Below are 142,632 nucleotides of genomic sequence, written 5' to 3'. Positions count from 1 at the left end.
GTCCCTAGAACTGGAACCACAGATAACTATGAGCCACCATGTGGTGCTGGGAAGTGAACCCAGGTCTTCTGGAAGAGTAACCAGTGCTCTTAACCACTGAGACATTTCTCTAATCTCTCCAGTATTTTTTTTTAAATAAATATCTGTTTTATATACATACACACGTGTGTGTGTGTGTGTGTGTGTGTGTGTATGATGTGTGTGTGTGATGTGATGTGTGTGTATGTGTGTGTGTGTGTGATGTACAACATGAAGTTTTTTTTTTCTTTTTTTCGGAGCTGGGGACCGAACCCAGGGCCTTGCACTTGCTAGGCAAGCGCTCTACCATTGAGCTAAATCCCCAACCCTCAACATGAAGTTTTAAAGTAAGTACACTTTGTAGAATGGCCAGGTCAAGCTAATTTATGTATCATCTCACATCTGTCATTTTTGTGTTAAAAAAGCTTAAAATATACTCTGCAATTTTCCTTTTTTTCATTTGTGTGCATGTGTGTGTAAATTCATGTTTGCATGTATGTGAGCACACATATATGTGTGCACATGTGAAGCCCTGAGGTTAATGTTAACAGTTTTCCCCCATTGTTCTTGCACCGTATTCACTGAGGCAGAGTCTCTCAATCCAGCTTGTTTTGGGGATCTGTTGTCTCCATCTGCTGAGACTGGAATCCCAGGTGGGCTACCGTGTTCACCCTGGGTTAGCATGGGTTCTGGGGATCTGAACTCCAGTTCGTGCATGCACAGCATGCCTCTTAACTTCTGCTACTCAGAGGTTCTTATGAATACCACACACTGTTAGTAATCAGTCATGTGGGCCATAACATGGATGAACCCAAGGAGCATTCTGTTAGATAAGCCAGGTACAGACAGGCTAGATGATCTTGCTCTCGTGGAATCATTCCCATACTCGTGAAAGTTCTCACATTGACTTGCCCTGGAACCCAGGACAAATCATTTCCTCTTTCCGTGTCTCCTCCCTCTCTCCTGGTAACGTAGCCAACACCCATGGCCCTTCCATATCAACGTCCAGAATAGCTACTCCTTTTCTCCGGCTTGGGATTAAAATGAGTGCCCTAACGCTGGTCACACATGCTTCTCCAGAGCCTAGAAAGCTTCTTCCTCTGCATTCAGGGAGCCACCTCTGCCTTTCCATCCCTCCACTTCCTCCTGACAGCTGGTAGAGACTGAAGGGGTAGACGAGCTCACCAGTGTTGGAAATTCTGGGTTCAAACCCTGACGACCCACTGCCCTCTCACTCTGAGACTTTCTTCCTTCATGCACTTGGCATTTTGATTCATTTGTCTGTGAGATGTTAACTGAGCCCCAGGCTCTGTACATTTCACCAGTGCAATACAGAGGTGAGGCTCACTGTGTGCGTCTAGCAGAGACCAGAAGAAATACTGAAAGGCAAGGTGCCTGCTGCAATGTGGTGCCTGTGGTGCCGGATAAACAGAATGATTCTGACCAGGCAGAATGACATCAGTGCCCAAGCCAGCCTAAAGGAGTTTAGCCAAGGAGTTCAGTGGGTGCTCTGAGGTAAAAAAAAAAAAAAGAGCCTTTTATGTAGGCGGTAAGGAGAGGCCACTCTGGGTGGACAGACAAGCATGTACTTACTTGAGCACACAGTGCATTTCGAGGCCACGGGCGTCTGGGCTGGAAGGAGGAAGGGACAGATCAGGAACATCCCTTCCCCTGACTCCTTGGCTCCTTTTATCACTGAATGTGGTGGTCATTTTAGTCCAGTATTTGAAAGCTGTTATCTTTATTACTATATCTTTCGGTTCTCTTAAAATAATGTGTACATTATAGAGAATTTTAAAATGTTTTGAGTGTGGCAGCATACTCCTGAAATCTTATCATTCGGGAGTTAGAGACAGGGAAGTGGGAGTTTAAGGCCAGTTATAGCTCCACGAGACTCTGTCTATGGTTTTTGTATGTGTGGGGTGCTAGAGAGATGGTTTGATGATTAAGAACCCTGACAGAGGACCCAGGCTCAATTCCACCACCCACACAGTAGCTCCAGACTGTCTGAAACTCATCCCTGGGAGATCAGCGCCCTCTTCTGTCCTCTGTGGGTACTGCATGCACAGGGTGCATAGCTTCACATGCAGATAAAAAAATCCTACACAAAATACAGTGCAAAAAAATTTTTTTAAAAAGAAAACGAATTTAAAAATTAAAGTAAAAAAAGAAGAAAGTTCAAAAAATAAAAAGTAAAAAGAAGAGATCACTGGCAGTCTAACTGGCTAAAGACAGCTTTAACATCTTGGTGCATTTCCATGCAATGTTTTCTCACACTGACTTTTTATGTAGCTGTGAATGTTACAATTATAATTTTAACCTTTGTGTACGATGCTCCTTTCTACATCTTTCTAAAGGTTGCCAAAAAATGGATGTGCATGTCATTATAAAATGACGGTGACCACTAGCTGAGACATGTATACATTTTTTCTAATGCATATATTTTCTTTACTTTTACAGGTTTCTTGTGGCTCAGAGCACAATTTGGCGGTAATTAGTAAGTACCTTTTACACCGATAACAGTTGATTGTGAAGCCCAGTTGATATAATTGGAGAAGACCCTTTGGGGAGCCAGGCTTGGTGGTGTGCATGGGTACCCAGCCTCCCAGCATCCCACAAGTTCCAGGCTGTCTGGGATATATATAGAGAGAGGGTCAGGGAGAGGGGGAGAGTTGGGGAAGATTTGGGAGACATTGTTTTGGTGACAGATCACTTAGAAGAAGCCCGTTTTCTGACCACTGAAGCCTGTTTCACTGAGTAACTTCTGAAATTGCCTGAGCTTGCTCCTGCCTCAGAAAATCATATTTAATGACCTAATTCACAGGCTCTGGCATCATGAGTAGGGAGACATAACACTGAGGAGTGAGCTGGATACTTCTGACTCTCTGGACAAACCCATTCTAGAACGTTCTTTCCTCTTTGTCTGTCTCTGTGTTTGAAAAGTACAGGGCTTGGTTCTCAGTCCTTGCTGCCTGGTGTATACCTGAACCAGGGAGCTCCCAGTCAGGCACAAACCTGGTTCATTAAAGCGTCCTCTTCTCTGGCCTTGGATAACACAAGTTCATGACTGCACCCGTGAGCTTTTCACTCAGGAAAGCTGTCTGTTACTCTCCCTGGTCGAATTAGGCTGAACATGACTCCAAGTGTACACGTGTGTAAAGGATGTATACAAGTGAGACATATATTGGCAACAGCTCATACCAGTTATTTAAAAATACAGTTCTTTGGTAGACACTAACTTTTACTATTAAAGGACAAAGCGGACTTGTGTACTAATGAGATGTACGTGTGTGTTTCTTTTGACACACAGAGTTAAATCTCGATTGAGTATTTGATATTGTAGATGGGACATGCTCAAAGCTGTCGGGGCTCAGAGCACTTCACATAAGCACCCAGTACAAGACAGCGGGATGTTTAAGACCATTTCAAAAATTGTTGGACATTCTATCCTAAGCATAAGCCAAAATTCGTTAAATGATGTTTAAAAATGTTTTTAGTTGTTGTTGCTGTGGTGTGTGTGTATGTGTGTGTGTGTGTGTGTGTGTATGTGTGTGTGTGTTGTGTGTGTGGTGTGTGTATGGTGTGTGTGTGTCTGAGTGTGTGTATGTGTGTGCATGTGTGTGTATGGTGTGTGTGTATGTGTGTGTGTATGTGTGTGTGTGTTGTGTGTGTTGTGTGTGTGTCTGAGTGTGTGTATGTGTGTGCATGTGTGTGTATGGTGTGTGTGTATATGTGTGTGTTGTGTGTGCATGTGTGTGTGGTGTGTGTATGGTGTGTGTGTGTCTGAGTGTGTGTATGTGTGTGCATGTGTGTGTGTATGTGTGTGTGGTGTGTGTGTATGTGTGTGTGTGTGTGCCTGTGTGTGTGTGTCTGAGTGTGTGTATGTGTGTATGTGTGTGTGTATGGTGTGTGTGTGTTGTGTGTGTTGTGTGTGTGTGTCTGAGTGTGTGTATGTGTGTGCATGTGTGTGTGTGTGTGTTGTGTGTGCATGTGTGTGTGTGTAGGCACACATGACACTTGTTTCGGGGATCAAAACTTGGGCCTTCGGGTTTGGTGGCAAGTGCTTTTACTCACTGAGCCCTCTGTGCCGCTCTGTTTAAGGACTTTAAAACCAAACACTCTAGCTGAGCACACTCCAGAGATAACACGGCTTTGATCCTACTGAGGCACAATAGGGCAATGTGGACAACATCTTTGTCCTTATAATTCATCCATCACGCTTCTGTATGAGCAGAAACTAATTTGTGTCTCGGGGAGTCTGAGCCTCAGTGTTCCGGGCAGTGTTTGTTGTGTGTTCAGAATCAAAGCTGCAGTGAAGTCACATGACACAACATGGGCATCACGTGATATAACATGGGCGAGCGTTGCCAACAACTCCCCGGCTCCGTTACATGTTTGCTTTTGAAATGATTTGTTATTGTTGTGTGTTCAGAAGCCTTTTACTCCTGCCAAATCTTTCACAACCCCCACATTTAGTCACTGTACCCCAGACGAGGCTGTCACCACAGTTTCAGAAGCTGGGCGTCACAGACTGCAGTGTTTGTGGCGAGGGGCCAGAGTTCAGAGCAGGCTTCTGTAGTAGCGCGGACTCAGACGAGGTGCTTAACCCCTCATCATTAAAATAGAGGTGGCAACAGTACCCAGCGCACAGTGCTGGTGTGATGCGGTGTGGACCGCTCCCGCAGAAGACCCCAGTTTGGTTCCCAGCAGTCGTGTCCAGCAACCTCCAACCACTCGAACACCTCCAGGCGTTGCAATGCCCTCTTTTGACCTCCATGGACACTGTGCTCACTTGTACAAACACATCTGCAGATAATTAAAACTGAAAGTAAAATAGTTTTTAAAATTTTTTTTTTTAAAGAAATGTTGGTTGCTGTCATTTGACGTGATTTGTTCTCTGGGTGGCCTTTCTTTGGCTTTAGTTCTCCCACCTGTGAATTGGAAGGCTGTGTTCTAGTACTTGTTACCGCTCACCCCTGCCTGCCTCTTGACAGTGGTCTGTTCCATTCCCTGTGTCTTAGCCTGGACTCCTGGCTTCTGGAGGGGAAGCACTATGTGTCCCCTCATCTTTCTTGCCTATGCACAGCACCATGGGTAGCACCTGACTCGGAGAGCCATAGCACTCCTGTCTAAGCCTGACTGACAGCTGCCTAGGGTTGGAGTGGTCTGGGGCACTGTTTGCTGGCCCCAGTGTCATGTGCACAGGGGCGAGAACCAAGGACCCCAGGGAAGGGAAGCTGCAGGCAGCAGTGGGGACGGGAAGAGCTGGAGCCAGAGAGGGAGCTAGAATCTGTATCAGCAAACCTGCCCACCTTGCAGCAGGAGTGAGCATTTTGCACAGAAACTGCTGTGGTCTGGCTGTAATTAAGATGAGCTAATGAGAGACTCTCAGGCTATCCTTTAGAGAGACTCTGTTGCTGCTGCCATCGCTGGATGGAAGAAGGCAGTTACCCCTGGGACCAGCATGGATACAAAGGTTGAAGGGAATCTCTATACATGAAGTGCATAGCTCAGTCACAAGAGAGAGCCCAGGCTAGCAGAGCGGGAAGCTGACCAGCAGAGGCAGCCTGGGACCTGGGAAGAGCAGAGCCAGGAGGTAGACTGCTGCAATTCAAACCGGCCCCATCTCTGTGTGAACACCATTTCCCTCCTCATCCATACAATGGGGTCATAATCCTAAACGCAGCACACGTGTTATATTTCTTTGTTTCCTATTTACCTCGGCATGGAAAGTGTTAGAGAATTGTTCTAGTGAGGTGTTTCTTTGTTGAGAGAGTGACATGAAGGTATTTCAGGAAAGAGGTGAGCCAATGTTATCCGGATGAGGCTATGAGAGTCAGTGGAGGGAACCGGACAAGACATGGTGCTAGGGACAGAGCTTAGAGGTAGATCCCCTGCCTCATGTGCATGAGGTGCAGGACTTGATCCCCAGATTCATATACAATAGAATATAAATATGAGTAAATAAATAATTAAGCTGGGTGTGGTGGTACATACCTGTAATCCCAGCACGTGAGAACCTGAGACAGTGAGATCACTATAAGAGGCCAACTTGGTTTACATAGCAATGACCAAAACTGACCAGGGCTATAGAGACCCTGTAACACCCCACTAAAAATAAAGGAAACAACAACAAAAAAGCAAGTATAATTTTAAATTATTCATTCATTTATTATGTGCACGCACGTGGACCTTTGTAACTTTATATACACCATGCGCATGAAGGAGCCAAAAGGTCAGAGGGCATCAGAACTCCCGAGGCCCCCAGTGTGGGCGCCAGTTGTGTGTGAGCTCAGGTCCTCTCTAGCCCCACAAATGCAATTTTTATTTTGTCCTTACTGCCCAGGGCCTGTGTGTTGAACAGAGAGCCCAGAATGAGGACAGGTAGATCCACAGTATTCTCAGATGTCCACCTGCCCGGGAGCAGAGAATCAGAGGTGCTCTGGAGTAGCAGTCCTCAAAGGGAGCCCTGCAGAGTGTGTGCTTTGCAGGCGAAGTAACAAGATGCTGCTGCCTGTTCACCCTGGCAGGAGGCCGGCGAGACACGCTGAAGAGGAGCCCTAGCAGCCTGAGTGCCTGCCGCCCACTCCCCAGCTCCACTGTCATTGCAGGATCAGACAGATTCCTGCCTTCAGTCCACCCGGAGCCCAGCACCAGTGCCTGACACTATATTTCCTACATGATAGACTTGCAATACCTCCAGAGTAGGCTGGAATGGAATAAAAAGAAGCCACTCTTTGCTCATGGACAGGAGCCTTAATGGTTAGCGAGTGTGTACCAGACTACACAGCCTGGGGAGAGAAGTGAGGCAGGGAAGGGTGAGGGGATGGCGTAGGGATTTACTCTGTCTTGGGGGAGTGAACACAACTCTACACAAGGTACACATGTTCTAACCACTATGCACAAATGAGACTCAGAGGTGAGATGGGTTAAACGGGTTGCTCATAGAAGGGCGGGGTTATAACTGACTATAAGGGAGACCCAGGCTCCCTGAAAGCCATAGTGACCTAAGAAAAATGTGTCTTCATCCTGGATGTCTGTGTCCTGGACAAAAGTCGCATGTAGCCCCGAGGCCGTGGTAAGATGAATCCTGCCCCTGTTTGGGATCTGGACATCTCAGCAGCCCTGGGGATGGTGCCGGTTCAGGTTTGTTCTGAGTCAGAATTCTGCTACCCACTTCCCAGAAAGGGACCCAGTCCCTGCCCATGCAGCCCTGGGTGAGCCTCTTGGGCCTCACTTTCACCTTCCTCCAGAAAGAAGAATTCTGTGGTGACTTTATCGGCATCTAGGTTTCTGTCCTCCTTTGGCAGTTCCAATGAGTTCTTCCCTTAGTTTCCCAATTAAGTCATTCTTGGCATGGCTAGTGCTTGCCACCAGGCCCCTGTGGTGAGGCAGGATGGCAGGTGGTGTGAGTTCCTGCCTGGGAGGGACAGCCTGATCTAGCCCTGTGGGTGCTTAGATGACAGCTAGGGAGAGAGACGAGTCCATTGGCTGTAACTGGGCTGCCCACTCAACCTCCTGCTTCCTGCAGCTACCCTGCCCTGCTGAGCTGGTTTCCTAGTCTGTAACCTTGCCAACATGGCGCCCACCCCAGAAGTGGGTCTTCCTGAGTGGTGTAGGCATGCCAAGGTCCTGCTCTGGGTCTGCACACTCGCCTGGTTTATTAGTCATCTTTTTCCATTTCTTTTCATCCAGGATTTCCCTCTGTAGACATTGTTGGCAGAGATGAGTGAGGTCACATGATTGAGCCGCTCAGGAGACCCCTGCCCCATTTGTTCTAGGAACTTTTCTTCTTTCTACTTGACAAAGGCAACCTGAGGAAAGCAGAGTTGACTTGGCTCACCATTCCATCGTGGCAGGAAGGGGCAGCAGTCGGAAAAGACGGCAGCTGCTCCCTTCGTGCATAGCAAGCAAAGACCACCCAACCCTTGGGCTCGGTTCTTCTTCCTTTCATTATGTCTGAGACCTCAGCCCGGGAAATGGCACCACCCACTTCTAGGGTGAGTGTTCCCACCTCAATTAACCTAATCTAGACCGTCCCTCATTGAAACTCCCAGACATTTGTTTCCATGGTGACTCTAAATTCCATCAAGTTGACAGTCAAGAGTAACCATCTTATCTTGTGTTTGTTGGCAAGCCAGCCTTGTCTATTCAGTGGCCTCCAGGGCAGTGGCAGACATTGTTGAGAGGAGTGGACAACTCCTGGGGATTGATATTTGAAGCCGTCTTCGGCCTTTACACGTATGTGCGTCCAGAGGAGCACATGCATATGTAGGCATACATAAAAAGAAGTGGAGGCAGGCGGGCGGGCGGGCAGGCAGGCAAGAGGAGCTGGCTACATTGTCTTTCTCCACACTCCACTCAGACATTACTGGTGATGGCATTCTGGAGCGCAAGGCCTGCCAGACAGCCTTTGTTAAATACTTGTATATTGGCCAGAAGCATGGCCCCCACTTTCCTTAGCAAAGCCGTTTCTTGACCCAACTTGAAATGACGGTCTATGCATCACTTTACTGGTGCTTTCCAGCTGGCGACCCTGGAACCTTTGTTAGATGCATGGTGGAGCATTTGACCTTGGCCTGACACCCATCAAACAGGGCCCTGTCAGAATTTAATAGAGAAAAAAGTGTAATGGAGAAAAATTACATTTTTATTTTTATTTTATGGCTCTAGCAATGATACCTTTGAACCCCAGGGCTTTGGAGAGTGCTCGGAGGCCTGTTCAAGCTTGCGTGCCCCTCTGTGGAGTGTGATAGGCAGGCTGTAAATGTCTTCTCCGATGATACATTTTATCTTTGTTGCTAAGTGATGAGTCCGTACCGCCATGGACATTGCTATTTCACCGTGGGAAAGGACACAGCCCAGAAGCTCAGTTATACAAAAGTTTATTTTTAATTTTGCAATGTATTACCAACTTCACCTCTAAAGGATGATACTATTTTTCTATTCCAACCAGCAATATGCAACAGTGCCCGTCTCCCCCCCCCCCCCCCGCCCCCTTTTTTTGTAGTGTCTCTAATAGAGGGTTGTAAAGGTTTGGAGTTTTGTGAGTCTGATGTGACAGTTGAACAAATATTCAAGGCAACTTTTAAATTAATCTGTGTTTTGTTTTGAGACAGAGTCTCTCTACATAGCCACATAGCCCTGGCTGTTCTGGAACTCACTGCATAGACCAGGCTGGCCTTGAACTCGCAGAGATGTATCTCCCTACCTCTGCCTTCTGAGTGCTGGGATTTAAAGATGTCCATCACTATGCCTGGCTTTTTTCTTTTAACTTTATGTGTATGTGTTTTGCCTAAACATATGTTTGTGTACCATGGGCTTGCTTGGTGTCTGTGGAACCCAAAAGTGTGTGTTGGAGTCTCTGAATCTGGAGTTGTAGAAGGGTTGATAAGTGCCCTCCCTGTAGGTGCCAGGGATCCAACTCAGGTCCTTGGTAAGAGCATACAGCACCCTTAACCACTGAGCCCTTTTGATTGCTTTTGTACTTGAAGCATAACATTTACATACTGGCAAGGTGGCTCAGTGGATATAGCCACTTATCTCCAAGTCTGACAACCTGAGTTTCAGAACCATGGCTGACATGAGCTCCAGAGAACTGACAGCTGAAAATTGTCCTTTGACCTCCACAGGTGGTTCGTTCTCTCTCTCTCTCTCTCTCTCTCTCTCTCTCTCTCTCTCTCTCTCTCTCTCTCTTTCTCTCTCTCTCTCTCTCCATAAATGAATGTAATGGGCAATCTTGGTCGTGAGCCTGGTGGGGTTGGGGAGTAAACAAGGGAATGCCAAGGCACCTGGCATTGCACCTATTCGAGAAGGCTTCAGCGTGACTGTCTGTGAGGTGTTTCCAGAGACAGTTAGACCCTGGGGTGGGGAAGGGATGGGGCGTTGACCTCATGAATGGTTTAGTTCATTAACAGATTTAAATTTTGAGTAGACTCTGATAGATGTGTGATTGGTGAGGCCTGGTTGGAGGAAGTGGTGTCTTGAGTGGGTTCTTAGGTGCTAGGTCCTGCCCTAACCACTTTGCTGTTACTACTCCAACCTGCTTCCTTCAGCCATGATGTGAGCAACTTTACTGTGTCCTCCTTGACGAAATGATGGAAGCCTCGGAAATCACGACGTAAAGAAATTCTTCTCTTGAACTGTGTGTTGGGTCACAGCACTGATAAGCCTGTAGAACATATGTAACATGTTTCAATCCTAAGGCTTTGGTTTAATGATTTTTTTTCACACAAGTGTGTACCTCAGAAACTACCACCCAGGCCATTACACAAGACATGTCCAGCACCTCAAAGGGTGACCTCATGCCCCACACCAGTCAGTATTCCTGTTGTCTTCTGTCTCTAACGGTGATATGTGTCTGTCTGAACGCCATATCATGCTGCTGCTGTTTGACTTTTGACCCGCTCATTGTGTCTCTAAGAATTATTCATGCACTGTACAGCAACAGCTCTCTTTTGCTGCTTGGTTAATATTTCTCTTTGTGATCGCATCACATGCTTATCCATTTAACTCTTGGTGGACATCTGGATTTCTATCCGAGGAATTGTGAGGAAAGCTGTTGTGAATGTCTCATAGAGTCCCTTGTATGTGTTTAGATATAGATCTTGTGGTGTTCAGATGAGAATGCCCCTCCCCCCCCCGACTCATTTGTTTAATGCTTGTCCCCTCGCTGATGGAACTGTCTGGGAAGGATTAGGAGGTGTGGCCTTGTTGGAGGAGGTGTGCCACTGAGTGAATTTTGAGGTTTCAAAATCACAAGCCATTCCAGTTAGCTTTTCTGTCTGCCCCACAGTGGTTGTCTCAACATGTAAGCTGTCAGTGACTGCGCCAGTGTATGCCTGCCTGCTGCCTGCTGTGCTCCCTGCCTGCTGCGTGCTGTGCTCCCTGCCTCAATGGTCATGGACACCCTCTGGAGCTGCCAAGTCCAGAATTACTTTATTTTATGTTACCGTGGAGTGGTGTCTCTTCATTGCCATATAAAAGTAACTAAGACAATACTGTTTAAGCATTTTCTAAAGCTTCTTCATAAAGTTCAAGACCTCCATTCCAAAGATGTTAAGTCCCTGTCTGTTGTTTTACAGTGGGTTTGTCTGCTTTTCCCTACTGATCTGTGGCATACAGTGTCCACCCTTTATTGAGGAATTCCATTGCAGACATCTTTTTCCCAGCTCTTTTGCAACATTCCCATCTTTTGGTGAGTAAATGTTCTCTATCTTAGGGAAGTTGGGATTAGCAGTCTCTTCAGTGCTTTGAGGTATTAGTACTGGTTTAAGACACTTGACCTACTCTAAGGTCATGGGATTTTTTTATCTGTGTTTTCTATGTGAAAGTTTGTTTTGCCTATTACATTTAGAACTAAAAACCCACCTCAAATTCCTTTTAAAAGCATTGCTTCAGAACCATCTATTACAAAGTTTAATCTTTCCTCACTGAACTGCAGAGACCACCCCCCCCCAGCTAAAGGTCAAGAGGTCACAAACACGTATGTGTGCTTTGAGATGGTTCTTTCTTTTTATTATTAGTTTGTTTTATAAGCCTTCCTACTTTATTATCCTCAAAGGTTATTGTGCTATCCCAGCACTCAGGGGGCTGAGGCAAAGAGGATCACTAATTGGAGGGTAACCTGGGCTACATAGCAAGACCCCGTCTCAATATTCACTCTCTCTCTCTCTCTCTCTCTCTCTCTCTCTCTCTCTCTCTCTCTCTCTCTCTCTCACACACACACACACACACACACACACACAGAGTGGCCTTTTTGCTTTCCATCATCTCAGTTAGCATCCTTTCCTATGGAGGCCATTGATATTCCCTCCTACAAAAGGTTTGTTTCATCCCTGTATTGGTTTTCCACTGCCATTGTAATAAGTTACTTAAAGATTAGTGGCTTAAAACAACATACACACATTGTCTTAAGGCTGAAGTCAGCAGTCTTGATAGATCTCTGGGCTAAAGGCGGGAGAGTGGTTTCTTCCTTTTCTTGATAGCTCTAGAGTGAATCTGTCACCATTCCCACCTTCCATGGACTGCCCATGTCCTCTTCAGAATCGACTTGCACCCCTTTTTTTGCAAAGCCAGATGGAAACATTTCCTCTGGTTCATCTGACGCTGACTCTTTCTTCCCTTCCCGTCTTCATTTAGCCTCTTGATTATATTGGACCCACCTGGAGAGTCTAGCACCATCTTTTATGGTAATGTCGGCTAACTGGTTCCCTTCATTTGCTCATTCAGTTACCCTTTGTCATCTAACCCTCGATTCACAGGCCGCAGGACCTCAGCAACCTTGAGTGGCATTATTCCAATCATGGCGTCCTACCCCTGTGTTGCAGGGTCTAAATGGCCATGATCCTCACTCTCTACAGTTAACCCTAGTGTGGAAACACTCAGATATGGGGTCTCTGAGAGGTAACTAGGTTACGACAACTGTCTCATAAGGAAGATTGATGTCCTTACAGAAGATGCCCGTGGGAGTTTGTTTGTCCATTTCCCCACATGAGGACATGTAGTGAGTGCCGTTCATGAGAAATAGCTTCTGCCAAACACAAGGCCAGAATTGGCCTTGTAACTACCAGCATCCAGATTTTCAGTGGTAAAGGTCTTTTTAAAAGTGACCACAGTTGGGGCATTTTGTTAGAGCAACCCAGGCAGGCTGATAGCCATCTCCCACTGTGGACAGTTGGTCGTTAGGAGTGTTCTCCATAAGAGAGTCCTCTTTCTTGGCCAGTATTATTGCACACATAATTTCCTGAGTTTTTCTCTTTCATTTTTGCTTTTGGTGTCTTTTGCTTATTTTGCCTTTATGATTTTTGCTATTTAGCCTTTTCTGTTAGCAAGGATTAAATGTATCAGTCCTTTCAATGTGGCTTCTGGATAAGCCGGTGCAGCCCTCCATAGGTGTATATGAAGGTACAGGTTTGCGCATGCATGGGAGTCAAGACACAACCTCAGTGTCGTTACTCAAGTACTGTTTTGTTTTGTTTTGTTTTGTTTAAAGACAGGGTCTCTTGTGAGTCTCTAATCTGCCAAATAGGTTAGGCTGACTGGCCATCGCGCCCAGGTATCTGCCTGTCTCCACTTTCCAAGAGCTATGACTATAAACTTTACACACCCCTGTGCCTCGATTTCTCCTTGTGGGCTCTAAAGATTGAACTCACGTCCTTCACAGACTGAACTCTCTCTCTCTGGCCCTGTGCTTCTTATCTTCTTCTTCTTTTAATATGTGAGCTGTTGATTCACTTGGAATCTATCCTAGTTTAGAATGTCAGGTGTGGATTCAACTTCATTATTCTCCAGATGGCTCCTCAATTATCTCACTACTGTTGATCGAAGTCTTTGGCTGACTTCCTGGCTCCTGTTGCTAACAGAGGAGCCCTAAGGCTCAAAGAGAGGGAGGGACTTCCCCAGCTTGCCAGCCAGCGGTAGAGGATAACAAGTTCCTCTCTGGACGGGGCTGACGGCTGCTTCTCAAGGGGCTCCTGAGGCTGTGTGCTGTGGGTGCGCGTGGGCAGAGGGGACACTAACAGGGCTTCCGTTGCCCCTGGTGCTCACTGCTTTGCCTCATCCTGTCTCACACTGCTCTGGAATTGACAGATTTATTTCACTGTCTCACCTGGTGACTCGGGTGCCAAATTTCCTCTCCTCCAAGCAGAAACATAATTGAAGTTTCCACATCTGGAAGCGGTGTTGGATTGTTTTGTTTGTTTTTCTGCCATTTTTCCTTTAGAAGGGATGTTTATATCTCTTCACAGGAATCATTCTAAATGACGTGGCAAGGTGAGGCCGCCAGGCTGTAGAAAAGGCTCCTGTACTTGCTAAATTACTGTCAGGCTGGCCCTTTTTAGCACAAAGGTGACTATGACTTTTGTGTGTGTGTGTGTGTGTGTGTGTGTGTGTGTGTGTTTCTCTGGTTCTTCTAGAGTTGTTTAGGGTAGCAGACATGGCAGTTGTGACTCTCTGAACTCTCTCAATGACACAGAAGTCATTGAGAGCTTTCAGAGACCAAATCTAATAACCAAGGTGAATTCAAGGCAAAACGTGAAGAATTGGAGTAGATCAGAATCCTTCTGCTATGCAAGGGCTGAACTCTGCTCCTGGCAGTGGCTGACGCTGTAACCTCAGGCATTCAGTTATTTGGACAAGATGATTTCTGAAGTCATCTGCAGCTCTCAGCATCTGTCCTTGTGTCTGTGACCCGTGCCAAAATGATAAAACTAAGCAGTGCACACGTATCCCTCAGTTGCTTTTGAATATTGACTGACTAGTATAACTGTCCCCTTCTTTGGTTTACTCATCGCTGATGATGTGACACATGGCATTCTGTGGAGAGATAGAATAGTAGGGTGTCTTGGAGAGCTCAGAGCTTCGGATGAGATGTGACAGGCGCTTTGCTTGTAGAACCTGAAGGGATAGACACTGGGTGAAGGAGTACGAAATAGACAAGAGTGAGAAGAAGAAGAAGAATGGTCGGTTTTGGAAACACCTGAGAGAGAGGTAGGCCCCGAGTGACTGAAGGAAGAGGCAACGTTCTGCACAAGGGTGGACATGAGCAAGTCCAGGAAGGCTTTAAAGTGGGAGTCAGGGCTGAAGGATAAGTGGTGATCACCAAGACAGTTTAGCATTACATGGGGCCAAGTCCTCAACCTCATTGACTTTACTGCACAGACAGAGTGGAGCCAGGATGCAAAATACTTCAGAAGCCGATGAATATAAGAAATAATAAAAGGACAGTGTCCTTTTTACAGAGCAGAAGCACAGCGAGAGTGACTGAGTGACTGCGAAATGCTGGCACCACTCTGAGTCTTCTGCATGTATCATTGCGGCTAGCTATCACGTGAGGGCTGGGGGTGTAACTTGGTCCTAGAGTCTTTGCCTAGCAGGCGTGAAACCCTGGGTTTAATCCCCTCTCCATCCTGGGAGTCGTCACTCCATAAAACAGAAAGTAGATAAGTGTATCCCAATCAAGACCTCAGAGTGGTGCGTGTGTGCGTGCATGCATGTGTGTGTGTGCGTGCGTGTGTAGATTCCCACTAATGCCTGCTGACTCTATGGGTGTTCTCTTCTCATCGTGGTTCGACCTCTTGTGAAGATCAGACTTGGTGGTCACTCAACCTTCCAAGCAGGGTGACTTGAGCTTTTAGGCAGAAGAAAGCCAACAGCAGAACTGTCCTTACCAATAGCTCTTGTCTAGAGGGCTGAGGCCAAGCTCTGTCTCTCTGTGTGTCCCCTGAGCTCAGAACTTTAAGGACCTGTGCATAGCTACTGGGTAGCTTTGACTGCGGCTACACAGTCAAGCCAGTGAGTCTGACCTTGGGCAAAGTCTAGGGGTGCACATGTCTCCCTGGGGACACCTGGACTCACATTGTACCTGCTGTTCCTGTTGCCTTTTGCTTCTGTGGAACCCCCTGTGTCTTCTGGGAGTGTCCACTGCTCTCTCTGTGGCCATTGAGCCAGATGCACTGTCTGAGCAGAGCAGAGCTTCCACAGCATTTCATTTGGCTGCTCCCAGATTCATTCACTCATTAAGAGGCTGAGCCCAGGCTGAGACCTGAGCACTAGACAAGTCGTTACTTGGGCCAGATGACCTTCCTCCTCCTTCTCCTTTTCTCTGTGGCCTCAGTAACTTGGCCTTTTGTGTAACGTATGGAAATAGGTTTCAGGAAGATAATGGCAGAATGGATTATCGACCCTCAAATATTGGCCAAGCCATAGCGATAGTAACATAGCAACAGCTGACGTGACTGGTCCATGTTTGCCTTAACCCACTTTGCACGTGTTATTGATCATTTATAGTAATAGTAATGTGGGTGCTGCCATACAGACTCCACAGACAGGCACAAGGAAGAGAAGGCAAAGGAAGGAGGGCATTGTCCTACGTAGTCTAGTGTGAGCAGTTCAGAGTCCGAGATAGTTGCTTTGTAATTCTTATTCATTCATCTGTTGATAAGAGCTGCACATGGGGCTGCCGCTGCCGCTGCTTAAACGCTCTATTTCGGCCCCTCTCTGTGAAGGCACAGGAAGACAACATTTGCTTACTCTGATCCCAGAAGAGTGGGAAGATTTATGTCTCGTGAAATGGCTAATCAGGACCTACACAGGGGTTGACATTGGAGCTGAGATCAACAGAATAGCTCGATGCGGGGGTAAACTCAGAACAGCCCTAGCATGTGGTCAGCATGTGCTAGGGAGGCCCAAGCATGTGGACCCAGTCCTAACCACCAAGAGGCTGGCAGAGGAGGGGTAGGCTTATGGGTTCTGCTGCCTTTGATTTGTCAGTGGGACAGGTAGTCTGGTCTGAACACCATCAGCCAAACGGTCCCACAGAGGAGTTTACGGGGAAGGTAAGAGTGGCGTGGTTCTTAGTGTCTCGGGTTCCAGCATCACAACCATAAACCCATGCCTGCAGGGTTACCTTTGTTCACTGCAGAGAGAGCTCACCAAGAGCAGGTGGCCATGTTTTCTTTGGTAATATTGAGTGTATAGAGCTAAAGTAGGGTTGGAAAGGCCATCAGAGGCCATCTCTGTCCACCACCACCTATACCAAAATGCCCTGGTCTTAGAGGGGTCAGTGCTGTGACCCAGTGGTGAGCCCCCCAAAGCAGAAGCCCAGACACTAAGAAAGCAGATCTCCTACCACTCTGCCTAGAACTGTGCTTTCTTGGGAGGGAATTTTTGTAACAGCTGCTCACTCCCTGGGAAGATGGCCTTTAATCTTTGCAGCATTATTGACAACCTTCTGTTGATCTTACCCGGCCTCCTCTGCCTCCGCCTCACTTTAGATAGGTGTCTTTAAAACAGTTTGTATTTTCTGTGTGTGGGTGTTTGTATGCATGCGTGTATGTATGCCATATGTGTGCCTTGTGTTCACAGAGGTTAAAGGAGGGCATCAAGTCCCCTGGAACTGGAGTTACACGTGGTTGTGAGCTGCCACGTGGGCACTGCTGGGAATTGGACCCGGGTTATCTGGAAGGGCAGCCATCTCTCCAGCCCCACATTGGGTTTCGTTTTTCACATTGTAAAGTGTTTAAGAGTGGCTGGAAATGAATGATGCCGAATTTGCATAAAAATAAGATAGAACATTATTTTTATCAACATTATTTTATAGTCATCAAATGGACTTAATGTGGAAATATAGTTCTGTAGGTTTTAATGAATTTACAGTATCTACAAGTTGCTTTGCCTAGGCTACATGAGACCTTGTCTCAAAGAACGCTTACTTTGGGTGAGTTACGCCCCACTCCCCTTGAGCTGTCTCCCTGTAGAAGAGGAGGCTGAGACTAGTGAAGCAAATCATGATGGCTGACTAGCACAGAAAGGGCCGAGCTCAGTCCCTGACCCACAGCAGTCCCAGTACAGGAGATCTCTGTTGTTGCTTGACAAAGCTTGGCCTGATCTGGCTGTTGAGTTTTACCATCTAAGAATTGTTCTTTAGGGAAGAGGGTGCGTTAGCCAAGGTTCCGTCAGACTCCGTGTATACAAAGAGTTCAGGGTGAGGCTTGGTCTACACAGCTGTGGGGACTGCTGCATTCATCCTTATGGCTTACTGTCTGGAAGGGCATGCCCAAAGAAACAGTGGGGCGGGAACTGAGCTGCATGGACTTGCATGGACAAGCCGAACTGCTTGGGAAACACCCTTTATAAGGCCCACTGACTACATCAGTTTCTGTGCACGGGGCCACCTGATTCTTTTAACTACCTCTGCACAATACCATCCCAGCAACAAGAGGAACCATGGTTATTTGGATAAATAGGTACAGGCTGGAGGGTAAAACTCATCATCGCATGGCCCAGTCTGTGTTTAGGAAAATCATTCTAATGGTAGCATCGAAGCCAAGCTGGTGGTGACAGGGTCAGAAACACAGAACAGAGGATGAAGACTGGGTGGCTTCCTCACTGCCGAGGCAGTGTAATGAGATACCACACAGGTAATGTCAGAGCTGCAAGTCTGACGGGCACTTTGTTTTCAACCACTGTAGTGACTGGGACCGTGGCTTGCCCGGAAAGCCTTTGCTGGGAGTCAGTCTTTTTGGTCACTTTTCCTATCACTGTGAGAGGATATCTTGACAAAGGTAACAAATAAGGGGAGGCGGTATTCTGGCTTATTATTCAAGAGTATAGCCTGTCATGGTGGGGAAGTCACAGCAGCAGGGGCTGGTCACATGACATCCACAGTCAAGCAGCAGAAAAGGATGACTCATGCTGCTGCTTAGCTTTCTCTCTCCACCCATACAGTCCAGGGTCCTAGACAGGGAATGGCACCACCCACTGTGTACAGGTCTCTCGACCTCGATTAGCACAATCAGAATAATCCCCCAAAGGCCCATCTCTCAGGTGAGTCTAGATTCTGTCAAGCTAACAACACTGACCATCACACAGCCCTTCCTGGTGGACTTTTTTTCTAGATGCCAAGGTGCCCTTTGCAAGAAGAGGGGCCCCACTGGGAGTCTTTATATACAACGCCTCTTCCTGAGAAGAAACCAAAATGGAGTGATTGGTTCCTTCGGGCATGGTTGACAGTGGCTCACTGTTTCAACACAGTCAGACAAAGTACTCTGCACTCCGCTCCAAGCTCAGGCTCCTCTCACCCAGTCTGCAGACAACAGGGGCTTAGTGCCCAAGGAGAACCCTGCTGAGTGCCGGCCAGTGTGCTGGCACCTTTACTGTCAACAACAAGGAGTGACAGCTAGCATTCCTGTTCCCCTTCATACCAAGTGCCATGCAAGTAGGGTCTTTTTTTTCTTTTTCTTTTTCTTTTTGTTTTCTTTTCTTTTCTTTTCTTTTTTTTTTTTTTTTTTTTTGTCATTTGGATTTTCTAACTGCATCATCAGAGCAACCATGAACTGTTATCTAAGTTTATCTACTTGTAAGTGGGAGATCATGGCAGAGAAATTAAGCAACTTGCCTCCCAGCTACATAATTATTAGTTGTACAATTAGTGGCTATCAAAGGATCGGATCCATGTTCTGATTCCCAAGCCCAAGGTTCAAGGCCCCATGGTGTCTTCTTCTATTATATCTGTAATCGGAGTTTTAGAGAAAAGGCAGAGGCTCCAGCAGCTCCAGAGACTGGGCTGGGCCACCTGTCGCCATGTGCCCATTAAACAGCAAGTAATGACGGAACATGGGGAAAGGAGACTCAGTCAGTGTGAGAAAGAGGAACAAGAGCCCCAGTGACCCACAAGCCCTCCATAGTTTCTGCCTCACGCTTGGGTTCCTGCCCTGCCTTTCCTCAATGGTAGATTACAACCTGGGAGTATAAGCAAAATATATCCTTTCCCTCCCATAGATTTCCCTTGTCTAGAGTATAACACATCACAGCAATAGAAAGTAAGCTAGGAGTGTGTGCATTATGTATGTGCATGTATGTATTTTTGCATGTATGTGGAGGCCTGAAGTTGTCGGTGAGAGTCTTCCTTGATCACTCTCAACTTAATTCTTTGACACAGAGTCTAAACCCAGGGCTCACCCACAAGAGTCATTTAGTCAGCTTCCTCTGAGCCTCTGTCTCTACCTTCCAAGCTTGGAATCATAGGAGAGCTGCTAGGCCCATCTGGTTCTCACAAGGGCTCTGGGAATCCAGTCCTCATGCTTGTACAGTAAGCACTTTGTCCACTGAGCCAGCTCTCTGGTCCTCAGACCGCACAGTTGTCATCTTGTGGCTCTTGGCTCTGGGAATGAGCATCTGGGATAGGTGGGTGTGATGGGAGGTGCAGCAGCCTGGTCCCAGGGTACAGAAGCAGAGAACTCCATTTTCATTTGGAATTATAACTCCACTTTACATTCAGTCCTTCCTCCTTTCTGTGTAAGCGTGGGTTGTGGGATTGTCCCCACTTCTCTGAAGACACAAAGCTTTCTGGTCATGTCCTCTTTCCATCAGTGTCCAGCAGTCACCTTGGATACCATCAGCTTCGAGGACTGTGATCTGTGCAAACGGAGGCGTGGCACTCTTTTTCTGCAGCGTCTGCTGACAAAGCACCTTTAGCTCTCAACTTTCAAGAGTGAGGACTTCTTCCATCAGTAACCCTGCCTCTGCACACAGTATGGTAGACCTCACAGATCTGAGGGTCACCTCAGTAAGTGCCACTTCGCCCATCAGTCTCTCCTCTCTCTTCTCAAGAGGCATGATGCTCACACAGGACCCCTGAGGCCACACCGTGCCCGTGGGTGCATGAACTCTGCAGAGGGTCCGAACACTAGTATCCTGGATGCAGCTGCTTAGACTGTTTCACCCCCTTCACACCTGAGACCTTTCTGTGTGCCCCCGGTATCTGATGATATGAAATAGGCACCAGACATTTACTGATGAATACAAAGAAATTTAAAATAAGTTCAAATAGCTCTTTAGTACATAGGCAATTTTATATTTATGAATTATGGAAGCTGAATGGAGTACTAATGGGGTAGACCTGCTCCCATATTTCTATGAGAGGAATTAAGTCTTGGCCGAGCCTTGATATTGCAGGGCATGGCATCCTCATCATTTTTCAGAGTTGGCCCATGTTTTTATTTTGTGACTGTGAAAGCTAAAAATGCCATTTCACATAAATACATAAAACAGGGCAGCAGAAGTATGTTCAGGGCCATTTCGGACATTATTAAAAATCCTATCCTAATCCTAAGTAAGCCCAAATCCATTTAACTTAAAAAAAAAAACCCTCAAATGACAGTTTTTTAAATCCAACATTCTAACTCAGTAAAATCCAGAGATAGACTAATTTTTTGCTTACACACTTAGAAATGACAGTAGGAAAAATATTAGAAAGAAACCATTTCCTTTTTGTAAAAGCAGAGAACATTGTGTTCACAGTGGTGGCACCACCGTTGATAATATAATCTGAGTCTTAGCTGAGGTGTTTGGGAGCATCCATTGGTACTGGGTGTTGGGACAGCATGCACAGTGCGGACTACGCCTGTCGTGTGCTCAGAACCAAGGAGACCATGAAGTCCTGTGGTGCTACACAGGCGCACACTGTCAGAAACACCTCAGAGCCGTTATGAGTTTGATTCTGAATTCATTTTTGGTCATTGTGTGCTCATAAACTTTCTATTGTTGTCAACTTTTTGTAAACCCCACATTTAGTTACCTGACTCCTAGTGTAAGGAGCTGTCTTAGAGAAGAGGGACCCATACTGCCAAACAGCCAGGTAACATCGCATAGCAACGTCACCGTATTTCTTCCTTGGAACAACTCTCAACCAAGACCAGACTTTTGAATCTTAATGTGCCTGCTAGTTTTATGCCAACTTGTCATAAACTAAAGTCATCTGAGAAGAAGGAGGCATTTAGGAAAATGCTCCTGTCAGATCTAACTGTAGCCAGGCCTATAAGGTATTTTCTTAATTAGTGATTGATGAGGGAAGGCCCAGCCCATTGTGGGTGGTTCTATGGTCCTAGGGTCTTTAAGAAAGGCTGAGGAAGCCAGGGGAAGCAAGCCAGTAAGCAACACTTCTCCATGTCCATGCCCCTGCCTCCAGATCCCTCCCCTGTTTGAGTTCCTGTCAGGACTTCCTTTGATGACGATGTAAGCCAATGAACTCTTTCCTCCCAACTTGCTTTTAGTCAGGGTGTTTCATCACAGTGAAACTTTAACCAGGGCACCTAACTTGAAAGCCTAACAGTTGTGTGGCCCAAATTACCGTGCTCCTCTGACTGTGGTTCCCCATCTATGGATGGGGCTGTTGGTGCCCCACCACAGAGGACTGTGAGGATGAGAGTACAGTAAAGCCCTCAACTCAGGCTGCACAGAGTAAGGCTGAGATAGTGATCGTGGTACTGACTTTACAGCAGAAGAAATGCCGGGTCGGGGAGGTTAGCTGCTGTCACTCTGACTTTATATAAAAGGAAAGAAACCAAGGTTGGGCATCTTGTCTACCGTTTTACCACCAGTGAGCAGAACTGTTGAGCCGCAGTTCAGGTCTCCTGATATCTCACCAGACACTCCTGAAAACTGAAACAAATGATCTCAGCTCATCTGAACTAACCCCTTAAAGATAGAATCCAAACCCAACACCCTTTCTGCTAAATCTTACTTTTCCCAAAACAGCCTTCCAGTGAAAGGTGGGTCTGTGAATACAAGCCCAGCACGGCACCTGAGTGATTGAGCAGACAACATTCCGAGGAGCCTTGGCTCCCCAGGGTGCTCCGGGATTGCAGTATTTTAGTTAATGGGTTTTCTCAGAGTGTGAATCTCTTCTTTCCGCTCTTCTCTGAAAGCCACTGGGAAAGGCATTGCAGCCACTCACTCCCTGCTGCGAGAAGAAGCTGAGTGGTCCAGGCATGCAATTAAATTCTCCCAAGATGGCAGAGGACCTTGGTGAGAGGTTCAGATGCCAGGTGTGAAGAGCAGGACTCTCCTAACCTCCGTACATCTGTCTGGGTCTTTCATGGTGTTACACAGCTTCACCATGGCAACAGTGTGTGAACACTGAGCCCGAGGGAAACAGCAGGAACACACATCTGCACATCACAAGCGAGGAGACTCGGGTGCAGAGAGCAGGAGTGTCTACTGGGGTTGCGTGTCAGAGCTGGGACTGCAGTGGCGTTTGCTGAGATGGTGTCATGAGGCGGACAGGCCTGGCTTTGAATCCTGGTTTTGCCTGCGTAGCCTTTGAGCAAGTTATGCTTGGGTCCCAAGGTTTCTTCACTGTAAAAATCAGATGATTTCAGGGACTAGGATACAGCTCTGTGGTACAGTGTATGCTAGTACACACAGGCTCTGGGACCAATCCCCAGGGGCAGCAGGGCAAAGAAGGCAGGGAGCTCATTGAAGAAAACATGTTGGGGATTCTGACAGTGAAACTAGTGTCGCGCCTTAACACGTGGAAGCTCTTGTTATTGCCTCTTTCTCCCACTTTTCCCAGCTCCCTGCCTCTGAGGTTATTTATAGTAAGCACAAGGGATTGGCCTAGCCTGAGCCCACCAAACCCTAGAAGTCTCCTTGAAGTTGGTCTGCCCCGCAAACTGCGGAGGATGGCATTCTTACTTTCCTCTTCCTCATAACAGCACTCAGAGCGTTCATTCTGTGGGTAAAACTTTCTCTCCAGAGGTGCTGTGAAGCCACAGGCTAATGTCTATGTATGAAATTGTTGACCGTGAGCACCCATGGTCTGGAAATGCTTTTGAGATTCTGTAGGGCAGTCTTTTAAAGACAGGCACAGGATTTGAACATGAGACCACGATGTATTTTAAATAAGATTGGACACATTTGGGTGGGGTGACTATAGACCTTCTTGTGTTCATGTAAGCAGGCATGTTTCGCCTCATCTACCCAAGACTAACCCATTGCTAACCTAAAACACTAGAGTTCGAATCGATCAGAGGCATTCACTGCTATTTATCTTACTGCAGAAGAAAGAGGACTCAAGCCGGAAGCTGGGAGGCCGAGAGGCTGCTCTCATCTCACCCAAGTTCAGCGATGCCACCTGAGAGACATTCTCTGCTTTTCTGCCTCATTTGTAGAGACAGTGGGTCTCCTTTAGAAAACCTCCTGTCAGCTTTGCCAAAAGCTGCGAAGCCATGTACTTACTTTAATGTATTAACTCATATCCTCAAATTCCCTCCTAAGGAAGGCTCTTGAATTTTGAAAACTCTGGGCTAGGGTCCAGCATGTCAGAGGTCCAGAGTTCCATCTCTAATACTGTCATGCATTTATTTTGTGTTTTGAGTGGTGGTGGTGGTGGTCGTGTATTGTGTGGTTGTTGTTATTGTTGTTTGAGACAAATTCTCACGATGTAGATCAGGCTGGCCTAGAACTCATTCTGTAGGCAAGGCTGACCTTGAACTTTGGCTGTCCTCTTACCTCTGTCTCCCAGGTCCTGTGATTATAGGCATGTACCATCACACTTGGCTTTGTCTCAGTGTTTTTACGCCTTAGTAAAAGTAAGAACTACACAAATGCCCAGCACCCATGCTGGATGGACAAGGACTATCAACTTGTCCCATTGGCAGCATCAGATCTGTAGATGTGGATCAAAAGGCCTCCCCCCATCCTCCAGCACCTGCCCACCTCTTGTCTCTGCCCAGTTCTGTAGAGCTCCCTTTCTTCAGAAACACCGTCACTTGCTCCCGTTTCTGTCCCCCTTGGCTCTGCTCTAATGTGTAAGCTTTGGTTTGTATTTACGTCTTACCTTCATGTCTCTGTGTCTACAGCCTGGGTGCTTGTGAGTGTGTAAGAACCAAGGTCCCAGATCCTGGCAAAAGGGCCGGCATCATTGAAGAACTCAATGTTGATTGCATTTTCACTTTCTACTTTTTTGATTTCCCGTGTTTACTGCCATTTCACAATGGCCGCTCAGTACACTTAGAATAAATGTAGCAATAACTTACTGAACCGTTTATGCGCCTCACTGAACCGTTTATGCGCCCTTAAAAGGTAACTACCCCCCAAGTTCTCAACTCCAACAGTGCAGCAGAGCCACGTGTTAGCTCACCAAGATGCAGGCTCCACGGCTAAGACCTGTCAGTTATTACCTGGCCACCCTTAGGGACCTCTCAGGCCCTTTCAGCTCACTGTGGGTTGTGCGCTTTGCTAGAGATTGAACACAGAGCTGCACACATATAAGGGAAGTCCTCTACGCTGGGCCCTACCTCAGGCCCATTTGTCTGTCAGGATGGATAGGTTCCTTGCTGGCTCACCTGTCAGAAGCCCCAGCAGGCTGGTCTTGTTGAGCAGCACGCCAGATGGTGAACAGCTCTGCTAGCTTCGTCACTGAGCACATCTTCTCTGCAGAGTCTGCTTTATACGGCAATTTTTCTCTGCATAGCAACACTTGAAGATTACTTTTATTATCTCTATTTGAGATATATATGTATGTATATATGTATATATGGAGGGCAAAGAAAAGTTGTGGCTTTCCCAAGGCACGCCGCCCACCTTAGCTGTGTGCAAGCACACCCTGCCCTCCGTCCAGGTGTGATAGATCGGCACACTTGGTGGGCAGCAGTGCACCATCAAGGAGAGGCTCCGGCTCCCCAAATGTGCTGTGGTGCCCACCCACCTGCTTCTAGGGTGCAGTGAAGCAGTGGAATCCAGTTTGCGGCGGTGACCTAAGAAGGGCTATTTTTAGTAAGAAAGTAGGTCAGGGGCTGCAGCGGTGCTGCCTGCGAGATGAGCAACCTCCCCTCTCGGCAGGACGCTTTCTCGATTCTCAACAGCCAGAATGGAGGTGAGGAAGGCAAGGCCGACTGCTTCACGTGATCGCCTCTGTCATCGGCAGGGTGGGACTCCTGGGACACTGCACACATACACCCAAGACACAGAAGGTTCGTCGGGGAGAGCCTGGGTACCCCTGAGATTCCCTCTCAGGAAGCGTTTTGAGCATGGAATAGCATGCCGCACACCTGCTGCATGCCAGCCGCTGTTCCGTTTCGGCGTGATTATCTCGGTCCCTGTGGTGGCTTTGCAGGTTTGCAGAGAACCTGAGAGATTGCTGGAGCCTCCGCAGTGCTTGCACAGAGAGCCAGAGCCGAGTCCAGTGTCAGACTCCAGTACTGCAGCTACGTGGTCGGTCCATCACACCATGCTGGGAGTGATTTTAATAAACAGCCACCCTGCTTCTGACAGGTTCTGTTCAATGCACGGTACAGAGCTAGCTGTCTCCACATGACCTTACCAAAGCCAGCACTCACAGGGTACCCAGGACCCTTCCTGATCATAGTGGCCCATGGGAACCAAAACCAAACCAAAGCATATGATTTCTAGACCTGATGATGTGCTTGAAGTCGGCCTTCTGTGACAGATGTGGGATACTTGACAATAAATGGGCTGGCACAGGCTTCCAGACAGAGTGTAGTAACTTACTATCACGATTCAGTGTGCACAGAACAGAGGACTCCAGGAGAAGCCCACTCCTTGACCAGGGGCCTCAGGCACCCTCAGCCCTGAGAATTTGTTCCCGGCTGTATTCTTGCACTTCTGATAGAGATCACATCTCCTACAGGGGACGTTGCAGCCTGAGGCCTCTCCTAACATCTCCCCTTCTCCAGGCAAGGAGGGAAGACATTCCTGCATTCCAGGCTGGGTGACCTTGGAGGAACCATATTTGTTCATTCATTCATTCATCCATCCATTTATTCATTCAACAAACACATTTGAAACTATGCTAGGTATACAATTAACAGGATCATTTCCACTCCCTACACAGACCTTAGGTCCTGAGAAGGACCTTGGGTCATAGTCTACTTATCATCAAACGAGGAGGAAGGGAGATGAGCAATTTCTTTTAGTTGTAAGGCTTTACATCCCATAGTTCTGAGTCATGAACTCCTATCACTGAGTCACACGGCCACTCTTACTCGCTTGTATCTAATGCAAAAGAGAACGAAGTGAAACCCACCAGGTTCAGACTCAGGATGGGAGGCAGGAACACAGGCTAACCTAGTTGCTTCGTATACGAAGGAGAAAAGCAGGCTACAGGAAGGGTGTACCTTGTCTGCAGTTTAGTGATGCCAGGACGAGGAGACAGCCATCCGAGGCCAAGGTCCGGTCCCATGGTAGCTGCTTCCAGATCTCCTAGCTGATGAACTGCTCCTAGGAAGGCTTCCCGGATGCTGCAAGAGTGAGCTCTCCAAACTCTCCCTGCCTGTGCTTCTGGCCATGCTCCTGGACCCCCTTGCAGCCCAGGAGATGAGGGTGAGGTAGCCTCTGATCACTGAACCCCAGAAATGATAGAAGATTGAAATGGTTTGTACCGAGACTGCCACAAAGGTGGACATGAAGTGGAAGTAGGGGATGGAGAATTTGGTGACCAAGTTCCTTAAACACAAGTAGATGAAAGGCTGGGTGGAGGTAGCTGCTGTGAGCTCCCAGGGCCTCCCCTGCTGTCCTCAGACCCTCCCACGCTCTGAGGCCTCTGAAGCTGGAAGGACAGACATGTTTCTGCATCCAGCTGCAGGAGGCCCATCCTTATGCAGCAACTCGGACAGCCCTGCTTTGCATGAGGAAATGCTGTGTTAATGCAAAGCTTTGGCAAATACTAGCTTTTCTCTCTCTCCATCACTGTCCAGGAACCAGCACCTTGACACACAGCACCTTGGTGAATCAGTAGCGATTTCTGGCATCCAGTGATTCTGTAGGAAGAAGGCGTTCAGAACCGGAGAGGGCATCATCCTTGATGTTAAAAACTCTTGTCCATTCTGTATATCCATGTGCAGTTTTAATCCAAATTGGCTCAAACCAGTTGCACAGATCTTATTATTGTGAAAATTAATTTCCAGTAAGTATACAACATTTTCATTGAGAACATCCATACATGTAAGATATCATGTGCGAACTTACTCATGTACTGTATGGTACCGAGCCGTAAGGACGCCTTACATCTCAGACAGATGCCTGAGTCTATAGCATTAACTCCCTTTCCCCTGCTGGCCACAGCTGACCCTGTACTGAGAGAGCTGGGTCACCCAGCTAGTCTCCTGGCCTGGAAGTCAGTTCCAGCCAATCACTTGGGATAATTATAACTAGGAACTGGGAAATTCCAGTTCTGATAATCCCATTGGTGATGCTGGGTGATGCGGCCAGGTTGTTGTCCTTCCAAGGACTGCTCTGGCTCTGCTGTCTTAGGGCCTTTCCCTCATCGCTTTTACTCAGTTTCCTGTTTTCCCCTCATCCTCCTCCCACTAGGGAACCCCTCTGACTAGTCCAGAAGCTGTTCCGGAGCAGGGGCCCATCTTACCACCTCTGTATCATCTCTGTCCAGCACAGTGCTGGCACCTGGGTCATACTCAGCCAGCAGGAGGGTGATAGAGGAAGGAGATCGATGCATTCTCATGGCTTCCTTGCCTCTTAAACACATCCAAATAATCGTTATGACTTGTCCTGAAGGCTCAGTTATTATAAGACTCCTCTGAAACACAAATAGAACGGGCACAGATTGGAAGACCTGACAAAACAGGGTCTAAGTCTTGGCTCCCCCCTTTATTGAATAGTGATTGAGTTTCTCCTTTTAAGTCTTTATATGTGCGTGTGCGTGTGTGTGTGTGTGTGTGTGTGTGTGTGTGTGTGTATGCAGGCATGTTCGTGTACATTGTGTACAAAGTCAGAGAACAGCCTCTGATGTCCATCCTCATCTTCCACTTTGTTTGAAACAGGGCCTCTCATTGGCCAGTTGGTACACCAGGTTAGCTGGCCCATGGGTGTCTGGGAATTCACCTGTCTATGCTGTAGAAACGCTGGGTTACAGACATGAGCTACTGTGTGGGCTGTGGAGATTCCACACATCCTCATCACGTGCAGCAAGCTGCCTCCCCAGCCTAGGGTTGAATCTCGTTTAACTTCCGTTTCCTCGATGAGGAGTAGTGTACCCACTGCTCCTGTTCATTGTCGGGATTGTGGTTGTAAGAATGACTAGCATAAAATAAGAACATAAGTATTTTAGTTCCTTCTCTTTTTTCCCTTGCCCAATGTTAAGTGACATAAAAAGTAGGGAGAGACTAGGAAGGGCGGGTTCTCTCCAGTCTACAACGTAGCAGATGGCAGTGTGTACAGGGTCAGCTCCTGGCTCCCTGAGGCTCTGACTGAGGCACGGGCACCTTGATGGATCCCATGTCAACACTGAGCTCAGTAGGATTAACAGAAGCAGTGAGAATCCAAGAGACTGTTGCAGGCTCCGTTCCAGTGCAGCCCTATTCAATGTTTGCATTTACCTCAAGATACCCCAGGCCATTACGAACCACTGTGCAACATCTCCGATTCCAGACCTTCATGGATCTGCCCCCAGCACATTGCTTTCATACAGGTTTCTTTTTCAAACTATAACAAGCTGTTTCAGCTCAAGACTGGAAGCCAGACTGTTCTGAGCAAACAGAACTGGTGAGTGATGAGGACTCTCGAGGTGCCCCCAACACCACAGTAATGGCAGCAGCTACCCTAAGCCATACCTGAGAGTGTGTGACTTCCCTAAGACAGCGTCGTGAGTGGCCGTCGTCAGCCCTTGCTGTAGAGCAGTGGTGACTTCACAGTTACTCCAAGGTTCGAATCCTGGCCCCAGCATGTTGGTACATCCCCTGTCTGTATTTCTTTAGCAAGAGACTAACTAGTGAGATGCTGTGAGGATTCAGTAAATTCTGCCAGCATGCTACTTGGCCTAGAGCCTAAAGCATGCTGAGTCACTCCTCAGCAAATGTTACTGTGGTAATGATAGCAACCGTGGCTGTGCCACTCAGCCGTCCATCACTGTAACAGACATTCTGATCGCAGCATAAACTAAAGAGGAAAGGTTGGTTTTGGGCCGGCGGCTCACGAGCTTTCAGTCTGAGCTCCGTTGGCCTCAGGCTTTGGGGGTGTGCGATGACCTAGCAGAGCATGACGTGGTGGAGCCCGTGCTAGAGAAGAGCTGCTCCCCTCATGGCAGGCAAGAGGTAGAGAGATAAGGGGCTGGATGCCAGAAGTTCCTTCAAGGGCATGCGCCCCAGGGCCTAACTTCCTCCCACTAAGCTCCACCTCTTAAAGGTCCTACTGTTTTCCGGTACCACCAAGCTGAGAGAGGACCCTTCTACAGACCACTAGGAAGGGAGGTGTGAGGGACTCTGAGCTGAGGGATAACCAGGCGGGGAGCTAAAGAACATCTTTCTATGCTTTGAAATCCTGTCAGCTCAGCGCTGTTAGGATGGGAGGCCAATGGATGTGGAGTGTGGAGAATATCCCAGGTCCCTGCAGGCCTTGCTGAGGAATTCCCTCTTTACCCTAAGTTCATGGGGACCGTTGGGAGATTTGGAACAGAGGTGGACATGTATGGGGCACATGTGGAGAGGACCACATTCAATGTAGTGTTGGCAGGAGATTCCCAGCACCGATTCTGAACACGGATGCAAGGCCAGTGCAGGAAGGAAAGACAAGTTTTGCCGTATTCTGGGTGAGAATTGGTGGTGAGTCAGGCTAGAGGGTCGGCAGCCAGGTAGGAAAGGATGCGTGATCTGAAGATGAGTAACTGGGCACCTTACTTATAGTCTGCGTACAGCCGCGAGGAGAGAGCACCCCTGCGTGCATCCGGTGGGGGGGGGGTGTTCCCTTGTTCCTCCCGTTCTAGGTGAGGATGGGTTATGGGTTGCCCTGTTATAAGTTAAAATGATATTTTTGTAGCTTGGGGACGGTTTTTTATCACCGTCGGTAAGAAAAAATAGCAGCAGGCAAGCTGGAAATCCCAGCAGCTGCCTGGAGGAAGGAGCTGGAGGAAACCGTGAGTAGCTGTATGGTAGAAGTGGGAGAGGCCTTAGAAAAGTAGCCGGAAAGCCCAAAATATCAGAGCAAGAGTCATTAGGCATTTGACCGGTATCTAAAAGAAAGAAAAGTTATACTTTTCCGAGGTTTAATCCAGGTAGGCAGGCACAGCAGTGATGCTGCGAGGTGATTCCGTGAGCAGCCGCCCAGTGGACTTCTGGGAAGGGAAGTGCGTTGTTTCATTAAGGGGATAATTGTCTCTCTAACTCCTTAGCGCACCTTCAGTAAGTCATTCATCCTGTAGGGTGGACTCCCAGACAGGCAACTGACAGGCCCAACTGGATTGATTATTCCTTAATATGCCATTTTATGGGTTCTTTGAGAGCTTCATACATGTATATTCAGTGTATCTTGTTCATATTCACTCTCTGCTTCTCCCCGTGGACTCCTCCAGGACCCCCGTCTCCCAGCTTCACGTAGGGAAAATGATCTTTTTAGTATAGAAGGCGACAAGGTTTGAGTAGAAAAACTTTGATTGGAAATTGATCCCATTTCTCTGGAAGTGACTTTCAAATATCCAAATATAGATGGTAGGACATGGTGACTTTAGGGTGCCCGTGACAATTCTAACCCGCATCGGGCCTCTTCAGACACCAGGCTTGCACGCCTCCGCTGGTCTGAGGACCATGGTTTGCTTCCCACCCGTTGTGGCTCTTTTTTTTTTACCTGAACACAGGATGCCATGGGAGAAGAGCCTAAGGAGACGTGAGGACAGCCTAGGTGAGAGTCTCCCTCCCAGGAAGCACTATGTTCAGAGGCCATATTCACATTTATAGGCGAGGTAGTTCTGTTTAATATGTGTACTTTACCCATTGCTTAATCAAAACATCTGCTATTGAATGTGTATGCACATGTCGAAGGCACCATGTCAAGTCAGAAAAGACCCCTGCTTCTTGGGAGTGATGACCTGGCTGTGCTTGTGATCTTAGAGAGACCAAGTGAGGGGCGTTCTCTGAATACTAAGTCTGCGAGATACTGGATTGTTGGCTTTGATCAGAGGGCTGGTTTATTGGGGCTCCCTCTACAGCTTCCGTTCCTAAGGCTGTCCCTGGAGGCCTCTCTTCTCCACAGTCCCCCTGGACAGTGGCTGCATCCCCTCTCTCAGGCAGTATACTCTGGTTTGTTGGATGAATGCATCTTTCTGGGCCCCGGGTAGGTAGGTGAGGGAGAGAAATGTTCAGAGTGAATCAGTGTCCTACAGAGTGGCCAGGAGAGCAGGGATGGATGGGCAATGGAGTCGGTCATCCTGACATCCTACAGCAGGATCCGTGATGTCTACCCAGGCTCAAGAGCTGATGAATCCAGGGTGGTGATTGCCGTAACACAGGCCTGCACAGTATAGTGAGGGACAAGATGTTGACACAAGATACTGGTTCGCAGGAAGCTGGCATTCCAGACTCTCTGGAGCCCAGACTTCCTTACAGCCAGAACACATGGTGACACTTGTTGGGGACAGGTGTAAGGTGGGGCAGGGGAGACTCCAGGATCTTGCTGGGTAAAATGGTAGACTAAAAATCACACCCTTAAGATTCTTTTATTTTTGTCTTTGATTTTGATATTTATTTGTGTGTGCTTGTGTGTATATGTGTGTGTGCATGGCATATGTGTACATGTTTGTGTGAATGTGTTCCTGTGTGTGCATGCAGGGGTGTGTGCACCTGAATATGAAGGCCGGAGACTGACATTGGATGTCTTCTTCTATCACTCTCCAGCTGAACTTTTGAGTCAGGGTTTCTCCTTGTTCCTGATTCAGCTAAGGTGACTATCCAGTAAACCCCAGGGACCTTCCTTCACATTGTACCATCCAACTCTCTTCCTTCCTTCCTTCCTTCCTTCCTTCCTTCCTTCCTCCCTCCTTCCTTCTTTCCTTCCTTCTACCTTTCCTTCCTTCCTTTCTTCCTTGTCTCCTCCTCTTTCTCCTCTTCTTTTCTTCTTCTTTACCTGGATGTCTGGTGTTTATGCTTACAAGCTAAACACTTTACTGACTGAGCCACCTCTCCAGCCCTGTGGCTTTGCTTTTATCTTGAGAAGTGAGTTGAATTTAGACAAGAATTAGTGTATCCTTGACATCAGAGGAACACCCTTCCTGCTCTGTGACCAGCAAATTGCTTTCTGAGTCTCCTTTTCTAATTCTGTTAGATGTAGTTTATCCAACCTGCAGGGGTGAGTGTGTGTGTGTGTGTGTGTGTCTGTGTCTGTGTCTGTGTGTCTGTCTGTGTGTCTGTGTCTGTGTCTGTAAGTCCGTATTTGTCTCTGTCTGTGTGTGCATATGTATGTGTGTGAGTGAGTGTATGTATGTATGTAAGTCTGTCTGTCTGTCTGTCTCTCTTTCTTTCTCTGTGTGTGTGTGTCTGTGTCTGTCTGTGTGTCTGTGTCTGTGTCTGTAAGTCCGTATTTGTCCCTGTGTCTGTGTGTGTGTGCATATGTATGTGTGTGTGAGTGAGTGTATGTATGTATGTAAGTCTGTGTGTGTGTGTGTGTGTGTGTGTGTGTGTGTGTGTGTGTGTGTTTATGGGGTCAGTTGAGTTCAGCACTGCAGCCATCAGACAGAGTGCAAGAAGGGGAGAAGCTCATGGGGCCTTGAGCAGCTGGCAGCTCCATGGAGCGTGTGCACGGCTGGGGTCACATGCTCTGAAGAAAAACATTTGTGGCTCCCAAGAGCACAAATGCCAGGCATGCGTCAACTCCCTGGCAGTCCGGATGACTAGGACACTCTGTCCTGTTTCTCCCTGGGGCTGACACTCTTTTAGCAGAGCCCACCTGGCTTGGCTTCCAAAGAAGGAATACTTTCAGGTGCTGATGGCAGTCGTCAGCAATCTGATCCCTGGGATAATTCAGTCCGTGCCCCAAGCTGATCTGAGGAATTACTTTCCCTGAAGCATAGTTCTGTATCTTAGGATGTCCATGCTGGCTGGCTCAGTCCTTGAAAACTCTGGAGGCTGCTTGCTGCCTGCGAAACCATTGACACCCCAAGCAAGGATCCAATCCCTCTGTCACCACCTAGCACACTTGAATCAAGCCAACCTGAAGCAGTTTGTTCCTGTTCAGTGTGTCCAAGACAGCTTTCCAAGGCACATCTATCCATGCAATTCAGATTCTCATTTGCTGGCTATTTCCCCTCCCCGGCATCCCTGCAGGCTCCATATGGTGGGGTTTTCCCACCCCTCTGTTCACATTAAGATCATGGCTGTGCAGTGTGAAGTCATGCATCTGATCATCGACAACACGGCTTCTGACATCCTAGCCTGATCCAGTGAAAACAGCGTTGAGTAGCCGCGTGACCTTGCACAAGCTAGTTGAGGTGAATTAGGAGGCGCAGCAGTCGGTGGTCTGCACTGTGACTCACTGTGTTTGCACAGTAGATCTCCAAGGGGAGCCTTATTTCAGGCAAGCGCCCTATGCTAAGATGACTTTCCCTGTCTAAGACCCAGCCTTCCATCATGTGAGAGCGTGGCTCCTAGCACCACCTCCCCGGGGGGGTGCTGGTTAGGAACTGAGTGGGGCCTTGTGTGCACACTGCTCAGCACAGAGCCTGGCATGGATGGGGCTTGGCCCAGACCTGCTCCCTTCCCCTAGTCCCCCTCTGGCCTGCTACACACCACTGAATACATTTAGAAACTGAGCTCATGCTGAATCCTCTCCATAGCTTCTCTACTGGGCTTGCCCCCGCCCTCCCAGAGGCTACTCAAATCCCTTATCTGAGCTCTGTCAGATGCCGCCTGTTTGGTTCTCCGCCAGTCCTGGAGACACCATCCTTCTCTGGCATGGGCATCACAACCCTGACATTTGCCCCAAGGCTGGGCTCTCGAGCTGGAGCCTCACCCTCCCTCTCGGCCCGGGGCTTTCCCTTTCCTCCCACGCTCTGGGTCCGCTTCCTGCCGTACTTGACTCGAAGCTTTCACATTGTTACACTGTGTTTTGTGAGGGTTTAGGGATGGGCATGACCAGGGACCCTGCCCTGGGTTCTGTGTTAAGCTCTCAAGCTTGTTGGTTTCTGTGTAGTGATTGAGGAGAACATGTAACAGGAAGACAGGAGCCCTATTGTTGGCCCCACTTTGAGCCGGGGAGATAGCTGAGTGAGTAAGGTGCTGTGGCCCAAGCCTGGGGACCAGTAGGTGGCTAGTTGTAACTATTTGGGAAGCTAGGCAATGGTCTTGACTGGGACCCAGCATTGAGAGAGAAACCAGCATCTGGTGATTGTTGAAACTGCTTAGGCCATCTACTCTGTTCAGTCAGTCAGTACTAAGCTGATGCAGATCCGAGGGACACCTGGTTTTGCATCTGAACTGGGGATGAGGAGGAGTGAGAGGGCCTCTCCTCACGGTGGGTGGACTTTCAAGGTGACAGACCTGACTGCCAGGCAGGAGACTATAGATAGAGGCTGGTTCTTGCACCTCTAAGACACAGTTTAGGGAGGCGAAAGGGGGGAGGGATTGTCACAAATTCTTCATTCAGCCGTCCTTTGGCAAGTGCCTCATCTGGGCCTGGTCTCCTGGGGGCAGTTGGTAGTGGCAGCCAGATCCCATTCTTTAGGACCTCTTTTCTCTCACAAGGGGGCAGATATATAGAGAGGTGAGTCTGGAAGCAAAGGGAAGGGAGGGTGGGAGCTCAAAAGGCAAAGTTAGCTTTTCCTAATGTTATGGAAACTCTTCAGAGAACATGCTAGGAGAGATGATTTCCAGCATTTGCAAAGGCTCATAATCCTGGGAAAAGACGTGTGTCTTAGAGTTTTACTGTTGTGAACAGACACCATGACCAAGGCAACTCTTATAAAGGACAACATTTAATTGGGTCTGGCTTACAGGTTCAGAGGTTGAGTCCATTATCAAGGCAGGAGCAGGGCAGTGTTCAGGCAGTTATGGTGTGGGAGGAGCTGAGAGTTCTACATCTTGATCTGAAGGTCCTTAGGAGAAGATTGACTTTGAAGCAGCTATGCAGAAGGTCTCAAAGCCCACCCCCAACAGGACACACCTCCTCCAATACCCCTTAATAGGGCCAGCCATATTCGAACACCATAACATGTGTCTAAGAAATAGAGCCAGGTCCTGGTGGTATAGATCTAGAATCTTAGGACCTCAGAAGATGAGGCAGGAGATAGTGAGTTTGAAACCAACCTTGGATACACAGCAGGTTCCAGGCCAGTGTAAGACCTAGTGAGAGCCTTTCTGAAGGAGAGAGGAGGAACTTTTAACTACCTCCATATGGCTTACAAAGGGATTACATGCTGGCATGCCATCAGTCGGCTTTCTGTCACTGTGACAAAACGCTGGACGCAACAGTGTATAGTAAGTAGTAAGGCTTTGCTTTGGCTTCAGTGCCTGATCTGTTGGCACTGTTGGTTTGAGCCTATTGAAAATTAGCACATGCAGCAGGGAAGCAGAAAGAAAGACGGGGCAGGGTCCCACTGTTTCCCTTCAAGGACCTATTACCAGGGACCTCTTAGGGCCCTCGTCTTAAAGGCTCTGCCCCCCTACTCCCTGCACTACCGTGAGGATCAGACCTTTAATACCTGCCTCTTGGGCAACATCGCAGTCTGGATTGTAGCACAGCAGCTTTAGACTGGGGTATGCAAGTGTTAACTGCCTGGTGAGGGACTCGTTATGGCGTGTCGGGGGGGTGCTGGACTTAATCCAGAAACTAACCGGCACCTTAGAGTCAGTGTCTAGTTGATAGGAAGCCAGTAGCTGTCACAGACCGCTAAGCAGCCTCCCTCCTCCCCTCCCCCACCCCCCTGAATCTGGATGCAGCCACAGAAGCACTCCCCACACAGCACTCCAGGTAGCCACTTCCAGTCAGAAGTGGAATTGGCAGGAGATGAGGCCCATTTGGCATTCCCAAAAGAACATGAGTCTGTGAGTCTGCTTAAAGAGATCCAAGACCACATTCTTCCTTGAATTGCTTCATTAGCTCCAACTTTACACTGCCTATATCATGTAAGACAGTGGGAAACAGGAGCGGTGGGAAGGCCAGGACCCCTGCCGCAGGAGGAGGGCTGACCACGGTGCAACGGTGGAAGTCTGAGTCTGGTCATGTTGATATCTGAAGGGGTCACTACTGAGACAGAAAGCCCATGGCTCTTGAGGAAGCCCAACAGTCCTTGGATCATAGGGAAGTGGCATGTCAGTAAATGAAAGAGGCAGTCTTACTCCTGTGAAGAAGATAACGGAGTCAGTTAGTCTTTGAACTAATAACAGTCATGATCATCTTGGCAGCTCTGGACTCTCAGAGCCCGCACAGACTGGTGTGCCCAGTGGTTGGTTAAATAAACGAACACAGGAAAGAACTTAGCTGTTCAACCAGCCGACCCTACAACCTGGGTCCCAAGCCCAGCTGTTGAGTTCTCAGCTCGCAACAACCCGGCTGTTTCCACTTCTCTAAATATTCCAGGACGGAACATAGAACATTTCCCAGCAAACCACATTATCACCCACTTCTGAAATGCCTCAATTTCATCAACATAAAATAGCAAAAACAAGCACGACTCCACATCTCAGATCTGCCTTCTAAAAACAGAACCTGTGTCTGCCTCAGAGCTGTGAAGAAAATGTATTAGGTTGTATTAAACAGTTGTCCTTTTTGAGGGAAAAACGAATTAAATCTCATCACTCTGACTAGGGATTTTAATTGGAAATTGAGTCAGTTTGATTTTAATGTGAGCCTCTATCTGGAGAACATTGATTGGCATCTGCTATGAACAGGGCTGTTCATATGTGAGGCACAGGAGAAGAGGCGAAGATGAACAAGATACTTCCTCTTGGACAGGACTGATGGTCTAGCCTGGGATAAAGCATACATGCCCTTGATTGTGACCCAGGTGGACAGAGTGTGCAGCAGTGGCCCAGGTTCCAGCCGGGAGTGATCAGAGGAAGACATCTTGTCCAACGTCACCCAAACAGGAAGTCTGCCTCCCTCTACATCTCTGTGGGACTAGGAATTCAGAGTCATTGGGGGCGTGCTCTGCAGCTGTCTGATGCTCTCAAGTCACCTTCCAGCCACCAGGCTGGTGACCTACTATGCCAGGCCTTCGTGAACATGCTGTTCCTCCATGGTCTGTGGCCCTTTTCCTGGCTAGCTTCCTTGTGACTGACTTCAAGGAAAAGCTGTTCCACCCCATGCAAGCCTGGGAACCATTTGTTCAGCAGGTGACCCTTCTGGTTGTGGCTCCCACTGAAACTCAGGACCTAACCAAAATGGGATCATCCTCTCTCTGACGCTGATTGAGCACTGCTGGTCAAACTTTTGTCTGGGTGGGACCTTGTGCTGAGCAGGTGGAAGGTACAGGCCAGCCCTGCCCTCTGGGGTCAGTGTGGTCCAGGCCCCGAGGTGCTGTGCTTGCATCTGGGAGGAACTCTTATGGATTCCGGGGAGAAAGGAAATGCTTTTGGGCTCTGACCGGGAAAGGAAAACACGATTTTGTGTGATTGGACCTTTGCATAATGCACTGATGATAAACCTCCCGGCAGGTGGAGTCTGGAAAAGTGATGCAAGTGCAGAAGCCTCCTGGACACTTAGGCATTGTCTCCCAGAAGTGAACGATGCTCCAGAAAAAGCGGCCAGGTTAACACACAGGGTTTCATGCGCAGATCTAAGTGCGGGCACTCACATAGTCTACAGGCAATAAAGCGTCACTGATAGTTTAAAAACAGGCTGCAGTATAAAAACCCTAGGGTTAGTAAAGACTTCAGCTGTGATTGATCCAGCTCTAATACTGAGTTCCCGAGGAGACCCTGTCAACCCCGGATCAAACAACTAATGCTAGGGCCTGGGCTGGAACCAGATCTCTCTATCTATACATTCTGTGATTGCGGTGGTCTCAATTAATGTTCTATGGCATGACCACAGCAATTCTTACACAAGAAAGCATTTCATTGGTGCTAGGTTACAGGTCAGAGGTCAGGTCTGTTACCCTCATGGAGAGGAGCATGGCAGCTCACAGGCAGACGTGGTAGCTGAGAGTTCTACATCCAGATCTGAAGGCAGCAGGAAAAGAGAGAGACAGTAAGCCTGAGCTGAGCATTTGAAATCCCAAAGCCCGTCCCCATTGAATACTTACTCTAATCAGACCATACCTCCTCCAACAAGGCCACACCTCCTCCAGCAAGGCCACACCTCCTAAACCCTATCAAGTGGCCCCACTCCTTAATGACTAAGCATCTAGATATGTGAGTCTATGTGGGGGCTATTCCTATTCAAACCGCCACAACAATGATATTGTATGCTCCGAGGACGACTGAGGCTTTCTTGGGGGTGGCTTTTACAGTTCCAGTGAAGGGAGACAGTAAGTCACCAGACTGTAGGCAATAGGGTGGAAGGCAGGGCTGGCAGATAAGAGTACAGAGGTTCAGACCGCAGGGCTCGGAAGCAGGAGAAAGATGGAAAGCGAGATCTACTCATACTGTCTCTGCGATTGTTCCTTACTGGGTTCTCTCCCTCTGTACTCCATTCGTTGAGCTTTCTCTAAGTGGAAAAGAAGGGCTAAGGGCATAGTAGACATCTTCAGCAGCACCCACACTGGGGTGCTTCCCTGCTTATTCTGTTGTTCCTTTTGTGTAGAGCTCTCAGTCACTCTCTAGAGCCTGAAATTCCAGGTCTTAGGGCCTCGGAATGTGACCATTCACCAGCCCCTATTCTGCCATTGTAATTTTAGGCACAGGATCTGGGGATTGCCGTCATTACCCAGCCGTCTGTCTGGTTTGGGGTTTCCCGCCTGGCCCTATAAAGGTGCTGTGTATGTGACTTGCTTCCTATCCCATGACCCTGGAACCAGAGACCTTAGATGACCCCTTTGGCATGCTGAGCCCAAGAATAACTGGGCACCCAGCCTGAGGGAGCACTGGGCTGGACTTTAGTCAGTGCAGACCTCGCCTGGGACTGGTGCCCATCTGCCTCGGAATCACCCAGCAGCATCACAGTGTGTATTTCCGGTACCTGCTTAGTCAGAGCCTCTGAAGGCAAAGGTCAGAAGTTGGGCTTTTCAATTAATTTAGGTGTATGTGTATTGCCTACATGCATTTTTATGCACTAGATGCCTGCACAGGCCAGAAAAGTGTGGTAAATCCCTTAGAACTGGAGTTGTAGACCATTGTGAGCTGCTCAATATGAATGCTGTGAACCGAACCCAGGTCCTCTTTAAGAGTGGTCAGCAGTCTTAAAGGCTGTCCACCTCTCCAGCCCACACATCAGTATTCTTGACTGAGGCAGGGGTAGGGGGCAGGAGAGGAGTGGGGAATTTAATTAAAGTGATTTGCAGGCTATGGCCCAACTACCAAGGGAAAGTCCAAGAGTCCAGAAATTGTTCAGTCCATGATGCAGGTCTCAGCTGGTCTTCGGCATTCGCTGGAACCCTGAGGAAGGCTCCGATGCCAGTGAGACCAAGAGCCATGAAGCAGAGAGAGGGGGAGGACTTCCTCCTTCTGTTTCCTTTGTAAAGGCGGCCAGCAGAAGGTGTGGTGCAGATTAAAGGTGTACCTTCCGCCTCAAAGATCGAGATTAGAGGTGAGGCCTTTCCACTTCAAATGGATTCAAGAAAAAAGAATCTCTCATGGGTATAGCTAACCACTTGAGCCTTAGTTGGTTTTAGATGTAGTCAAGTTGACAACCAAGAATTGACATCACGCCAGCTTACCATGAAAATACAATAGCACATTGGAAAAATGTAAAAAGTTGATACGTGTTATTACATGTCATCAAAGTTTGCTGCCTTGACATCAAGGAAATTTGAAGTGTTTTTCAGACTAACATACACTTAAAAAAAAAAAGACTGGTAAAAGGGCTAAGAGCTCACACTTGAAAAATGTGTGTGTGCTAAGTGAATGAATGGATCCCTCTAAGAGAGAGAAGCCCTGAGGAGAGGTTGGCACACTCCCTTCGATAGCCTCCCCCTCCTGCATTCAATCACTGTCATCTCCGGGTACCCATTACAGGCCAGGGCCCTGTGCCAAGCCGGGAAGACAAGAGGTAATGAGATAGGGCTCTGTCTTCTAGGGCTTAGAGATCAGTGTGAGTGTGCCACATGGTGTCAGAGCATTTGTTGCTGATCAGGCAGGGTGAGGGGCATCAGTGCTTTGGTGTCAAGAGCAGGAAGTAGTTTTCTTGGGACTGTCAAAAGAGTTGTCACCCAAGGATGTGCCCAAGCCTCGGATCACTCCCCAAAGAAAAGCGCCTTTTCACTTCGTGTCACTGGCTTTCGAGTTCATCCCATTGAGTTTTGTGCTTCCTTCTCTTCTCACTGAACCAATCTCAGCAACTCCACACTCTAGGATTTCCTTCACCTTTCCGAAGCCCCCTTTCACAGTCCAAGTCAGCCCTCTGGTTTGCTCACCAACACTCTGAAGCAGTGTTCTTTTGCGTTCACGTGGGTCATTTGCATTGGGGTTTTGTTATCGTTGCTGTGTCGGTTTCCATGTTTACCTTTCTACATCAGGTGTTGTGTTTGGTAACGGGGAAGGAGTTATTGGCAATCATTTTCTCCACCTCTTTTATTTTGCTAGATACTAGTCATGGTTTTGCTTATTTACACGGAATCTAAATGAATACCCAGTCTGAGGAGATTGTAAAAGAGTGGCTCCTCATGTTCGGAGGTAAAGCAACAACGATGAGCGCTCAGACCTGAAGTGGACATAGCCCCTCACAACTCAGAAGCGCCTGTCCATCATCCCCTGATGCTCGATAGAGTGTGGTGGCCCTGGCAGTGCCAGTTAGCAGAACCCCAGCTGCCTGGAAACTGCTGGGTCGGAATTTGGGTTCTAACTTACTCCCTGGCAATTATGGAGATCGTATTTTTAGAGAAAGTGTGAAGATAGTGCTTCATCCCTGTTGATTGGTGGGGGCGTTGGAGATCAGAAAGAGCCAAGGACTTGCCCAAGTAGCCAGGGTTCAAAGCTGGCCTGTTTGATTCCCAGCTCTGCACTGTATCCTCGGTAGCTCTGGGTTCCCTTATGCTGTGCTTGATAAAAACGTCTTCATAGTCGTGAGGAGGGAAAGACGGCATCCCTTTTCAAGGTCCAAACATATCATCTTTGGGGAATCATGGGAGTAAGGAACAACCAGGAGCTTGTACAGTGAGGCTTGACTTTATGCCCAGGGGAAGCTCTGTGTGGCAGGTCACCTCTGCATTTTGCTGACAGGGGTAGCAATCATGTAAGGAGTTGGATGTAGTGTACGAGAGGCATACAGTAGGACTTCCTGGGTGAAAGGTCAAGAAACCCGAGGGTTGTCTCTGATTCCTCTCCTTGCATGAGGACAGCTTCTGACTTGACTAATAGGATTTGGTGGCCAGCCAAAGCTGAGAACTCAGGCTTTGGACACTTGATCTCCTCTTGATTTATGAATGACTCTGTCTTGTACAGTAAGAGTCTTTTCCCTAAAGCTGGAAAGAAAGTAGCTAAAAGGAGGCCTGAAGAATCAAGATAACAAAATGTGTTATTTATAAGGGCCAAAAATAAGTGCCGGGTCCTCCAGTTGAGCAAGCAGGCAGCAGCCAGGCTCTGCGTGGAGTGGAGTAGTTGGCTGTCCCTGGCTTTGTAAGGCGTCACCACCAGCAGCCTTCTCTGCAGTCTCTGTAGCATCCCGAGGGCTCCTTGAAAGAAATGGCTCGGTGTAAGATAGCCTTTTAGCTCAGACAAGCGAGTGCCAGCTTTCAACCTAGAAGAGGAAATTCTTGAAGGAAAATGGGAGAAGGGTGGTGAGTATGGTAGAGAACTACTGCTGACCGTGTGGAGCAAGTCCAGGGTTAGCCACATCTTACTGCTTACTCAAAGCCCATCTTTTCAACCTTGAAGAACTTATTATAATTTACTTTTACCTATTTGCAAACACCTTTCCTGTCTCTATAGGGAGGGAGGGAGGGAGGGAGGGAGGAAGAGAGGGGGAGGGGCTGTCTTGCTTATTAAAGCAGATTTATGCTCAGCACATGTCTATGTTTGCACTGGTACCTAGGATGCTCTGGTAAATAACCAGCATCCCCCAGATGCCCATCCCGGACTCCAGTCTGATACCTTTGCTATCTGGCTGCTTGTCAGACCCGAGGGTCAGTTCCCAAATTCATTTTCCCTCAAAGGCCAGATTCAGTATTGGGGCAGGCCACTGAAGCGCAGAAGATGGCAGCAGGGGCCTTCTGAGGGCAGAACTGCAGTCACGAGGCACGAGGCCTGCACAGCTCTGCGCTTCCTGACAGAACAGCAGGCCAGGATCAGAGCAGAAGCTACACACTTGGGGTCGCATCAGCCATCTCTAATCCCCCCTCTGCTCCAGCTTCTTCCTTCCTTTTCCTTTTAAAATCCCTCTCCTGGGAAGTGGCTACACTGTGGGGAGAAATGCGTTGAGGAGCTCTCGCTGGGCTTCGGGCTTGCTGAGTGCTCACTGTTGGCTGCCGGCTGCCTCCGAGGCCCTCACAGCCGCTTGCGGTCTGTGGGTCTGATATAGTCAGTCGTCCATTTCCTCTACGCACAAACCTGCTGCTGCCTCTGCTGTGACCTCAGGGGTCTCCAGTTCCCTCTTCACACAATGGCTGTCCCTGGGGAAGAGGGTGCCTGTTCAGTGGGCTCAGGTTTACCTTTGTGCCCTGGCCATAAAAAGGGCGTCTAAGAAGACTGACTTCTTACTCTCTTTGTCCCAACTCATTGTAACCAAACCTGAAGCTTGAAAGAAGCCCCCAGTAGTTTTTAATTTTTTAAGCATTGTTTTATTATTTTATGCGCATGGGTGTTGGCCTGCCTGTGTACCACGTGCACATGTACAGGGCCCACAGAGGCCAAAAGACAGCTTAGGATTTCCTGGAACTGGAGTTACAAACAGTTATGAGCCGTCATGTGGGTGCTGGGAATTGAACTCAGGTCCTCTGGAAGAGCAGCCAGTGCTCTTATCCACTGAGCCATCATCCCAGCAAACATCTACTTCCTATGTGAATACGAGACAATAAGGCCCAGCAGGAAGTGCACTACTCAATTCAGGTCCCACTTCCACCACTCTGAAGCTGTGCAACCCTGGGCTGACCATCTAACTGTCTAAGAAAGGGACGGTTCGCAGGGCTCTGCTGAGGAAAAAGTCTGATGTAGACAGAGGGCCTGAAAGCTATGTGTTTAGTGAGTAGACGTTAGTGCTGTAACTTCCCAGTGGCTTTCAAGCTTTTGTAGAACTCTCAGGGTCTTTCTGTCTTTGTCATCCATGACTTTTACTCCTTTTCACCCTTGTACCTCTATGATGTTTTATCATTGTGACTTTTATGGTGGTAAAACCTAGCACACCGTATCCGCTACTGTTCTGTTGCTGTAAATGAAATGCCATGAGCAGAGCAGCCTGTGGTTCCTGGGGGATAGAGCTGAGCACAGTGGGTGAGCATGCAGCGGACGCGGCAGCAGGCACAGCGGCGGGGACAGGAAACTCAAAATCACATCTGCAACCACAAACATGGAGCAGAGAGAACGGGAGTGGGGCCAGCTATGAACCCTGGAACGCTCCTGCCAATACCCACCCCACCCACGGGGTGCGACACGCTTCTTCCAACAAGCAACACCACCTCTCTGAACAGCGCCACCAACTGAGAGCCAAACCTGCGACACATTTCTCATTCAGACAACCACACACTTGTCATCGTCACCATTTAAAGTGCATGGTTTAATGGTATGAAGTATGGTCTCGTTGTTGTCCAGTGGTCAATCATACATCTACAGGACTGTGTGTTTCTTGTTTGTTTTTATTTGTTTTATATAATGCCCATGCTAACTGGACACTCTACCAAGGACTTAACATCCCTGTCTCCAGACCTTCTCCCTTCTAGTACCAAAACTCCATACCCATTCCACTCTGATTCTCCATCCTCCCTTCTTCCCTGCCTGGTCACTGTATTTGGGATCAGATGCCTCTGTTCTTCACCCTTCTCTCACTATAAAAGGGTTTAGAAGGATTTTCTTTGAGTTTCTTCGACTCCCATTGGGAGAAGAACTGTGGATGGCTGCAGAATGGTATCAGTACGGCTGATTTGTATGGGCAGGCTCTGGCAGAGAACCTTCTACAGACTGGTATTTCCCTTCCAAAACCATGAAGAGACATGTCTTGTCATTGTGTTGGGAAGAAACCAGTGGTTTCTGCATTCTTCCAAAGCATGTACTTTATGGTGAAAATGAAATGATAAACTTGGGACAGAGGTGCAGCGAGGTGGCTGGCTCAGAGGACCTTGTCTACGGATCATTGATGTGAGGATTGTTCCTTAGTAAGGCTTTGTGTAGATGCTGTCTTCATTTTATTGAGAAAACTGAAGCCATAAACCCAGCACTAAAGGGCTAGTAAGGAGCACTGTCAGTCTGGGGTTGAAATCAACTTTCCCAAGACCCCACCAGCTGCTCATGCAGGCAGCATCTCCAGGATGCATCCTAAAGCCTTGGTTCCTCTGGGGTCCTGTCTTTTCACTGTTCCTTCCACCTGGCATCCAAACCTGAGAGCTTTCTGGCTTTGCTCACTCCTGTTCTCTATGCCAATTTGAAATAGTCGCTCTATGTTCAATGGGGTGTTCCGGAACAGGAGCCAGGAATCGTGGGCTATCTAGTTTATGGAAGCTGATGAACTATGTCAATCACTGGTCAGGATTCCCTCAGGAAATGGTGCTTCCTAAAACACTTCAGACATCAAGTGCTGGGTAGAGTGTGTTTAAACAGATAGATGATAGATAGATAGATAGATAGATAGATAGATAGATAGATAGATAGATAGATAGATAGATAGATAGATAGATAGATAGATGGATGGATGGATGGATGGATGGATGGATGGATGGATGGGTGGATGGATAGATAGACAGACAGATATGCTTACATTGGACTTCTGATCATGATTTGGATTCTCTTCAGAAATGAAGAACTAGGCCACTCTCAGTCTCTTCCTCATGGTGGTGGGAACCCAGGGTCAGTCAAAGAGCTCACCACGGAGAGATAAACTCCCACGCTCGCATTCCCACCCTGCTCAATTTCTGATCCTGTTTTGTTTACCCCATGACAAGGTGCCCTCAGAATGAGATACGATTCATGTAGGTAAATCAGGGCAGACTCTAAGTATCTAGACATCTAAGTCTGTGTTCATCTATTGCGTGGCCTCATCATGGAGCCTGGCGTTGAGTGTAATAAATAGGCAGTGAATGTTTTTCAGAAGATTGGATGGTGCTAAATAGACCGGAATTTAAAATGACCTAAAAGATGATGTCTTGATGTTTGAGCTTGGGCTTCCTGGTCAGAAGGCCATCAAAATAGAAGTATTAAATGATGTCCCTTGGATTTTGGAAGGTCTGTCTTTAAGGAATCATATGTACATGCTGATAATGGATACCAAAAATATATCATGGCTTAAACAAGAAAGTAACCCATTTCCTCTTTCAGTGTTCCTCCCAATTAGCAGGTAAGAGGTCCAGCGACCAATGTGACTATTGGGCAATGAGGTCTAGAATGAGGTAATGAAGGTTAAATGACATCAGAAGTGCTGGGCCTTAATCAGAGAGGACTTTTGTCCTTGTGAGAAGAGGAAGAGACACCAAAGAACCTCCCCCCTCTGTGTATGTGCACAGAAAATGTCATGAGGGGGCACAGCAAGAAGCAGCCATCTGCAAGCCTCCCCAGAAACCCACTCAGATGGCATCTTGGTCTTTAGCCTCCAGATTCGAGAACTGTAAAAAAAAAATGATTCCTGTGGTTTCAGCCACCTAGTCTGTGAGTCTGTTGTGGCAACTGCAGACAAATCATCCCACGGGAGAGGCCTGGGGCTCTGTGGCAGGTTAGTGCAGTGGCTCTCTCTCAACTCCGTCTTCTCTGTTTCTTCTGTTCTTCTCTTCTCTCCTCCCTCTGCTCCCAATTGAACTCAGTGTCTGGCACATGGACTGTATCCCCCCATGTACCCTAATTTAGTTCCAACTTCTCTTTTGTTATCTTTATCATCTACATGGCATTCTTACAGTCCAAGATGGCGGGAAGCAGGAGGAAGGAAGAAAAGACAAAAGAGGCCCTTGCCTGAGTGGCCACCAGCAATGTCCGTTTTTCTAAACCAGTAAAGCCTGGTTTAGAGCCACACATAACTATAATTTCCTCAGTTATGGTTTCTACTACTATGATAAAACGCTATAACCAAAAGCAACTTAGAGGACAAGGGCTTATTTCACCTTACAGCCTATTACCCCAAAACGGAGAGGAGCCATGCCAGGAACCTGGAGGCAGGCACTGGAGCAGAAGCCACAGAGGAGGGCTGTTTACTGACCTGCTCCCCTGGTTCATTCAGCCTGTTTTCTTATGCACCCCGACACCACATATGCAGGGATGGCATCACCTCTCACATCAATTCTTAATCAAGACGGTACCCTGCAGACTTGCCTACAGGCCAATTTTATGGAGGTGTTTTATCAATTGTACATCCATTTTCTCAGATAATGCTAGTTTGTGTCAAGTTGACATAAAGCTAGCCAGCACAGTAATGAAGACTGGAAATTAACCTTTTAATTGGGCATGTGGCTGCCCTGAGTAAAACGTAGAGTCTGTTGCTGGCAAAGGAAGGGAGACCGGATCTGTAGCAGCCTATGCTCCTGCAAGTCCAAGTACAGCTAAGGAACCAGGAAGCTGGAGGTCAGCATCCCACAGAGAACCCATTCATCTCAGCAAGGGAATGGTACCTGTGTGCCCAGAGAGAGGCATTGGGAGGATAGTGCTCTCTGGCTGGGGAGTGACCCATCCCCTCTGCTTGCTGGGGCTTAGTTATCTTATAGCTGTTTCTAGTACCTTGACCATGCTCCATTCTTAGAACCTGCTCTCCTTTACCTGCACTTCCTTGCCCTGGGAGGTTCCTTGATACCGTAGGTCCTACCCATTCCTCCAGGTCCAGTCAGAATCTTCCTCCTGGAAGTTCCTGGAATGTTTCCCTTCTTTCAAAGAGTTGAGCCTGAGCTGGGCTCGGTTGGGGTGGAGGTGAAATTCACAGAGAAGTTCTGTCTTGGCCAGGTGATCGGGATGAGCACCTTATGGTAAAATGTGTCTTCGTATGTGCCTGCCTCGGGTGTGCCAGTGATGAAGACAGCCTTTTACCTCTGTAGATTTCCTTCTAAACCATAAACCCAGCTTAAAGGTGGAACACTTCAAGTGGCCAAAACTGTGAAGACCATCAGAAACGAGGCACGCTGGACAAACATTAATGGGGGGTTGGGAATTTGGCTCAGTGGTAGAGCGCTTACCTAGGAAGCACAAGGTACTGGGTTCGGTCCCCAGCCCCAGAAAAAAGAAAAAAAAAACAAACAAACAAACATTAATGGCCCAGAGCAGCTTAAGGGTACATGACAGTTTAATGTAAGGTGGGATAGGAGGAGGTACTCAAGGAATCAGGCGTTCAGTTGATACTGATGTGGCACGGCTTGTCTCTTAGCTGTGACAACTGTATCATAGTAACCGGTGAGAACCGTGGGAAAACTGGGGAGCGGCGTTGGGCTTTGGGGAAGTCGGCACTAGCTTTCCTACCTTTCTGTGAGTACAAAATAGAAGTTAATTAAGATAAATCCTGACTGCCCTATTCACTGGAGGTGTGATGTGGGCCGTGTTCCTCCACTGTCCGGCGAATGCTACATCATACCTCATTTCAGGGTAGAGGGCAAACTCCAGCATCCCTGCATGGTAGGTACAGGCACTTTGGTCCCCGGGTATCTCGTGATACCTTCCACATTGAGCCTTCTAGCAGCTCGGATGCATGCTCTTCTCCCGTGTCTCCAGGCTGCAAAGGTCTCACGGCTCAGCAGGTCCCTGTCTCTACCCATGTGGAGTTCCTTTGGACCTTGAATCTGCACAATGAAGCTTCCCTCGCCCTCCTGACGGATTGCTCTCCCAGAGCAAGATTGCATTTTTATTTGCATATTTCACTCCATTCTCCCCCGTTGAATTTAGTTTTTTCTCTTTAGGAATCAGTATATGAGTCAAACTGCCAGTTCTAAATTTAGAGCTGCCAGCGATGTGGAGAATGCGTTTGCCGCTGCCTGGGATATGTATTTGGAAAGAATGGTCTTATTTATCCACATCCAGTAATTCCCACTGCCTGCTGGGTTTTCTCAGGAAAGAGTTTGTCATCTCCTTCCCTCCTAATGATGAAATGTTGCCTGTCTGGGTCCCAGAGGCCCAGCCTGAGCCAGACGCTAGTGACTTCAGTCTCTATTTAATTAAGCAATGCCATCCTCGAGGTCCTGCTACCATAGGGTCCTCTGCAAGGCCTCTGTAAGGAGTTTGGGTCTGGGACAGGCTTCTGGATTCATTGGAACACGTAGGCTTGTCTTTGGGCCCAGCCTGATAGAATTTGTGGGTGTGGGGATTACCCCTTCTGCTATGGAACATGTAGTGTTTCCTGTGATTTGGGTACTGGAGACACAGAAGTAAAACACCTCTCTCTCTCTCTCTCTCTCTCTCTCTCTCTCTCTCTCTCTCTCTCTCTCTCTCTTGCCCTGTCACATAGATGTGATTGGAGGACAGTGAAAAAGGCATGCTGGGCCCAAGCATGCTGGACAGGGTGAGGAAGAGGGGAAGCAAGGGGTCCATGTTGTGAGGAAAGGCATGGAGGAGAGAGGCCAGGGCTTAGGTTTGATGAAGAGTGGGTGTTTCCAAGGGAATGCAGTTGGGGGCATTCTTAGCAGAGAAAACAGAGCCTGCGCACTCAAGCAAGCCCAGCATTGGGACATCTCGTTCATTATTTCAAAGGCATGCACTAGACACCTTCTGTGGACCCAGCCCCATACCAATCATTAGGCCCGCAGTGGAGATAAAGCTTACATCCTGGCATGAATGGTTCTTGGCTATGATGTAAGGCAGGCAGTAAGGAATGGTATGTGCCAAGGTTAAGAGCTAAGTGGTATAAATTAGCTCTACAGGATGCTCTAATAATATACCATGTTTTAAGTGGTTTATACCAAAATTTCTCCATCTTCATCCCGTGTCCTCCTCCTCTATGCATCCCCCTCCTTTCTCCCTCCTTCTCTCCCTCCCTCCTCCCTCCCTCCCTCCTCCCTCCCTCCCTCCTCCCTCCCTCCCTCCTTCCCTTCCTCCTTTCCTTTCCTTTCATTCTTCTTGAGATCTACCCTGGGGCCTGGGGTATGGTGGACAGCACTCTTCCATGAAGCTTGACCAAAGTCCTGTCCTCACACTCTAGGGCGCTCACTTCTGGAGGCCCAGCATCCCAAATCAAAGGGACAGATAGCTGTGCCGTGCGTCCTCTGCAGGCTCGAGGCTTAGACCACTCTCTGCTTTGTCCCTTTCCCAGTGGCTTCCGGTTTCTGAAGCTCGTGGCTGCAACAGTCAAGCCCCTGCCTCTGTTTTCCCATGGCTTTCTTTCCTTGTCATTGTCTGTCTCTTATAGGCGCTTGCCATGGGCCCATTCAATAGTCCATCTGGGGGTCATCACCAAATCCTTAACTTCATTGCATCTGCAAACCCTCCTCAGAGGCTTTTTGGGAAAATGAAGTCTTTGCCTTTTCTGGCTTGTACTGGCTATTGATATTCTTCATCTGTGGTTACATCACTCCAGTGTCTGTCCCAACTGTCACATTACCTCACCTCCTCTCTGTCAAATTCCCCTTTGCCTTCCCCTTAAAAGTACATGGATGGCTTAGGCTTTAGTTCAGTGCAGAGTGTATCTGCATGCCCAGGCGCCAATTTCAACTCTAGCATCAAAAGTAAGAGCCATCTGTGGTACCGTTTAGGGCCAACCGAGATAAACCAGAACAGCCTTCTTGCCCCAACCCCCAAGCCCTTATTATAATCATATCTGTGAAGACTCTAATCCAGTCTCATCTGAGAGGCTCTAGGTGCTGTGGCACTGATGATCTGGTGGCTTTACCCAATGTCCTTCAGTGTGTGAGGGCTCTGTGTTTGCAGTGGAGGGGTTGTCAGTAGTTGGGTAGAGACAAGCTTGAGGGCCCGAGTATATGAATCAAAGAACCCCATGTTCCCTGAGCATTGCTACAAGTGAGGTCCTAGACCTCAGATGTGAGCCTGTTGTGGTCCTTGCCTTTGAGACAGAGTAGAACATCCCAAGAGACAAATCTTACTTTACCTCTCACTGACTGTGTGTCCTTACAAAAGAGAGAAAGGGGAGAGGGAGGGAAGGAGGGAGGGAGGGAGGGAGGGAGGGAGGGAGGGAGGGAGAGAGAGAGAGAGAGAGAGAGAGAGAGAGAGAGAGAGAGAGAGAGAGAGCTGGCCACAGTTCCAAAATAAATCAGTAAATGTGACTTCCACTTAATCAAGAGATTTCCGTGCTAGGCTAGAGATGTGCTTTCCAAACTGAGTGCACCAAGACTCTCTGGTTCCTGTATGCATCTCCACAGCAAGGCTTTCCGGTACAGACTGGTCTTGCTGGGTGGACCAGAGCACCGCACATATAGTAGCTTTGCTCAACTCGTGGTGATTTTCTGTCGTTGAGTGTGGTGTTGGCTTAGTGTGAAATGGAGAGGTTCAGACATGAGAAAGGAGTCTTCACACACAGATGTGCTGACTGGGTAGCCCGGGAGCCAGGTATAACCGGGCAGAGCAGATCACAGGAGAATGGCACTGGTCCAGAGCTGCTGGGATTCTATGGAAGGCTGGATGCTCTACTTGGAGAAATCTGGGGAGAGGTGGAGATATAAGGGCTCCAATCTCAGAGAGAGTTGTTGACTTCTCGGGTGGCAAGGGACAATTAGATGGCTCAGCAGGTGAAGGCACCTTCCCCCAAGCCTGAGAGTCATCCGGGAGATCGTCAGGGTAGAAAGAAAGAACCAACTCCAACAAGCTGTCCTCTGACTTCCACTTCCACACCTGTGTGCACACATATGCACACATACACACACACACACACACACACACACCCCTATATGCATGCACATACCTGTGCATACATAGGTGTGTGTGTATGCGTGTGTGTATTCGCACACACACGCACACACACACACAGACACACACACGCACGCACACATACACACAGAGACACACACATGCACGCACATACGCACACACACGTGCGTGCGCGCGCACACACACATACACACACACACACACACAAAAAAAAAAAAACCCGTGCATAGAGTTAAGGCCTTCTGCTCGCCTACGCAAAGCACTGCCCTACTCCTGACCTCAGAGGACGAGTTTTGACTGGAGGAGTCATGGGATTAGGTCATCCCTTCAGAAGGATTACAGCCTCAGTGTCTGGAGACTGGAGGCAAGGCTCGGCACTCACTGCGGAGCCAGAGCTGTGAGCTGCTCCGCCTTGGCTAACCCCAGCTCTACCCAGCTTGGGCTTATCCAAAGCCTCCTTTCACCCCTTAGTTTCTTAGTCTCTTGGTTTCTCTGGCTCTAAAATAGATAGAATGTATTTGTCTACATCGTGAAGCTTTTGTGAAATGTAACAGATGCGAGTACACAGCACCTGGCACAGCACAGCGCTTGGTAAATGTTTCCTTCTCTGATGCACTTCAGGTGTGTTGTTGTTCTGTTCCTTCAGAGGAACGAGCTCTCTGCTCAATTTCTTGTTTAATAGATATTCAAATTGAAACTCTTAGAAATTAAGAAATGTATCTAACTCTCCACAGGTTGTAGAAAACAGGTTAGAGTTTTGCGAAGCCTTTGCCCTTCACGCCTGGAGACACAGGCCTTAGGGAGGAGCCCTGCCTGAGGAGTTGAAACTTCTCCCAGTAGCCTGCTTGCTGGAGGGTGTTTGCATTGCTGTGGTTGTTCCTTTCCGCTGCCCCCAGCGTTTGGTGAACTTCCTGACAATGTCTCCAGTGCCGGCTCCACTCTGCAGGGTTGGGCTCTGTGGTAGTGGGAGGGATAAAGAAAGAGAGCTGTAAGGAGCCTTCCCCAGAGGACAGTGCTCTGCCTGGTCTCCAGGAACCAAGATACAGAGGGAACTGAAGGAAGCAGAGCTTCCCTTGCTCAGCTGTCCCCAGCACTGCCCCGCTGGCTCATCATTTCAGCAGCCTGCACACCCTCTCTGCCTCCCGGCAAGCACCCCCCCCCCCAATGGATTTCTGGAGCATCCTGCAGCCAGGCTTGCTTTCAAGAGGAAGGATGCTCGTTTTCTGCCCAAGCATTGACTCCTCGAGAACCAGCATCCTTGGATAGTAAATGGCCCACTCTAAACATGATAAAACCTTGAAGAACTTAGGAAGACCAGGACCCTGTCTGGGTCAGATCCCAGGGAGGAATGGGGGACCCACTAACTGCTTTGTGAGCACGAGTTGCCTCCTGCCTGAATGAGGAACTCTCCAGGCCCCTTGTTGTTTACTGCATCCGGAAAGGGGAAAACTCTAAAGGATCTGTAGGAGAACCTCTTGGGCAGGAGTCCTGTCCCAGCTTTCTCGAGAGAAAGTCTTGCTTTGTCATGGCCCAGGGGTGAGACGAGCCTTGGAGTCAAACTCACCAAGCTCCATGTCCCTACCTGCTCCTCAGGTCACGTGGACCAGCCAATGAGGAAAGCCTAGGTGAAACCATCCAAGTGTGCATGTGTAATTATCAAGGGCCCATCAGAATTTCCGACTATCTCCGTCTCTGTCTCTGTCTGTGAGGGAGCACAGGGGACTGGAAAGAGAGACACTGATGATCCCAGAGGAATTCAGGAGAGGACGGCAAATCCAGAAGCTGCAGAGCAAGCCTCCCAGTCAGGATTGGGAAGGCTGCAGACTTGGCAGTGCCTCGATGCAGTAGTCCAGAGAAAGAATTCCCTCGTCTGTAGAAGCTTGTCTTTGATCTACAAGCTTCGACCAACAGAGTGCGGTCCACCACACGAGGAAGGGCGATCCACTCTACTTAAAGTCAAACGTCTTAAATGTTAATTAACTACATCTAAAAGATGCCCTTATTGCAGCGTCCACCATAGCATCTGGCCAAACAGTGGTCTGTACTAGCCAGCCACGCTGACATAGAAGTAAGCATCGCACCACGGAAGGGTGAGGACTCTCGATGAGGACATTTCCCCTCGCCTCCTCACCACCCCCTCCTCTGTGAAGACTAAAGAAACAGCACTTACTGCCACCTTGGGCATTGAACTCAGAAGCCGTTAACACCTGAGCATAGGACCTGAGTCCCTCCTGTCTCTCTAGGGACTGCCTCTGCTGACTTTCCACTCCATAGCCAGCTCTAGCTAACTACTGTGCTTCTCCCGTGCTGCCTGTGCTCTGAGCTGTCCCATGTCTCCTCCCCCACACCCACCCCACGCCCCATCCAAGTCGTTGCCTCTTCTCAAACATTTGCAGCTTTGCTGTGGTTCCTTTAGGCTAGAGGACAGGAGCCCTGAGTGTCATAGTGAACTTGTGCCAGCTGCCAGGGTGGCCTTCCTGGCACCTTCCAGTGAGCAGGGACCGAGGGACCGGTAGAGTCCTTTGGGTGAGTAGGAATCAGCTTCCTGCCTCAGGAAGCTGGGTGATGGGAACCAAACCCAGGTCCTCCTCCAGGGCAGCCAGTGAATGCTCTTGGCTGCTGAGCCATCTCTCCAGCCACCAAAAGGCTTCTTATTTTAACGGGATGTGAGGTTGCTTTTGCTGAAACTGAAGAACGCCTTGCTGGGATCTCTTGAGGCAGCATGAAATTGTGACCCTCTGTCCCCACCTCCCTCACGTTCCTGGGCAGGTGTCACTTTGTGAGCCTCACGACTTATAAAATCTAGAAACAGGATAGCCCTTCCTGTCCCTCACTATTTCTGCTCCTCATATCAACTTCCTGGGTGGGGAGAGTAGACACGTAGAAATGGCTTTTCCCATTTTCCAGAAAAGGGCATTAAGGTTCAAAGAGATGAAATGCTTTGTCTGAACTCACAGATGGTAAGGCCTGGACTTGAGCTTGGGGTCTCTGGTCCAGCCTGCTCGACCCAGCCTGCTTGGCGCACCCTTGTGATTGATACCGTCTATTGAGCTGCCGCAGAGAAACCACAGGGAAGGCCGTGAAGGCATCCAGCAGAAGTGGTGCCACCTCAGATCCCTGGGGCTCTGGTAGGCAGGGTGGGCTGAGTGAACCTGTTTGCATTGGAGGATGCTGGTCTCTAGCCCTCAAACGTCAATGCTTTCCCGTACTGTTGACCTAATTCAGAAGGCATTTATTGAGGTATTATCCTACCCCAGGTTCTCTACTGGGGGCAGAGTAAGCAAGCAGAAGAATAATAAAAACTAGACTGGTAAGTTTTGTATTTGAAATGTCAACAGAAGGCTTTGCATTTACTGGAGACGGTGCAATTAAGTCATTCCTGATAGACAAAGGCAAATACAGGGGAGCCCCAGTGCCTGAGGCAGGACTTAGACATTAGGAGACAGAGATATGTGGTGTCTGCTCCCTGATCCCTGTGCCACAGACACCAGTACTGCAGGCGCTACGCTGTGTGTGGACAGCTCGGGACAGCCTGGATACTGGAGGGCCCAGCCACATACAGCCCTGCTGTAGTCCCTAGCATGCCTATTGGCTCAATGCAGCATCAACTACAAAGAAAGGGAACGTGCAGCCTGAGAAGAGTTCACATCGAGCAGGGACGGGGCACCCGGACTGCACACGGGGTGGACAGGCCTTCAGGACATACAGGTTTAAGGTCTGTGCCTGCCCCTCCTAGGGACTGGGAAGCAGAAGACTGTTGTCTTGCTTTGCATCATGATTTCAAAACCTGTTTCTCAGTCTCCCGTGCAGCATTCTGTCAGCTTGTTGCCATGGAGAAGTAGGTTGGGGCTAGAAGCTCTGTCCTTCTCTGTCAGTGTTTCCGGACCCATCAGCCGCCTTCTGCCTCTGTGCAGATGTAGGGGGGCCAAGTTGACACTTGTATGCAGGCCCTGACTCTGCAGGCACTGGTGCTATGGCTCTTGTCCCCGTGGGCTGTCCCTGCATGCACTCATGCATTGACTCAGTTCCTTACACCAAGGGTCCACTGTATGCCAGGCATTGTGTTGTGCCCAGCTGGCCTGGCCTGCTATAGCATCCCCTTACCTGCTCTCCTCAGCTTCTCTGTCCTCAGAGTTGGAGGGATGCTTTGTTCCTCTTTCACCCTTTATAATTGTTTAGAATCTTCTTGTAAGGCCAAGGCACAGGAGGTGCTTGACCAGGATGTTCAAGAAACCTCTTAGAAGGTCTGTTTGTCTTGTCTTTCTCCCTCTGATGTGTGGAACAAATTAAGCCACAGCAAAACAATGACAGACCCTATGTACATACGTATTTTGTATGTATGTATGTATGTATGTATGTATGTATGTATGTATGTATTCATTCATTCATTCATTTGTTCATTCGTTCATTTCTTTATCTTGGACAGGGTCTCATATAGTCCAGGCTGGCCTTGAACTCACTATATAGTCAAAGGTGACTTTGAACTTTTGATCCCCGTGTCTCCACATCCTGAACATCCTGACTATGAGTGTGAGGCACCACAACTATTCATGCAGTGCTGGGGATCTAGCCCAGGCCTCATGCATGTTAGGCAAGCACTCTACCCACTGAGCTCCACTCCAGCCCCACCTGGCATCTGCTGTTTCTAAGCATGTGGTTTAACCCAATAGTCGCCTCTAAACCTGTATTCCCGCCCAGGATATCAATAATTGAATTTTGACTTTTAAAAAAATTAAGAAAATATCGGTGGCCATTTAACCTTACCGCATGCTTTCCTAATGGAACCCTACTGAGAGAAGCAGCCCTGCAAAGACCCCCATGTTGTGATCAGGAGACCCAAAGCTTGGCCATGGCTATGATCTTGGTCAACTCAGTGTCTCTTTCTACTAAGAACTCAATTCAGTTTTCACATCAGAAACATTCAGGAGCTGGATTTTACTATCTGGAATGATTCTTTTAGTTCCAGAAGTTTGAGAATTCCATTAAGGGAAAAAAAATGCTCTTAGCATGCCACCTCCATCATCAATATACCCCTAGACTGGAGGCTGACCTCTGCTTGACTCCTGCCGCCGACTCTGGAAACTGCTCTCCCAGGAGGCTGTGGACCGGAGCACTGCTCCTGGATGCAGAAATGTCTTTCAGGAGCCGCATCCTTCAGATGCGCCTTCTCTGCCCTGCCCCAGCGCAGTGGCTAGGCTTGGCTTGCATCCCAGAACAGGGAAGAACTGTTGGAAGGATTTTTTTCCGCTTCACCTGTGTCCTGCATTTTCTTAGGACCTGTTGTCTTCCTGAGCCTTTGACTGCTGAGGATTCTATTTTCTTGGCCACCTGCAGTCTACAGCTCTGTCTAAGCCACTGTGCAGAGTGCAGAGAGACAATAGCCATTGTCCTCACGCGCTGACAACAGTCTGCAGCATGGACAGGTGAAATAAAGCAGGGCTGTAGGGTTCCTGGGAGGCTTGTCAGGGAGAGGCTTGAACTTGATGGAAGAGTGGGCAGCCTCTGGATTGTTCTAGCTGTTACCTCTTCCATGGAGCTTGGAGTGAGCCTGGAGTCCCTTTACTGCCCTGAAACTTATCCATAACAACTGTAGTGGAGTTTCTAGAGGATGTGGGACTTGAGCTAAGCCTGGTTGGCCTTCTGAAGAGTTAGAATGGAACGGGAGAAATGAATGAGTCTATTCGAACTGTAGGACCAAGCATGAGGCTTTATTGCCTAAGGGTAGAGCAAGGATGGAGAGTAATGTGTTCTCAGAACAGGCAGCACTTATATTCCATAAAGGCCTGGGTCCCTGGCATCCCGCCGAAGAGATACCAGGCAGGATAGGGGAGCAAAAAAGGCTAGGAACTGGTACTTCTTCCTTACCTGGGAACCATATTCCACTGCATCTCCTGATAAACCTTCACTATCAAGGCATGGGGTCCCTTCTCTGGACCTCTCCTCTCTCCAAGCAGTACATTCTAGGTTGGTAGGACCCTGGTAGCCTACAGGGGGATAAATTCTCCTGAGATGTCTGCTGTTGACTTGTGGGCTCACAGTCAAGCCTCAGCAGATGTTTCCCTGAACTTGGGATAACCAGAGGAACCACAGGAATGTTTTGACTTTGTTGGGAGAAAGAGTCTAGGTTTATCAGCCAGAGCTAAGAGTCTAGGAATCAGAGGCTTTACACCTAGCTGTGACCTCCATCCTTTAGTCTCTAAGGCTGCTGTCTTAGTCGCTTTTCTACTACTGTGACAAAACACCATGGCCCAGGCAACTGATAAAAGAAAGCATTTAATTTGGCTTGCAGTGTCCGAGGGTCAGAGTCCATGACGGCAGGAATGGCCGAGGGTTGCATCTTCACCCGCAGCAGGGAGCAGAGAGATAAAGAACACTGGAAATGCCATGAATCTTTTGACACCTCAAAGCCTCCAACACATATCCTCCAACAAGGTCACATGTCCTAATCTTCCATAAACTGGCTTACCACCTGGGGACCAAGTATTCAAACATATGAGCCTATGGGGGGCCATGCTCATTCAAACCATCACAGCAGCTACCCAAACTCCAATCAACAGCAGCATCAATGCCCAGTCCTCTTGTTTCTGCCTCTGCAAAGGGTTCTTGTTCTCTCATTCTGTCTCTCTGTCTCTCTGTCTCTCTGTCTCTCCTCTCTCTCTCTCTCTCTCTCTCTCTCTCTCTCTCTCTCTCTCTCTTCCTCTTCTGCACCCCACTGTCCTTGATGTAGCTCAGGCTATCTTCATCCTGAACTTCACCTTGGCTGATATCCAGGTCAACCTTCAACCACGTTCAACCCAAAGGGTTCAAGATATAGGATCGTGTAGGTGCTTTTTAGATGTTACCATGGCAGCAGCAATGAGATGCTGATGCTGATTTTGCCTCTGAAGCACAGCCCTGATTATGCTCTATCTGTACCCAATGCCTTAGGAGCTTCCAATTAGCTATTAGATACAGTCCAGAATCTATATTAGGCCTTTTGAAGATTAGATCTCCTGAGTCATTTGCAGTGACCTCCCCCTGTCAGCCAAATGTCTACTACTTTTCACATTTCTGTTTCTCCCGCCAAATGGAGCTACTGTTGTTGTTTGGAACTTCCCAGAGTCCAACCGGGTCTCCGCTCACAGTTTGGAATGTCCAAGTTCCCACCATACCAGTTTTTCTTCATCTGTTAGGAGGTATCTGATGGTCTTCTAGACTGTTCATTTCTCGAGGGCAGATATCATGGATGGCCCAAAAAAAGGTACAATTAATGTTTTGTTCCTTACTTGAAAGGTCTGGCTTGTCTCTGAAGCTAGAGTTTGAATCGGGGAAGTTATAAATGACTCTGTGTCCACACCTCAGAGTCTAGTCCTTGAGGGAATTTGAAAGTTCCCCAGTGTCTGTGAGAAAGCACGCAGCCAGCTGTAAGTGGTTATGACCCCAGCGTGTTGTGTACAAAAACATGGGATCCTCCTCTGACAGATTGTCCAGAGAGGGCAGGGAACCTATTACTAGATATGAGTCAGGGAGACCACTCAGGGGTAAGCCAGGTATAGACTAGGGTCAGGAGTCTCAAGGCAACTGTCACTGAGGGTTCCATTCTCAAGAAGCTCCAGCTAGATAGCAACAACTTGGCCCTTAGGTGGTAGAAGGTCAAGGGAGTGTGGGCAGAGTCAGGGTCCCCATCACTCACTCTGAGCCTCTAGACTCAGAATCCTCTCGTTCAGGGCACACTGGTCCTAGAACTGCTCCAGAGCAGAAGCCAGCCTGGAGGGTGTCAGGGAAATAGGCTCCCTTTCTAGATCAGGATGATCTGGGAGTGTGACTTCAATCTAGAAACACCTTCTGATCTTCCATTTTAATCCCATGGTATGGAGACATGAAGCTGCTTTGGACTGACCGCAGCGGCTACTGCGATTTGCCTCGTGCTCTAACAGGTGTGGTTCTGCCAGCTGCAGACAGGTCCTGCAACTGTGTGACACTTGGAATTCAGGGGAACTTTCAGATATATAAGTGCTAGAGCCCTGAGAGGCAAGGTCAGTGGTTGTTGGTCCTTTTGGGGGTGCGGGGGTATTAATTGTGGTTTGTCGGTAGTCCTGTTCAAAGGAAAAGAAAAGAAATTAGATTCAGATCTCTCTCTCTCTCTACCTCTCTCTATCCCCCATCCCCGTCCCAGGAGGGGACGAATAAAGGGTAGGGAAAAAGAAGAACACACGGATTAGCAAAGACCAGCTACAAGTAAAGAAAGGACAAGAAGAAAGAGGTTACGCTCAGAGTTTTCTATCTCTGTCCCCTTATCCTTCTTTCTCCCCTATCTAGTGATAGGGGGTAGGTCTGGGGGTGGGGGGTTAAAGGATTGGAAAAAGAAGAACCCACAAAGTAGCAAAGACAGCCACAAGACAAGGTGACGGGAGGTGAAGGGTCTGCCTCTTCTGCTGTGCAGTCTGGCTCCCCAGGCCCCTGCTTCCATTTCAAACTCATGCCATGAACATGCCACCCTCCGGGCCACCATTTGGAAAAGCCGATCTCAGCCTGACACTCACTGCCTATAAATGGTGTAGAATTAGGCTAATCAGTGGCTCTTAATTTCCCAACAAATGCGGGTGCTGTGCTAATTGCCAGGGTCCACACCGGCAGATCCCCAGTTGGCGGCATCGAATAAGAGAAGTGGTAATTTGGGGGCTGGAGTGGGGGAAGGCCTGCTTTGTTGGCTGAGCCAGCTAAAAACTGTATTAGGCCACACGAGCCAAAGCAGAGCCAGCCAGAGCCTGGCCCTCTTGATCAGCCGGGGGATTGGGTGAGTAGCCCCCAGAGTGCGGGCTGGAGCTGAACCTCCAGGCAGATGTCTGGCATCTCCATGTCCATGAGTAGATTTGTTCTGTTCTTATTCATGGTGGAAGATTTCACCAGTAGCATGGCATGGTGCTGCCAAGGGCAGCCCATCAGGGATAAAGCATCCCCAACCTTGGTCCGCTGTTACCATGGCAACATGGCATTTCCAGACTCTCCAAGCAACCTTACGGCATCTGCTGCTGTAAGCCATTCATGTGGAAAAGGGCCACTGCTCCTTCTCCACTCCAGAGAGAGCAAGCTATGAAGACAGGGCACCATTCACTGGGCGCCAGGGTCTCAAAGGATGTGGCTCTTCAAGTCAGCCTGTCTACTCCAGTCTGGGGGCAAAGCTGCAAGGTCAGAAGAGACCTGGTGAAGGGAGGTAAACTAGAGGACACAGAACAAACAAAGGCTGGTCGTAGAGTGTGTGCATGACGTTGACAGTTTGTCTAGATGACAAAGACACAACACTGGTGGAGAAGGCATGGCCAGTTCTGCCCCACTGAAACCTGCCACTTAAGTTCTGCCTGGCTAATGCTGACCTTATCTTCAATGGCATCCAGGTTATAGTCTTGCCCTGCCCTCCTGAGCTGCTGGACACACATCACGCCTTCCTCTGAGTGGGCGTTCCTCCCCTTCTGTCTCCACTCAGTGTTGTATGTCATCACTCCTGTGCTCCCTAGATTCCTTGAACCTCTACTCTTCCTCTGTGGGGACACAGAGAGAAAAATGCTCATTGAAGCCCAGGCAGGAATGCAGAAGCTGTGAGACACAGGTTAAGAACTCCTTGGTCATTTCCTGGCTTTACCACTGGCTTAGAGGTGAGCCTAAGCCTCAACTAGACCCCATCTTCTTCTTCAGGGGGGAAACGAGGATTCTGGACATCCTTACCCTAGGTTCTTAGGGTAGTGAAATGGCAGGACAGAAGTGGGTCCGAACAGAAGCCTAATGTGGAGTATCATTAAATGTTAGTGATTAAAATGAGGCTCATTCATCTCCACACCTTTCTCCTTCTTTGCTCATACGAGGCATTAAAATAGCCCCTTATACAGGGTTGATATCAAGTGGATGTCTTTGCCTAGCTGGATGCACTTGTGGTGGGAAGGAGCCATGCACATTGGCGGCTGCACACTCCTGTGTGGGTTCACAGCATCGACACCGCATGGTCTTTGTCAGGCAGAGTCTGTCCTGGAGCTCAGCATGCACAGTAAACTGTGTGCCCATCTGGTTCCATTGTCAGATGATACATGACCTAGGACGTCAGCCATGGACCTCCCTGAAGGAACATGGCTTTTTTACTCCCTTTGGGAACAACAGGTATGCACAGTCCCTAAAACCTAACTTTATGACTGCAAAGGATTTCCATTCGCTCTCTTGAAGTGAGTAGACACTGAAATTGTCAGCGGTAAGAATGGCCTATTCGGTGGATAATGCCTGCCTCTTTCCCGCACATCTGAACCCATCCAGTCGGGAGTCTGGAGAGGGCCTTGTTCTCATCTTCTGGTCACACCCCTGTTGGTCCTCCCCAGGAAGGAAGGCTTTGGCATGGGTAGTTCCTTGCAAATGATCCCAGTGGGATAAAGAACATGAGCTTAGCCTCAGATCACCTTGTATTTGATCACGATAACTTATGAGCTGGCAGCCATTCTCTTGGAGGTGCTCACCTGCTTCAGGTGCATGTTGGGGCTGATGGTGCCTGGAGGGTCTGACAGTCTGAGTGATGGGTGAGGGGCATTTCTCCAGGAGCCATCTCCAAGTCAGCATGGCTGCATGTGCCACTGGGTGGGGGATGCACAGCCTGGGTGTGGCAATAGAGCATGGTTTTCAGGAGGCAGAGCCCAGCAGAGCTGGAGACGACGCACTTGGGGTCACTGAAGGGGATTCTTTCTGTCTTCAAATGCTGGAGCAGAGACACTGAGAGACCATGACTTAGCCAGGCCCATATACCAAGCAAGCCTTGGCGCTGACACCAGCCTTTGGGTGTCACAGCGCTATGCTGCTGTGTAGTTCAGTGGGTAAGGCATTTGCCCTCAAGCCTAGGGACCCAAGTTCAATTCCAGAACCTCCAGAAAAGTGGAGGAAAGAACCAGCTCATAAAGTGGTTCTGTGACCTGCACATATTGTTCTATGACCTTTGCACACCATGCAAACACACACACACCACACACACACACACACGCACACACGCACACACGCACACACACGCACACACACGCACACACACGCACACACACATACACTTGTATATACACTCTCCTAACTAATTTCTGGGGGAAAGGGAGTTTTTCAGATGTATGCCTCAGAGAGTAAACAGACTTTTAAAAAGATAAATTACAAAAGCAACATATGAGCACTAAGGAAGATTTAGATAATAGAAGATAATTTGATTTAAAAGTCAATACGCTAATCAGTACCCCCAGTTCTCAGAAATAGTCTGGCAAACGGGTTTGTGTCTTGTCAACAAAGGATTGGGCTGATGGATCCTCAGGCCCTCCAGGTTTGACTCTGACTGTAGGACCGTCAAGAGAGGTATGTGGGGACTGTACTCAGTGCTGCGAATGTCCCATAGATACTATGACTGATCCTAGTAAGGGTAACACCCCCTCACATTGGCAGCCCCCTCCAGGTAACCACTTCCCCATGGGTTCCAGTTTGACTGTTGGGTCATCATTAGGGAAAGTCTTCAAAGGAATGAAACTGTTCTCATTCACGCACCAAGGAACAGTGGAGTTCCTCACTTCAGAAGGTTGCCTTCGGAAAGAAGGGGCAATCAATAAACGTCACGTCGTGTGTGAATGGATAACTGGATGCTGCCTCCCCTTCTAGAAAAGCTTCTGAAAAGCATCTGATCCCTTGATTAGAGTTCGGGGAGCTGGGGCAAGCAAGACTCAGTGACCCTCACCACTGCCCTACGCAGGGCAGCACCAGGGTGCCAGCTTCGTGCCCTGAGACACTGAAGAGTTCAGCTAATGTTTCTCCTACCACGGTGCCTATCAAATTCTGGAATGCACTAGAACCTCCCCCCTGGGAAGCTGCTGTGAGGGGTCGGGGTATCTAGCCTCCTGTGAACAAGTGAGAAGGTTGTCAGGGCATTGTCAGGGATATAGTGGCTTGCTCCTTGGAGCTGGAGAGACCAGAGTCAGCCCAAGTCCTGCAGTCCTGAAGGAGACAGGTTCCCTTAGACTCTAATCTGCATGCCTCATCTGCATCCCTCCCCCTCTGCACCACAACAGCAACTGGGCCAGCAAACAAATGACACAGCAGAGAATAACAAAACGGTTTCCATAGCGATGCTTAGTCGCTTGTGCCTGTCAGCAGGCCTCAGACAACACTAGTCTGAACCCTGGCTAGAGCAGTGTGAGATGTTACCTACTCCATCCGGGGGGAAGGAAAAGGGCAGGGCGGTTTTGTGGTGTAATTGTACACTTGGGAGATTTCCCCGCAAGTTCTCTAATAGCTGGGAGCAAGATAGACCAGACCAAAGAAGGCTAGGAACTGGATCCTGGGCATGAAACAGGGCCATCCCAGCAGCTGTGAGGGGTGCCAGCTGAGCAGGTATCATGTGATGGACTCTGCTGGGTACTGTATGTATCTGTTTGAAAACAACAAAGACAAGTGAGAAATGACGGGCCTGTGTACTGATGACAAAGCCAAGACCTAGGTGTACACGCCAGACGACAGCAATAGCAAATCCAAGCCTGGCCGGGCCTAGCTACAGAGCAGCAAAACAGATCCCCAAGTGTCTGCTCCCACTCCTGAGTAAGGATTCATGATAGCTACTGGCCAGGGGCTCCTCCTCATCTCAGGAGGGAGAGGGACTACAGCAATTCATTCTAAGAGCTACAGTGAAGGAGTCCTGGCCAGGCCTGCTGGAACAGCTCATCTAGAGCTAGACATGGAGCTGGTCTCATCCTTGATCGAATGCCTCCATTCTCCTATGTATGGCAGTCTAACACGCATGCATGTGCACGGGCATGGGCACACATGTATACACATACACACATACACACGCATGCACATGCATGCACGCACAAGCACACCCCCAACAGTTCCTTTGGTGAGGATTGCTATCACTGCCTGCCCAGCTCTTCAATCTGGCTTCCTCTCAGGAGACTGAGCCACTCTAGGGGCAGTTAACATTTCGGAACTGTTCATGCCAGAAACAAATATTTACTGAGCATTTTTTCCGATTGTATAAGTTTTTTGGTTTTTGGGTTCTTTTTAGTTTTTTTTTTTTCTTTTTAGTTTTGTGATAAAGCTATTGAATAAAATCCAGTTTTGCTCCCTTGGAACTTCACATTCTAGCAGAGATTAAAATGGTTCTGGCAGCTGTTGCTTGTAGGAACAGAAAGGCCATGAGCTCTCAGGAATTAGACAACATCCCTGCAAGGGACCCTGGCAGCAGGGTCTATGCATTTCCCTTTCAAATGTCGCACTTTCTGGGCACAACACTTCTCCCGTGACACCGCTGATCCAGGAGAGGGTTGCTGGGCTGCGTCCGTGTCAGCAGCCTGGCCACTCACCTGGAGGAACACTGCTTTCTTGGACCAGGGCTTGCAGCTACACACAATGGCAAATGTCCTTTCAAACATACAGTTTTTATGACAGTGATGAAAGTCACAAAGAAAATGACTATGTATTAACCCATATGGTATTATAAATTCAAGACATTCACTTTGTGCATGAAAAAGCAAAGCCAGAAACCGTGACTTAGAGTGGTTCAGGACCTGTGTGAATTGTGCCAGCAACTTAGCACAGGCCAGGCTCCGCGTCATGCCTCCTACCGTTTTCATAGGATTCTCAGGTTTCTACTCCCTCAGGCTCTCCACAGGGCTCTCTCTGCAGAAAGTCTTCATTCATGTGTGTCTGGCTAGAACCTCCATTGTTTGCTTGCTTGCTTGTTTGGTCGATTGTTTTTGCAGCCAGGTCTCTCTACGAGGCCCTTGGCTGTATTGGAACTCAGCTATACCAGGCTGGCCTCAAACTCACAGAGACCCACCTGCTTCTGCCTCCCAAGTGCTGGGATTAAAGAGCCATCAAGATCTGGTGCTTCCGTGTAGACTGCCCCAAACGGTTCCCCATCTTCTCCCCAAAACCGTTCTGTTCCCAGGTTCCCTCAGCTCCACAGAGAATGCTACTGTAAGGGAGTATGTGAACCCTAGGGGAAGACTCCGCCCTTTGGGCAGCAGTGATATATCAGGGTTGGTCCTCAGAGGGAACTGAGGCATCCCCCTGCGTTGTATCTGCATTTGTGTTTTGAGCTTGATCAAACACAGCACCAAGCGAGACATGTACTGTATAGAGGGGTTCAAGACTTCTGATGTGGGGCTCTAGGTGCCATCATAACAGCGCCGGTGTGTTAGGAACCAAGGGGAGCCTAGCACGGCCCATATTAAATAGCATCCTGTGTATCAGGTGAGCAGCAGTTGGCAAACTCGGACTGGCTCTGACTTGTGGCCTTCTTCTATATGATGACATCCATTCTTTTTCTTCCTTTATTCTTTTTTGGAAAATAAAAGTTTAGATGTATTTATTTTATTTGTATGTATTTGAATACATGTATGTACCATGTGTATGCCTGGTGCCCACAGAGATCAGAAGACAATACTAGATCAGATTCCCTGGAACTGGAGTCACACATGATTGCAAACCACCATGTGAGTGAGCGCTGGGAACCAAACCCAGGTCCTCTGCAAAAGCATCAGGTGCTCTTAACTGTGGAGCCCTCGCTCCAGTCCACAAGTCATTCTCGAATAACCTTCAACGGATTATTGAAAAGAGAAGCGGAGGGCCTGGGGAGATGGCTCTGTGGACAAAGCATTTGCTGCACAAGCCATGGAAGACAACAGGCGTGGTAGAACACACTCGTGTCCCCACACTGGGAGATAACAAGATCGCCCCTGGGCTTGCTGTCCAACCCCATTAGCCAGTCAATAAGCTCCAAGTTCAGTGAAAGACTGTCTCAAAAAATAAGGTGGAAAAAAATTGAAGAGGCCCAACCTTGATCTCTGACCATATGCACATGCACATGCCCATATGGCGCACACGGAGAAGGAGAAAAGGCGGGGCAGCACATTGGTGGGGCCCTCAGACCTAAAGTACTTCTGTAGGAATAAGTTCAGGGAAGCCTAGCGTACGACGTGTGGCATTTCGCACAGTGTTTGCAGCCCTTTCCGTATCCTAGATGCTCAGCCTTATCTCGGAAGATGAGCCCCATCCGTGAAATGAGGCTGCCGCACTGGGCCGTAACAACATAAGCAAATAACACACACACACACACACGACTAGAGTAACTTCTCCTCAGAGTATCGGGGAAGAGATGTCTGGGCCCGTGCCAGGCTTCTCTACCCAGCAGGCATGAACGTCCTGGCTCCGGGCCTCAGCTACTCAGCCCCAAGTGTGGCTTCCTCAGAGCAGTTCCCTTTGGCAGGAGAAGCGGAGCATGCCAGCTGCCCATAGTGCTGTGTCCTGTGGCGAGGTCAGCTCTGTCTTCCTCCCATCCCCATCCCCGCTCCCCACCCCTGCCCCTGCTGACAGTCCGCTGTGCTTCTCACCAGGGCCAGGCGCTTGGCCCGTGCGAGGTGCCAAACTGGACCCTAAGTCGCTGGGCTCTTCCCCACTCCTCCCTGCTCCTGATCAGCCTGGTGAGGCTCCTGCCCAAACAGGGAAGGGGAGGGGTGTCATGCTCTCCGCGTGTGTTTCTGCGTCTTTCCAGCCAACCTGAAGATACGCATCTTCCCCTCACCCGAGCCCCTGACCTCCCTCCCAAGGAGGTAGAGCCCTCTCTTGAAACTTCCGGTGTAAGATTTAAACATTGGCATCATGGAAAAGTCAGTAATATTTCCTAATAAAGATGGGCTTTCGGTGTTTACGTGCTGCCGAAAGAATTGAACACAAAAGGCCGGTGAATTAGCCCGATATAATGGCAGGCACATCTGCACTCCACCTTGGGAGACGGACACAGGAAGATGGAGGTTCAAGATCACTCTTGGTTATATAGTGAGTTCGAGACCAACATAAACTTCGTGAGAACCTTTCCCCCCACCTCCACCCCCAAAAAACCCAAATCAGTAAATAGGGTCATAAATACATGTCCATTAAAAGATCAAGAACAAAATTTTAAGTCAAACTGAAAACGACAAGCACCAGGTCATGTAGCTTTTGGGTTTGAGCCCTCAAATGTTTTTCTATTAACGGACGTTGGGATGATATTAACTGAGCTGTGGGGGATTGAAGAAACCATATACGAAGATACAAAGTATCCAGGAAGCACAGCGTTTAGATCTACCAATTTCATTGGTAGTCAAAATACACATTAAAACAGCGAGACACCATTTTGTGTTCAAATTGAAAAGGATTTTTTAAAACCCAGGATGCTAATGAACAACGGTGTTGTGGGAGAGGGGCAGAGATGCCCACAGATAACCGACGTCACGTTCTAAGAGTATCCCGGCAGACCTCACACAGTCCTTGGGCATCTCCGTGATCGCCGTACCCACTGGCCGGGAATCCCTGTCCTACAAATCTAATTTGAGAAGGTAATTAGAGGGAGCAGCGGAGAGACTCACTCACAGAGCTCTACACGCCGTGCTGTAGGACAACGGAAAATTAGAGACAACCTGAGCATTGAGAATAACCCGCGGGTTAAGTAAATCGTTTAACCCTCAAAATGTGCAATTAGGCAGCCACTGTAAAGAAATTGTTTAGCAAAAGTCTCCATAAACAAAGTGAGGTGCCACACCCCAAACTTCTGGGAGAAGCCACGTGCAGTGCGTAGAACTAAGTCGTCAATAAGGAAAAGGGGAAAAAATGGAGGGGCGGAGAATGTAAACGTGTGATCCATAGAACCCAAGAAACCGCAGACTCATAAAGGGAGCTCGGTCCCATAACAGGATCTCAAGCTAAATGAGTGTGGTCAGCGGAGTGTCAGCGGTCTACAGGGAAAGACACAGAGGAACCCCTCTGCAAGATGTTCAGGGCAGCACTCTTCCTAACAGCAGCCATACTGGTGGTGGTGTATAATTTCATATTGCGTATTGGTATATATATTTGGTGGCAACAATGACTACTAAGGACTGATCATCCCAACTGTGTGGTTGAGTGGAAGGTGCCTTTACATAGGAGAGGGTATTGATAAGCTTGGTCTGTAAATATTGGCTCAGATGAATTTCTAAGTGTAAAGAGCAGGTCATGTAAAAGGTATGTATCAATGATGTTTTTAAGACAAACTAAATAAGTATACATGGTGTTTATGGACATACATACATGTACACATACATGTACATGCAAACATACTGGCTTCAAAGCAGTGGTCCCTGCAGCAGGGCGGAGAGCATAGAGGGAGGTCAGGCTTACACAAGATATTTTGTGGTTGTTTTAAGGAAAGGACTGAAATGCCTGTGGGAAAACGATAACTAATGTTCTGAGCTTAGGTTAGGAGACCATACATTGTTCTCCATGCTTTTCTGCATACTAAGGTATTTCAAACTTTCGGGTAGTTTTCTTAAGCGGGGAAGTTGGAATCAAGTTTCTCTGTATAGCCTAAGCCGGTCTGGAACTCAGCTCCCCAGAAGCTGGGATTATCGGCGTTTAACCGTGACGGTGTGTGGGAAGCAGTTACGGCTGCGGTGAGAAGCTGATGACCTGGGCCAGAGTAGTGGCAGCAGAGTTGGAGGGACGTGGGAGATACTGGAGTTGTTCTTGGTGGTGGGGTTAGCAGGGCTCAGTGATTGGTAGCCTGTGAGGAGTGAAAAGCCAAGGAGGAAATCTATAGATGGAGCATGAACAACTGGGCGGGGGGTGGCAGCATGGGGCACAGTGACTTGAGGGGGGCAGGTGAGGTGGCCATGAACATACCCTGTTAATGGCCACAAGCCCTGCTTTCTCCTGTGTGCACCGGGCATTAACAGTGATGTCTGTGCCCTCTCTCCTGCAGGGGACAAGTGCTGCTCCTGGGGCTGGAATGAACATGGCATGTGTGGGGACGGCACCGAGTCCAATGTCTGGACTCCAACTCCAGTGCAGGCCCTGCCGTCACCATCAAGACTCCTCCTCGTGGGCTGTGGGGCGGGCCACTCCTTGGCCTTATGTCAGCTGCCGGCACACCCTGCACCATGCCAGGATCTCACGGTTACCTGCCCACTCCCAGATGCCACAGAGACCACTGAATCTCAGGGTGCCGTGGACAGAGAGAGACAGGAAGGAGAGACCATTGGTGACTTCAACCCAAAGCCATTCTGACCTGACGAGAAGTTGGGGGTGGGGAGGCATGAAAGAGACCATTCAATAAAGTGGCTTATTCCAACAGAAGATTCCCTGGAGAATCCTTCTGATAGATTATGGGGTCAATAATCGTCCTGTCAGCTCGAGAGGGGGTCAGGAAGCCTTGATGCTGGGCAGGCCTGCAGGTGAGAACAAGGATCTGTTTGCCCAGTGCTCAGAGAGGACATCGTTTCTACTCAGCAGATGCGGATGAGGGGCTTCTCACTAAAGGGCATGCAAAGTGACAACATCAGAAGGAGGCTCTGGCCCTACATGATGTTCACCCCATGGCTGTGTTTAGGTCAGAAGGTGGAGGATTCTAGGTCACATTTAGAGCAGCACACACCTCCCCTCTGACTTGGGGCTTTATTTTCTGTCCAGGGCCCATTACTTTGCCTGTAAGGTACCGAGGCACCCTGCCTGGAGCCTCAGAAGGAAGGACATCTGTGTCTTTGAGACCAGGACCCAGGCAAAGGCTTTGGGTTGGGTACGGAGAGTGGAATGAGTAAGTGGAGAGAATGCAGGGCTTCTGGGAGGAACAAGCAGAGGAGACCCCAAGTGCAGAGAAGGCTGTCTGGAGCCAGGAAACTCTCAGAAGATTCGTAAGTCTTCCTCCAGCCAGATAGGGTTCTGGGGTCACTGTAGCAGACGGACTATATCATCTCAGAGCTGGGGTGTTGAGGCTCTGGTAGCTTCAGTGGTTACAGAATCCTAGGACATTAAAGCTGACTTCCCTTCAGCATAAAGCCTAGAGGCCTCCAAACTACACTCCCCAGAGCCTGGCATGGTGGCATATTCCTTAAATACCAGCACATGGTGACAGAGCTAGGTGGATCTCTGTGAGTTTAAGGCCAGCCTGGTCTATATAGCAAGTTCCAGGCCAGTCAGGGTCACATAGTAAGACACTGTCTCAAAAACAAAACAAAACAAAACAAAACAATGAAAAAGACCCAAAACCAACAGCTTACATCCTTCAGTGCTTCAGACATCTCCTTGCAGACTGGTGAAGGGGGCCAGGTAGACAGTGAGAAGCTTGCCCATCTCCTGGTTATGTTAGGCAGTGTTGGTTTTGCCTTTACGTTATGTGATGCGCTCTGCACGAGACTGTATGTAGTCAGTGGCTCCTTGAGAAAGTGTAGAAACTGCTGATCTCCTTCAACCATTGTTGTTGCTCATCAGGGGAAAATGGAGGCTAAAAGGGGGAGATGCACCTCATTCCTGGCCCAGGGCCACCCAGTCAGAGCCCTGAACCAGACGAGGGTGGGAGGGTGGGTGAGCTGAGTAGGAGTGGGTTCCCCTCAGATGGTTTGGAGGAAGTCTGCTCCAAACTCCTCAGGCCTGAGCCCAGACCTACAGCCCCAGACTGACCTGCAGCCCCAGGCATGAAGTCTTGCTCCTAGCACTGGTCCTAAGAACTACACCTTGCTCTTCACAACCCCACCTACCAGACCCAGAAGCCAGCAGTAACATTTGTCCTCTGATCTTCTCTTGCTAGCATGGCCAAGCCCACAGAAATAGAGCAGTCACCCCCAGTATGGCTTACTGGAGCAAGCTCAAGGTTACTGTCCTGTAGGCTGAGAGCCTGAAAGCATTCCCATGTGACCCATTCTACCTAGATAGTTTCCAGGCACAAGGAGCCAACACCATCTTGTCCGGAGGCGAGCTACCTTCTGTCTCTTTCAGTACGTGCTGGAGAACTCCACACCCTGAGCCTCCCATTCAACCGTGAGCCTTGGAGCCCAGTGCCCTGTTCATAGGAGGTAGACGTTTCCACATCCTGAACAGGATCAGCTCGTAGACGCTAACTGAGTTCTTTCATCTAGAGCAGGTGGGTCAAATCCTTCTAGAAGCAGGCGCCACGTGCAGGAAGGAATGGTTCCCTGCCCACCTCCTCACCTCAGCCACCCCCATTCTGCCCTTCCTGATGGCAGTGTGGACAGAAGGCATCCTCCTCACTCTGCTGCCAGACTCTGATGGATATAAACACCAGAGTCAAGGAAGGACAGTTGATAGGTGGAGGTTGTTTTTTTTTTTTTTTTCCTTCAGCTGGTAGCTGTTTGGTTTTCCAAGATGTTAACCAAGTCCCTTTTCTTGGCAGTCCATGAAGGAACCGGCGCTCAGTCAACTCTAGAACTAAGCAAAATGTAAATGAATGATCTTCTCTGTGTCCCCAGGGGTCGTTGGAGTGGGACGTTGACTGAGCGAGCTCTGAGGTCTCATCCTTGTCCACTCCACTTTATTCTGTTTACAGCTTTTGGAGAACCAGTCTACAGGTCTTGTGGACATTTGACACTGTCACTCCCCTCACCTGCTTAGGTTCATTGGGGTCACAGGAGCTAACCTGAGAAAAGCGCTCATTTAAAGAAAAATGTATTTTCAACATAACTTTGCCTTCATTCCCCACCCTTGCCCCTCATGGGAAGAAACACCCCCACTGTGTGTTTGCATTTTGTTTGGCCGGGCCCTGGAGTAAGTGTTGAAGACCCAGCATGCAGCAGCTGTTGTCATACCTACTTCCCACACCCACCCTCCCCTTCTGAACACGAATACCTGTCTTCCCTTGAGCCATCTTCCACCCTTGACTATGACAGCCTGGAGTCTGCTAGAATAACCTTGGATGGTGAGCTGGCTGGTTTTATGTCAACTTGACATAAGCTAAAGTCATCTGAGAGAAAGGAACCTCAACTGAGAAAATGCTTCCATAGACTGGGCTGTAGGCAAGGCTATACGACATATTTCTTAATGAGTGATTGACAAGGGAAGCCCAGCCCATGGTGGGTGGGGCCATCCCTGGGATGGTGGTTCTGGGTTCTATAAGAAAACAAGCCAGGCAAACCAAGAGGAGCAAGCCAATAAGCAGCACCCTCCATGGCCTCTGCATCAGTTCCTGCCTTCAGGTTCCTGTCCTGTGTGAGCTCCTGTCCTGACTTCCTCCGATGATGAACAGTGATATGGACGTGTAAGCTGAATAAACCCTTTCCTCCCCAACTTGCTTTTGAGCGTGGTGTTTCATTGCAGCCGTAGAAACCCTGACTAAGATGGGTAGCGTGGTGCCTAGGGAGTGAATCCAGGCCTGTAACTCAGAATAAGTCCTTTTCACCATGCCCAGGCATCGTCTACTCTGGGTGAGGAGACTTAGTGGTCCTTTGCAGTTAGCCATGGGAGATAGTGGGGATGAGTTGGAGGTGGGTGCTAAGTGTGACTGTCACAGCTTCAGACCTGCCTCCTGATTGGAGCACAGAGGTGGGTGGAGCACAGAGAGGACAGGTAGAGAAGGCTGGTGGGCTTCTGGACAACTAGCCAAGGGGGTATAAACTTCACCCATAAGGCAGCAAAAGTAGGGTTGACCAGCTATGAATCAGGAGAGATCTGGAACAGAACATAAAGTTCTGTCACAGCTGTGACACTCCACGAAGGAGGCAGGAGGTGAAATCCTAAGAGCCCGGGGTTCAGAATCCAGGACTTCTCATCAAGGACCAGCCCCATTAAGTCGTTAGTAGTCCAATATGAACTCTGGAGCTTCCGACCTGGAGTTCAGTTTTCACTGGGCTTTGCAGCTTTGGGCTTGTTGCCCCTTTGTACTTTATTGTCTTGGCTGGAATGTGGGGTGACTGGGTTATTCTGAGCTGGCATTGGGCAGTGTGTGTGAGATGCACCCTACACAGTAGACCCTCGGTGTGGTTCATTCCCGCTCTCTAGGAGGAGCTCCTATAGCCCTGTATTCCAGATGGCTTTGCGTTGTTCAGTAAATTCTCACCTTCCTAGTAGATTCCTGGCTTATGTCAACACTGACCTCAGAGGCCGTTCCACTTGTGTATCCTGAGACTCAGAAGAGGGCAGTGGTTAACCACTCTCAGTTACGGTGGAGCCTGGGTACCAGGAAGTTGAGGCAAGTTGTCAGAGGAGGCGAGAAACACGTAGGTAAAACTTCGCTAACCACCTTCAACATCCCACCAACCCATAGGATCACAGACTCAGGGTGTGCTGGGTGGTGGCAAAGAGACTGAAACCATACAGGGTACTGACACCTTTGTGCTGGTGGCCCTGAGCAGCATGTTGCCAGCTCTGACCTTATCTCTCATCTTAAAATGCTCCAAGATTGACGGCGTAGCCTTTCGGGACTCTTTGCACTGAACAACTCTGGAATCACCAATGGATCAGGGAGGATCAGATCCTCCATTCTACCCCACACCCAAACCTGCAAATGAAGGTTCTGGAACCGACTGTACCCTTTCCTAGGTGTGTAGGCTGAGAGGCCTATTCAGTGAGGCAGTCTCTAGACAAGGCCCTGGGAGCTGGCCAGGGTACCCAGACCTGACAGTCAGGCCCAAGGATAGCCCCATCAGGGAAATACCTCTGGCTGCCCAGGGCAGTGAGTCACTCTGACAAGGCCTCACATAGAGAGCCACCGAGATGAGTCAGAGAACCATAGCAGGTGAGCCCCACAGAGCATGTGCCAGACATTGTCAGGGCTTCGTTACTTCTGAGGTGTTGCTTCCTTCCCTTGACCCAACAGGATCTGCAGCCCTAACCTGCAGGGACAGCATCCTGAGAACCCAGCAGCACCTCAGCTTAGATGACAACAGTCGTAGCCACACCCACTTGGCAGAACAAATGGAGATACAGCTCGGAGGCAGTAAACACTCAACTCACTCCTTCAGATCAAAAGTCAGTTCTTTATTCCCAGGGCCAGGCCCGGGGAGGGAGGGGAGGTTGCTGTCTTTCCAGGAAATGTTGCAGTAAAAGCTCGAGATGTTGCATTTTTTTTTCAACTCAAGCATGTGTTTTTCAAAAATATCATCTTTCCCCCCACCACACGCACTAATTTTAGAATCAGACCAAAGCCAAGCTACTGTCCTCTGTTTCTGTTGGGAAAATACTATATTTATTCGAGATGCAGAAGCGTGTCTCTGCGAGCCTCCGATTGCTTCAGAAAAACAAATCTGCTTTAGACTAGACAGAAACCATGTTACAAAATTTATTTCATGCTCGAATCTCTTTGCATAACATTGGGCATGCAGTTTTTCTTTTTTCTTTTTTTTTCTTTTTTTTTTTTTCTTTGAGCTCTGAAGTACTAAATTGCATACAGTGTCGGTTTTCGCCTTAGTAAAGGTGGAGGGGAGGCGCCCCTCTGGTGGTCCTGAACTGGAGGGACTCTACATCCTGGCTTTAAAATGACATTGGAAAATCCATGTGGTGTAACTATGAACAATTTGTTATGAAACTTGGTCACACTGGAGCTACACACCAAGATGAGAGAATTGACCTAAACTAGCCGCTGTCGGGGTCTTGGGGAGAGGTCCATTGGGTCGCAAGCATGCCAAACGGAGGTGGAAGAGGGTGGCAGTGTGAATTTCCACAATCCTATTCGGAGCATAGTTCTTGGTTTTCCGAGCGAGAGGTGAGCTATGAAGGTGAGGTCAATGTGACCGATGACTGACTGCCTTTTTGGGACCTTTCCTCTGGGTCTCGTGTACAAAAAAGCAATCCACTCCCCTGGCCCCATCCTTAGTCCCTGACCTCCCCCCCCCCCCGCACCCACTCCCGGAAATGTACAGGGTTCTACCAAGCGCCGTCACAGTTTGACTCCGACACTACGTGTCAAAGAATGCTGGAAGAAATAAGAGACTCTTGCTTTTCTCTGGTTCTCGGTGGTGGTTAGAGTGAGCATACAGTCACAGCAGGGGCTGGTGGGGTTGGTTTAGCTGGGTTTTCTGTTTAACTTCATGCAAGTCATGCTAAGGCTCCCCTTGACCCCCCCTCCCCAAATAAAAGGTAACTTCTAAAAAAAAAAAAAAGAAAGAAAAAGAAAATCAAAAGAAAGAAGGGCGAATCCTCTACGGTCAGTTACCGTGGGCCGTAGAAAAAGCTACGTCCGTCTTAGTACAATGCCCGGGGCCACTCGGACTCGTCCGGCAAACCTGCATGGCGTGAATTTACTCTGTCCGAGGGTGAGGAGGGGCTGCAGGTCCACCCAGATGCTTAATAGCCACCAGTGTCCTCGGCCAAGCCGCCTGGTCAAGTCACTCTCACAGCCTCTGTCGGCATATACTTAGCAATGACAGGGCTTTCTTTGCAAAGATCTGTATGTAGAGAATACAATTAACACTTGAGCTCCTCTTCTCGCTTTCCCCTCCCGCTCGCTCGGTGCTTAGTTGTTAAGGAAGGAGGAGGAGAGACTGAACAGCCGCATGCAGAGGCAGGCAGGTTCTTCTCCAGCTGGCTTGTTTCCCATGCAGCGGACCAGCCTAGCAGCCTCTCTCTCTTCCCTCCTGGGGGGGGAGGACAGGTGAAGTCCCTACTTCTGCTCTGCACCTGCAGACCTAAAGGGCTCCGAATCAGCCAGAGCAAAGCAAGTTCTTGTTGCTATCAGGAGCCATGAGAGCCGGGCTGGATGGATACGGATGGGGCCTTCACCCTTGGTGCCTCCCAAAGAGTCCAGCACCCAAGCCCGGGTGGGTTCTGAGACTGGGGATCACCTATGGATGGGGGTTGTACTTCCTAGAACTACTAAGAAATGGGGGGGGTAGCTTCTGTCCCACATCCCCTCGACTTCTGGAAGCACAGTAGAGACATTCTGTTGTCTTGGGCCACACCGACTGATTCAGCAATCAAGACAAGGAGTCAGGCAGCCCCATGGGACCTTGCTGGGCAGGGCACAACCGTGGAGACAGTTTCTCCCTACTCTTCAGGGTGGCCCCTGCTCCTGGGCATCCTACAGGCTTTACCTGGGAAGAAGCCAGTTGCAAAGAGAGCAGCAGCCCCATCCGTGCCAAGGATGGGGCTCCCGGCAAGGCTGGTAGCCCTCTGCCATGCAGCACCATGCAGGGAGCAGCACACCGCGCTGAGGTCCAGGGGACCTCAGGCAGGGCAAACAAGCAGAGACCAGCCTGAATGAGACAGGTATAACTAAGCCACCACGTGCCACCCGAAGGACTGTCCCTCATCTTGGTGGGGGCTACCTCTCCTCTTCTAGACCTGCCTTTGATTCTCGAAGTCTGTTGTTCCCCTTGTGTCTGACTTGACCATTTCCAACACTAGTGTAGTCGACAGAGACCCGGGACTACACACCAGCGGTTACTTTCAAGGTTTTGACTCCCCTCTGGCCCGCCCTGCTCCCTGTCGTTGGGTGTCTGTGTGAGCGTGAGGTGCACAGGAACATGCATGGACTTCCCAGCTAGTCTGATGCCCTGAGAAAGGCCCAGGCCAGTGCCTGCAGCCCTATGTGGAGTGTTCTGAACTCCTCCCCAGGCAGCCCGTGCTAAACCTCTCCAAATCCCAGCTGTAAGAACACCGCTGGCCAGAGCTTTCACCCGCCACAAGGGGGTGCTGACTACCCCTGGGGCAGTAATAATGAGCTCTGGCCATGGAAAGAGCTATACAAGTTCTGTTGACATACCTCATCTTGGCAAGTTCTCTGTCTGCCACTCCTCATATTCTGGCTAGCACACAGCTTACCTCTGCAAGCATAGTGACCTAATCGCCCAGTTCCTAAGCCACCTTTCTCTGAAGCCTCTCTTCCCACTGCCCTGCCGTTTCTCTTTAAAGGATACTTCTTCCATAGACGAACTTTAGACTAAACTCGCAGGATGTGGCTAAGCTGAATAGTCCTCCACAACTAGAGGCTAGGAGAGAACACTTTACCTTTAGGACGTGTTCTGCCCCATGGGAGAAATCTGAGGGAGCTGAGCCTCCCCCTGTCTCCTTGAGTACCCCCTTGCCTTGGGCTTACAGACCACGGTCGTCAACTCTGGCCAAGACCCTTCCTACCACTTAGCTGAATACCAGCCTGCAGCTGCCTGGCCCTCAGCTTCTCTCTGCCAGCTTGCTTCCATGCCCCTTGGAGAAAGAACTCTGACCTCTAGAGGCCAACCTCCAGGGGGACTTCCCCCCATTACCCCTTCAGTGTGCCTACCTACCCCTCAGCACCCCTTGCCCGCCGCCCTACCCACCCATCTGCGGGAGCGCAAGGCGGGCCCGGCCAATGCAGAGAGCTCCGAGATCCTCTACATACCCTTTCTCATTCCTCCACCAGGCGGGCACGCGTACTCCCCGGTTGATAAGAGGAAGCAGGGTCCGTATCTCTCGCGGGTGCCCGAGCGGGTAAAGGGCAGGCCCTCATCGGGAGTGAGGGCCTGGTCTATGTGGGGGCAGTCTTCGTTCGCCAGCGCGGCCTTCGCCACCTCCCCATTCAGTTTGGAATCTTCAAACATATAAGCAGAAGCTATTGAGACACTGAAAACCATTTAGTGAGAGGGGGTGACAGGCCGAAGGTGGGGCATTCGACAAACGACTTCTCGTTCCTGAGGCAAGAACAGTGGGTGGTCCATGGAGGAGGGTGCAAGGCTGGGGTGGGCTACTGACGATGTAGGGAAGAGAGAGAGAGAAAGAGAGGGAGAGAGACTCCTAGGTTTGCTCAAAGTTTGCAAAAAGATGAATTGGTGATGGGCCTGGCGTGTGGTGCTGGGGGCAGGCCCAGGGCCCAAGGCAGCGTTAATGAGACAGAATGATATGGTGTATTCATGGGGAGAGGATCAGACACACAGCTCAGGGAGAAGATAGACAGACAGACAGACACCCAGAAGGGCAGCCTTTCAGACCCCTCTGCTTTAACCAGCACCAGGCTGCTTCCCAGCAACATTCAGACCCCACCTGACCTCCTCCACTCCTGCCCACGCAGCTCCCATTTTATCCTTTGGTTCCTGGAATATCCCCTCCCCCAAGTCTGATCACTCAGCTTGCCACCCACCACTCTAGGTAGGACCCAACTTGACCATTCAGATGCCCCTGGCTTCTTCTCTGTCCCCACAAGGACCAAATCTGGTACCTCTATGACTTTATCCCATACAGACAAAGCTTACTCATACCTTCTATCCTGTCCCGACGGGGACATGGTCTGGTCCCTTGGATATGCCTTCCCCCCTATAGACTAGCCTGGACATGCATTTTACACTGTCCCCCAAACAAACCTTATTTTACCATGCTTATGCTCCAGAAAGACTAGACTGGCCACACCTCTGTTCTGTCCTTACAGGAACCCAATCTGGTCCCTCTGAGACTGTACTCCATACAGACAGCTTGATCACACAGCCCTCTGAAACTTTGTCCTATACACAGACAAGCGCTGGCCACACCATACTGTCTCCAAAGACCCAACCATGTCCCTTCCATCTCACGTGCCCTGCACAGACTAGGCCTGGTCATACATTTCATTGCCCCCATAGGGACACAACCTGATTGCTCTACCCCATCATTCCTGCAGATTAGCCTCCAGTGTCACCCCACAGACCCGATCAGACCGTCCCATCTGCTCTGTCCCCATGCAGACATACACGGCTGCCCACACACACCAAGGAGCGCTTCCACAGACCACGCCAGGGGACCCGGTCGCTTGCACAACAAAGACATAGGTATGTGCATGAGACTGCGATCGCTGGACAGCGATGTGGAAGGGGCTCACATTCCCGTCCTTTCCACCAGCATCGCTGGCAAAGCAGAGCAAATGGATGTGCGGGAGACGACAGACTCTGATGGCCTTGGATGGGGGAATTTTTGAGGCTTGGCTTCTGCAGTAGCTTAAGAAGGAACCTGGAAAGGGGTCTCAGGGGAACATATATGTTGGGGGCTGGGGGCTAAATGTGGCCACAGCCAAGCACCCTGGCCCTCCTAACTTCAAGAGCAAAGATTTGGAGACCTTCAGCACCTGGCAGTGGTGGCTCTGACTGAGCTTTGTCCATCATCTCTGTCCCTCTTGGGGACACTGCTAGGGTAAAACCCAGTCGAGCACTGCACCTATGGGGGAAGCCTCATGGGAGAGCCCTCTGGTGAGGGAAGAAAGCAACCTGGGGGATGTACTAGGGGAGGCTCTCTGAAAGAAAGCTACAGGAGACTCCCAGCTCTGTCTGACCCTCTCCCATGATCCTGGTGACATCGTATGACTACATTCAGGAGTGATCCTTCCGTGTGCACGCACACATGGCATGCACGTGAGTGGGATCGCCACCCGTGGACATCAATAGCACTAAAAAGAGGCAGTCAGTCAAAAGAGAAATGGACCAATCAGGTTTATTCGTAAAGCAAATCCAAAAAAAAAAAAAAAAGGTTTCCCATCATAATTTTGGAACTTAAAAAAGTCTGTCGTACAAGACGGCAAGGCATTTCACGTACAGTGCATTCCTTGAAGATCCCAGGGCCTTCGATCCTGATTGACTCTGAACCAGAAAGGCCAGTTACTACTAGGGAAACTCTGGCACCATGTGACAAGCTGGGGTCTGCCTAGCATACGGGGCATGTCTGTGGGACACATATGTGCCCGCAGACATGCGTATTCTCCCTTACGTTCCATTTGGCTCTTGTCTCCCTCGTGGAGGGTTTGTGGGCTGGAGGAGGATGCTGGCGAGATGAGGGTGTGGCATGGTGGGGAAGGGAGGGTTGGAAGCTGGGGTCCATGTACCTATATGGGGGAGATTGGTGGCTTCCAAGAGCATCTTCTCCAGCCGACAAAGATGCTCTTGAGTGGGTGTCCACAGCCCGCTCTTCTTGTCCAGAGAAGGGTCAAACAGTGACTGCTCTTTCCTGTCTCTGCCTCAATAGAGACAGTGCAGTCTGAGATCCCCTCCTCTGGCCCTGGGTCTCTGCCTACCCGTCTCCTGCCCCTGGGGCTCCCACCTTAAACTGTAAAGAGTTTGAAAGTGGGGCAGTCTCTCTGGGGGGCCAGGGGCAAGGGGCAACCATCTGGGATCGAGGGGAACAGGATGACAGTCAGGTTCCAAGATAACCCTGGAACCTGTGTTTTCTTTCAGTCTCAACCTTGAACAGGGGTCTATGGCCGAGTGGCTGATTTTTTTTTATCTGCAATTGAAGGTGCTCTCAGCAACCAGGCCATTCACTTCTTGTCCCAAACTCTAGTGCAGATGGCCAGAAGAGAGAATAACCAAAGAGGGTCAAGTGTCCAAACCATGAGAAAGCTCAGAGTCCCCGCCTACCTGCCCATCTCTCCTGACAGCTAGGTTTCCTACTCGCTTTCAGAGAGCTGGGCCTGCCTCCTTAGCCCAGAGCCCCAGGACACCGTCCCCCCAGGCCTGCGATGATGGAATGGTGACATGGTCAGTGTCTCAGAGATGGTTTCCAGGCTTTGAAATGAACTGAGATGAACGACTGTGAGAGGGTCATTTTTTTAAAACTTTGGAGCAAGGAGAACCTATGTGACCAGGCCCTCTGTCAGTAGGCTGGCTCTTCGGACATCTCTAGACTCTTCTGATGTACTTACTGTTCACACCAGCAGCGGGCGCCACCAGGCGCACGCAGGACTGGATTAGGATTACGTGGGCTGGGCATTGCCTTGGGTTTGTCCCAAAGGGGTCTGCCCACGGACTGCTAGGACTCAGGGGAAAACATCCCAGGCTAAAGAGGGACAAACCCGTGAGAGGCACGGCCATGGGAACCAGCACGCCCATGCAATAAAACACAGAAAGAGAGACATGATTAGTGGGAGGGAGGGAGGGAGAAGAGAGAGGAGAGAGGAGAGAGGAGAGAGGAGAGAGAGAGAGAGAGAGAGAGAGAGAGAGAGAGAGAGAGAGAGAGAATATGAACAACACAGAAAAGAACACCCATGCCTGGCCTTCAAGGTCATCTCATTTCTCTTCAGATCTCCCTTTACCCATTGGCCAGTGCAAACTCCATCCTGGGTCCATGTTGCCAGGCCTACCTTGATGCTGGATTCTCTCTGGCCACCTGTCCTACTCCATCAATTCTGCCCCCAATTTTGCCACCTTCCCCACCACCCCACAGTCTAGCACTAGTCCCAGGGAGCCACTGTAGCCTAAGAGAGGACAGCTGGAGGGCCCAGCAATAAGGGTTTTGGATTCTGGTGCTCAGAAAAGAAACTACTTGCCCAAAGGCCACCTGAGGCTGTGGCAGTAGCTCCTGCGGGCGGGTGGGCGGCGGGAGTGGGGCGTCTCTGATACTGAGCTTTGGTTCTACACCCACAGGCAGGATAGGAGCCAAACCTGCCTCCTGTATCCCTCTGTGTCCCTTAACCGGGGACCTGTAACCCTGGGACCCCACACCACAAAGGTCTGACTCATCGCAGGAGCAAAGATAAGACGCACAAGAAGACATGGCAGGACAGAGGGGACAGCAGACACTCCAAGCTGCCCAGAGTAAGCGGTTGGCCCCACTATAAGCAGGGGTGCGTGGTGCGGGGGGGGGGACTCCTTCTGGGAGGACAGCAGGGAGCTCAGTCCCTGACAATCCTTCCCCATGCCTCCCAGGTCATGGCCAGGTGAGACCTGAACCCTTGGCAGCTCCTCAGGACAAGATCCCACAAATATTGAGGCCACTCAAGCCATGGCCCAAAGAAAGAGATCACAACATCCCTGGGGACAGACAGACAGACAGACAGAGGCTTCACTGAGAGGTGGAAGTTAGGAGCTGCTGGCACAGCTGGAGCCCAGCATTCTAGCTCAGTCCCTATCCCAAGAGTTAGAAATGAAACTAGAGAAAGCTCTGTTTGGGGATTTGCTTGACTGCCTCTGCTGAAGGACCCTACTGGACCTCATCTCATCTCCCACATTCCCATCGGGCCTAGTCGCTACCCATCCATCTGCTTCCTTACTCTCTGACTTCTTCCAGCTCATGCCCATCCAGCTGTAGAAGAAATAAAGGGGTTAACCAGGAAGGGAGCCTGTGGTATTGGGTGGGTGAAGACGAGCTCTGGGGGCTTCATATGCTCCCCCAGTAAATAACCCTGGTCTCATACACCAGCATCTGAGGTGAGCAGTGTTTCTGGTGAAAGACAAGGCTAAAGGTGGGACTGGAATCTCAGAGCCGAGGGGTTGGAGAGCTGAACATCAGAACAGCACCAAAACGGCAAGGGAAAGAGGCGTGTGCGTGTGCGTGCATGTGTGTGTGTGTGCATTTGTGTGTGTGCATGTGTGTGTTAGAAAGATGAAACTTGACCTCAGAGAGCTAATCATAAGACTGCCCAAACCAGAGATCTCCGAATTCCTGAAACCTGGGCAAGGATGAGGTGTCTCCCAGGCAGGACTGCTAAGGCTCAGCAAGGCTAAGGAACCCAGAGGAAATTTTCTAGGAATTCGTAGGCTTTGTAGCTCTGCTGCCACATGAGGAAAGGGCTACCGTCCTTAGGATTAGCTCTGTGTGTGTGTGTGTGTGTGTGTGTGTGTGTGTGTGTCTGTGTGTGTGTCTGTGTGTGTCTCTGTGTGTGTCTGTGTGTGTCTGTGTGTGTGTCTGTGTGTGTGTATGACTGTGTGTGTGTATGACTGTGTGTGTGTGTGTCTCTGTGTGTGTGTGTGTGTGTGTGTGTGTGTGTGTGTGTGTTGTCCCCAGAACATGGATAATAATGTCACTGTCTGGGTGTGCAGAGGAATCCGGCTAGAGTGAGCCAAGATCATCAATGGACTGACCTGGGGCTCCATTTTAGAGCACCAAATCCTGACTGACACAGTGTTGGGGAAGGTGAGTCAGAAGGGCCGAGGAGGGTCATGTGATAACCCTCAGGCTGAGCACTTCCTGCTGGGGCCCACAGTGGACCTGCGGAGAGGGTAGGCCATCCAGAGCTGGGGAAACTGTCCTCGCCCTGGTAGTGGCTCCTGGGGTAAAATGGCCAGCTAACTCAAAACAGAAGGATAGGCCTGGGGCTTCCCAAAAACAGAGACATGGCTTGATCAGGAGCCTATCTCTACCTCAGGGCCCCCGTCTTCCCTACCCCAAGGTCGAACACAAGCTACATTTTGCTTATGTACCTGCAGGAATCTCAAGAAGGAGAGGGAAAGGGATGGGTGAGAGGACTGGACAAAGAAGTAGGACTTGGGGCATAGCTTAGGCTGCCCCAGCCAGTAGGATAAAGGACTGGGGTGGGAGGGGGAACCCAATAGCACACCAGCAGCGAAGGATATCAATCATCCACTGAGAGAGGCAGCCCAAGGAAAGGGAGCCGTCCTCACCTGAGGCTGAGCTACCTTGCAGCCCCCTGCCAGACCCAGGCATGGGGTGCTCTTCACAGACTAAACGCATCGAACAGCACACATCAACCCCACACTCACCCGGTACCTCTGAGCTCAGTGCCGTCCTTCTTCTCTGGATCATCTGTTCCTTGGAGACCCCTGTCTCCTCAGAGTTAAGTCAATGGGATTCCATGGGTAGAGGTAGACTATGGGTTTTCATCTTCAGACCAGAGCCCCATGGTCAACTTTATGTGCTATGCGCAGGTTCTCATAAAACTGAGATAGTCCCATAATGAGCCACTAGCCATGGAATATGAGAATATATCCCTCGGTGACTAGTATTGTTTTACCCCCGCCCCCACCCCCACCCCCATCTCCCAGTGAATGTGTGGGTAAGTGGTTGGGATGTCTTATATTGCTGCTGCTGCTGCTGCTGCTGCTGCTGCTGCTGCTGCTGCTGCTGCTGCTGCTGCTGCTGCTGCTGCTGCTGCTGCTACAGTCCCTACTGCTAGGTGTGGGGACGACTCTCAGTGGTGGGAGGTTGTTGCTGGTCCATAATGCTTTCGTCTAAGCTGCCCGGGATGTGGCCCCTCTCTAGTCTTTTGCTCACCAGCCGCTTCTATCAGAAGGTCACCAGAAACTCCCACTGGACCATCAACCCAAACAGACAACGTGAAAGCCAGAGTCACTCCAACAGGTTCCTAAAGATAAATGCTAAACTCTACAGTAGTGGCAGAGAATGAGTTGGTTCGGCATGCTATGGGGTGAGTAAGCTTGTCGTGGAAGGCTAGGGGCGACTCCTAGCAGAGACCTGGAGCTGGGTAGCGGGCCAGCGTCAGGGCAGGAATCTACTCAGCTAAAGAGACAGGTTCTGCCAGGGCTGAGAATCCTGGCTACCGCCTTTTTTCAGGGACCCAGCTGCCAGACCTCACGTACCACTCTGCCAGTCTACACAACCTGAAGGCACGCATGTTAAAGACCAGACCAAAAGGCTGTATGGTGTCCCACTCCCTCTGTCCCTGCCTACCACTGGGTTAGTAGCCTGCCAAAGACTTGTGCCTGACTCCTTCCAACCAAGCAGCAGCCTCTAGGCTTCTGCTAAGAGAGTCCTCAGCAAGCTTCCTTGGGGTCGTCTCTTCAGAACTCATGAGACCAACCACATCAACCTCCTTACCCAGGGCCACCAATGAGGTTCCTCTAGCAAGCTCTTGCCTTCCAAATTTGGCCGCCCAGCATCTCCCTGGGGGTCCCAGGCTCCACACCTCAAGATTGGGCACAGGGTCCTGGGTCGCCCGTGGAACTAAGGAAGCAGTCTGACTGAATCTGGAATCATTGCTACAGGGGGCAGAGATGAAAGGTCAGATTGACATGCCTCTAAGAGGTTTCCTACCTGCTCTGTTAATTTCTAAAATTTCTTCCTGGGCCAGCGGACATGTGTCACTCTGAGTACTGTGGTGTGGAGAGTTTACGACAGATTTACAATAATTGGGAGATCCCAGCTGTGGTGGCCGCGGAATATGCTTCTTTTTTTTCTTTGGTAGTTTCTGCTTAGCCATGGCTAAAGAGTAGTACATCCCAAAATTGTTCACGATGACGGGCACCGGCATGGCAATGGTCAGCACACCAGCCAGGGCGCACAGTGCTCCCACCAACATCCCAGACCACGTCTGAGGATACATGTCTCCATAGCCCAGTGTCGTCATGGTGACCACAGCCCACCAGAAGCCGATGGGGATATTTTTAAAGTGTGTGTGTTCGCTGGCGCTGGGGTCATTGGGCTGTGCCCCTATCCTCTCAGCATAGTAGATCATGGTGGCAAAGATGAGCACACCCAGGGCCAGGAAGATGATAAGCAGCAGGAACTCGTTGGTGCTGGCACGGAGCGTGTGGCCCAGGACCCGCAGGCCCACAAAATGGCGGGTCAGCTTGAAGATACGGAGGATGCGCACGAAGCGCACGACGCGCAGGAAGCCTAGCACGTCCTTGGCAGCTTTGGAGGACAGGCCACTTAGGCCCACCTCCAGGTAGAAGGGGAGGATGGCCACGAAGTCAATGATATTGAGGGAGTTCTTGATGAACTCCACCTTGTTGGGACAGAAGACAACACGCATGAGGAACTCGAAGGTGAACCAGACCACGCAGACACCCTCGATGTAGGTGAGGAAGGCCTCCGTCTCCGCTTCCCGGTAGTACCGCACTTGTGTGCCATTTCGAACGTTCTCAATTTCTGTCTTGTTCACGATGGGGTTGAAGCGCTCGTGGGTCTCCAGACAGAAGGTTGTGATGGAGACCAGGATGAAGAAGAGGGAGGCAAAGGCCACGTACTGTGGGTGAGAAACACAGGGTGTCAGAGTAAAGGTTTCCCATTCAGAGTGGAAAAACCTGGAGTGCCTTGCAGGTCCAGGCAGGGTGCCATATCAGGGGCAGGCAAAGCACAGAGCCCCTTCACTCCAACACAACCTAAGAGGACATGCCACGTTATCCTCCTCAGAGCCTGGGGGGCGGGGCTGGGGTAGGTGCTGCTGCTGAGCCTGGATGGCAAAGCCTGCATCCTTGTTCACTTATGGCTCCTTCCTGGCTGCCGGTCAAACGGGGATGCCGTAGGGTCCAGTGGAGCCACAAAGGAGAAGGAGCCTGGCTCCGTTAGGGTTGACTGTCACTAAATACAAATACTCTCATGAGAAACAAAAACAACAGGGAAAAAAAATCCTCAAGAGTTTGTACTGTGTTAAGCCACTGAAATCTGAGGTGTTTGTCATGCTTGGCTACACTGACTGTGACTCTGGGGCTGGCATGTACAGAGAAGTACAAGGAAACCGCTCTACTGGAATCCGACTCCCAGAGGATTCCCGGGAGAATTCTATTTCCTTTGACTCCCGTCTGTTTACTTGAAGAGTGCCCCCACCCACCCCAATCAGCAGCAGATTGCTTTAGCCTTAGTGTGGGTGGACACAGGTACCCTTCCTCTATTCCAGGGGTGTGCTCTAGGAGTCCCTGTATTGCTTGGTTGGGTTAACCAAGACTATGGGGCCTGGAGCCCAACTTGGCAAAGGATCTGGGTTCCAAGAAATAAGTGGCTCTTCCTAACCATGTTCTGGGCTGCAGGTAGGGAGGAGGAGAAGAACAGGAAAGAGAGCACTTTAGGACACCAGCAGTCTTATGGGGTCACGTCGCATGCTACCTGAGCCCACAGACAGGAAAGAGACTGGGTAAGCTGCTTGTTACGGTGCGCCGGCTTCCTGTTGGTTTGATAGCAATGAGATTCTCAGAACCTTTGCTCATGGAATGCTCTCAGACACAACCCATTTGCAGCCTTCCTCCCTTGCTTCCCCCTTTCCTTCCTTCTGCTCTCCCTTCTGTGCACCTACCCATTTTTCTTTTGTTCACACACCCATCTAGCTATCCACTCATTCTTTCTTCCTTCTATCCTTTCCCTCCCTTTCTTCTATTCAAACCATCTCCCTACTTCCTTCTTTTGTTCCTCCCTCTTTCCTTTCCCCCACGTGTCCACTACCCGCAGCCTTTGGTTCCCCTATCCATCCTTTCTTCCTGACACTCTTCACCAAGCATCAGCACAGAGATAAGGCTTCTCTCCACTTCTCAGAGAGCTCCCTGTTCAGCTCAGGAGGAGACATACAGGGACCCCCTGCAAGGCAGTGGGTTGAAACTATTAGCCCCTCCACCCCTTGAGGCATGTGGGGGTTGGGCGGAGAAGAGGTCTTCTGACGCCGGGAAGCTCTTCTCTCGGGATCCAGCTCTTCCAGACCTGGGATGCATGGAAGATAAACCAGGAAAGCAAAGGAGAGGCAAAAAAAGAGAGTCACCCTCCTCCAACCCCAGTTCACACAGCTCTACAGCCTTTCCCAAGTCACCATGTCCTTGGAACAAAAATGCACATCCTTATCTGCTATGCATTTGGACCTGGACCCCTCCCTGCACCTCCCTCAGAGCTTGTCCTTCACAGAGGACAGGCCAACCCCCCCAGCAGTGACCCCTGCCACAGCCTTTTCCTCTCTATCTCTCTCAACAGGGCCACTGCTGTCTAAGCTGGCTCTAAGCTTCAGTCTTTACAACACAGATACTGGTCCCCAGAGCTGCCCATGCCAGCTGCCACATCACCCACAGGGAAAAGCCCAGAGTCCCCAGCCTGGCACATCAGAATCACCGTGCCCTGGCTACGCTTGATTTCTCGGGGTTCTCACCCTACACGTACCCAGTGTGTTTGCCACGTGTGCCTCCATGGCATTCTGACCAGAATGTCTCACCACCATTGTGATTGGTTCCTTCTTCCTGAGAGACTCTGGCCATACACACTCTGTGCGGAAAATCCCATGCATCCTCGGTGCCCCGTTAATAGCCCTTCCCCTGGGTGAGGCTCCCACTGGCAGCTGTGGTACTTGGGAGGCAGTTTGCCAAACGCTCCTCAAGGAATCTCTACAACCACCCGGGGAGGCCGCGAGTCTGTCTCCAGCGAGCGATGGCTCGTTAGTGTTTGCAAAGGCTCAGGAGAATAGCTCAGACAGGGCATTGATCTCCCAGGAGTCCCATAAGCCTTCAGAGATCTCTCATTTGTCCACTCAGAATACTGATCTTTATAGGGTCGTGGGGGTCCGGGGAAAGGTCAGATCTTATTAAGATTAGCGTAGGAAGGCTGAGCAGGTGGCTTGCTTGGTAAAATGTTTGCCTTGCAAGCATGGGTCCCGGAATTCACCCCCAGAACCTGTATTTAAAATAAAAGTTGGAGGTGGAGAGGTGGTTCAGCATTTAAGACCACTTGGCTTCTCTTTCAAGAACCTAGACTCAATCCCCAGAACTCATGTGGTGGCTCGCAGCATCTCTAACTTCAGGTCTAGAGAACCCAGCGGCCTCCACAGGTACCAGGTATGCCTGTGGTGCACATCCATACACGCAGATAGACACACATATGCAGACGGACACTCGCACACATGAAATACAGCTGAAGTAAATCATTAACAAGGACAACAAGAGTCAAATGTGGTGGCGGGCGCTTGTAATCCCAGAGCAGAGGGGCAGAGACAGGTGGGACTCTGGAGCTCACTGGCCAATTGCTAAGAGGCTTGAGGGTGGGAAGCAAGAGCCAGACTAGAGCCAGATAGAAAGACTCTGTCAGGCGAGAGCTCTGATAGACTGACATCTGTCCTCTTAGTATCTGCTATCACAAGGCCAAACCACCACCAAGCAAGTACAGGGCCCCAAAGACCTCTGGGTCCATGTGGATCCTTTCTGGGCTGTGGGAGAAGCAACTTCTGGAGCGCTGAGGCACCGCAGTGTTCCATTAAGCTTAGAGGCTAGCAGGCCAGCCAAAGTCAAAACAGCCCCTCCCTCTGCCAGAAGCAAGATTGGGAGGAGAGCGGAAAAACTACCAAAGTTCCAGGACCTACTATGTGAACCATCTTGGTAGAACAGGCAGTCTTATCCCTACTGTGTCTAAAAGGAAAAGCAGGAACAGAGGTTTGGGGACCAAGCCGATGGCTTCAAAGAGTGTAAGGTAGTTGAGACAGAGGCCCAGCTTCCTCAACTCAGACAAAAATCTCTCTCACCATCAAGCTGTCTGAGCTTTGCTGAGAAGCCAGCCCTGGATTGGATGTTGACTATGGCCCCCCTCTTCCCAGACCCCCTAAGATGTGACTGATGAAGGGCAGAGGTGACTAGATCCAACTAGACGTGATTGTGGCCACACCTGTGTGGATCCTAGGTCTTGGTACCCAGACCCTGGAGCAGAAGCAGCCCTTTGAGGATGGACCAGTGATGAGAGCATCCTTGTGTGGTCCAGCCTACATCCTATGTAGCTTTCAGCCTTTGATGAGCCCCTGGTAGAAAAGACCTCATAGTATTCAGCATTCAGAGAGCATAGCTAAGACCAGGGTGTGGTGGGGTATGGGGAGGGTTGACACACACACAAGCGTGGTGATCATTGATCCCAGACAAAGAGGCAAGCCCTCCCTCATAGGCCCAAGGTAGCAAGTTTCAGAGGAATGCTGGGGTTGTCATCCACAGGGCAAGCATTGGGACCTGTGTGCCCTATATGAACTGTGTGCCGAGTCACCCACAGACCATAGTACTTAATAACCCAGCGTACACACTTACCTGATGTCCTAAGCTCAGACACGAGTGCATGGATGTAGAGAATCTAGCTCAGTGCCTGGACCACACACAGAAGACAGGAGCCAACCCACAGAGGCCTCAACATAGTATGCTACCTCACACCGGCCTGGCACACTCTGGTATACATGCACAGACAACTCATGTGCACATGGAGTAGTGTGCACATGGAGTAGTGGTGGAACCACATAGCATACAATCCCCATTCCTACCCCTCTTCGAGGACACACACACACACACACACACACACACACACACACACACACACACTTCGACCCCCTCTGGCACCCTCCTGGCAATTTCCGCTCAGCCCTCTGCCTGTCTTCACCTCATCCCCACTAGGGGGCGACTGACTTTCCCACAGGCAGCTCCAGCCTGTGTTGCCTCTCTGCCCCCTCAGTCTTCCCTGCCACCCTCAGACTGCCATTCCTGTGATGTTGGCTCCTTTATCCAGCCCTTTCCCAGAGCAGCTGGGGCCCACCATGGTCAGGATCAGGTCAGCTGATCCCTCCTGAGTCTGTGATGTGAGGATGAAGAGCTCTGTCAGGTAGCCCAGAGGTGGCTGTCTCCTAACGGCTACCCCAACGAGGTGGCTGCCTTGTAAAATTCAGGACACTCAACTGCAACTGTTTGACCGTGCTACACAAACACAAGCTGGTAGTTTCTGGCTCTTTTTATATTTTTTTTTCCCCCAGAACCAAATCACAAACCATGAGACCCACCAATTGTGTTCTGGAAAGTGGTAGCCATAGCAACAGAGCAAGGCATCCCATTTCTATGGTAACCGGGATAGTGAGGCTGTTGGCTGTAAAGTCAGACAAACCTACTAGGGATCTGTTGACTTAAGATGTTTTAGAAATCACCAAGTTATTTTTATCACAGCCCCACCCCTGAAACCATAAATTAGAAAGGCAACCTACTATCTATTGAAATGACCAATATGTGCTATGACTTCCACTTATGAATTATTTATACCACGCTTGCCTTTAGAAAATTGTGCTTGCCTTTCAGAGCTGTTCAGGGGTTCACCGTGGGGATTTGTGTTCCTACCATCTGCATTTCAGGAACAAGGTCTGGTTGGAACACGCTACGGGGACTGACAGGATGCTCGGCCACTCGCTGTGTGACCTTGACCAGTCTCCTGTCGCTCCACTATGAAAGTGAAAGCTAGACTTGGTCTCTTTTAGAGGGGGATCAGGGTTGCAGGTAATAGGAGCCCACGATGGCTAACCAGGCCCATGGTCCAGGCTTCAGGCGCGCAGAAATTGCAGCTCAGGTTTTCTGCCTAATGGAATCCGCCCCACGATGGTGCACAACACCCATCGAAGTCAGTGATGCAGAGCAGACAGGACAGACAATTGTCTTAAATAAATTGTCAGTTGAGTTGGGTTTAGAAACTGAATTAGTCTCATCTAGACTTCTTTAGCTTGGGTACACACGCAGTGTACAGGGCTACAGCGTTCGAGAGCTCAAATTCTTTCTGTTTTGTTTTATCTATAGCCTCGAGCACTAAGCCCAGAGAGGTCCCAATGCTCTGCTTGGGTCCTGACGCCCTCTCCTGCTCCCTACTCCTCCCCTGCTGCTGGCACTGCTCAGGGAGCAGTAGGCGGAAGGAGCTCCCTGCAGGGCTCTGAGGTGGTATGAGCTGGAGTGTGTGTGTGCACGGCAGAGTGTGCCCGCGGGAGCCTGTTTAGAAAGTCTGTGTGTTGGGAAAGGCATCCAGGGAAGTACGTGTAACTTCGGAGAAGGTTGTGTGCCTGGTGAAAATGTCACCAGTGTATGTGAATTCTCTCTAGGCTCAGGGAGAATTAAGTGGTGGCTGTGTGCAGTGTATAATCCCTGTGTGTTGGAGAAGACATGTGTGAGGTACATGGATACATCTATGTGCTATTGAACGGATGTGTGTGTGTGTGTGTGTATGTGTGTGTGTATATATGTGTGTGGGTGTGGGTGTGTGCACACATACACCTGGAGGTGTACATAAGTATGATATGTGCATGAGTGTATCATATATGGCTCATGTGTTATCTATGGTATGTTTGTGTGCAAGGGGGAGGAATGTTCAAGAATAAGTGTGTGCACGTATGGGTTGTAGTGTGTATGTACATGGGATAGACCATCTCCTCGAGAGGTCAGACTGAGGCTGCTATGTCAATGACCAAGTGGAGATCCAGCTGAGAATCCACTTTTCCACACCAGAAATGGTCACTCACACACCAGTCCAAGAAAGAAGAGACCAGACGAGTAGGAGTGGAGGAAGGCCCTGGAGCCAACCCAGAGGAGAGGGATGGCTGAGCACAGTGCAGAATCTTTTTCTGAGCACTTGGTCCACACACGCCAGGATTCTCCATCCAGAGCTGGGCCAAGATCAGCAAAGGTAGTGCTTAGGCCTCATAGAAGTCAGAAGCCAGGACAGACACCACGCCCTTATGGCCCTACCCTTGGTCACACCCCAACAGGCCACAGTGACAAAGGTGCTGCAGAGTCCTAAGGTGGCGGAAGCTGTCGTCTGTTTTCCTCTCAGATGAATCTTGTACTTCCACCCTTTGGGCTTCATTAAATCATAGCATGCATAAATCCTTCAAAGGCCATTTCCACCCATACTCTGACCGTCATGCCATTGAGCCTATGGTGTCTTGACCTGACTTCTACTCTGAACTGTAGAAATGGATTAGAAACTTGAGACACTGAGGCAGAGGTGACTTGTAAGGTCTTCTGTGAAAAGCCACCCTTTGTGCAGGAATGCAGACGGAGGCACAGCCGGGAACTCGAGCTGCCTAAGGCAGAGGGACTCTTGAAAAGAGCAGAGACCCACGATGCCTGAGGGGTCATATGAGGCTCTGGCATGGGGTTCGTATCACAACGAGCTCTGAGACTTTGCTCAGGCAATGCCCTAGCATGCCTCCCTCTTCCAAGCCTTTTGGTTCCAAGGGCCCCCGCCTTCTCTGCCCTGGGCCAAGAGCAGCTCAGGTCCTTCTGTCAAAGGAGGCAGCAGCTGAGCAGAAATGACATGACCTTGAAGTCAACCAGCCTGGATTTTAGTTCCAGTTCCACTGGGTGGCCTTGGATAGTTCTTTGCTCCTTTGGGGTGTGGGGGGCAATGATGGGACGAGACTGCACACTGGAACTAGTGAGATGTTTTGTCAGATAAGGGCACTTTCCCACCAGGTCTTACAATTTGTGTTTGATCCCTGGGGTACACACAGTTACAGGAGGAAACTGACTCCTTCTGACCTCTACATGCAAGCTATGGCCCACACATGCACATATACCATAAATAAGTATATGCAAAGAGGGGGAGGAGGGTGGTGAGAGAAGGCACTACTGCCAAGAGAAAGCAGGAGCAAAGAGGCATTCAAATGTGTTACCATCCCTGCCCAACCTGCCCAGCTCTACCTGGACCACTCGGCATCAGAGAAGCATAGCAGCTGACAGCCAGAGAAAGGAGGCTATTGATCTGGGGGTCACCAGGGAAACTGAGGCACCAAACACCACCACTATCCCTCAGAGAACCAGGCCTACTCCCAGCCCAAGGTTATTTCCTATCTGGATGAATAGCAGAGTGACCAAGTCATAGAGGAACACAGTCTGATAAGGCTAGCCTTGGACCCTTGTGTGCTTAAGGCACATTGCCTGAGGGACGTTTGACAAGCTAGGGCAAAGGACCCCAGGAGTTAGCAACAAGGAAAAGGGGTGCTCCCAGACTCTGTGGGAGTGTGGACAGAGAGCTGGAGTTAGAGCCCTTTCAAGGAGGAATCTGGTGGGGTGTGGGGAGGGTGGGCAAGAGAAGATGGGACAGGCTCATGTGACTAGGGCGGCAGTGGAGGCTTTGAGGAGACTGAGAAAGCAGATGTATAAATGCGGAGTCCCAAGCCACCCAGGAAGGAGTCTTGGCTCAGCAGGTGTGGACGAGAGCAGAAATATCCTTTTCATTTATGTCCCTGGCCTGGAGGCCCCCAGGTGCACTTGGCATTTGGGGTTCATGAGGCAAGATGAGACTGCCACCTTGCATAGCTCTAATCTGATGTCCCAGGAAGCACAGGAAGGACAGGGAAGCATCTGAGGTAGCAGAGGCCTGGGGATGGCTTCCATCTGGCAGGGTTCGAATCCCAGCTCTGCCACGGACAGTCAGATAACAAGGTGGTGACCTCTGGGAAATTTAGTCCTATGGGCCTCAGATTGGGGCAATGATAAACACACTTCAGGAACTAAGACACAATTGAGGGGAACCGAGGAAATGCCCTGAGACTTCCCCAGATTCAGGGAAGAATTAGGGGGTGCAGAAATCACCCAAACTGCCAGTTCTGTGCTCTGCAGAACAAGAGTCAGACCACAGCTTCTCTTCTAACACAGGGTTTAGGGTTTTGGTTTTCCCCCTAATTTCCAGAGAAGGAATAGAGGAGCTACAACAACAGCTAAGGGAGTTTTCTTTTTCTCCTAAATCCTAGTTGCCACCTGCCTACTAACTACAGATCAGCAGCAGGAGGCAGACAGCCTTCTCCTCACGAGACCTGAAGGCACAGTCCTCGTGGCCTGTACTGCACAGACCACAGTAGCTGTATCCAAGGCCCAGCACTGAGGGCCATAGTTCTCAGAGGATGGAGAGCCAACACCCCAAGAGGTACAAGCTTTCTGCATTGAGTGCCTGACTTGGGGCTGGAAGGACTTGGGGTTTGGGGTGAAGGACAAACAAGGTCACAGGGTAAGTGGGGACTGAGCCATAGCTGCCTGTGAATTTCTATCCCAATTCCTAGCCAGTGGGTCTCTAGTGGGCCCTGCTTTTCTGGTGCTTTCCACACAGTGGCAGAGAATGCTCTGCTGACCCAGCCAGACATTCTGTTTGGAGGAGCGTGAGGTCTCTGGGAAAGAATTTTGACCCTAAAGTCTCCGAGTTCTCAGTGGTAGGTCAGTTCCCACTCTGCCCTGTAGCCCCATGATTCCCTGCATCCCATCAGCTCCTTTAAGCAGCCAGATGGACACGGCCATGTGACACAAGTCATCATGGTGGTGTCCCTATGAGCCCATCTGGACACTCCAGCATGGCTCCAGCCTTTGTCAGGCAGAGTATCAGAGGCATCAGGGGACTGTGGCTGCACTAGCTTACTGTGGCCGCCATGTTCAGAAGAGGTCTGAGATGCTCTCCTGGAAAGCATCCTGAGAAACAGGCAGTAGAGGGGACAGGTGGCCTGTTCTCACCTCTCCAGTAATATGTCAGACTCAGAAGCACACTCGGTGTCCCACATGGGACTTTCCTCGGATACTGGGACAAGAGTGTCTCCCGGTGTATGTGCTCCTCTGCTTGACATCTGAGAGGCATGAGTCAGCGGGCCCGTACTGACTGCCTGGGAACTCAGCTAACGCTTTCCTGTTTTTATCTGTTTTCTCTGGAGGTGTGTCTTACACACCTCAAACCTTTTCTAGAAAGAAAAAAACCCCACAGATTGAAATAAGATAAACAGGACTAGGATTCCCCAGATCAGGAAATGAGGAGACCCCTGTAGGACCTTCCGGGGGGCATTTGGGATCCCCCTCTGCAGATGTTTCTGTTGCCTGCAGTGGGTCACTGACACAGCCACTCACGCAGCCTTTGGACAGCTCCAAGAGTATTTATCTCTTGTCTAAATTCACTCCACTTCCTCGGGAGTGGACAGAACAGAGTGACAGCCTATACTGCGAGGTGCTGGGACCCAGCTGAGTTGAGCACCTTCCCACCAGGCTCCCTCCACACCCCAGCTTCGTGCTTCCTCAAGCCAGCTCAGGCCTGCTGAGGTTAAGTACCCACAATAGGAGGCCAGGGCTGGCACCCACCGCCCCCATCCCCACAGCCACTGCAATCACAGTGGTACACAGCTCTATCGAATGTCATCATCCTTCATGCTCGCCAGAGCACAGGACTACTCACTTCTCTCTAGGAAACTTTTAACCCCCATTCTGCAGAAAAAGAAAATTTAGATTCTGCGTATCCCTTGTAGGCAGGGCTTCAAAACAGCTTTCTCAAAAAACCCTCTGTGCCTCTCCGCTTACTCTTTGTACCCCGTCTTCATGTTTATTCCAAGTGGCCCTTGAGGGAAGGAAGACATTAGTCTTTCCATAACAGTGGCAGTGGACACAACCTTCTACCATTGACTACACGCTTTCCTACTTTGAATCTCTTGTGAACAACACACACACACACACACACACACACACACACCAAACAAACTAGTGTAGTTTCAATTGTTCCCATTCTGCATAGGAGAAAACTGAGGTCCTGAGCTCCATGGAAGAGGTAGGAAAGGAGTTTATCAGGAACCCACTAGGGACTCTTGCTCCAGTATCCACTTTATGTCATATGGGATCCGTGTGTGTGTGTGTGTGTGTGTGTGTGTGTGTCTGTGTCTGTGTGTGTGTCTGTGTGTGTGTATGTCTGTGTGTATGTCTGTGTGTCTGTGTGTGTATGGGGGTAGACTAAGAGGCGATTGTAGGACAGCAGGCATAGAGAGGGCAGTGGATGTCGCCTACGAGGGGCTACTGTTGAGTGCTCACAGCCTGTGCAGGGGAACAGGGGAAGCAAACACAGATGGCAGGTGAGCTGACATTTATTAAGCAGCTATGCAGAGAAAAATGTACCTACATATGGTGACAAGGGCCCAGAGGGGAGTGCCAGGATATCCAATGGGCCTTTATCAAGCCCTGGGGCTAGAGTGGCTTCCAAGAGGAAGCACCGGTGTGCACAGAGGCCACAGGATGAGCGGAAAATGGAGCCAGTTTTCCCTGGGGTTCCCCTGGGGTTCCAGCACCACCAGCTGCTCCTGACCACTCAGTCCCTTCTGGTACAGTTCGTTGGATCACATGGCCTCCTGATGGCCTTCCCTCTCCTTCTCCGCACCCTGCACCCCACCTCACACTTGAAGGATGCCCTGGCCCCTCTGGCTCCTCTCCATCTCCATCTCCCCATCACCCTCTGCTGCACACATAGGCTGATTCAGTTATGACTCCAATTCCGTTTCCCGTCAGGAGAACATCACACAGCACGCTCCTGAAGGTTTCCCTCCAGCCCAGCTCTTCCCCTGAATGCAGGTCTCCTGCACCCACCTCCCTGGCATCCCCAAGTGGTGTTCTCGTAACTCAGTCACGCTTAACCTGGCAGCTAAACTCCCGAGCACCCGCCACCCCCGCAGGCTTCTCCAACTCCATCCTCCCAGGACGTTCTTGCCAAAAACCTTGCAGTCATCTTCAACAACTCTGCCACACTTCACATTTAATCTGTAAGGAAGTCCTGGTGGTTCCGCTTAAACCGAGTCCCCACTCTGAGCCCTCCCCTCCCCAATGCTGCCACCTGTGCCACCCCCCACACGCCATTATCTTTCCCATGGCCCGTGGCCACGGTCTCTGGACTCGTCTCCTGTTTCCCACGTAGCTGCAGCACAAACTCAGCTCTCTGTGGAGGAGCAGCAAGGGCTCCCATTCCTCCTGTAGGAGATGCCTTGCTTGATCTGCGCCGTTGTCCCCTTCCAGCCTTCCTTCCTACTAAGGTGCACGTTGCCCTTCCTGCCTACATCTGCATCCTCAGGCATGTCCCTCAAACACGTTGGATACAGGTCTGCCTCTGGGTCTTACACCAGCCGTGCCCTCTGCCTAGAACACTCTTTTCTCAGCACCTCTGTGGTCCGTTCCCTCACCATCCGATGAGGCTAAAAACTGACCCAGCCTTGACCTTCCTCATTCTTTCTTATTTTCTCCCAGGCTACTGGCGAATCACCTTACACCAACACCCAAGCTTCACAGATGCGATTTACATACAATAACATTCACCCACATTCGGAGTCCAGTCCGATGGGCGCTCGTGACTCACATGCTTTCTGTTTCCATAAGGATGCAAGGTCGCAGATGTAGCACTTCCATAAACCTTGCCTGGCTCTGCCTCGGGGTCCAAGCAAGCCTTCTAATTAGTGGGAGAAAGAGGGACCCTTCCTCAAACCATAGAGCACCATTTTCCCATGTGTGCAGGGGTGGTCATGGGTACACACGCCTCCTGATTCATGGGCCTCAGTCCTCCGTCTGCATGTTGGGCACAGCTTCTCCCTGTAGCCTTCAGAGGAAGTGAGCCATTGTTCCTGTCTGCATTTGCCACACAAACACAATCATGGGTTCACATGCACACTCGACCCCCACATGTTGGGTAGTCGGTAGGCTCAGGTGCTAAGAGCAGACCCGGGTCTGTACTGGCAGCTGGAGTGCTCCCTGACGGCATACCTGTATACAGTGACAGTGGGCACAACCCCTTTCATCTCCTTGACAATGGGGACAGCTGCCATACAAAGACCTCAGTGTCAATGCAAGCATGGCACATAATACCCATGGTGGACACAGGTGACCATGGTACCTTTCCAGCTAGGATGCCGGTCAGTTGAAGGTGTTTATGTTGTTCAATGGCATCTGGCCCATCTATGGGACAGAAGAGCAACATAGGAGGGAATTCAAAGCCTGGGTACAGGTGCAAGATCGGGGACATTGGAATCTGGGCATTGACACTGGAATCTGGGTCTCACAGGGAAGTGATGAGACCATGTCTATTCCCAGCATCCTGAGATCACTCAAGGTGAGGAGAGACATGGGCTGTGTGACTCCCAGTGCCACCCACTCCCTCCCCACCCCACACCCAGGCCTGGCCCAGCCAGTCTGGGCTTTAAAAAGCATGAGGAAATGTCACTTTCCTTTTGGGGAGGTGTGAAGGGACGAGATGGCCTGGGTAGTTTAACGGTCGGTTTATTCAAAGGTTGGGAACAGTGACAGCCAGTGACAGCGTCTCCAAATCCTGAAGCTTGTTTTGTACCCAGACTGGACCCAAGTTCCTTCCTCAGCAAATGCAAACACACCCTGTGCCAAACCAGAGGCTCCAGCCTACCCTACATCTGCACCAGGGTCTGTCAGAGCCTTGGGACACCGGTGTCTACCTGAACTAGGACCAGGAGTTGACCAGGAGTTTACCAGAGTGGGCTCTGGGTTTGGGGTCTAGCATCCGGCTGTTTGAAGTTCAGCGGCTGCTGCTTGAACAAGCGCTACCCACTCTGACAGACTGGCAAGCTGGAAGCTGCCTGGGCTCTGCCACAGACTGCTGACTGTTTTGGCCTGGGGTGGACAAATGTGGGTGGGTACCTCCTGGGAGAAGAAAGCTCAGAGGACATCTGCCCCCCCGCCCCCGATTTAGTCTTCAAACATTCAGTCATTAATTGACTGAGCACCTACAGTGCACCGGATGTCACATGACATAACCCCCTTTGGAAATAACATCTTTAGACAATGCTTCCAACACACGGTCAGACACACAGTAGGTCAGTACTGGTGGTGACACATTCTGAGCCACGCCCACCTCACACACCTCGTGCTGCAACTCATTCAGCCCTACACTGAGTCTAAGGTTCACTCGAAGGTGTGCTGTCCCCACCCCCACGCGCCTGCTGTATGTGCCATGGAGGTCACAGAAGGACATTCGGTGTCTTGCTGCCTCTTTTGCTCTCCTTGTTCCCTGGAGATAAGGTCTCTCACCGAGTTTGAAGCTACCCTGGCAGCCAGAAGCATCAGAAATCCTTCCATCTCTACCGTCCCCAGAGCTGGGTACCAGCCGCTTGTGTGACCTCACCCAACTTCTATGCCGGTCCTAGGGATTCAGACTCTGGTTCTCCTTGCACTGCAAGTGCTCTTATCCACGGAGGCATTTCCCTGGCGGCCATGGTTACCTTCTCGGTTTTACAAAGGAAACTGAGTTTCAAAGACACCAAGTCCCCCATGATCACATAACCTGGTAGCGATGACACAGTTAGGAGTGGAAACTGGTTTGTTTGTTTGTTTGGTTGGTTGGTTTGTTTTTCTGGCGCCAAAACATCTGCTATTGACCATACACCCATCACCCAAGGGATATTTTACTGAATGAATGCGTTGATGAGGTAACACTGTGTTGGTGCAAGTGTGTGTCCATGTGTTCGTGGCCTCCACTGTGTGTGAGTGTGGGAGCATGTGTGTGTGTGTGTGTGTGTGTGTTTGTGTGTGTGTGTGTGGCTGTCTGGGTGTCTGCGTGTGGGGCTTACTTTTATGGAAAGGTTTTCCCTTGTTGTCTTGGGTCTTGTGTGTGCAGGAGCTATAATTAGCCGCAGCCGTGACTGTAATGAGCAGTTAGCTGCACACCAGGCACTCACTGGGACCTGGTTTCCCAGGGAGACTGCTGGGGCCAGTGGATGCGTATGTGCGGGGTTTGCAGCATAGTGCTGGGGAATGCTAGAACAGAGCTATGGGGTGGTGGCTGGAGCTCACATTACTGCGCTTTGTGCAAATGAACAGCCTTAGCTTTCGGCTGGAAAACTGTGCTCCAGACTGCAGCACCAAAGCCTCCGTGCAGGTCCTGCAAAGCTCACTGATTGGCCGTCCAGGCCCACAGTCCCTTTAGTGCCCTGGCCAGGTGACTGGAATAAAGTCCTGGGTCACTGTTAGAGAGTCTGGGGATGTTAGGGATGGCGGGAAGATGGTGGAACTTAGTCTAAGCTCCGGTCCTCAAGAAGACCTCATTCTTGGTTCCATGTCCCCTGCTAGGGAAGCTCACATGGCCTCCACTGCTCACCCAGGCTGGTGACTAGGAGAAAGGAGAAATGGCACCGGCCCCCAAAAGAATGAAATCACCGTGGCTAGATGGCATTCTCTATTTGCCTCCCAGTGGCTGTAGGGAGGTGGGCCTGACCAATCCCAGGTGTGTCCTTTGTGCTCTGCTTCTCACACCTTCCCAGGTTGATTCTGTTTTCCTTTCTCAGTGAAGACCTCTTGCTTCTGAGGATGGGCCAAGTCTTTGCGATCAGCCTCCAACCTGAGCTCTTAACCCACTCGGTCCACCTAAGAGCCCACCCCTGCCTCTGGCGGTCTCACTTCCTGCATCTGTGTGCTTCAATGCTCTCCCTTGAAGTTCTCAGCTTTTGAGCCCCATTCTCCAGGATGTGTTCATGTGATGGGAGGCAGCCCTTCCTCATTAGCCTCGAAGGCCAGGCACAGAAATATATCCGTTCTGCCAGCAGGAAGCCGGATGGACAGACCCACGTACACACACCACCCCTCCCCCACATGCACACTCACAACACCCTCCCATATACTCAGTCACCCGTCCATCCATTCCTCATGCCTCCATACACCTATTCCTCTGTTCATCCATCTACCCATCTACCCACCCAACCAGACACACATACATCTTCCCGCTAATCCACCCACTTGTCCATCCATCTAGTTCCCACCCAGCTGTGCATCCGTCTATTGGTATGCCCCTCCTTCCCTCCATTCATCGACACACACTCACACATTCATCTCTCCGTTCATTATTTCTTTCATCTGTCACTCACCTGTCCATCTGACATGTCATTCTTGACCACAGAACCATCATACCCCACAGCAAGAAAGAACTCAGACGGGCCCAGCTGCAGATTTCCATGACTTTCAAAATAAGAACTGAGTCTCGTCTTCTAATTACCAACTAGGTGACCTTAGACAAATAAGTTAATCTCTCTGGACTCCTCCCCCGCTTCATCAATAAAATGGGAATAATGTCAAATCCCTCTACCTCGCAAGACTATTTGGAAACACACCATGTGAACAAAAAAACCATCTATTGATTTCCTGGTCTATTCAGGCACTCCATGGTCTTAGGTGTACTTTGTACCTTTGTGGGTTTCTGTTGAGTCCAAGAAACATATACCCTAGTAGAGTATTTAGAAGGCTAGAGTAAGGAAGTGCTCTCTGGGAGCACCAAGGACAGCTCAGGCTGTTCCAGGAGTGAGGCCTGGGAAGTGTTCCACGAGGGAGGGGAAGCCAAAACTTGTCACCAAGGCTACATCCATTTTACAAATGAAGCAAGCACTCTCATCACAGAGCAGACAGGGCAGCTGGGAGCGAGAGGAGGCTGAGGAGGAGCCTGGAAGGGTGGATGGGCTGCCAGAGCCAATGCACAAGATTTCAGGGGTAGCCCCCAGGCTTTAGAAAAGGCCTGAGGGCACAGGAAGCCACCATGCTTCCTAACTCCCGGGGCTTGCACTCAAATCCTCAGATTGAGAGAGAGGGGGCAGGGGGGGGGAGGAGGGAAAATACATCTGCCTGGTGACAGCCAGGCCTCAGGAGACACAACTCTTGCTGCCCAGAAGGGAAGCCAGGGCCTGGCATTTCTGACCTTTGTGCCACTAAATATATCATTGGTGACGGTGGTTCACGGCCCTGAGGCTGTGAGGCCACCAGGCTTGTGCATTCTGCATTTCTTGGCTCGGCCAGGGCTCACTGTAAACTGAAGAATCTAAGCGTAGGCCCAGTGGGTGCTGCCAGATCCCGCCCTTAGTAGGTGCTAGCCCAGCTTCCAGGAGCCAGGCAGGCCAGGGGCTCTTCTCCTCAGATGCTCACCTCACCATAGGATGGAAACTCCTATACAGTCAGATGTCATCTGCTCAATTCCATACCATGACAGAGGAAATACCACAATCCAGTCCTGGCCATGGCCGAAGGCCTTTCCTCTTGCCTGTCTCCTCCTGACATCACTTCTTTGCCCCTGACATGGTGGTCTCCCCCCGCCCCCCACAAACACACACATGGCCTTAGTAGGAGCCGTATTCTCTCCCTAAAATCCTCTTCCTGCTGGTGATTACACGGGTTCTCCAACCCCACCATGTGTGCCTTTCAGCTGAGGAAACAAAGGCCAGAGATGCACTGACTGGGCACCAAGTGTACAGGATTCTTAGGAGCCAAGTCAGGAGCATCTGTGACTCTGTGAGGCAGCACCCCGCACAGGGCTCACCTTCCGCAGGTGACGCAGGTGACGGGAGCCCAGCTGTGGCCCTCACTCCAGGGCTCCGGCTGGCTCGCCGTAGCCCAGCAGGCAGCCATGTTCCTCACAGCAGCTCAGAGAGTCTCTGAGGTTGAACATACTAATTCATCTTTAATGAGTGAGACATTGGCCCTGGTGTGCAGCTGTGGTCTGAAGTGCGTTTCCAACCCTGACCTGGCAACGAGACTCAAGAGGGGGCTCCTCTACCATCTGAGAGGGCAGGGAAAGTCCTCAGGGAACCACCCCATGCAGCAGGCCTGGGGTCCCACGGAAGTCACTCCAGTAATAACCAACTTTATTTGCAGACATTAGGTTTGTGCTCTAAGAGCCACCAAGGCTAGTGACTTCAGAATGCCCTCACTAAACACCTTCCTGAAGGAATACTGAGAAGGGTCCAATTTGCACCCTGTCCTGGCCACCGGAATTCTAAAGAGCTCATCATTTCTTTCTTCTTCCTCCCAGCAATGAGCTGGCCAAACTAGCTGAGTACTTCAGGGGTCACACGGCTTCTAATCTGCAAATCCAGGATGGACCTAGGCAGTATGGCTGCTGTGGCTCACAACCTTTCTCTTAGCCACCTTCACCACATATGCTACAGTAGGAAGCCACATAAGCATGTGTGGGGCTGGAAGCTCCCAGGTGAGCTTCGTCCGCCAGGACCCCTCACTTCCCTCTGGTTTCACACTCAGCTCTGGAGCCAGTCCGATATCTCAGTCTGATGGCAGCTAGGTATGGCTGGTCTTCAGAGAGAAGACAGAAGTCGCCCTAGAGCCAAGCAGGAGCTCCCATCAGTGAAGAGCCAGCCTGTGTGGGCTGCTGTGGTCATGGAGGGGGAGATCAGACAAGGGAGCTCTTGGGCTGGCAGGCTTGGGGAGGACACCAAGGCAGGATCCTCACCCCTTCCACCCTGTAGGAAGTCTGTGGGGAGCACTACACTTCCTGACCTGCCACCATCCCCTGGCCCCGATGTGCCTGGCCGTACCCAGAGCCCCGGTCCACACCTGCTGCTCACAGTTTACATCTAACTCACTGTGCTGCCCAGCTGTCACGTGACTCTCTCCCACATTTCCTTCAATGCCACCTCTGCTAAAATCGCCATCCCTGCGGCACTGATCCCCTGGGACACGGTGCACATCCACTGTTTCCTTTCAGTTTCTCACACTGGATGTAAGGTTCCGAGGACACCAGTGTCTGACAGTTTCATTTCTTTTCTTTTTTTTTTTTTTTTGGTTCTTTTTTTCGGACAGTTTCATTTCTGACTCAAATCCGAACATGATTCCTAGCAAGGACAGCAAGCAGTACACGCCACACAGTAGGTGCTTCTCAGTATCTGCTGGGCAAATGAATGAATGAGTAAATACAGAGTATTAACTCTATGCCCTGGACGGCTCTCTATGTGAAGGTGAGAAGCAGGAGTCCCTTCCTGGACCGTGGTGGAGGGAAGGAAGGGTATAGAATGTTGTGGGCAAGGTAGAAACGGGGCTGGCAGCCATTGGGTGAGAAGTGAAAGGGGCATTTGAGGCCCTGCAGAGTCTGGGACAGTTTCCCTTGTCGGCCATGACACTGGCTGCAGTGGCCTTAGCCTGGACACAGTAAGGCTGCCTCCTGAGGCCCCCTGAGCTCAGCTGTCTGGGGCTGCCCCTGCTAATATTAGCCCGTCCCCACTCAGCCTGGCGTCAGCATGGCAGGGTAGCCCAGCCTGAGAGTGGACACTGCCCACTGGCACCAATAGTAGCCTTCATCCCTGGTCCCAGGATCCTGTAGCTCTGAGGTCCAAGAGACCTCTGCCACTGCCTCTCCCCAACTCTGATCATTCCTTGATGGGGAAGCTATAATGTTTGGAGCTAAGGGGCATGGCCTCCTCCACCACTAGGTCCCCACATTAGCACACCTGTCAGCGGCTAAGATCATGGAATTCAGCTCCTGTCCAGAACCTGATGTCAGCCACCAGCCTGCCCTCCCTCCCTCTCGTCCAGCGGGTGGAAGAGAAGGGTAAGCAGCCCATTGCAACAGACAGGGAGACTGAGGCTCAAGGGGAATGTGACCTGCCCGCAATACACAAGGGTCTCACGGGAGAATCCAGGCCTGTCTCCCACAGTGACATCATGAAAACCAGATCCTGGGAGACCAAGTCTGGAAAATGGGCCTCTAGGGGCCAGGGTAGGTTAGGTGATCCCTCAAAGAGATTTTTTTTAGGGGATTTGGGACTCAAAGAAGAAAGTGGGTGAGACCCAGGTAAAGGTTTGGTTCTTCTAGGGCCACAAGCTGATGAGAAGATTAGGAGAGCCACAGTAATTAAACACTGATTACGTTCCGGGTCCTGGGCCGAGTGCTTAACACATTTAATCCTTCCGACTTCCCTATGAGTCAGGAGCTATTAATAGCATTCTCTTGAGACACAGACAGGTTAGGGAATTTGTCAAGGTCACACAGCTGGTGAGTAGTGGGGCTGAGATTTGAACTCAGGTCTCCCCATTCAAGAGGCCTGCGCCCAGGAGAGATTGGACTCAGTCACATTGCAAACAGCCGGGAACTGATGCTGTTCCGTGTTTTCTTTAACTGGACTGCATAACTGAGGCTCCAAGTAGAGGAATTTGGGATTTAAAAAAAAATCCTTTCTAGGCCTTCAGGAGGAGTCTGTTTTGAAACCCGGTGACTAATACCTAGAACTTCCCACAAACACATGGGAGGAAGGAGGACCGAAGGGGATGAGGAGGTTATGGAGGGAAAGGTAGAAGACATGGCTGACCCTCAAGACAAAGAGTCACAGGCGAAGTCCACCTAGCCTGTACCGTGCAGGACGTGGAGCTTGTGTGTGCTCATCTCGGAGCTCTGGTTGGGAGTGAGGGGCAGAAGTGTGGAGAAGGCCATGATGTGAACCCTTCCGTCTGTAGGCCTGGAGTGTCTGCAGTAGCAAAGTAGCCATACCCTGACCTAGACATCACCATAGTCTGTCACCCCACCTTGTTCATCATGGCTCCAGTAGGGGAGAGGAAGTGATTCCCAGGTAGGCAGAGAAGGAAGTGGTTCAGCGAGGGGTGGACTCAAAGGCACGCAACCCCTGTCTGACCTTGAACTCAGGTCCCACAATTGTAATTTTGTTTGTTTTCAGAGGAAGCCTCAGCCGGCCTCACACTGGAGCCCCTCCTGCCTCGAGATCTCAGGCATGCCCCTGCCCCCACACCAATCACTTGACCTTCAACAGATAATCTGTTTAGCACCCATCTTGTTCCAGGGACTGCTCTAGGTTTTATGCCACAATTGGTCAAAAGGGGCTCAGACTGCTGACGTCATGGAACCCACACACTGGGAGAACAAACAAGCAAGGTGAGTGGGGAAAACACACAGAATGTCAAATGCCCAACAGGAACCTGGATGCCAACATGGAGGAGAGCCGGAGGGAAGCAAGAGGAAGGAGAAAGCAACAAGAAGAGAGAGCAGAAGCTGGGCGAGGGAGAAAGGAGAGGCTGGCGTGCGGGAGCATCCTTACACACACCGCAAGGTCTCCTCTGAGGGAGACCAAATCCAGAGTGAGGTAGAATGATGGGCTGACGGGGTCACGGTATCCTAGGTTACACTGTAGAGAAGGGCCCTGGGCAGGACAGATTGACCAGGGCTGAGGCGAGGCGGATAGACAGATGCAGCAATATTCTATTCAAGAAACGGTACCTTCAGCTAGAGAGGTTGGGGGTGATGGCGCGTGATTGGACCCTGGATGTGTTTGAAGCTGGCATGTAGGAAAAAGTTCCCAGAGGACAGCCCAGCCCAAAGCATTATGCCTGAGCAGCTGAAGAGAGGCGGTTGGAATGGCTGAGGAGGGGTCCCAGCCCCAGGCTACATGGAACGTCAGCGTCGCAGAACAGCCAACCGACACATTCCATCCAGTGGCCCATGGATCCTGTCACTTCCCCTCCTAGGCTATGAACCGCTGTTTACCTCAGCACCTCTCAGTCTCCAATGTGCTGGAGTCATCCAGGGAGCCTGTTAGAGTGTGACTCTGACTAGGCCATTTGGGCTGGGGCCTGAGTCCTCATTTCTAGCAAGTCCTAACCCTACTCCTGTTGCTTTTGGACAAGGGGCCATGCTTGGAACTAGTCCCCATGACAGTTATCGTTTATGTCAGCTAGGAATGGAGAGTTCTAGGAATGGAATCTTTTTAGGACACAGCCTAAGAATCTGAACTTGTTGACGGGCCCTGGGCTGTTCTCAAGGGTCAGGGATGGTCCTGCAGCATCTATCTCTAAGCCTCCGTGACGGCCAGCGGTAAGACCCTCACCCTGTCCTGCACAATGTTCTTTTCCCCACTATAGTCTGATACCACAGGGCCCCTCTGAATGGCTTCTTGCTGCTCCCTGAGGACTGACAGCCAAGAAGAAGGCCCAGACAAGAGGGCTACAGATAGTTCCCAATAAACTGGAACAGCACACCCCAAAGTAGCAGCACCCCAAGTGTGAGCCTGCCACAGGACTGGTGATCTCTCCAGCTTGGCAGCGACTGCTCAACTTTGAATGAATGAATGAATGAATGAATGAATGGGTATAGGTTGGATGTGGACTGAAGCCAAGCAAAGAGAGGCTCTGAAGACCTTCCCCTGGGCTTCCTGCTACTTGATGCCGTGACTTCAGTCCAGAGAACTCACTGATGTCAGGGAGGATGGCTGGGATGGGGTTTGGAAGGAGAGAAAAGAAGGACTCACTTGTCCCACAGCCTCTTTGAGAAGCTCAAGTCCAGGATTCTTAAATTCCCAGAACAACTAGGAGATTCTTAGTGCTCACCGAGATCAACCTTCTTGAGCGACAGGTAGAGAGAAACCGTAGCTCCAAGGAGTTGGGTCCAGCCCAGAACATCTCAGGAGCTTTAGTGGGAAGCTTCGGATCTTGTTCTGGTCTAGTTGTCTGATGCCTCCAACCTGAAGTTGTTTGAGGTGCCATCTGTCCATCTGTCCACACCTGACTGCACATCCCTAACTCCAGGCCTTCAGAGCTTACCCCCTCAGGTCTGGTCTAAACTGTGCAAGCTGGGTGCCGTGGTACCCAGGGCCCTCTGTCCATAAGGGGCGGTTTGGCCCAGGCAGCCAGGCAGGCTGAGAGTTGGGAGCTGAGGAGGGTAGACTGCCTGTTCATTAGGGAGCAGAAAGCACAGCAAGTGTGGGGAGTAGAGGAGCGGAAGCCCAGAGGCGAAGGCAAACCCTGGAGACCAGGAGCTCCGAGGGAACCAGACCAATGGGGATAGTAGGAGACACGGCAGGCCTCAAACTCAGAGCTAAGGAGCAGCCAGTGTTCTTTGCACACTGGACCCCCACACAAGATAAATTTCCATCTTCCCCGGTTCCTCTGCCATTTCCTGTGGGATCCAGCTAATATGAATGGGGATGAGAGACGACTGGGCACCGTGGAGACACTTCCTTGTTTCAGAGCTCCACTAACCCGACTAGGACATGGCTCCCCTGCTATGATCAATCAGGTCAGGACTTGCTGAGCAGGGTCCCCTGGACAGGTGGTTGGGAACCAGACAGAAGTCCAGGCCTGGAGCTAAGCCGGCGGCAGACTCTAACATCTCTGAAACACGGACACAAGGCAGGCTCTGAATGCTGGCTGCTCTGCTCTTTAGCTAAGGAACCCTAGGCATGTGACTTCACCTCAGAGCGCTAGTAGCCTGGCTGCTGCAAGGACTTGAAAATAATACAGTGGTCCTGAGGAGCCTTGTGAGAACCGGATGAGAATCTGAACCAAGGCAGTGTGTGGTGTGCAGAGGCTCTGAAAGGACAAATAAATGCTTATTCTCCCTCTGTCCAGAGAGGACTGGGGGTGCGGTAGTGAGATGGGCAGTGCGCTGAGGTGTGCTCTGCGTCCCTTTAAAACTGGGAGCCAAGAGCGGCAGAAAGCCTGGGTTGTGAGTTTGGGCACCACAGACACATGTGGTGGAGTGGCGTCTTCCGCTCACCGAACCCGCGCCATCTACCTGGATGAGGAACATGGCAACCATTCTTCCCCAAGCCCCTCGTGCCAGCCCACCCATTCATTTCCAGCAAAACACCACTTGAGGGAAAGAATTAAATGGGCTTAGTCTGAACCCCATGCTTGGTAGTGTCTGGTCACACTAGCCTGGCTTCAGGGTGCATCCTGCTCCAGCAGATTTAGCCTTATGTTTCCTGATAGTAATTTTCCATTCTCTGACTCCGCCACCCCCACCCTCACCCTGCCTGCCCCAAATGCTTTCTTCACAGATGAGCCTAATGTCTATCTAGCCCCAACTTAGAGGTCCCACTGCATGAGACCCTATACTTATTGTCATGGTCCTGAAAGGGCCTGCTTTCCTATCGACTTGTACTTTAACCCATGCCCTTGAGGAACTGTTGCTTTAATTGTAGTAACCAGAGGCGTCCAGAGAACAGACATCTACACCATGCCCTATGCTCATGGGAAGTCCTGGACAAAGGTGGGCAGCCACCTGCCCTGGACTCTCTCAGGCTCTCCTTTGCCTCTGAGCTACCTTCACAGAACCAGTTGGGACTGAGGTGGTGGCCAAGCTGGCCAGGAGTGACAGCAGGGTGCGGCTTAAGGCCCTGACCTTTTGGTCCAGAGTGGAATACGCTGGTCATGAGACTGCTCAGAATAGCCAGAGGCACTAAATTCAGCTGTCATGGGAGGCCTGAGGTCTCTGGCTCAGGCAGTGGGCTCTGGAATGAGCCCCTACCAGAACCCTCCCCCACCCCTGAGGTGTCTTGTCTCCCTGAGAGACTTAGGCCAGCAACCTTCAAAGCTTCTGGGAGCCAGTGCCAAACCTCCAGACACTGAGGTTGCCCCCAGGGCGCCAGACTTCAACCCTTCCCCAAGGTGTGACTTCAAGGACCTACCAAGCTTGGCATTAGGAGATGACAGACAACCTGCTCACCTGTGACCTTGAGAAATCTGCCCTCTCTGGGCCTCAACCTCCCCCCCCCCACCACATCCCCACCCCGTCACAAAAGCTCATATTACATTGAGTGCAGGGGGAAGCTTAGAACAGGGTGGGGATAAAACTAAATTGAGCAAAACTTCTAAGGAACAGCCGGTCACTGGCCAGATTGTTGCTCTGAAGAGGAGGACCCTGGGACTGAACCTTGGTGCCGTCCGTCGGGGCCAGGAAGGATACTGCTACAGAACAGTTTACCGGTTGATGTGAAGAATAAAGGAGGGGCAGTGAGCTGGACGTAAGAGCCCTCCAGAGGGAACTGGACATGACCTAGCAACTGTAAGCAACCAAGCCAGGCCAGATGATCATTTAAGCGAGCATTGACTAAAGCCAGACAACCACACACTAGAATCAGGCTGCCCAAGAGGCCCCAGCATGAACCTGGGAAGTCCCGCAGGCTTTGGCGACCTGACCAGCTTTTCAGTTGAAAAGGCCTTTGTGCTTGCCAAATAGAAAAAATAATGGACTGGAAGGGCCTGGGAGTAGAGCTGGAAAGACAGTCACAAAGTGCTGGAGAGGTGGGCCTGAGGGGACAGAGCATGGCGCTTTGAGGCACACGGCAGCCATGATGATAGAGGGAGGGTGACGTTCAGAGCGAGCTGTGAGGTGAGACAGTTAAGAAGGCCACTGAGCAGAAACACCAGCAAAACGATAAGACAAGCCACAAGGGAAGCCTGCACTTCCTGTTTCCTGTGTGCCGTGACTACCCATGATCATTTCAGACATTCTCTCTGCGAACCTCTATGGTCAGTCCTCCCAGCAAGTCTTCCTCAGTGATGGGGCTGAAGACTTCTTACTTACCAGATACTTGGTCTGTGGTTTTCTTTACCAAAAGGGCCTAGGGGGCTTGAAGGTTTGATTAAAAAAAATGCAAGGACTCCTGGTAAAGACTCCCAGTGGCTGGATGAGCCACACTGCCATTGGGCTTTCATTACATGCTACCTTGTCTCAAAGTATGCCCTGTCCTGGGGAAGAGCGCACTTCCTAAGAAGTCCCTGGTGATAGTTCCATCTATGCCTCATGCCACGTTCAGGACTCCCAGAGTTCTCTCAGAAGTGGGACCCAAGGAAGAAAGAGAAGTCTTTAGCTGGGCTCTCCATTGTAACCACTAGGTGACTCCCTCCCAAGAGAGTTAGGGCTACACCAGGTCCCAAAGACTAAGGGACAGAGCAAAGAGGCAGAGAAGGACAGAGAGTCAGGAGAGATGGACAGTAGAGTGCACAGAGGTAGGGCTTTCCCAACTTTGAGGTCATTGGAATTCATCAGGTCACATGACCTGAGGAGACTGATGTCAACACACACACACACACACACACACACACACACACAACACTTGCTGGCCTTCGACCTAGAAACCATCCTTGGCCTTGATATGACAATGAATAATGCTCTTATCGACATGTAAATCACAAAGGCCCAGGGCCTCTGACCTGGGCTGACTCTCAAGGAGGTGAGGGCAGGTTCCCAGCCAGCTGGCTCTGCACAGCAGCTCTCCCAGGCCTGTGACTTTGCATACTGCTCTTCCTCTGCGTCTCCCTGACAACACCTGCTCGCCCCTTAGAGTCTGCCCAGTGTGACTCCCAGAGGCAGCTCACTCCAGGAAGCCCCTCATCTCCACAGTTACAGCCCCACTCACACCTTATGTGCGGCTAAGGCTGCAACTTCCACCCTGGATCCCAGGTGGGGCTCAGCGTGCCCCAGCTCACCTCACTGTCCAACCCCCACCCTGGAAGGAACTAGCTGTCCTAGCCAGCACTGTTACCCCTGTGTAGCTCCGATGGGCCTTCCTTCTCCAACCAAGGAGCTCCTGGTCCCACAGCCAACATCCTGACAGCGAGGGATGCGACCTCGCTGCTGACCCATATATCCACAACTCGACTGGCTGGGGCATGGGTCTTCTGAGGTGTAACACGCAGGGAGAAGCCGTCAGTCAGACACCCTGGGAGTTTCAGGAAGTGGAGGCAGCAGGCATGGAACCCACAGAACAGTATCTTCCTCCAGGTCTCCCCCCCCACAGGCTACACCAGGTCTCTCTCACATGCAAGCACTAACAGCCACAGTGACACAAAGCCAGGCTCCCTCTCAAATGAAACACACATTGTCACACCTGGGACCTCATAGTCTCTTAACACATAGCCACATATAGCTATCACACAGAACACCTTGCATGTACATAGGTGGTGTCGAGAACATAGTTTACACATATACACAGCTTTACACACACACACACACGTCCACACCTGCACACACACGCACACACACACACACACACATCTCAGAGATACATTGACCTGGGGTCTCACACACAGCATTTCTAAAGCATGCACAGTCTCTCTCTGTGTCTCTGTCTCTGTCTCTGTCTCTCTGTCTCTGTCTCTGTCTCTCTCTCTCTCTCTCTCTCACACACACACACACACACACACACACACCCCATTTATATTTATCAACCCACATACAACCTTACATCTAGTTTCTTTGACACAAGGATCTCTCTTATAGTCACACACACACACACACACACACACACACACACACACAACACATAGGAACACACACATGTGCTCCCAGAGTCACATTCACTGACATATTTTTATCTTTACACACCAGGAGTCTCTCACACACCCACACAGAATCTCACACACAAGCCTTTCTAGTTTCTGTTTTACACACACAGACTGTATCACACACGAGATTCGGGGCTGAAATCTAGAAAAAAAAATCCTAAACCCAGACCCACCAATCTGAGAAGGCTTTTCCAGGCTGTGAGGGGGAGGAGTGAAGGAAGGTGACTGCTGGCGGGCAGCAGCGACACAGCAAAGACGTAAGGGGGAGGAGGTGGGCAGCAGGCTGGTCTCTGCGCAGGGCTGCATCGAGGCAGCGCAATGCAGCTAGGCCAGCCAGGCAGGCGGGCAGCAGGAGTCTGGTTCTAATCCCAGCTCTGCCTTCACTTCTGTGGGTCTCAGTGTCCTCATGTGGTATCCATGCTTGTGGCCTCTCCATGAAGCTACCAGAAAAAGACAGTCGTTCTGCTATCCTGAGGGGCTACCCACTAATACCCACCTGCCCTCCAGTGCCCTACCTTCCACCTCTGACTGTCCAGCTTTTTTTTTTCCTGCATCTGCCCTTCAGTGGGCACTAACGTGAGAGTTTCCCTCTTTTCAGGTTTTATACTGATAGGCCCTCAAGTGCTTAGGTGATCTATCTGTCTCCACTGAGTGAAGGCCACCTCATAGACTAGGAATGGCCAGTGGGTGAAAAGAGCAGGTGAGGAGGATGGATGCACCCTAGCGACCCTCACATGCCCTGAGATGTGGGTACACTGACCAAAGTGGAGTCCACGGTAGCAGGTAGAGGGGGCCCAACATTCTGCAACTGCCTTAAAGTTGGGCCTACTTGGCCTGGCTTCTAGGGGCCAAGGTCAAATGTTGAGTGGAAGGGCTGCTCTAACCCAGGTCTTGGCCTAGCTCTGCCAGGCATCTTTCTCCCAGCGTATGCTGGTTCATTCTCCCAGTCCCAAGTTCCAGCCCCTCCCCACAGCTCAGCATAGCCTCCAGTTATATAATCCTCTAGCTGTAGTGGCCTCTGTCATCAACAAGATGGGGAAGAGGAGAGACCTCATCGAAGGGTCCCAGGCCATTCTAAAGAGTGACAGGGAGTTGGTGGCCATCTCAGGGAAGGATGGGGTCCCAGAAAGCTCTGATTCAAATTTTACTTGGCCTTCTGCTTCCAATCCGACCTTGGCCAAGCTCCTCAGTGACAACATGGGAGACCAAGTGCTCTCTATCCCTACCTATGAAACCTAGGATTCAAGGTATAAGACTTTGAACTGCTGCTCCCACCCCATATGTCTTTCTGTTTTCTATTAGCCTCAAATCTGTCAGGTGTCTGCTTATACAGACCTTCCTTGTCCTTGGGCATCTCACACACACCCCCAGCTCCCAAATCTTGTTTGTCCACTGATTTGCAGATTATAGCTTCTCCTTATTCCTCACCCCCATCCCAGCTCTGGCACAGTCTCCTGTCAGCAAAAGAGAAGGGGCGTGGAGCACTCAGTAGATGGGGAGAGGTAGTGTTTTGCCTGGGAGGGGCAGAGGTGACTTTTAAGTGGGGAGGGACTGTTTCAAATTTCCAACTCTACACCTCTCTCTCATCCTTGGTACTCTTCAGGCCAGAAAGCAGAGGCCAGGAAGACCTGGAGTATGTCTTCCTGGGTAGCTGTCTCTCTGGGGTCTCATTTTGGGCTCAGATTGGTCCATCAGATGGCTCTTGCAGTCCACCACTCTCCCCATTTTACAGAGGAAACTAATCCAGGGAGGCCATCTGAAGGGCCAAGGTCAGCAACAGGATGACCTTTCTCCCTTGTCATGATTTGCTGTTTCTAAAGGGGTGTGGCTGAGGAAGACACACCCACTTCACACACTTTTTCTGGGTTTATTCCCCTTAAGTTTTTCCTCTCTGCCAGCCTCTTCCCGAGGGCCAGAGGAAGCAGGCACTTAAGGGTTTGACCTCCTCGAGGCTCCTCCTAGTCCTGGGAAGGCAGGCGTCCCGGAGATCACTATCCTCTGATCTCCCGTTCCCAGCCCAGACCCACACCAACCACCAAGCTCTTAACTATGAGCATTCCCAAGACCCCTCCTCAAATGGCTTAAAGGTGGTCCCTGAGGACAGAAGTGTCTGTCCCTAGCTCCCCAGCAGGCTAGGGCACTGTTTCTACTCCAAAGGCTTCCTGTCCTGGGAAGAATGAAGGAGTCTCCTCACCTTTCCCCAATCCAAAGGGCAATTCACACCTTCAGAGTGTACATCTGCCAGTGGCACTGATGGGCACTAACAGGAGTGTGGGGTGTCACGCACATGCAAACATACACACATGCTCTCTTGTTCCTACAGACTTTATCCATCCAAATACACACCAGCACACTTACATAAATATGCATGCACAGCACACACACACACACACCACACACACAACCAGTGATACAGACTCATGTAAACAAACCCAGTTATCACATCAAAATCACCCCTTCTTTTACACACGTACACGTACACACCCCCTTCAGTTCTGAACACTCTGGGCACTCACTGTCCATTGCACCCTGCCCGTGGGAAGCGGCCTTTCCGGGTCAGGTTCTTCGGATGGATAAGCAGTCACTTACCCGCGCATAGCGGGATGAGTAGGGGTCCTCGAACAGTGCCCAGATGCGTGGCTGCCAGCGGCGCCAGAAGCCGCCAGGCCGGCCATCTGGGGAGTCACTGAGCGCCAATCTCTTGGTCATCTCCAGCTCGTCCTCGCCGTCGCCCGAGTCGCCGGGGCCGTCGGCGTCCGCGTCGTCGGCGCTGTTGTCCAAGGGCGCGCCACCAAAGCTGTCCAGCGCCTCCTCAGCGTCGCGGTGCTGGCGATACGTCATCCAGCAGCAGGGCTCCACGTCCGTCTCGTCGATGCCCCAGAAGGCCAGCTCCTCCTCGTAGAGCGGCCCGCACACGTCGGCCGGGCAGTGTAGCTTGCCGGTGCGGTAATAGTTCAGGATGTGAGCGAAGACGCCCGGGTGGCGGTCGAAGAAGAACTCGTCAGCGCGCGGGTCATAGTCGAAGTGGCTGTGGGCGTCCGGCTCCGCCAGCCAGGCAAGCCGCGTGCCGGGCAGCGTGCGCAGCGTCGAGCGGTACGTCTGGTGGCGCGTGCCGCCCACGTTGATCACGATGCGCTCGCTCTCGTCCCCTTGGCCCATCGCGGCGCCCCCTTAGGCATGGCGCGGCCCAGCGACACCCATGGGAGCTGCCGCCAGGGGGAGTTGGCGACGGGGAGGGGGGCGCAGGGCCTCTTCCCCCCTCCCCCCAGCCGTCGGGGGGCACAGAGGACCGCGGCTCTGGCCACCCACCCCAACCAACGAGCCAAGCCCCCTCAGGGGGAGCTGTCAGTCAGGTGCGGGTCCAGGGGTGTGTGCGCGGGCTCCTTAGGGTCTTTAAGGCGCCTAGTGTGAGAGGGAGCTGGCCTGGCTGCGGAGGAGGCAGTGGAAGAGAGGAGGGAGGTAAAGAGGGAGGGAGGAAGGGAGTGGGGCGGCGCTCAGCGGCGAGGCCCGGGAGGAGGGGAGAGATGATGGGGGGGCCGGGCTCCCGGTACCATCTCAGCGGGAAAAATGGAGAAATCGACACAAAGCTTTTTAGGGGAAGGTCAGCTGCTCCGTTTCGGGGGCCGGACCGATAGACCAGCCCCTGCTAGGAAAGAGGGGGTTACGAGAAATCCGCGCTTGGCTCTGCGGTGGTCGCCGCAGCGCGCTCCCGGTGCGGTGGGGACGGATGCGGCTTGCTCTCCTCCCTGCGTGACCGATCCCCTTCGGATCTCCTTGCTTGTCTGCCTACTCCCCTCGGTGGCGGGTGAAGCTGCCCGACCTCCCTCCTCGTTCCTTCTCCCCGCCTCCCGGAGGAGATGGCAGGTCCCCTGGGTAGGGGCACAAGGGTGCTCCCCGCGGGGCTGCCGCTAAGCGCAGCGCCTGGTGCGCTCGGGCTGGGTCAGGGGTTCCGCTGGGCTGCGCTGGGACTCAGGCTTCCGCGGCGGTGCTGAAGGGACAGCTCCCGGACGGCTGTGGAGCCGCGCTGGGCCGAGCGTAGGTTCTCTCAGCCCGTTTTGCTTGGCGGGGCTGGCGGGCACTGGCTCCGGTGTTTCTGCGCCCCGCACTCCGCTCACTGCTCTGGGAGGGCGGGTGGCGCTGGCAGCCGATGCGAGGGGCGCTGCCGAGGTCGGGCCCGGTAGGCGGGGGTGGCAGGTCCGGGCGCGGCGCAACGAGGCTGGCGAGGCCAGGGAGGCGAGGCGCGGAGCGGCCACTGCCGCCACCACCGCCGCCGCTGCTGCCTCCGGGCTGCTGCTCCGCTGCCTGCTCGCTTGCTCGTTCGCGCGGTCCGCGTCCAGCCAGCGGCTCTCCGGACACGGGCACACGGCGCGCGCAGCCGCACTCGCCCCCGGAGAGAGGCGCCGCGCTGGGTCCTAAAAAGCCCTGATTCTGCGCCCCCCTCCTAGGCCGGCACCGAACCCCGCCTCCCTCAACCCTGGCGCTGGGGGCGCCCGCCCTTCCTTGCCTCCTGCTCGGTGGAGACCCGCCGACGCTCCGCCCTAGGGGAGCTCCACTAGTTGGGCGGAGGCTCCCAGCGACGTCTGGGCTCGCGCCCCCGGGTCACACTGAGGTGAGAAGGGCGTCGGCCAGCTCCTCTTCTAACTCAGGAGCCATTTGATACCCTGAGCAGACAAACCATTCCTTGGCCAGGACTAGTACTGACCTCTCAAGGAATCCTTTAATACCGACCCTTCCCTGGGAAACCTGAAGGTCCAATGATCCTTTCAGAGATAACTTCTTACATGGACTGCAAAATAGTACCTTTCTCATCAGTTCCCCCCCCCCCCCGTCCTGACTCACCGTTAATGATCAACCTCGAGCCCCTCTTAATCCCTTTGACCCCTTTCAGGCCCTGAGCCCTTCCTGACTCCAGGGTGACTTAGTCACAACAATGTCAGACAGACCTCAGTTTACCCAGAAAGCCGAATTGCCTAACCTGAACTACCTTATGAAAACAGGCACAAAGACTGCCCAGCTCCTTGAATACTGACAGGCTCACTCCGCTAGGACTTCAGGTACTCTGGGTGGTGAACCAAACGTGTCTAGGGGCAGTGGTTCCTAGAGATTCGAAGTTAATACTGGGGACAGAGATCATATTTCTAACTTCAAAGTCCTCCTGGCCCATGCTGGCCACCCACCCCTAGGTTTATTGAATCAATAATCATTATCACACATTCCTTCCTTGCTCCAGATTCTGTACAGGCACAAAGTCACAAGGGACAAATCAGACCCAGCTCTCAACCTCCAGGGGCTCCCAGCTTTTTAAAGAAGTGGGCAGGTGGGATTGAGAAGAACTGGAAGGTCAGGCCCAGCTCCAGAGGCGGCTGGGCTATGAAAGATGCTTATTGATTCCTGTCCATTGCAATCGAACAGGCTGCCCCAGCAAAGGGGATTTAATTAAGAAACGAGAGGTTCTTATTTACCTGTTGGCACTTGCTAACGGCGCAGACAGCCGTCTGTCTATCCTGACCGGCAGTATAGACACTGCTTGCACCATTGAGAGCCTAGAGACAAACCTGTGACTTATCTCCCCATCTGATCATGGGAATCACAGCATTAAAACAGATCCTCATGTCATGGGGGGAAGTGTGGGGAGGTAGAGAGGGGTGAGAGGCAGGAGGCAGAGAGGCAGGGTTATCAGAAAGGGGCAGAGACTGACAAGGAGGGAAGGAGTGTGAGGAGGCCTCTTCCCTCCGGACAGCCATTTCCCTTTGGTCTCAGAGTGAGGCAGGATGGAATGGCTTCCAGTGTCCTTCTCACTCTGGCCAGTGTCACTCCCATCCCCTGACCACAAGGTAGTCCAGTGCAGTGCGCTCTGGCCAGGCCCTGATTCAGATCCCCAGGACACTGGCTCTCAGGATGATCAGCCCAACCCTAGGATTAATAGGATAAAGACACAGAGACCCCGGAAATGAGATTTTTTAAAAAGAGGCATGAAGAGACAAGGTCACATAGAGCCTCAGCCATGCATGGCCACGAGGCAGACCACAAAAGAGCTTTCCTAGACTCTTTCTCAGGAAACCTGAGGAGCCAGCCATGGGGGCTCAGGCTGCCCCCTCTCCCCTGTCTGCCAAGCCACATAGGTGCCGGAGCTTGGCTCTTCAAATGCCTCTCTGGTTCAGCTCTCTCTATCAAAGGACTACCTATGTCTCCTAAGCTCCCCTCTGCTCCTCTCCACAGAGCCCTAGACAGGGAAGCCCCTCACTGAAGTCTAGGTGATTTGGGAAAGAAAATGGGCTACAACCCTAGAGCCCCGGCTTTAGAGGCTCCAGATGTCTAGACTCTTTAACTGAGGCTGAGTCTTGAGTGGAGAATTACCAAGAACCTCTGAGGAATGGGTACTAAGCTCCAATCAGACCCTACTCCATGATGAGTACCAGTGGGAGCCATGGTGGGACCTGGGTGTGGGGGAAAGCAGGTGGAGAAGGGATCAGGTCTTGGAGGGACATAGACAAAACCTCCTGGTAGGAGAACGTTGGGTAATGAAGACTAACCTTGGAGGATGTGCCAGAAAAACAGGATTGTGCCAGGGCTGGAGGGAGAGACCACAGGAAAGGGGTCACAGCACACCCCAAGAGTGAAGCAGGCTGGGCTCAGATGGGAAACCCTCCCGAAGTGCCCCACTTTAAGAGTCTCACTTTGATCTCTGATGTCACCCTACCCCCTGGTCCTAGGCTTCCAGGAGCACTCCCTCTTCTGTACCCTAAGCAGGGCATAAAAGTCCCTTCTCTCACCTCCCCTTCACACCAAGAGAAGGCTGACATTCACAGAAAGCCCAGAAAAACCAAGATGAAAGCACAGGGGGAAAATAAAACAAGGAACAGAAAAACAAGGTCGCGAGGGGGCGGGGTGGGATGGGGTGGGGATTGCTGACCAAGCCCAGCCTCTTCCTCAGAAATACCTCACCCTTCCCTGCCTTTCAGCCACCCACAGTAGAGCTTCCTGCCCCTTCACAAAGGAAGGTTTGCAGTCCCCACAAAAATGTCTCTGGTGGCCGTGGCTCGGTGAGGATGATTGTTCGCGTCTCAGGGTTCTGAGCACGAACTAGAATAGACTATCTATCTGGGTCCCAGGCTCTAGTGGTCCATCTCTGACTAACTAACCATGGCCGCGGGGAAAGCTGCTCAACTTCCCTGTGCTTCAGTGACTTATCACTTGATGGGCTTAGCACCTGCCTCTGCACTCTTAACTCCTATGCTCTGGGATGCTTCTCCGTGAGGCTGAAGAGGAAGGAGTGCTGGGATGCAGAAAGAGCCCCCCTCCCCGATTCCACTCCTTCCCCTCGTGGGAATAGCTCAAAGGAAGAACGGGGCTGGATGGGGAGTAGAAAACTGTGAGGGGTACCTGAAGGCAAGCTGTACCTATGTCGTCGCACCTGGCACTTGGCACACCTGCTGGGCTCAGGAACTGGCCCGAGTCCAGCCCCTCTCAGGCTTTTGTCCAGGTTGGCACAGGGTCTATGCTGCTCTCCCAGGTCAGGAGCTTCTGCGTTCCTCGTGGGTTGGGCTGCCATCTTGTGGCCGGGCCTGGAATTTAACCTACAGTGGCCTGCTGAACAACTTCTGCCTAGCTGCTGGGATGATGGGCAGTGTCCTCTTCCCAAGTCAGAACTCCCTCTAGTGGGCAACGGGAGGCAAATTTAGGGGCTAGAAGTGACAGTGTGGGTAATGGATGACCTTGGTCCCCAGTCAGTAGCTTGGATGCTGACTATGGTGCTGGGCTGGGCTGCATGCAGCTGCTGCTTCTTAGAGTAAAATGGAGGCTCCAGAGAAGAGCAGGGAAGGACTAAGATGAAGAACACTGTGCGTGTGTGCGTGTGTGTGCGCGTGTGTGTGTGCGTGCGCGTGTGTGTGCATGTGCGCGTGTGTGTGCATGTGCGTGTGTGTGCGCGCGCGCGCGCGCGCGCGCGCGCGTGTGTGTGTGTGTGTGTGTGTGTGTGTGATTACACTAGGGCCTCTCAACTTCTGCACTGAAGACACTCTGCACCAGAGAACCTGAGATGCTATGCTCATAATAACAGGTCAGTTAACAGGTCCCCTCTAACCACTGGATGTCATTAGAGGCTGTGTTCCTAGCCACAGCCACCAAAAACATCTAACACGAGCGTCCATCAATCTCCTGGTTTCTTTCAATCACATAGGAAGAAGAATTACCTTGGGCCACACATGGAAAGTTGGAGGGTGTGTTGTGATAGGCGGTGGGTTGCTGGAGTGTACATGTTTTTGTGTGTGTGTGTGTGTGTGTGTGACATCCTTACTCCAGAACCGTGTACACACACACACACACACACACACACACACACACGCGCGCGCGCACACACACACACACATCTAAAAACAAATCCCGGGATGTTTTAAGTGAACGCAGGGTTTTTGTGTGGTGCCTCATTCACAGCTATCCTGCTGCCCGTGGGCCACAGGTTGGACACCCTGGTCTGCAGTCTTCACAAGCTGTCCCCAGAGGTCTAGAAATGCCTCAGCAGGTTTGGTTGTAAACACTGTTTCTGCAGCTCACTAGCTGCATACAGCGGCCGCCTCTCTTCTCCCGGACGCTTGTGCTTTCCACATCTGTAGAAAAGGCCACTGCTGTCTTGTGGATTTTTAGTGAGTTAGTGTCCTATGCTGCTCCCTGCTTCCCTCTTCTCTCAGGATTAACCCGTCCTTTCTCTTAGCCCAATCCCAATCCCATCTCTCTCTCTCTCTCTCCTAGATTCCTGATGATGGCTGGGGGACAGGAGATCAGCTCTCCTTGAGCTCGGCTTCTGGGAGGGAAAGGACCTCCCTCTCCCCACTGCTGGCTCTAAGGATGAGATATGGAGCCAGGATGACGATGGCAATTGAACCCTGACTGGGGTCAGCAAGGAAATCAAGGAAACAAAGGGTGGGCATGGACACAGGCACAGGAAATCTGGGGTCCATGTAGGGGATTATACACTCTGATGCTGCTGCCGCCAACCCAGGGCCTCAGCCTGTTTATTGGGTCCTGTAGAGGGGACGTGGTTAGCTAATCTTTGTGAAGCCTCTCTAGGTGAGGTCTCTCGGGTTGTAAACATTCAGAGGGAGAAACCGCAGTTGCTGACTTTTCCACAGTGCCCCTCTCACTCCGACTCTGGAGGAAGGATTTGCCATCACTCTTGAGCCTGATTCATGTGGAGAAACAGTGAGGCCATTTCCCATGGGTCCACGGCCTTGGTTTTTGTCATGGCTGCACTCACGTCAACAACATACATCACTATGGATTCCACATGGAACTGCCTCTGCTCCCACATGGCACATAAAGATGGTCAGGAGAGCATCGTGCAGAGGGGAGACGTGAACAACACAGGGGAGGAGTATCCCTCTCTCTGTAGCGCATTCCAGGTCCTCCGTGGGGTACTCTGTGGCATACTAGTGAGTGCCCCGGTGTCAGCCAGCCTGAAGGTGGATGGGACAGCAGCTGTGGAGGGGCAGGCCCAGGTGTTGTTGGGTGGGCCTGGAACCAAGGCTTTTTGAAGGTTACACTTTTAAAAATGGCCAAAAGAATAGAAAATTGGAGATTAAAGGGGATATTTATTTACACAGGAAAAATATCAGGATGACATTTAAATCTTTTGAAAGCCAATAGGTGCCCCAACATTTATAAATCCAGGGCAAAGCTTTGTTTCTTAAAACCCTCTCTCTCACACATGCACATACATGCGCGCGCGCACACACACACACACACACACAGAGACAGAGAGAGACAGAGAGAGAGGGAGGGGGAGAGAGGGAGAAGGGGGAGAGAGAGAGGGAGGGGGAGAGAGAGAGGGAGGGAGAGAGAGACGGAGACAGAGAGAGAGAGGGAGGGAGGGAGGGAGAGACAGAGAGAGAGAGAGGGAGGGAGAGACAGAGAGAGAGAGAGAGAGAGAGAGAGAGAGAGAGAGAGAGAGCAGGAGAGAGCGATACCATGACATGTACATGGAAATCAGAGGATAGCTTGTGTGATCTATCATGCAGCTCCTAGGGGTTAAACTCGGGCCTCAGGTTTGGCAGTGAGTGCCTTTACCTGCTGGGCCATCTTGACATCTAAAACATTATACTCACGCATTGACTAGCAATGTGCCCGTCAGTTCTATTTACTCAAACGCATTCACATTCAGACAAACAAACAAACAAGCAAACAACAACCCAGCGGTCACGTTTACTGGCAATTGTGGGGAATGAGACTCAGTTAATGCAGCCCTGAATTTTAGATGGGTTGCATCAAGAGGACTTAAGAACCGCCCTGTTCCTCCCCAGGGAGCTCTTTATGTGCACACAGGGGACGGCTCTCATCAAGTGGGTGTCGCCCTTTAAAGGTGCTGTCCAGAACACACAAAGCAGCGTGCCCACTTCCCCCTTTGGGGTAGCATCTCTCTGTGCTGTCCAGGCCTCCACTTCCAAGAAGCCGGCACTGGAGGTGCATGCCACCATGCTTGATACTGGATAAAAACACCAAGCAAGACAGCAAGACAGCAAGCCACCAAGCAAGCAAAATCTCCACACAATTTTGTGGAATTTTTGAACCTGGAGGACTCAGACCCACCCCACCCCCATCCCCCGACTTTGAAACTGACTACAAAGTTTCTGGTATCAAAACTGTTCTGTCCCAGTACAAAGATTGGTACATAAGCCAATGGAGTGGAACTGGGCAGCCAGAAGTAAACCCATGGTGTTATGGGCGATTGTTTTTTTGTTTTGTTTTGTTTTGTTTTGTTTTGTTTTGGCAAGAGTGTCAGGACAGCCTCTGGGAGAAATGTCCTTTTCAAGAAATGAAGCTGGAGCAATTGGAAATCTACACAAAGCAAAACAAATTAGAATCCGTGGTTCAGATTCCAAAATGCAAGACCTGAAACTATACGACTCTCAAAGCCCAGGTAGGAAATGCTTTCCTGCTATGATATATGATATAAAAACACAACCAAAAGTTGAGTTTCTCTGAAAAAAGAAATTCATGCTTCAAAGGAAATGAAAATTCAAGAAATTGGGAAGACAGCGGAACGAGAGAGCTCCCTGTAGGCCATGAAGCTGATAAGGGCCGAGGATGGAAAAATGTAGCAAGAACCTCTCCTCACGCAATGAAAAGACAGCCTGATTCAAACTTGGGCAAGTGGTTTGCATAACCACACTGGAAAGAGGATGTGGAAATGACCTTAAGTCAGACTGGGAAAGGTAGTTAACAGCGTGAGTTAAAACTACATTCTATACTAATCTATATTCTCGATGACAGTTGCAACAACTCAAGGCAACAACTTGTGTTGCCAGGGATGTGGACATATTTACGATATCAGTTTTCCGCTCATTCTTCAAAATATCTAGCAAAAGCAACTGAATGATTTGTTTGGGCTTGCAATTGTGTGGCAGGAGCAGGAGGTGGTTGGCCACACTGCCTCTGTGCTGGGACCCCAGCATTGGAATAGTGCCACCCACATTCAAGGTGGCCTCCCTCCCTTGGCTGAACCTTCCCGGAAACTCTCATAGACATCCCCAGGGTGTTTTCTCTTATGTGGTTCAAAATGCCTGAAGCTGGTAAGATTAGCCAGGGCAGAAACATACCTAAGAGAATCGGAACTACACTCTTCTAGACCAAGCCTCAGGCTGTTCACTGAATCACTGCTCAGAAAGGTTAAGAGTTGGAAGTAGCCCAATCAACTGGAGTAGATAAAATGCAACATTCCCATGTGACATTCTTTTCATACAAGGTAGTCATGTCCTAACATGTGCCATGTGGATAAACTTTTAAAACCTGCTGAGTGAGACAAGCCACACACAAAAGGCCACACATCATGTGATTCTATTCATATAAAATACCCCGCCTCCTAAACAGGCAGAGCCATGGGAATAGGCTAGCGGTATCCAGGGCTGGGGGAGGAAGGAAAATGGGGAGAAACTGCTTATGGTCACGTGTTTCTTAGGGAATAAGAGAATGTTCTGGAATTAGACAGTGGTAATGGTTGTTGCACAAGCCACTGAAATATGAACTTTATTATTGGTTTTATCTATTTATTCACTAGGTTTTTGTTTCTGTTTTTTGTTTTGTTTTGTTTGAGACAGAGTCTTATGCTGTAGCCCAAGCTGACTTCAATCTTACGGCAATCCTCCTGCTTCACCCTCTTGAGTACAAGTGTGCACCACCTTACCCAGAAAAAATTGAAGAGGCAGATTTTATATCATGTGAGTTTTACCTTTAAAAAAATACTTTTAAGATTTATTTATTTTATTGGATGTATATGAGCATTTTCTGCATGTATGTATGTATGCATGCATGCATGTATGTATGCATGTGTGTATGTAATGTGTATGCATGTATGTATGCACACATGCATGTATGTGTGTATGCATGTGTGTATTATGTATGCATACATGCATGTATGTGTATGCATGTGTGTATGTGTAATTATGTGTGTATGCATACACATGTATGTATGTATGTATGTATGTATGTATGTATGTATGTATGTATGTATTATGTACACAGCATGTACTCAGTACCTGTAGAGGCCAGAGAGACCATTAGCTCTCCAGGAGTTAAGGATGGTTGTGAGCCATCATGTGCGTGCTGGGAACGTAAGTTGAATTCTCTACCAGAACAGCCAGTGTTCTCAACTGCGGAGCCATCTCCCCACCTCATGAGTTATATCTTAATAAAACAGTGGGAGACGACAAAGGATCAGGTGACCAGGAGCCTATAAATAGTCAGTGCTGGCCTCTGATTGGCTATCTGTAAAACTTCTACAATGTGATATTTGTTTTTCCCTTCCTGAGATGCTTCAGTTGAACTTCAGAACATGAATAGGCGTTTCTCAAAACATTACATTTATTTATTTGGTGTGTGTGCTACAACAAACATGCGAAGGTCAGGGGACGGTTTGTGGGAATCAGTCTTCTCCTTCCACCCTGAGGGTTCCAAAGATCAGACTGAGGCTTTCAGTTTAAAAGCACTGTCGACCACTGAGCGGTCTTACAGGCCCTGATATACCTTTAAAAGGATCAGCAATAGGGGCTGGGGATTTAGCTCAGTGGTAGAGCGCTTACCTAGGAAGCGCAAGGCCCTGGGTTCGGTCCCCAGCTCCGGAAAAAAAGAACCAAAAAAAAAAAAAAAAAAAAAAAAAAGGATCAGCAATCCCACAAAGAGAAATTTCCAGTCCAAATGTGTGTACGATAAGGTGGAGGTAGGATGACACTGGGTACGACCTCTGGCTCCTCTGCATGCACCCGCTCCCACACACCTCCATGTGTGCACCCGCTCCCACCCACCTTTATTCATGCACACACTCCTACACTTTCATGCCTGAGCACACTTACACCTCACTTTTTGAGCCTCTTACTGGTGCTCTCACTGATCCTTGGGTTTGTTGATTAGGCTAAGTTAACAGAGTAGCGAGCCTCAGGGACCTTCCTGTCTCCGCTCCCCCCCAAGACTGGGGTGTATCATAACCCCTTGGCACACACCTCTGTGCCTGGCTCTGATGTGGGTGCTAGAGAGGGAACCCAGGTCCTCGGGAGAGGAGGCAAACACTTCACTGACCAGGCATCTTCCCAGCCTTCAGATGTAAAAATTTAAGATAATAATGACTTGTCTGTGGGCTGTTCAAGTGTTTCTAAGACAAGAAAACAGAAACAAAATAACCAAGCAGACTTGTTCTGAATCACCACCCTGTTATTACCCCCGTCCTGCTCCTCTGGTGTTTCTTGTGTTCTCCCCTCTTGCTGCGTCTTCCTACCTATACCAGGTGCACGCTCTTTCCACCTCCGAGACAACTCCTCTAGCTTTTGTTACACTGTTCTCCGCACAGAGAGTAGAGCAACCTTTCAACTCGGCTGATCTTGTTTTGTGGCATTGATAATTTTAGGATGGTCCAGGCTCACACCTATAGCAGAAACATCACAGACATTGTCAAGATTGGTGTCATATTTGGGAAAATTTCAAGTTTCTTTTCTCTGTGGGCTGTGGGCATTCAAAGGGTTTTGGATTTTCTCATACGATAATTTTAAATAGTGCCTAATTGATAATCACCAATAATTTTTCCTGATGTTGAGGTCTTGCTACAGCGGCAGCTTATGAATTTTATGTTGTCTTGTTGGTGTTAGATCAGCAAAAAATATTTTCCTCCCCCACCCCTTGGCTGGATTAACAACCAGATCAAGAGTCCATTAAAAAGGTTGGTTTTGGGGTTGGGGATTTAGCTCAGTGGTAGAGCGCTTGCCTAGCAAGCGCAAGGCCCTGGGTTTGGTCCCCAGCTCTGAAAAAAAGAAAAAAGAAAAAAAGAAAAGAAAAAGGTTGTTTTTTTTTTTTAATTTTGACAGTCTGACACCATGGTGCCCAGGTGGGGAGCAAGCCTGAGACAGCCACCAGCCTGGCTCCACATAGCCGGGCAGGAAGACTGTGCCAGAGACAACCCTCAGCCCATTGCCACTCCGCCTGAGCAGGGAGGAAGCCTGAGATGACGCCCCGCCCCCCAGTCAGGTTCCACAGTGCCCAGGTGGGCAGACTATGCCAGAGACAATCCCTTCCCCTGTCTGGGTCTGTTACCGCCAAAGGCCAGGCGGACATCCCTGGTCTGGCTACTGCTTGGGACCGTGTTGATGTCTGAGGGCTCTGCAAAGCTGGCCCCACCTCATGCCTGGACATCCTGGGAGAGCTGGCTCTGAGGGCAGGAGAGCAGGAGAGCTGGCCCTGCCCCTCACCAGCTGCAGAACTCAGGGACACGGGTCTTGCACCTCACCTGGGCAGTGCAATAGAACTGGCCCTGCTGGCATAGGTGCAAGTGGGCTGGCCCAGAGGGCATGAGAGCGGGGGAGCTGGGTCTTCCCTTTGCCTGCTATGGCATTAGATGAGCTGACTGGACAGTGCTGGGGAGCATGCCCTGATGGTGTGGGCATGGCACAGTGGGTGAGCCGAGCAGCTCAGCTACCACCCAGGCCCAGCTCCAGGGCCTTGAGTTGTCCCACCCCATCTAACTCATCTATGAACTGCAAGCATGTCAGGGGCTGGTCCTGCAGATCCAAAGCTGTAGGATCTTCATGACACAGGGCAACAACGGGATAGCTGAGAGGAGTCCCCATGAGGATCCAGTACTGACAGTGTAGCAGAAGCCAGAGGCCCCAAACCAGTCCAATGACTCACTGCAATGAACATTTGCAATCGAAGAAGGGTGGGCAAAAGGGTAGACTGTGAGACACACTGTGACAAAATGCAGTTTCCATAATTTTTTTCTTTTGGCGGGGGCGGGGGAAAGGTTGCAAGGACAGGGGCGGATATGGAGGGGCAGGGAGATGAGTGGGATTGGTGGGCATAATGTGAAACTCACAAAGAAGAAAAAAAGGTAATAATAATAATAATAATAATAATAATAATAATAATAATAGTTTTCACCACTGACATACAGCCCAGCCTTATGCCTTTCTTTGTTTACACTTATCAACTTTCTCACTGCTGAGACTAAACGCCTGGCAAGAGGCACCTCAAGGGAGGAAGGATTTATTTTGGTTTCCACTTCGAGGATACCGTCCATCCTGTCAGGGAAGGCATAGCGACTGGAGCAGGAGGCTACTGGCCATAAAGCATCCACAGTCAGGAATCAGGTCAGCTGTAAGACCAACAGGCACACCCCCCCCCCCCGCCCCAGGGACATACTGCAGCCAGGCTCCTCCTCCTAAAGGTCTCCATATTCAAACCACAACAATGCTCTAAATACATTTTAGATGCAGCCATCTTCACGGTGTCAGAATCGCGTTAATTTATTCCACCATTCAATGGTATCGCTTCTGTTTTGTACTCCATTAAAAAGAATACTCCACTCAAGGAGATTTATTTATTTATGACTTCAACATGCTCATAAATGTCACCCAACACAAGAATAAGCCAGAAGAGAAATATACAATGATCATAACAGATTGCTTAAAGTAATTTATTCTGAAAATTAAGTCCAAACCTAGGCCACTAGGGCTTCTTCCCAAGGCTTTGGGAGAGGCTTATGCAGGAGTGGGGACCTGAAGCCTTAGCCTCTTATCTCTCACATTAGCTTCTGGGTGTGAATGTTAAGTATATGTTTGTTATTTTGATGGTTTGAATGAGAAGAGCCCTCATAAACTCATTTATTTGAATACTTGGTACCCAGTTAGTTGTGCAACTATTTAGAAAGGATTAGGCGGTGTGGCATTATTGGAAGAAGTGTGCTGCTGGGGTGGTCTCTGTCTCTGTCTCTGTCTCTGTCTCTGTCTCTGTCTCTCTCTCAGCATTTGTGAAGAAGGCTACTGCTGTCAGATACTGCTCCAGTATAACACGACACAAGTCACAACCCCAAGCAACCCCAGCAGCCTCTGGATAGAGCCTCTGTAGTACAGCTGCTCCATTTGTCTTGACAGAAGGGTCATTGCCAACACTTTGACCAGTCGCCATAACAACAAAGCAAAGCCCAGTGTGGTGGCTCACGCCTGTAACCCCAGACCCAAGGCAGGATGAAGAAAGAAGATTGCTGAGACGTCAAGGGCAGCCTGGGACATGGTGTGTTCAAGGGCAGCTCGGGTCCTGATGAGTCCCAGGCTAGCCTAGCTATAAAGGGAGACCCTGTGCTAAAACAAAAACAAAAAACAAAAACAACAGCGAGAAGTCGTACAGCTGGCCTCTGGTGATAGGCCTGCAAATATTCCCTCTTGGAAAGAGGCAGGAAGGCTCACAGTATCCATATTCACCCCTCCCTGAGCAGATCACACACCCTCCCGGCACCGCTGCATATAATCTAAAGCCTATTAGCGGGGCTAGACCAGCGCTTCTCCACCTTCCTAATATTCTGACCCTTTAGTACAGTTCCTCATGTTGTGGCGGTCCCCACTAACAACTGTAAGTTTGGACTGCTGCGAATCACAGTGTGTTGTCTGGTGGTCCTTGGTGACCCCTGTGAAAGGGGTTGTGGCTCGAAGGTTGAGAACCACTGGACTAGAGGGATAGCTAAGATATAAGGAGTTTGGTTCTCAGCACCCATGGGAGCAGCTTATAACTATTTGAAATTTCAGCTCACGGGGGGGGGGGGTCCTATGCCTTTGGCCTCTCTGAGCACCTGACCACATATGCAAATACCCATGCACAGACACATAGTTAATCATAAAATAGAGGTGGTTTTTTTTAAGTTCTGAAGTATATAAGACATTTAAAAAAACGCTGGGACCTGGTGAGATGGCTCAGTAGGTAAAGTCACCTGCTCAAGTGGATGACATGAGTTCAGTCCCCGGAACCAATGTGTTGGAAGGGGAAAATGAATCCCTCCATGTTGTCTTCTGACCATCCACATGCACAATGGTACACACACACACACACACACACACACACACACACACACACACATGCATACACGCACATGTACACAATACACACCTGTCCACATCCATGTACACACATGTGCATGTGTACACACAATGCATGCATGCACACACATTCATACATAACACACAAAAATATATATAAAAGAGGATTTTAAACCTTTTTCTAGAGGCGGGATTTCACTGTGCATCTCCCCACAAGTTTCCAACTCTCCTGTAAGTAACATGTATTCATTCCTTTGCCATGCCCAACTGCATGAAATCTTTCATTGTGCTGCTGGCTCCTCTATGAGGTGAAACATGTTCACATCTCCCCAGGAAAGTCTCAGAACATCTGTCTCATCTTGTCCCCTTCTGTTTGTTCTACCAGTCCAAATGGATCATTTAAAAATGCAGATTTATTTCTGCTCTTTCCCCGTGTTGATCCCTCTGGGACTCCCTGCTGGCCTCTGAACACAGCTCAGCTGAGGCCCATGGGTCCTGTCTTGTCTCCGTGTCCCTTAGCTCCTTCTCGTGAGCAGCTGTGGGCCCACAATGTTGCCTCACTCCCTTTGTGCTTGTGGTGCCTCAGCTTTGAGCTCCCTCTGCTGTCCAGTCATTGACTGTGATGTGACCAACCGTGGAAAGACCCAACCCCCACACCAAGTGTCTGGTTGCTTACCAAAGAGAGGAAGTGTATCCAGTGGTCTCTTCACTTGAGTACACAGGCCTTGGCACCTGTCCAGTGGACAAACTTATGACTGATCCCTTGAGGGATTGGTCATACCCCTCGAGGGAGTGTGTAAGGAACCCCAAGGAGCTCTGAGAGGCCATTACATCAGTGTAATGGAAAATCTCTGAGCAGCTCCTCTGGGATGGTGTTGGGGAAACAGAGCCCACTCCCTGGATGCAGTGGTCCTTCTTGAAGGTGTCTTTTCTGTGTCTTGAACCTGGCCTATGGGAATTCAAGGAGATCTATACAAATGGAATACAGGAGGTACTGAGGCCCTAGGGACAAGTGTGAAAGGGACAGAGAATTTGTGCCAGGCCATTCCAGGGAAGAATAGAGGTCCCTGTGTGTGTGTGTGTGTGTGGTGTCTGTGGTGTCTGTAGTGTGTGTGTGTGTGTGTGTGTGTGTGTGTGGTGTCTGTGGTGTCTGTAGTGTGTGTGTGTGTGTGGTGTGTTATGTGTGTGTGTAGTGTGTGTGTGTGTGTGTGTCCCTCACAGCCATTGTACATTGCCTACACTTGTCTCCCCCGACACATCTGAAATAGCACTTTGTCCAGAAAGCCTGCCTTGCACTCCGGCTGCACCAATGGCCTCCCCCTGCCCTCTACACAGCCTGAGGGAAGCCCCACAGCTCTAGAGATACGCTGGTCCCAGGCGCCCCTCCCTCCCCCCACAGGCTCTGAGCCTCCACCTTCTGATGAGCTGAGACAGTGGCAGATATTCTAAGGGTTGGCTCCTGACGGTGCTGTCTCTGTGCAGTTCCACTATTCTTAAGAGCTTGCATGCACCACACGGTTCAGAACCCATCCCCAGGGCCCTGTAGGTGTCTCTTCTTGCACTGGAGCATCTCACCCTTCTCCACCCTTGGGAGGGTATTGTGTGGCTCCAGGGCCAAAAGCTCCCACAGTGCCTTCTGCACACATCATGGACGGGAACCATTCTCAACTCAGCACACACTTCAGAGTCCCTAAAAGGAGATCTTTGGAAAGCAACAATAACTGGTTCTGGACAGATTCATTCTTGCGGAATCTTAATTAATTAATCCATCTATTGGCAGGGATTCATGTATCCCAGACTGGCCTGGAACTTGCTGTGTAGCTGAGCATGACCATGTACTTCTGATTTTCCTGTACTACCTCCTGGGCTTTGACACTGCAGCTGTGTCCGCCATAACAGGTCTATATGGTGCTGGGGACTGAGCGCGCCGCGGGATTTTGTGCATGCTAGGCCAGTGCGCTATCAACTGAGCCTCCTCGGCACTCAGTTTTCATTTTTATTTTAAAGAGAGTATTTGTTTTGAGGCAGGGTTTCTACTTTCTAGCCAGGGTGGCCTCCAGCTCGCAGCCATCCTCCTGCCTCAACCTCTTGAATGTGCTGAGATTGCAGGGATGAGCCAGCATGTCCGCCTTTTTTATCCTTAAACTAACATCAGCCTACGTGCACCTTTCCACTGCAATCACTGGTTTCCTTGGGAGGAGCAGGCAAGGCCTCAGGAATCTCCTACAGCTGGAGGTCTGCCTAGTCCTTCATTACCCAGCAGCACCCAGTCTCTGTGCTACCCTTCTACCACCTACAGGGGTCGCTGGGAGACAGTCTGCTCAGTTTGTGGAGTTTCTTTCTGATCCCCTAGGAAAAGCCAGAGCCACTGTTGTATAAATTAGCATCTTTATTTCCAACACCTGAGCGAATGAGCCTCGAGGCTCGCCCGCTTGAGGAATAAACATACAAAGATTTTGTTGCACTACACAGCATGCCTCGGAGATAAATACAGCCCACGGGGCTCCAGCTCTGGCCAAGCAACTCTTATTTACACGAATAGATTACAAAAGTCTTAATATAAAAAAAATAAGTGGTCCTGAACCATGGGAAGGGAGAGAGTGGGGTATGGTTGTTACACCTGTTACACCCGAGATCTGAGTGGCCTCCGCAAGCTGTGGGAAAGAGTGGGTGTCGGGGGGGGGCTCCAGAAAGTGGGAACAGTGTCTCCACAAACAACAGGGATGTGGAAGGCAGGGCTTAAGTGTGCGAGGCTCACCCTGTGCTAGGGACTGTGAGGAAAGGAAAGAGGTCCTGGCCACTCAAAGATCAGCTCTGGCCCAGTGAGGGACAGCAAGTGGCCTTCGCTGTGAGTCGCATGAAAAACAAAACAAACAAACAAAAAACCCCATGACTACAACAACAACAACAACAACAACAACAACAGCAGCAGCAACAACAACCAGACTTCGTCTTTTCCTTGGGGCCGGATGTAGGACAACAAACTTCTGCTCTTCCCTTCCCTCTGGAAGAATGGCTTTGAAAGGACAATTGGGAGGAGTGTCATTTAAGCTTCATTTTTGGGGGGGCATGAAGGACCCAGGGGCACCATCCCCATGAGTGCAGACCGGGCGCCCTCTGCTGCTGCAGCCAACCTCTCAGAGCACCTGGTAAATCGGATTGGGCTTTGAGCCTGCAGGACACTGAGGGGTGGAGTCGGGAGACGGGGTCTGGGTCCCCTGTTCTGCATCGCTTGAGGATGTCTCCTCTGGCGGACCCGGAGGCGACTCTGGTGGCGCATCTGGCAAAAGCAGCGAAGGCGCAGCGGGGCTGTCTGTGGAGATGCGCTCCACTATGCTGGACAGGCAGTCGAGGCTCGACACGGCCGCACTCTTCCCTGGTCTGGGCTCTGTGAAGGGAGGGGAAGGTTAATAATCCAAACTTAAGTCTCTTCTCAAGTTTCTTGCCCCTAGGCACGGAACTTTGTGGTAGAAGGGAAACTGAGGACTTGCTAGACTGCAAGGGAAAAGGAGAGGAAGGCGCATATCATAGTTCTTCCCCTCCCCACCCCCAACGCTTCCCTCAGTCACCCCAAGATATGGGTGCTTATGTGGTGGAGGTGGGAAGAGGGTACCAAGCTTAGGGACAGAGAAAAATTTCAAGGGGGACACGGAAGGCCGATGAGAGCCCGCTAGTTGGGAACAGCTGAGAATACGCACCGCTGGACGCCTCACTGTAGTAGGCGGCGTCGTAGCCATTCTGCCGCCGGGGGCCGCTTGGGGGGCCGCTGTAATCCATCTGCGAATAGCAAGGACGACGAAGTCAGGCCTATAGGGCCCGAGTGGGTCTCAAGCAAGACTCCTTGTCATCACCCCTCCCTCACTCCCTTAGTGTTAGCTGCCGGGTCCAGGACTGGTGCAGCCCCATTTAGGAGGTAGGAGCCAGCACTCATTGGAAGCTGTCCCATGCAGAGCCAAACTGAGAGTGGACAGTCACCCAAGAACAATAATCTGCATTAGGGTAATAAGGATTTGAGGAGGAAAAGCGTATCCCAGGGTCTGCGCAGCAGGGTTCTAATAACACCTTTAATTGGCAGAATCATAGATGCCCTGGGTCTCCAAAGCGACTCCAGTGACAGATACCATGAGCATCTGGGCATAAAGGACACCCCCACCCCAAGGGCCTTGGAAATGTTTTGCAGATACTCTAGGCGCTGCCTCCACTTGTCATCCTCCTTGGTCACAGCCTTACCATGCCATCAGAGCAGTTGGAGCGCGGGCTGGACGCGTCTGAGTCGCCGCTGTAGTGCTCACTGCCACGGCCTGGGGGCAGCGGGCCAGGTGCGTAGAAGGCAGCGGCGCCAGGGGGAGCGGCGTCCTGGTCGCGCAGCAGAGCCTGCAGACCTTCAATGTAGCGGATGGCGTTGCGCAGGATCTCCACCTTGGGTAGCCGCTGGTTCGGGTTGCTGGACGTGCAGCGCTTAAGGGTCTCGAAGGCCTCGTTCACTTTGCTCAGGCGGCGCCGCTCACGCATGGTGGCTGCCTTGCGGCGATCAGCGTTAGTGGTCTTGCGCTTGCACGCCTTGCAGGCCCACAGCAAGCAGCGACCCGCCTGGTGGTGCCCGCTGGGCGCGCGCACATGCTCATCCTCGCGAGCGCCTGGGCCTGGGTGCACCGTAGTGGGGAAGTGTGCGTGCTCCTCCGGCTTCAGGAGGGCTCCCACGTGCACCAGGCGCGGGTCCAGGTCCTCAAAAAAGCGCAGGTCTGGTGAGTCGAAACACGGATCATCATAGAAGTCATCGGCTGTCGCAAAGGAGCAGAGAGAGCCGTCGGGGCCTAGCAAGTCTGTGTCCCGGAGTGGCGGCGATAGTAGCTCCATGTCCCAGTTCTGGGTCCTGCTTCTCGCTCAACCCAAGCCTGAAGAGTCGTCTTAACTTTCTGTCACTCCTGAACCCCAATAGTACAATGACAATGGTTCTGACGGTTGGAATGCACACCTGCTGTCCTCTACCTTCCCTCCCTGTCCTGTCCTGTCAGAGGTGTGGTGAAGAAAGCAGTCGCGTCCTGGGGTGTCCTGGCCCCTAGCTTAGAGCCAGGCGCCCGGGGCTATTTATCCAGGCTAGCCTAAAAGCCCGGGAGCTGGAAAGGGAGGCTGGGGGCGGGGGCGCCTCAAGCCAATAGGAGTGTAGTAGGGCGGAGCTTGGGGTCCCCAGGGTAGCCACTGGGGCCAGGAACTGCCCCCTCCCGCAACTCTGTGCTGGGGCAGCTGCCTAACCAGGGAGGAGGGCAGAGACTGGCAGTCAGAAGCGCGATAGAAGCGCGATAGCACTTGGCTATCCGGTGCAGCCTGCCCAAGTCTCTCCAGTGCCTACTCCTCCAGCCTCTGTGTGCTGACTTCAGTGTTCACTTCGGAGCTGACCTCGGACTCCACTCTGTCTTGTGATTTGTAGGGATACCAGGCACAGCATAGGAGTTAGAAATCAGATTTCAGGTGGTTCAGAGAGAGACTCAGGGCCACGGGGCAAAGACCTCTAGAGAAGATCGGAGAAATGGTGACACCCAGAGAAGTTGAGCCAAGGACGAAGTGGGCAAGAGACAGTGAGACTCAAAATGTCTAGGTGGGCAAACCGGAGACAAAAATGATTTACTGACAGTGTTATCTGGTCATTCTCCACCTGGGAATGGCTCAGAGAACATCTGATCTTTCACAGGAAGCTTAGAATCCCGGCTTATCTATGTGTAGTGGGAATCATCATCAAAACTTCAAGCCATTCTATTCAAACTGGGGTGGACAGCCCAAGGAAAAGAGGGAGGGAGAGGGAGGCTCTACCCAACTTATGGGTCTGTTCTGTGAACAGGATTCCTTCTGGAAGTGTCTAGAGACCCAAGGTGGGGAGGGGGATGCGGGGGGGGTGTCTAGGTTGATCTGTTTCTACAGAGAAGAAGAAAACCGTTTTTGCTCCGAGGGGAGCAATGGGAAATGCCTTTCTTAAGGGTCGTGATGGCCAGGACTTGGCCTGAGGATCTCACCTACAGTAGAGTCCACACAATTTTGTTGAGATGACCTCTTCCCAAGTCCGTGTCCACTACATACCCAGGAACAATGACAATGTCCAGGAGTAACTGTGGTGATGATTGAGAATCCAAATCAGGGAAGGATGTGGAAATGTCAGTGGAGGTGCATGACTCTGCCATCTTCTTGCTTCTGTCTCCAGCACCCAGTTGCATAGTATAACCAGCAAGCTTCTCAGACTGCCTGGGACACTGAGCCCTGGCAGAGGCCCCTGGAGGCTCTGGCTCTGTTTCTCTGGAGACTGTAGCTGAGTCTCTTCCAGCAGGTTCACTGGGGAGGTAGGATCAAAAGGAAGGGGCCACCTTGTGGGATCTCTGTCTCTCCTACACAACCCAACACACCCCAACCCTGGGATGCTCATGCTTTTGAGGGTTCTGGCTAGAAGTCTTCCTTGGCTATGTCTTCTCTCCTGGATGCCAGAAACCTAAGCAAGGGTTATGTAGGTGTCTTTCCCACAAACTTCTGGAAGTCATCTTAACTGGCCCATCGTACAGACTGGAAAGCCCTCTCTACCCAGCAGACCAAGCCAGGAACCTCTTTTGGAGTCCAAAGGTTTTCATGTCTCCGACACCAGGGGGGCTGATGGTCTCCATCATGAAGTGCTCACACTTTACCCCATGGTTTCGCCTTTGTTTGTTCATCCAGCATTCACTGTGGCTTATCTAGCACACAATAGCTACTGGTCCGGGTATGGGGGACCCAGCAGTAAACACAACCAAGGTCCTATTCACGTAGTTGAATTATAGGGAAGTCAATCAAGCAAGGGTGTTTGTGGTATCAGGGGTTTACCAACTCCACAAAATAAAATAAAAATTAAAATAAAGCAAGAAGTAATCTTTATTCCAGCGATCAGGGAAGGATCCTCTGGGATAGCTGTGTTTGTGTAGTGCCCTGGATGAAGGGAGACAGAAGCTACTATTAGCAGATATTTAGGGTTAGAGAGAGGGACAAACATGTGTAAAGGTCCTGGGGCAGCACTGCTCGATAGGTTTAATGCATAGCAAGCAGGCTCGAACTCAGCTTGTGTCCCCAACTTGACTGGGAGCCACCATTCTTCTTAATGGCTCTGTTCTAGTTTTATTCTTCCAGTTCTCCTCCTCTTCCCCTTCTTTCTCGTCCTCCTCTTCCTCCCCCACCCCTTTCCTCTAATACTGAACAGGGATCCATCCTCAGAGTTATTCTCGCTACTCTCAACTTTAGTTCTGTTCCCTGGTCTTTCCCTGGGATTGGCTGAATCGGGTCTCGGCTCAGTGCTCTACAAGTAGGTGGGAGGTGAGGACATAAAAGGTGGCCCAGTCAGAGGACACTGCCACAGTCTGAACGAGTGCTCATGGCCACTCAGGCGGCTGCTTACTTTTGGGAGGCAAAGTGAATCTGGTGAAAAGTAGCTGAATTCCAGGTACACTGTCAAGATGGAGCTTGGCAGGCTTGCAGAGAAGGGGTGGCTCAACACTTAAGGGTACCCACCGGTCTTGCAGAGGACCTGGGCTTGACTCCCAGCACCTGCATGGTTGTTCACGACTGCCCATAACCCCAGTTCTAGGGATCCGATGCCCTCTTCTGACTTTGGTGGGTCACAGACGTGCTTGCAGGCAAAGCCTGAGGGCACATAAAAACGTTTAAATCTCTAAAAATAGAGATGGGGCTAGCAGGATTTCTTGATGACTGAATGCGGACGCAGGGACAAGGGAGACATCAAAGACGGCTTTTGGAAGGAAGGAGCTGGGACACAGTGGGTGAGTGAGTGTCAGATCAAAGATCCAGTTCGGGCAAAATTTGAAATTCACAACAAACATTCAAGGTGGATTTGTAGTCTGAGAAGAATTCATGTGGCCAGAGGTTCAGAGGTCCGAAGGTCCAGAGGGGAAGGCTGGGCATGATGAAGTGCTGTCCACTGCTCCTGTAAGACACCTCCCAGGTCTGTCGCTTCGAAGGTCACCATCTAGATTATGCTAACTCCTGCCCTTGACTCACTTAGATGGCCCCACTAATCTCTTTTCCCCTCTCTTGTGGGAGTAGATCTGGAGCAAGAGTCAGGTTAAGGTGTTTCCAAAATCTCACCCTGAGATCTGCAGGAGTAGGACTCCTCCTCCCCAACCCCTGCCCTGAGCCTGTATGTCCCAGGGTACATAAATCCATACCCCCACCTATGCCCCACCAGAGAAGGTCAGGTAGCCAGGCAGGCTTTCTCCTTATGAGGTCATGTCCTGTCCAGCAGTACCTGGAATTCCTCCTTATGCAAACGAGGCATCCCCAGTAGCCCGGCCCAGAACAATGATGTACACGCACCCCTGTAGCTTCTACTCACCTCTCCAAATTTAAATAGCCTTTGGTCCCCCAATTAAAGGAGCTACTCCATGGAGACTGCTTCCCTAGAAGTCTGCTCCTTGCTGCACCCACCCAGCGTTTGAGGTCTCCATCACCTCCAGCTGTTCCTGCCTCACTTTCCCTCTCAGGTCTGATCATGTTTTAAGGGAGGGGAAGAAGAGGGGTGGATTGGAAGGACACTTTCTAGCACACTTGTCCCTGAAGCTCAGTCCTTGTACAACAGCCTCAGGGAATGAAGGAAGTCCCTGAGTTCTTCGCACCTGTTTACCATTGGGCCAGATAAAATCTCATGTCCTTCCCCAACTATATGGTCATTCAGGAACCCTACTCACCCTGTCTCCAAACTTCCGCTGGAGCCACTCTCTCCTCAGATAGCCCTGCCCTTCCCTTCTTTCAGCCCCACACAGCCTCCCTCAGAGTCATGGAGTCTCATGCCTGCTGCCCCAAGCCTGCTGCTTTCTCCCCTGGCCCAACCCATGATTGGCAGCTTTTCAGGACTCAGGTCTCAACTCCAGTGTTGCCTTTGGAATGTCTGTGGCCATTTCTTCCCAGATAGTTATTCTCCCAGGCTTGGGGAATATCACTCAGCCTTTCCTCTATAACGATCCTGTCTGCCTGTCTGTTATTCACTGAGGGGCATGAAGACAACCAGAGTGCAGGAATGCTTTGCTCACCGTGGCATCTTCCACGGCGGTAACAGTGGTTACGTGTCAAGTGAATGAATAAACAGCCTTGGGTTCTTTCGATTTCTATCCTTATATTTGAATTTAGCAAAATGTGTTACAGGTCATTCTATGCCAGCAAACCTGGGTACTGTGTAAGTGATTATTCACATGAGCCCTCACACTGCGTCTTCCCCGGCAAAGTAGAGCCTCATCTGCCTGGGACACGCTCCCTCCCATTGACCTGCTGAAACATCGCAGCGGTATGCTACCAAGAGACGTGGTGCTCATCATAAACGCCCTTTCGTTTGACTTACATCCACGGTGAGGGTTGCAAGTGATTGTTACTAGCAGTGATTTTGATGGAAAATACTGTTTCCTCCATCTTTGAACCTCGGCTGCAGGTGCTCAGCACACAGTAGGCACACCACAAATGTCCCTTGGCTGATGAACAAGCAAGTCCGCTTCAGTATGCAGTGCCTCGGCTTCCCGAAGGGAGCATTTCAAACCATTTGTGCAAATCTACTGTCTTTCTTTCTCTCAAACCTGAGCAAGCAACAGCAAACACAGAAATAAGTTTTATGCAGAATCTAAGTGATTAATTACAACTTCGCTTTTTGTTTTATGGTCGTCAAAACTTTCTCCCAGGAGAATGCCATTGGCTCTGGGCTGAGGTGTTGTCCCTTCAATGCAGGGCCTCTTAGGCTATAGGCCCACTGACCTGGAGAAGCACACAGCTCACCCTGGGGCTCAGTTCTCCTGTCCCCATAGGTGGCTCCTTTGATTTCCCCCCTGTCCTTTCCAGGGCTTGCTGTTCAGCCCCCTTGGCTAGTCTGCCCAGGGGCTATAAATGGAGAGCTGGCTTTTGGGCAGGAATGTTGGTCTGGCTAGGCCTCTGGGGTGTTGCACCATGGGGAGCGGCAGCCTTTATATATATAGCCTCTGGAAACCGGATCCAACCAGCACCTGCCCCAAGCCTCGGGCACCTCTGCCCTACCCACACTGAACCTGTGGCCTCTGCACTTTGCCACTGCAGGCTGCATTGCTGGCTTGTGTCTAGGGGGCTGAAGGACTGGAGGATGAAACCATGGGGAGGTCAGGTTGAACAGGACCAGCCCCAGGTTCAATCTCTGTCCTAGGCTTTCCCTTCCCATGTATCCTGCTCTGTTCTCTTCCGGTTTCGCTTCCCAGGAAGCCTGAAACTGCCTGCTACCAAGTAAAGATCTGGCCAATGTAAGCTGATCTAGAGGAATTGTGGCTGGGCGCAGATGTGGTCCTGGTCATGACCAGGGTCCCAGAGATGTCTCCTATGTCTCATGGGAGTCTTCCAGACTCTGGTATGTACAGGACCTTGGGAGTCTGGCAAATGAACTAGGTGGTGGATGTCAGATGTTCTCACAGCAGTGAGGGACAAGAACACTGAGGTGGTCCAGGGTCTGTGGGTTTAGGAGGTGGTGTACGCACCGTGGGACCCTTCAGGAGGAGAAGTCTATGGGTCGTTCTTTCATTCAACAAACATGTATTCAAGTGCTGGGAATGCAGCAAGCAAAAGAGTGTCCAGTCACGTGGAGCTGATATTTTGAGAGAGCAAGATAGACGACAAACACTAAATATACCAATTAGTCAATTTCATAGCCCACCACAAAGGTAGGATGTTTGGTACAAGACACTAAAGGCAGAGCAAGTGGAGGGCACAGGTGTGCACTGTGGGGAGTGTGTTAACTGGAGTGACACGGTGACATTTGTGCAAAATGGTAAAAGAAGATCTGGGACCAGCCCAGGGGACCTCTGGGGACGAATGTTCCAGGAAGAGAAAAAGGCATAATGGAGCATCCTCTGTGGAAGGAGACCTCTTCCGGAAGTGAGAAGGAGGCCATGACTCAGTGTCTGGTGCTGTGTGTGCTCAGTGAGGGTGTGCAGAGGGAGAGAACTCAGAGTAGGGCTGTTTGAGCCATCTGCCAAACTAACCAAACACCACCAGGGCACTCTTTTTTTTTGGTTCTTTTTTTCGGAGCTGGGGACCGAACCCAGGGCCTTGCGCTTGCTAGGCAAGCGCTCTACCACTGAGCTAAATCCCCAACCCCCAGGGCACTCTTTAAACAGGTTATGGCAGTTTCTTCTGCTCCCTATTTAATACGTTCACGAAAAGCTCCCTCCCATACCGACAAGCTCCTAAAGTGGACATTTTTTCTCAAGAGGGAAATTTCTAGCTATTACATTTTCCTTTAGTTATAAATTCACGGAGAAGTAAACTTCCGTTCAGCTCAGCATGTAAGGGGCAGAAGGCACAGGGTGGCTTGCCATGAAGTTGACAGTGGAGGACATCACAATAGTCCCCAACTTTTCACTACGCCGGCCGTGCACTGTTCATGACTCGCATGCCAGGCACACCTCACAGACATCCACAGGCCATGTACACCCTATGGGACATAAACCCATCACAGGCCCTGTATACCTCTCATGTCAAGCACATATCACATACCATGAGCACCTCACATGCCAGGCACACATCAGTACCCCACATGCCTCATCCTATGTACAATTCACACACATGCCTCATCCTTTGTACAGTTCACAGATGATGCACATACCACTTACATAGAACACTCCATCGGTCACAGATACCTCACAAGCCAAGCACACCACTATGCAATTCACACCTACATGCCACGAACACCTCATATCCCATTCATACTTCAGCCACCTTTGCACCTTACACACCATCCCCACTGTACGTGCAGTTAACTCCTCACCTGCCAATCATTGCACACATGCCATTCACACCACACACACCATTCGCACTCCACGTGGTAATCACTTTGTACATGCCACGCACACAGTTCAAGTACCATTCACACCATGCATGTCAATCATAAGCCACAAACCTCCCATGCCATGCACACCCCACATGCTATTCGCCTGCCTTTTACACCTTACATGCCATTCCCACTGCACATGCCATTCATACCCCACATGGCTTTCATCCCCCGCATGCTATCCACATGTCATTTACATCCCACATGCTTATCATGCTATTCACACTCCACATGTCATTTATACCTCACGTGTCTTTCTCGTTCCTCATTCCATTCACCCTTCATGAGTGTTCACACTGCCATTCACACTTCACATGGCATTCACATGACATATGCTATGCCACGCTATGCACATGTTATGCCTACGCCATAATACCCCTCACCCCCCAGTTCTTTTTCAAGACTAGGGCGCCCAGGAAATGAAAATCACCAGGACCTAGGACTGTCTGGCAGGGTCGGGAGCCTGTAAGCACCACCTGCTGCCTGGCTTCTGGAACACCCTGAGAGCTATTCATCTGGACTCCCCTGTAGGCTTATTCTCTATGTCGCTGAAGACCTTTCCTGCCTGAGAGGTGAGCTCTGGGTTCTAGTGGAACATAGATTTTTTTTTAAGATCCTAAATGTAAACCCACCGAGTTAACAGAACCAAACAAAGGACAGAGGATACGGCTTAAAAGCTAGAGATGCTAAAAGGGCTCTTGAAAGTGTCAGTCATTCTGGGAAAGGACATTAGCCGTGTGAAAGGAGAGGTCGCAGTGAATAAAGAAACAACTGGGGGGTGGGATTTAAGTCAGATGGGAGAAACGGTGTGAACGACATGAGTGGTGTGAACAGCATGGTGGGGTGTGAATGGCGTGCAAGCTGTGAATGGCGTGTGCAATGTGGACGATGCGTAAGGTGTAAACGGCAGGTGAGTGTGAACTGTGTGTACAGCGTGTGTAGTCTGTGCGAGGCCTAGGTGGCACGTGAGGAGGGAACGGCATGTGCTGTGTGAGTTGGGATTGACCTCGAGCTGAGCTGACGTGGCTGACTATGAAGGTGCCAAAGGTGCCTTCGACTCATGCATGTAGGCAGTCATGGTCACCAGAGGGTGTCTTTCTGTGTCCTCTGCCTGTGTTGTTCCACAGAGGGTAGTCCGAAGGTGCAAGCCACGGGCCTGAGAGAGCTGATGAGTACACTTGCGTGCAACAATTGTTGGTTTTTGCCCCCACCCTTCCACGTCCCTATGTGAGTAGCACAGGCACCATGGCCATCTCCCACGCCGGCTTCCCCTCATGCTCCGCCCCAGTTTTCTCCCACAGTGCACACTGCTTTGGGAACACCTCACATGTAATGAACATATCTCTCCATGGATGCTTCTCATATCAGTATATCTTCCATGTAGCGCAGCCTTGTGTTTGTGCACCCCTATTGCAGAATTGACACATTCGCATGGATGTGCGTGCCTTCGCCATGTGAACTTCACCTTGTGCCTGGTGTGCCCCTGCCACACTTTGTGCGTGTAGAGCTATGTAGAGCACTAACATCGGTGCCCATCCCATTCTGTGTTAGTTCTCTGACACTGTAGACCTCATACGCGGTGTGCGTCTCTCACACACCTTACAGTCAGGGTTTCTGTTGCTGTGATAAACACCATGACTGAAAACAACTTGGGGAGGAAAGGGTTTATTTCAGCTTATAGCTTGTTGTCAATCATCCGGGGAAATCACGGCAGGAACTCAAGGCAGAAACTGATGCAGAGGCCACGAAGGAGTGCTGCTTACTGGCTTCCTCTCCATGTCTTGCTCAATCTTCTTTCTTACGCCACTGCCCAGGACCACTTCCCAGGGGCAGCACTGCCCTCGATGTGCTAGTACATCACAGGTCTGCTCTTCAGTCAA

At 50.5% G+C, this 142,632-nt stretch overlaps 3 protein-coding genes and 2 long non-coding RNA genes across 14 annotated transcripts in view; 3 read left to right on the top strand and 2 right to left on the bottom strand.

Moving 5' to 3' along the window:
- Sergef (secretion regulating guanine nucleotide exchange factor) overlaps window positions 1–69,173 on the top strand; it is a 202,866-nt gene extending 133,693 nt beyond the window's left edge. For 6 of the 10 annotated variants that reach the window (XM_039100958.1, XM_039100961.1, XM_039100959.1 and 3 more), the window contains one exon: window positions 68,800–69,173. In XM_039100958.1, the coding sequence (XP_038956886.1) occupies window positions 68,800–69,153 (354 nt within the window). In that variant the 3' untranslated portion in view covers window positions 69,154–69,173. Of the gene's footprint in view, window positions 1–2,478; window positions 2,516–68,799 lie in introns of all 10 variants that reach the window. The other 4 variants (XM_063269165.1, XM_006229229.4, XM_006229227.4 and 1 more) reach the window with 2 other exon arrangements.
- Window positions 2,522–25,569, top strand: LOC134485121 (uncharacterized). Its single transcript, XR_010063012.1, has 2 exons — window positions 2,522–25,274; window positions 25,418–25,569. It is a non-coding gene; the product is annotated as an uncharacterized LOC134485121 (long non-coding RNA).
- A 4,915-nt stretch (window positions 69,174–74,088) lies between the features above and the next one.
- Window positions 74,089–115,876, bottom strand: Kcnc1 (potassium voltage-gated channel subfamily C member 1). Its single transcript, NM_012856.2, is given in 4 exon segments — window positions 74,089–75,208; window positions 77,140–77,328; window positions 84,483–85,416; window positions 114,146–115,876. Coding segments are annotated over 4 exon segments (1,758 nt in total). The 5' UTR covers window positions 114,716–115,876; the 3' UTR covers window positions 74,089–75,143.
- LOC120099806 (uncharacterized) lies at window positions 114,773–128,949 on the top strand. Its single transcript, XR_005499052.2, has 4 exons — window positions 114,773–114,909; window positions 120,305–120,475; window positions 123,646–123,765; window positions 125,899–128,949. It is a non-coding gene; the product is annotated as an uncharacterized LOC120099806 (long non-coding RNA).
- Window positions 128,950–131,251: 2,302 nt separating this feature from the next.
- Myod1 (myogenic differentiation 1) lies at window positions 131,252–133,962 on the bottom strand. The gene is made up of 3 exons (NM_176079.2): window positions 133,126–133,962; window positions 132,594–132,672; window positions 131,252–132,283 (listed from the first exon to the last, which is right to left on the bottom strand). Exons 1-3 carry the CDS (start codon window positions 133,750–133,752, stop codon window positions 132,033–132,035), a joined length of 957 nt encoding a protein of 318 aa, NP_788268.2. The 5' UTR covers window positions 133,753–133,962; the 3' UTR covers window positions 131,252–132,032.
- Between the last annotated feature and the right edge of the window lie 8,670 nt (window positions 133,963–142,632).

The sequence above is a fragment of the Rattus norvegicus genome, chromosome 1, assembly GCF_036323735.1.
Source record: "Rattus norvegicus strain BN/NHsdMcwi chromosome 1, GRCr8, whole genome shotgun sequence".
Lineage (NCBI taxonomy): Eukaryota > Metazoa > Chordata > Mammalia > Rodentia > Muridae > Rattus > Rattus norvegicus.
This window is presented reverse-complemented; position numbering and strand designations above follow the sequence as displayed.

Coding starts and splice junctions, on each gene's coding strand:
- Myod1 (NM_176079.2), bottom strand. CDS start 133,752: ATGGAGCTACTATCGCCGCCACTCCGGGACACAGACTTGCTAGGCCCC. Junction 132,673..133,125: donor CCAACTGCTCTGATGGCATG/GTAAGGCTGTGA, acceptor TGCTATTCGCAG/ATGGATTACAGCGGCCCCCC. Junction 132,284..132,593: donor CTACAGTGAGGCGTCCAGCG/GTGCGTATTCTC, acceptor CTCCCTTCACAG/AGCCCAGACCAGGGAAGAGT.